A 144,179-nucleotide genomic window follows, 5' to 3' on the forward strand; every position below is an offset into this window, starting at 1 on the left:
TCGGTAGGTCACATTCATGAAAGGGAAGGGGATTGTAGTTACGACGCAAGGAAGATATCCGATATCATTTGTGAAACGGTTATTCCATACGGTCAACCAACTCGTGATGGCGTCCGTAAAATGTACGAAGGGATGATTTCAACTTCACCATTTGGAACTCTTCCTTGTGAGCAGCAACCCTTTATAAAGAACATCATCTCTTTTGTCGTAAAGTTTTGTTACCAACCGACCCTCATTGTCAATTTCTAAGTCGGCTTCATATCTTGACTTACATCTAGAAATTGACAATGAGGGTCGGTTGAAAACAAAACTTTACGACAAAAGAGATGATTTCAGCTTTCCAATTGTAGCAACATTCCTGCAGCACCTGCATACGGGGTATATATCTCCCAATTGATACGATATTCCCGTGCTTGCATTTCCTATCATGATTTTCTTGATAGAGGGTTACTGCTCACAAGGTAGCTATTAAACCAAGAGTTCCAAATGGTGCAGTTGAAATCATCCCTTCGTAAATTTTACGGACGCCATCACGAGTTGGTTGACCGTTATGGAATAACCGTTTCACAAATGATATCGGATATGTTCCTTACGTCGTAACTACAATCCCCTTCCCTTTCATGAATGTGACCTACCGAATTAGACTATTAACCAGATTTGTAACCACATAATCAACACGACGGGTACCACATGTGGAGCAGGATCTGCTTACCCTTCCGGAGCACCTGAGATCACCCCTAGTTTTTGGTGGGGTTCGTGTTGTTTATTTTTTAGTTTTCTATGTTGTGTCATGTGTACTATTGTTTTTCTGTTTGTCTTTTTCATTTTTAGCCATGGCGTTGTCAGTTTGTTTTAGATTTAAGAGTTTGACTGTCCCTTTGGTATCTTTCGTCGCTCTTTTCTAGATGCAAGCCAAGATATGAGGCCGACTTACCTGTATCTTTAGTATTCTTTATCTCTAGTTATCTCTAGTTTATTTTTGAAACGAGGAACCAAATGACCTGTATTGCAGGGACTCATACTTAACATGTTGATACTTTACAAAATTAATACAGACCAGACTTAAAATCTAGTTGATAGAATCGAAATATGACAGATTTAGGCAGTGGTGTTAAATAATGATCAGGCAATTAATATCTTTGTACTTACAGTTCCACCAACCATAAAATGTGTCGATAAAGAGTACACAGGGGAAATCAATTTCGAAATTATACTAGAATGCAACATCAAGGCCTGTCCTGAACCAATTATCAAATGGCAAAAATTTGTAAAAAATGAATGGAAGGACATTAATCTGTCAGATTCTAGATACACAGTTAATTTGACGTGTGATAACGGAAGTCTACATATTGACGATCTGTTATATACAGACGCTGGAAAATACATTTGCGTTGCAATAAATGAACTAGGAAGAGCTACATCTGAAGAAATAAGCATCACTGTCCAGTGTAAGTATAACAAACACTATTTTATTTTTAAATCATTAAGATTATGTCTTAGACACTTTTAATATAACACCATTACTCTAGTGAATATCACTAGAGGTTGAATATCACTAGAGGTTGAATATCACTAGAGGTTCAAAAGAGCCTGTGTGGCCTCCTTGTTCTATTTGCAGAATCAATAAAAAAAAAACACTTACCAAAATTGTAGACGAGGATAGATTTTATTTAAAGAAATCTGTTTTGTTGATCTTGTATTGCTGATAATTTATTCTGTTTCGTATCTCTCCATCTTCTTCGTCTTTCTCCAAATAAGGACACTTCATGAAACTAGCAAAATATATTTAATATTTATTATGGGGACGAAGTCCCCTATTACAGTAGAAAATTCAATAAAAAAAAAAATTGGGAAAATTTCCCGAATTTTTCATTGTACTAATGCACTCAAAATCGTTCAAAATTTTTTTTGTCGCGTTTTTGAATTTTCGGATCTGCGCAGAAATCTTCTCCCGTTTCCGGTCTTGTTTGAATGAGACTTTGAATAAAATTCATATTTATCAGTCTAAGAAAGGCACTCAATACTAATTCATTTTTAAAAGTTGATTGTTATAAAAAAAACCGTTACCTGATGGGAGAGTTTCTTTGTTAACATTGAATAAGACGTCATAACATAAATAACGTCACAACTAAATCCCTTACAACAGAACCAAAATTTTCTATATTATAATTGTATTCACAAAAGTTGAATTTTTTATCAAGAAAGTAGTATATTTATAGAGACACGATACAAATCATTTGAATATGATATTTATGCAATTATATTGAATATCCGCTTCACATATGATATTGGATATATTCCCTATGTCGTCACTGCATTCCCGTTACCTAGTCAGACTATTTGCCGGGTTTGTAACAACATGATCAACACGACGAGTGCCAAATGTGGAGCAGGCTATGCTTAACATTCTGGTGCACATAACGTCACCTCCAGTTTTTGATGGCATTTGTGTTGTTTAGTATTTAGTTTTCAAAGTTGTGTCTTGTGTTTTATTATTTGTCTGTTTGTCTTTTTCAGTTTAAGCCATGGTGTTGTCAGCTTGTTTCCGATCTATGATTTTGAATGTTCCCTCTGATATTTTGTGTCCCTCTTGTATAATGAATCCATGCTTGTCGTATAGTGAACATATTATTTGAATACTACAATATTTTGTTAAGGGGTAAGCTGAAGTGTGCCTCCTTGTGCGAGATTTTTCTGCTATGTTGAAGATCCATTGGTGCCTTTGGTGTTTTCTGCAATTTGGACGGGATGATTTCTGTTTTAAACACTTTCCATTTGTATTCTCAAATGTTTCACAAAATTGTGTTTCCTTCCTTATTCGAGTCATTTGTAAATAAAGAAAAAAATCTGTAATTAAGTGGATAATCTGGTTTTGCTGTTCGGGGATGGTGAGGATAAAATGCATTTAATAAACATTAGAAAGATTAAGTATGATAAATAGAAACCTTAGTAACTCCCATGTCAACTTGGTGAACACCAGAGAGTCATTCTATCGTGCTATTTCTGATAAAACATATGTAGATCATAACAGTAGTTCTCTAGTTGATGATTGGTTCTTGGAACTTTTTAAAACCAGCATACCAGAAAGATTTGTACAGGTTTATTTTTTAACAAACATTCTTAACAATAGATATAAGAAGATGTGGTATGATTACCAATGAGACAACTCTCCATCCAAGTCAAAAACAGTAAACCATTATATGTTAAAGAACGAGACTAGTAACAAACAGGAAAACCAACGTTCTAATCTACTAGTATATAAAAAAAGGAGAACAACAGCCTTGTCATGGTGTAGAAAATATACAGAAAACTTAAACAAAGCATCAACAAAGCTTTTAAATTTAACCAGCGGATGAATATAAAATTAACGGTACCACATTTCCTGCACCAGATGCGCATTTCGACAATACATGTCTATTCAGTGATGCTCGTGGCCAAAATATTTGAAATCAAAAACTTATATAAAAGATAAAGAGCTATAATCTAAAAGGCCCAAAAGAGTAGCCAAAATCCGTGAAAGTAATCAGAGCTTTACATTTCTTGATTTATAATAATTTCTAATTATGTGCCCTGGAAAAGCAAGCATTTCCTGATCAAGAAGTGATCTGTTTAGAAAAAATTACGAAGTAAAATGATAGTAATTCCAGTGTTTCAGTTTTCATATTCAAGTTACATGTTATAATTAAAAGCGTTATCTATCGTCTCTCTTCAGACTCACCAATAGTTATAGCAGCCAGGACAGAATATTCAGGCAGAAGCGGCAGCGTCCTTCAAATAGAATCTTCTATAAATGCATGTCCTGACATAACTAAAGCTTACTGGGTAACAATTACAAATGGAGAAACTGAGGAAATCATCATGTAAGACATCATACATGAATCTACAATTGATTCTTCGACGTGTTCGGTTTGTCAAATAAACGGCCTTACACCTCACCACACAGGCATTTATCAATGTATTGCAGAAAATGATATTGGAATCGGTAAAAGTAACCCCATATCAGTTAAAGTTATGTGTAAGTATTAATACATTAAATAGCATAATTAACTAAACTCTCAGTAATAAACTCATTTCAACATATATACAATAATGAAAATTAAGATAATCACAGCTGTAAGCTGTAAATTTTAAAAACAAATACATGAAATAGGTGACATATAACCTACGTAAACGATGACAACAAGCTAAACTGAGCTCTTATATGAAAGGTTAATCATCGACATTATAAGGATTGCAATTATCCACATTCATCCATTTTATATATTTTAAGACTGCTGTATTTTCTTCTTCAGTTTCTATAATGCAGTATTGTTTGTTAATTTTGTTGTTGTTTCATTTAGTTAGATATTTTAATATTTATATTCTACATATTATATTATACTTTGAAACAAATTCAGTTTTTCTATTAAAATGTTGGCAATTACAAATTAAATCATACCATTGGTTTTACACTGAATTTTAAATACAAATTCGCCAATTGTGACATGTGAAGTTACCAACTATATTAATTTGCAAGGATATTAAATCCAAACCTTCTGATTTCCTTTTTAGTCCACCCCATTATAATGTGTCCAGATATGTTATAACTGCATACCTTTGTATGGTCATTGTTTATAATGGACATCATACTTCAACTTCCAATTCGAATAGATAAAAACGTCAGACTACTAATATATACAGTTAAGGACGATGTAAATAATTGGGTGCAAGCCTGATGAACTATAACTGGAAATTGGCCTGAAATAAATCGATCAGACATTTACATTTTCTAAACTTGCATTGTAAATTTTGTTCAAGAAGCCCAGAGTTGTAAATGTTTATCCCCTCTTCAGAATTATTTTGTTGTTTTATCTTTTATTTTGTGCAAACCGGATGTATATCGTTATAATTCTTATAGGATACGCATATTCAGGAATACGCCTATACGATTGGTCGAGAGGGCTTCCTCCGGAAGTGTTCCCTGACGTTACTTATCAATGTAAACAAGATGGCTGTTACGTTAAAAATGTAAAACATTATTAAATGATAATAAGATGATATCTCTGAATGCTATTTTTGTCCGATTTCAAATTTCATGGAGTTCGATAACCAAAAAGGATATTCACGCCGCAGGATAATTCAATTACACAAATATATAATTTACTTGTATTAAAGGTTATGTTACTGGAAATTAAATTCAATATCTGAAATTAAATGAAAAAAAATATAAGGATTTAAACGCCTTATAGGAATGTTATTTGTTTATGATTGAATCGGTCGAGTTTAAAAACCAAAACTTATTTTTTATAAATTCTTCAATCCTATATCTTATATGAATTTTGGTGAATATTGGTAACCAGTTTCAAGACAGCATATTTTTAAATATCGTTTTTAATATTGATGCTTCTCATTTTAAAGTAAGATCGATGTTGCCAGAAAATGAGTAAAAACAACTTTTTAGAAGAAATTCATTTATAATTGTTGAAAATAATTTCTGCTATCCCGCAGTGAACATTACATGAAACCAGTAGAACACACTCCTTTCGTGAAGTTGATATACTAAATGACTAGCCAAAGGAACTTTTGTATGCCACAACTTGTAAAATGTTATGTTATCTGCAATTGTAATTACATTTTTTATGTAACTGGTCAGTTACGTAACTCATCGCATAATTGAGCCGTTGAACGTGGCTATACTAAACATGTAGAATACTTGTGTCTCAAATTTTATAAAACGACACAGAAATACATGTTGAAACAATTATTGACTTACACTTAAACGTAAATTCTGAAGCTTTGGATATATAAACAAAAATTACACGATTTACAGAGCTCGAGATAGCAATGGCTGTATTGCATAAAATATTGATAATGTATCGTATAAATGCGAATTTGTCCTATATTACAAACTATGCATTTTTCGACATCCATTTCAAAGTATAACAGAAAACTGAGATGAAAATGCAAAGGCATCGAAACCATTGTAAGAAAAAAATGATTGTTTAGTATTCAATAAAAAATCCAACCAACCTGGTTTCATTTAATAGTTATCAAAGGTACCAGGATTATAATTTAGTACGCCAGACGCGCGTTTCGTCTACATAAGACTCATCAGTGACGCTCATATCAAAATATTTATAAAGCCAAACAAGTACAAAGTTGAAGAGCATTGAGGATCCAAAATTCTAAAAAGTTGTGCCAAATACGGCTAAGGTAATCTATGCCTGGGATAAGAAAATCCTTATTTTTACGTAAAATTCAAAGTTTTGTAAACAGGCAATTTATAAAAATGACCATATTATTGATATTCACCTAAATGTTGACTACTGGGCTGGTGATATCCTCGGGGAAGAAACGTCCACCATCAGTGGCATCGACCAAGTGGTGTAAATAGTTATCAAAGGTTAAATTATGATACGAATGAAAAGTAATTGCTTGGTATTTCGAACGATCGTAAACTGTTGTCTTAAAATTTAGCTAATGGTGTGAAAAAGTAACATTACCCTGAAATATGTTAAGCAAATGTGAACGCGATATCATCACATCAGTAAAATGTTTTAAATTAATATGTTTAACACTTTGGAGGATGACGGAAAATATACTAGGCAAAAAAAGAAACATTACATGCTTATAAGATCATTTATATATTTTTTATAACAAAAAATTGATAACAAAAATTTAATGGAATAGTTAGCTAACATAATTTTGAAGAGAACAATAACCAGTTTTTTTTTTATTGATAACAATATTGCACATTTTCGGACAATTTTAAAAGGACGAGTACAGATTTCGGGTTAACATGTCAATACCTTGTATGACCACCTCTTGCATTTATGACCGCCTGACACCTCCGTCGCATGAAATCAATAAGACGTCGAATAAAATCTTGAGGGATGTTGTTCCATTCCCTGAAAAGTGCTGTTCGGAGCTGGGCTAGCGTTTCCGGTGGATTTTGGCTATTTCTGATACGTCGTCAAAGTTCGTCTCAAAAATATTCAATTAGTGATAAATCTGGAGATATTGCTGGCAAAGGCAACACACGAATATTGCTTTTCTCCAAAAAGGTCACCGAAATGTGTGCCTCGTAACAACGGGCGTTGTCCTGCCAAAAACGTCTGTGAAACGATGTTTTCGAAGAAACAGGAGAACAACTGGAGCCAGAATTTCATCCCTATACCTTGTTGCATTTTGGTTACCAACGATGATTTTGAGCCCGGTGCGTTCCTGGTAATTCCGCCACATACCATGATTCCGCTACTACCAAACCGATCTGTTTCATGCACGCACGCATCAGAAAATCGTTCATTGCGTCTCCGGTAGACCCTGACTCTGCCGTCGCCTAATTTCAAGTTGAATTAAGATGCATCGGTAAAAAGAACCTGTCTCCATGTTTGCCTATTCCATCGAGTATCACTAAGACGAGTCTTAATCCTTGCAATAGTCATTCTAGACACATTAAAATGATTTGCAACATGCACTTGAGTCATTCCTGCTGTCAACATCCCAATAGTCCGTTCTCTCTCATTTTTGGCTTCTCTCTCATTTTTGGCGTAGACGGGGCATTCATTGTTTTACGTGTAACTTTTTCAATTTTTCATTGCGACCTTTTGTTCGACACAATAAATGATAAAAAGGACAACTCGATTTTAACTCTATACAGGTAAATGTTTGAAAAAAATATGGTTATTTGTTTGAAATCAGAAAATGATGTCTCGTCATTTCCGATATTTTTCATAAATGAGTAAATCTGATAGATAAATCATTCAGGTTACTAGTTTTAATCATGAAAATATTTGAATTAATATATGTGATATTTTCAAATTAAAAACCAATGTAACGTTTCTTTTTTGCCTAGTATACCATAGTGTCGCATTTTTATATATTATACATGTTTTTCCCATTTTTTTTTCGGAGAAGATGATAGATAGGAGCAAAACATGACAATACGATGAGTCAGCAAGCTTCATATGTTTGACTAGTAGGTTTTTTTCAAAGGAAAGACACTATAGCAGGGCTACAGGGCTATGATATTTAATTCTGAGCTTATTGTTATGTGTTTAGGTTGAATTCGACAACTGTGTTCGACCGATGTTCACATCGCATTCATATATTAAAAAGTTATAAATTAAATACGGATCTTTTACGAAGCACTTTTGTATGTATATATGTGTATATGTATTTCTCATTGCACTTTTATTTATTGTTGTTTCTAGTACTGTTATCTTTTTTACTGTAGCATCAGAAACAGAACAAAGGCATCAGCAACATGAACAGGAAGGATTTCATGTTCAAATCAGTCAAGAAGACAGAACGCTATGTATTGTGTGTTTTGATAATCCAAAAGAAGTTATTTTCCTAGGATGCCAACATAGAGCTTGTTGTGAAGGTTGCGCTAATAAAATAATGAATGTTGGAAATCGGCAGTGTCCAATTTGTAGAGCCCCGATCGTTAAAATGATTAAACCATTTGATGTATAAACCTCTAAATTGGTCCATCACAAATCAATTTATCCATTCATGTGCTTCACATTTTTCATTCAAACGACTTATTCGGTGAAAGTACCATTTCAAGTTAGGCCACACCAATTTAATTTCTTGTTCTACGGATTTGTGGACTCCAAAATTTGGGGCGAGCGAGCGATTTGAAAATTTTAATAAAAAAATATTTAATTTGCAAATTTTTGAGGCGAAGCTTGAAAAGTAAAGGCGAGCGATTATAATTTTATTTTGTAAACATAAAATAGTAGGTTTTGACAATATTAATGCTTGATTTCTCACTTGTACTTTGACATTTCTTTAATTTCTGAAGTATTTTTTCCATGTTCACCAAAAAATAATTAAATCTGGTCTATGTATGTGTGACTGACAATGAGACAATTCTCCATCCAAATCATAATCAGTTTGGGGACAACCCCTTAATGTTATAAATATCCCTTTTACATGTTTTTTGAGGGATCAATATAAGTTATAATATATTTGTTTGTACAAAAGGGCTCATATTTTCTCAAAGAAGTATATATCTATCTGGTATTAAATGGTCAAAACATGTCCAAGAATTTTGTAATTTTCCTGGACTTGAACCATGTTAACACATTTACTTTAACAGTTTAATATTATTCAAAATAATTGGACCCCTCTTTTAGAAAAAGTTGTTTAAAATATGATGTAACTCTCCTCTTTTTTAGTACAAAATTTTAAGTTTTCAAAGGTTTTGTATGATGAACTATACAAATCCTTGGTATTTCTATTTTCTTTTCTACATCAGTAAAATGACCCCTAGTCTGAGCATGCTGAGGGAGGGTTGTTCCCAACTTGATAATAACAAGCACAGGTCAAAGTAAGGCTTTGTACACAGGGCTTTGATACAGACCAAACAGCAGGCTATAAAGGACCCAACAATTATTAGCGTACACAATTTGAACAGGAAAACCAACGATCTAATTTATATATCATGTATATCCAAACGGGGAAAATACCAATGAACAACATCAACCCAGTAAACAATCCAACGTTGACATTACGTTGTGACAACGTAATACAATCGTTGTGACAACGTAGTAAAATTACGTTGGTACAACGTAATTTTGTGAACTCCAAGGCACGTGCTAACAACCATCCACACAACGTTGGCACAACGTAATTTGTGACGTAATTTATTACCATCATAAAACGTTGTAACAACGTCACAGCACAACTATAAATGTCCCTTGTCCTCATTTAATTGATAGAATCAATGCAATTCCATTGAAGAAGTATGTAAACAGGGTCTTTATTTTTTCTCTTGACCCATTTTAAGTTGTAAATTTTTCTATGTGTGAAAGATGGACAGATATGTACTCTATTTCCAAACTGCCAGCTGTATATGAAATTGTCAAAAAGTTTTTTTTTTTAATCTTTTTGGCAGGTTTCAGTGTGAAATGTATAAATATCTAGTTTTCCCAAAAATAGTTGTTTAAGGTTTATAAAGTCTTAAGTTTTTAACTTTTGCAATACTGAAGTACAAGAATTACACATTTCCATTTAACAAATGCAACTTTTCTGTCTTTTAACACATAATACTTTTCAAAAAAAGGAGATTGTGTATGATGGGCAATAAGACAACCCTCTATCCTAAAATCAAATATTGATGATGTTAGCAATTATAGGTACATGTACAGCCTTCAACATGACATCTTGGTACGTGCTTCAAATTCTGAATGTTTAGTGTTTCAGTGGCCTAGAATATAGATTTCACTATGATGGCAGAAATTCTAGAATGTAGGTTTCACTTTGACGACGGAAAACCATTTTTAATGAATTATTCAGAACTACAACAAACTACCACATTTACCTTTATATTTACTGAAAATTCATTCAGCTGGATTCACTACACGATTACAAGCTAGGAAAATTGGCCCAAAATCTGACTGTCTAATTTATAAATATATATATTCTACACAATTCATACACACTTCTAAAAATATCCCAAATGAAGAAAATACCTGAAATTCAACTCAAATAACTATTGCTTTTTTTCCATTGACCAACTAGAGATAATATAAAAAAGAAGATGTGGTATGATTGCCAATGAGACAACTGTCCACAAGAGACCAAAATGATAGACCCATCAAAAAGTTAAGTCTTCTTTTTTCTTACAATGTACATGTAGCTACATGAACCAATAAAAAAAATAATAGTTTGTTTCTGAATTTTTAATTTTTATTCCAAATTAAATTTTAGTCTTGTGTTGGTTGTATACATTGTACATGTCATTCCAAATGTTTGTTTTCTGCCCTCTAATCAGCTGGGCAATTTGCGCAATTGTTTCTGCATACATGTAGTTGGTATTGGTAATGTTTTCTTCTCTAGCTCAGTCAATATAGTACACTGGATATGTAGGATGGCTTGTTTCGAAGCTAAGACATTTTCACATATATGTGGTTAAATTTTCGGAATACGAAGTGCGATTTTTTTTCACACAACAATTTCTTTGAAAATTTAATACTTTGAATACATTAAAAAACTCCATAGTTTTACATATTTATACTATATGATCCTCTACTGTCCAGATCAACACAAATGGTAAAGCTCAGTCACTTTTTAAAAATGAAACATGTTCAATATCACTACAGAGACAATTTTTGTTTACACACAACTTTTGTGTTCCTCATTTGATGGCGCATTAGTTCCTCATTTGGAGGCGCATTAGGAATATTGACCCAGCTGGTCTTGTGTTGGTTTCAGATCTCTGAAAAAAAATCATAAATTATAAAATACAAAAAAATCAATTGATCCCAACTTATATAGAATTACAGCAGTTCTTAAAAATTATCCTGTGTTTAAACATAATCAATATTTTTTCTATTGCTGGTCCTATAATAAACTGCAGATTCATAATTAGTTTGTGTTGTTACTGAGATGTTTGTATCTTTGCCAATTATACACATTTTGATGATGTATGTTAGAAATGTAACACAATTTCAACAGTATATAATTATTCATAACTTATGATTAACCTTTGTTCTTATTTAAAAAATAAATTTGTTGTTAAATTGAACATGTGTTAATAAAATTATGTCTGTTCCAGAAAATACTATGTCCGCCCCTAAGGGACAGCCCTAAGCCCTTTTAAAAAAAAAAGTCCCAGCACCGACAGAATTAAAATTAATAAGAACAACACTCCCTTTGCATTTTGGTATTTCATACACAACCACCCCCAAATAAAATTTAAGAAAAGAGCTTTTACTGGGGGAGAGTGGACATAATATTTTCTGGAGCGACCAGTGGTTATTTTACAAATAATAATGAGTCGAAATAATTAATAAAGGACGTTTGGTTTCACAATATTGTCAATTTTCAATTAATTTAAGATATGCAAAGGATTCTACCTTAATAAATTTAGAATGTACATCGATACTACAAGACCTCATAGCATATGCCAATGAACGCAATCTATAAAATCAACAAATTATAATTTGATAAATAAAATAATATAAGAAGAATGTGTCCATGAGTCACAAATGGTCTTATCAAACTTATTTAAAGGACATACATGTATCTAGAGAACAGTAAAGCAGATGCTCTCCAAATTCAAACTCTGCGTTTTATGATAATAAGCATTGTGTATTGGTTGCATAACATGTGGTTTAGGCAAACTTTAGATAACAGAATCCAATTTTGAGTTCAATGTACATGTATGTACTACAGTACAAGAGTTAAACTATATCACTCAGTTAAGGAGGACATAAAAAGAGCTGATCAACTGATGTTTACCTTTTTAAAATCTTGGTCCAAATTTTTGAGCTGGTGCATGCTTAACTGTTACATGGTTACTGCAATGATTTCCTCAACCTCAGACACATTGGATCTGTGGATTTATGTACAAGACTCTGGAAAAAAAATTAAAAATACATTCAATTATCTTTTATATTCTTCTGTCTGTTTCATATAAAAAAGAAGATGTGGTATAATTGCCAATGAGACATCTCTTTACAAGAGACCAAAATGACACAGAAACTAACATTTATAGGTAACCGTACGGCCTTCAACAATGAGCAAAGCCCATACCGCATAGCCAGCTATGAAAGGCCCCGAAATGACAATGTGAAACAATTCAAATGAGAAAATTCACCGCCTTATTTATATAAAAAAAAATGTATGCATGTTAGTCCAACAAATCTTTAGGAGAACAAAGTGACAAATTTAAATGCATTCCAAAATGCATATGTTTTATGATTGATTACAACATTGTTTCTGATCACATATTAAGTGATTGTACATGTAGCTCGTCATTGATAAATATGTAGATTTCATACTATAAATTGTACAGCAAAAAAGATGTCCCTATGTACTCTTTTGTTACACCTGTAAACTGGTTTTACCCTGAAAACAAGAAAATTTTACCCAACTTTCAAGGCTACATTGTAGATCCTAGTCTAAATCATTATGACACTTTCAAGGCTGTTTTTTATTTTTTTCTGGGACGCCTTCCTACAACGACCTAGTCCCATTACGACAACTTTGATGGCTATCTTAATTTTTTTCTGTGACGCCTATATTTTACATCTTTATTGGCACAATTGTCTATTTCCATGTCAGACCCAGTGATACAATGATTGATCGTTTGTTGCTCAACATCCAGTGGCAAATATTTCAGGCATGTTAGCGACAACCCCCAGTGATATATGCAGTATTATCATTAATAGGCCGAGTTGGTAATATGCCAAGTTTGAAATGTGTGGAGTTTATAATGGACCCAGATATCTTACATATGTGAAGAAACTACAAAAGAGGAAACGTACACAAGTGTTTACAGTGTCATTTGGGACACTTACTAAAGTGCTGAGATGTTTAGCTTCACATTTTCTGATATTGATAACATGGATAAGACTTTTATGCTTCAATGATTATCAAAAAATAACAGAGCAAAAGACACTTAATATATAGGGATAGTAGCTCTTGTCACAGATAGAAAACAAATACTTGAGGCTGTGCACCCCTCCCCCTTTTTTTTACTTTCTACAGTTATTACTTATTATCGGTAATTTGGGCATTTTTCCTTTGATGTGTACTCGCTTATAATGTCAGTATCAGTGTACTGTCCTTGATATGAAAATTATTGGGTCAGTTCGTAATTGACATGCGCTAAAGTAGTGCGGAAGAATATGTTTTTTTTTGGTAACCAATGAAAACGCGTTACGTCACGCATATCATTAACCGCTTTGCCGGAACTATAAAGTTATGTCGTTCTCGCAACTAATGTAAACAAATCGAAACATCGTGTTACTTCCAACGAAGAAAAAAAGTATTTAAATAAAATGCTTCATGATACGAAAACGATATTTTCTGTAAAATTAAACACCAAAAATACTGATAATTAAAAAAAACTAAATAGTATTGTACAAATGTAAGTCACGTTCTAAAAAAATCGTCTGCTTTCATAAACATGGATCCCTACTCTGCCGTCTTTAACGAATATCTTGACCCATTATACTTGGAAGATGACTATGAAGTTCCACAATTTGATGTCCAATATACACAACCACAAATTAATTATTACACCTTTAAACCAGCTAAAACCCCCTCGCCAATAAAACCAAATGAAAATAAAGAAAATGAAGTCAATATTACTGAAACTGAAACCCAGCCACAAACATTACAACTCCAACAAATACCTGATCTAGATTTCCTTGATGATAGTTTTACAGCACAAATTTCAGAGCTACCAAATTGTGATTTTGAAAAGTTTTTAAGCAATATATCTGAAGAAAATCTCAACAGTATGGCTGAACAAAACGCAAAATTTCACAGTAGATTTGTTACAAATGATGAAAATGAAAGGGCAACTTTTATTGAACAAAGAGAAAATTCAAATACCATTAGGAAAATGAACTCAGCTGTTAAAACTTTCCAACAATATCTTATAAATGTCAAGGCAGAATTTAGAGAAATACATACGATGCAACCGCACGAGTTAGACCAGTACCTGCAAGAATTTTTTGTAGGTATTCGGAAAGAAGTAAAAGTAAAAAACAATAATGACATTCAAGAAATTGAAAGAGAATATCAACCTGGAAGTCTTGATGGCTTTCAGTCAATGATCAACAAACACCTAAAAATGAAAGAATATCCATTGGATATCATGAGGGATGACCAATTCAAGAAATCGCGCGATTGCTTAACCGCTAAAAAAAAGCATTTGAAACAGCTAGGCCTTGGAAACCATCCCAATGCTGCAGAAGCTTTGGAGTCTGAAGACGAGGAGGAATTGTACAGATCAGGGGGTTTTGGTACTGATGATCCGGACAGTTTGTTAAGTACAATTTGGTATATGAATACCATTCATTTCGGACTACGTGGTTCTCACGAACATAGACAATTGAAGTGGGGAGATTTGAAACTGGAAACTGACAGAAATGAAAACCAGTGCTTAAGCTACAATGAAAGACTAACTAAAACAAGAGATGGCTCAAATACAAAAAATACAAGAGCATATGCTCCTAAATCCTGGAGCAATCCCGAAGATGAGAGGAAATGTCATATATCAACATATCTAAAGGTCATTATTATCAATATATTTCAGTAAAAAAATTATTTGCCAAGGTATGCATACAAAAAAAAACATTCATAAATATAAATAACACAAAAAATATATATGTTATGTGAATACAAATAAGACAACTAGTCATCACGTAAACCACAAAAATCCAATGAATATCCATATCCATTAAACATCAAATTTAAATCAAGTAGAAATTACATGTACATGAAATGACCTGTTGCTACGTCCTATTACTCAAACCAATACATTTGAAACTCCATTTATTATCAACATATAACTCCTTTGATGAAAAATTGCAATCTATCCAGTAACTGAGAAGTACTACAATCAAATATAAATGCAGCACATAAACAGTAACCAGGAAGAATTGACAATTGTAGAAGTTTGACACAAACTTGTGAAAACCATTTATATTCAATGTTATATAATTATGCAACCAAAAGAAAATTTAGAAAACTGACAATGATTAGATTTCAAACTTTTCATTCATTATAAAAAAATATATGTGGTATGATTGCAAATGAGACAACTGTCCACAAAAGACCAAATGACACAGGCATAAGCAACTATACCTAACCTTCGCCTTCAACAATGAGCAAAGCCCATACCGCATAGTCAGCTATAAAACACCGCCGTATGACATTGTAAAACAATTCAAACAAGAAAACTTTCATTGTTGTTTTTCTATTACTAGCAGATCTGTGATACATGTAGTGCAGACCAAAAATGTAAAGGTGTTTACTGTAACCTTATTTTTATCCCCTTCCATATTATTTTTTACTGTTTTTGATTCAAATTACTTTTATAACACCTTTGATCACATAGTCGAATGGAAAAAAATCACTACCAACCCTCTTTTTCTCAGGTTGTAACAGTAAACACTTATACTTTTTTGTTTGGCCTAAAAACTTTATCCTTATTTGGAAAGCTGTGACACTCACAGTTGAAAACCAGCACTAATAAAGAAACAATTTTGCTCCCAGTATAAAAAAAAATTCCTTCTTGTCACATCATTGTTGTACAAACATTATTATGTGTTATCGTAACAATTCTGACAAGTACAGAAAATCTAAAAATACCATTAAAATTATTCTTTATGAATGCCCACTTATAAATATTTCTTCTTTTTTAGTATCGTAGCAATAGACCAACAGAAACCTGCCAACCTGATTCACCTTTCTATTTAGGTGTCAACAGATCTGATAATGCAAAACATTGGTATAAAAATCAACCTTTGGGTGAAAAATCCCTGAAAAATTTAATGAAACAAGCTGTGGCTAAATCAAATGTTGAAAAAAACAAAAAATTGACCAATCATTCTGGCCGAAAAACTGCCATTACAAGACTATTGGATGAAGGTGTGCCGATAACTTCGGTACAGCAACACACTGGCCATAAGTCAGTTCAAAGCTTGAATAATTATGCCAAAAACAGTCTTAAGACCCAAAAGAAAATGTCGTCCATCTTGTGTCGAAATATATCATCTACATGTACTTCAACCAACACCAATGAATGTACTGTATCAACTCTCACTGCACAACCAGCTTGTCCAAATGAACAACAAACTGCACCTGTCTCAAGTTGTAATAAACCATGCCGGCCATATACTGCAACTAATGAAAATGAAACGGCTGTTCTTCCAATTCAAGATAAAACAGTTTTTAATGTACAAAACAATGGACAAAATGTTGCCGATAATATGGACAGCTCAAATACAAATACATGTAACAATAACAATAATTTTCAACAGAAAATGAAAAATTCTAGCCAAATGAACTATAATCAACTTTTTCCAGCTGGTACTATAATTCAAGGTGGCACTTTCAATATGTATTTTGGACAAAACCCACAAATGGCACAACCTGACAAAGAAAATGATCCTTCTTATTCCAAACCTTTGAAACGCAAGAGAAAATTTGTTATCGAATCTGACAGTGATGATGAATAAAAAAATTGTGTTATAATTAGGGACCAATATTAGTTCTGACTTCTGTTGATTTGCAAAAAATTTATATAATTACTGAATATTGAAAATGAAATACCAGTTAAGAAAGTTTATTTTTATTTATATTTACACTGAAATAACTTGTATTGTGTTGTTTTTTTGTGAGGGAGAGGGGGACTATCTAAATAATAATATTATCCTGTCGTTTAAAAATAACATTGGGGTCATTGCTTTTTTGAATAGTGACCTTATTAGACTTTTTAAAAATGTGATGAAATCTATATGGCCTATAGTGGCTAGCCATTTTGTAAATACAAACAATAACAAGGGAAGTATGTTTGCCTCTCGTCTGATTTTTAATGCAAATGTTCAAATTCTTAATTAAATTATCTTTATATTATCGCCGTACATGTCACATGTGTACATTTTGGAGGCAAAAATGCCGATGGGGAAGTAGGTCAACTCAAAGTTAAAATTTGGCATTGTTGGATTTGAACGTGATATTTACTGAATAAAGGTTGCTATGTTCACTTACATTGATGCTCTTCTTCTTTTTAATTCATATTGTGCTGCATGACATTACCGTTCAATGGATAAAATCTTGTTTTTCTCTGAAAAAAATCTCCGACAGCTTCTTCCATCTTGTCAGCAAGGCAGTTTAAACTTGATTGACGTCACGCGCCAAATGAATGGGCGACGCACTACTTATAAAAATGCGCAATAAAATAGTGCCAAAAGTTATTTGCTTATTAAAACAGATTTTTGTTATTTTTTTTTACAATTTTGATAAATTACCGATAAACAGAATAAAGGCCTTTTTGTTTTTGATACTGACTTTATCACGGCGAATATCAGGCTCGCCCTTCGGGCTCACCTGATATTCGCCGTGATAAAGTCAGTATCAAAAACAAAAAGGCCTTTATTCTATATTTATTAATTGCATATATCTTCAGGAACAACACAAGTTAGTCAAGCAATTTGATAAATAGACTCAAATAACACACATTATGGCTAAAATACCTTGTATCAGTGCAATATATTGACAGTAGAAGAAAAAGTATCATATTTCAACACGGTCACGTATAACAGACTTGAAAGAAGCGCCCAACACGGTAACAGCTGTTTTATTTTCATCAATCAAACTTGTTTTTATCATGGAGAACCTATTTGGTGTAATGTGCAATCATTATTTTACCTTTTTCTTTGTTCTGGAATCTGGATCAAGCTAAATTTCCACTGCAAATTTCTCACTGTTTTCAAAAATCAAGCGGCAAAAGTGCGCATGCTCAGACTTTTCATAGTATGCAGCGGTAAAACCCCGAGTACTGCTGAACGTTACACTAATCAAATCGTAAAAAACGATTATGAAATCCAAGTGATAAATGATGACAACATTTTAATGATATATATATATTAGACAATAAATATTCATATAAAATACATATATTAGAACATTAAAATTGGATTTGTAATATTTTCTTTGACATCTTGGTGCAAATTATGTCTGCGGGAAAAAGGGGGATTTTTTTTTAAATCGAAAAAATCGTAAATATATTCTAGTGAAGGTGAATGATCGATATATCCAGGAATACTCATTATGACATACCCCAAAAATTCGTCCAATAAAACCAGATTTTTACAATGTATTCACTACGTTCTTATAATGTCGATACGACGTAACAAAATGTTACGTACAAAATGTTACGTCGGATTATGACAGTTATAAGCACGTTGTCACAACGTAATAAAATGTTACGTCCTGACAAGGTACTAAATTTACGTGAATCCGACGTAATTTTATAACGTCGTCTGTACGTCTGCATCCAACGTTGGATTTTTACGTTCCCACAACGTTGGAACGACGTAAACTCACGACATGACGTTCAGACGACCATTAACCGACGTCGGGAGTACGTCGTGTGTTTACTGGGAACAAACGATAACTGCTGAACGACAGGCCCCTCAATCAATCAGGACAGGTGCATAAACATGCAGCGGCTATGGATAGTTTTGTTTCGCCAGCATACAATATAATTGCAGTTGAAGGCAAATCCTTCAGAAGTTTTTTGTACTTTATTCTAGTCGCCGTCAGCTGAAATTCGTAGCGGTTATCGGTAAAAAATAATCTAAACTATCAATCGCGTTTACTCGAGATATAGTTTTTCACATTCCATTCATAAATCGCAAAAAGAAAAACCACTACTGACCTACCTTTAAAGTGATCACACTGTAATAATCCTGACCTTCACATTTTCCAGAATATTTTCCATTGTAATTCCGCCATCTTCGTTTCTATGAGGATCATTTGTTTACATATGACATTCGTCACTGTACGCAGTTTCCTGAAATGTTCCTTTCATTGATGTGATAAGGTTTCCCGCGCTTTATGCAAATTTTATGAAATTGAACTCTACGGAAACACTTCCGGTCAAAACAATGGCTGATTCCACCATTCAAAATCGTCTATGAAAAAGTGAAGGTCAGGATTATTACAGTGCGATCACTTAAAAGGTAGGTCAGTAGTGGTTTTTCTTTTTGCGATTTATGAATGGAATGTGAAAAACCATATCTCGAGTGAACGCGATTGATAGTTTAGATTATTTTTACTGATAACCGCTACGAATTTTAGCTGACGGCGACTATAACAACGAATATTTTTTTAAAGGGAATATAAGTAAGGGGGAAAGTAACCAATTTTTTGTTCTTGACAGGTATTCCCGCTGATATAAATTTATTTTGGAGCACTCCCGCTTTAGATAAATATGTTTCATGCTGAAACAAATATTCTCACAGATATTTACAAAGTGTGGTGGGGTGCTTTTATGTTTAAAATCGTTATATACAGGTTATATAGTCTGTGATTTTAAAAACAAATGTTGATATCTTTTCAATCTAATTAAAATTAAATCCTTTAATTGCTCCTGTTCTGATGCGCGACATATCAGAACAGGAGCAATTAACGGATTTAATTTTAATTAGATTGATATCTTTTTATAATATTTACAAAACAACGGTGCGGGAAATGGACATGATTACATTTCCGGATGCGGGAAGCGGGAATATAAAAAAAATAAAAATATTCTGTTTTGAAAAAAATATGTGCGGGCGGGTCCGTCGAACAAGGAATCAAATTGGTGTGGCCTTACTATTTATTTTCTAGTAGATTCCAAGAATTTTCTAAAATGCATGTCGAGTATTTCAGTCTAACAGGACCTATTCTCTGTCTGTTTTCAATTTTACGGTTCTTATAAGTAAAACTGTGGTTATTACGACCACGCACTAATATATCCAAAATGATTGCTATGAGAAGAACATGTTTAATAGTGAAACAATTCAGTTTGAAGAAAAAAACAAGTTGTTTGATGGAAACTTTGATGAACTCAAATGTTTCTATATAATGTTTCTGCTTCAAGTTTTAGTAGCCAAAGCATTCGTTGTGTAAATATGAACACAAATAAATAATAAAAAAGAAATATGCTACAAAACGTTTTCCTTAGAATGGTGTAGCTCCGAGTTTAATGTCATGTTTTTAAAAGTGTCTGATGGAACTCTGACTCATATGTAAAAGAAATGGTCGACCAGAAGATTTGCACATTTTATTCCCATAGGAATCGGACAACCTAATGGAAAATTCAACCTTCCAATCTAACAAATATAAAGTAAATAACAAACTATAGCATACTGACCACTCTTTCATATTGTTTCCTGGTGTAATAGTAAAGAAAATATGTGCGCAATCCATCCATCACATATCGATAATGAAAAGCTCAAAGAGCGCTTTTACTTCTGTTCTTCAAAATCGAATAGTAATGCCTTCAATAAGGCGCAAACAACATTCCCTTCTGTACAAGTTTACGACGGGCCATAGCAATTTTTTTTTTATTATTTGCAAATTAACGATCACGAGAAAATTATGAATTAAAGAACACAACCATAAGTAAGATAAAGAAAATAAATCTAGCAATGAAATACAACGTGAACTATATTTATTAAACTCGACAATCACAAAAAAGCGTTAGAATATGAAAGAAAGAAACAAAACATTTTAAGATTTTTCGGAAAGTTCTGAAGAATGGAGATGGAAAAAATTTATCAACAAATAAACCTGTCATATATACCCGGATTGAAATTTGATATGTGCGCCAGACGTGCGTTTCGTCTCCAAATGACTCATCAGTGACGCTCGAATAAAAAAATGTTAAAGGCCAAATTAAGTACGAAGTTAAAGGAAGTACACCACTAATTAATGGCCCCATTGCTTTCTATGTTAAATTCCTCAATTTCGAGTGGTCACAGCTCTTTTATCTTAAGTTCAAATAAAGTGACAATCATTGCATGCCAAAGCAACACCTTCTGGTGTCCTGTACTGAAAAAATCAACATACCTTACTTGGCATATAAGAAAGAACTGGTTCCCAGAACTTCAGATGTACCAAAACAGGTACTTCCGATCTGACAAAAAGGCAAAATGTACCCTCCTTTTTAAATTTCATGCCATTTTTTTATTATTCAAATTTATCAGTCAAAATTTGTTCTGCAATGATCACCAGTCATGCAGCTTTCATTTGATACCAAAATTAATATAATATTCTAAATATTTTGAAAGTTATGTCCATGCGTAGGAACTATTTTGTGTTAAATATGTACTACTTTCTGGTATGTGCTTTCTGGCCGGGCCTGAATTATTGGTGTTACACCTAAAGAGCTTTGAGGACCAAAAATTCCTAACAGTTTTTCCAAATTCAGCTTTATTGATCATGAGGAATTAGTATTGCAGTATTTTTATTCTTTCACTGCGGACGAAATTTTGAATTTTCTAAAGGGACAATTATTTTGTAAATCAGGTACATAAAGCGTCAATGTATCGTTGTTTTTAAGCGATTTATGAAGTTAAGTGTCCATTACAGATAAGGTAAGTACTCAGATTTTTTGTTCATTGAAATATTCATGATAGACCTTAGGTTTTCCAAGATCTCATCTATATCTTAAGTAACCTTTTTCGATACGAAACTCGTTGTTAGAGAATTAAACGACACAGCATATTGTCTGACTATTTGCTTGCATTTACAACAACATATTTACCGTATAGAGTAAACAGCCATTTCATATCTTCATTGTGTCTGAAATCAAACATTTACACAGTTTTAAACTTATAACTTATGGTTTCAACGTTTTATCACAAAAATAATTTCTTTAATATACCCTGACAGAGTATTTAGTTCAATCTATTTCCGTTTCGCCTATGTAAGGCAGAAGAAAATACTTTTTCACTTCCGAACAAAAGTGTGAACTAAATGATTATTTTTGAAATTATTTCAGCAAAAGCTTTGAAGCTGTTGAACTTGCGTTAGGGATTTTGATTTCCCTTTTGTACAACTTTATTTCCATTTTGATAATATATTTATATATTTCATCGCTTATGGTATCCAATTTGTAAATGTACACATACAAAGACAATTTTAATTGACAAACATGGAAATGGAAGTGACTTAAGCATGTCGTCGTTTCTATGTTTCTGTTGTTTAATGTTCTATTATCTTCTTACTTATCTATTTCAAAATATATCTCCATTTTCCCTTTAAAAACAACATGTGAAGGTGAACATGCCTTTCCAACCTTTCGGAGCACCACTGGGGACTATCCTTTTGGCAAGATTTGTTTAGCTCCTTCTATTTTTTCTATAAAGTGTATGATAAATTTAAATTGCAGAGACGGGGAAACATGGGAAAAGCGAGTTTTTTTTTGGTTTGTTTATTATTACATATTTTAGTTTACTTTTGAATTATTTATGAATATTCAAATTAAATAGTTTATTTGATATAACAAACATAATGTTAAGAGACATTTTAAAAGATCCGTGCGATTTCTATTTCTGGTCCTGAATAATGTTAAGAATTGCATATTTTTTTGGAGAAAAACTACATTATGCTAACAATTCTGTCACAAAAAGAACATTTTTTTTAAAAAAGGAATAGCATAATATAGTAATCTTTACGTTGATGTGAAATACTAACCCCAGGTAAACAATCCTTGAAATAAATTTACTCTAAAAGCCACCAAATTTAACACAGTGACTGTAATTAGAGCTATGAATTTTGATTTTGTTTATTAATAAATTAAAACAATCTTAAACATTATTGTTATACACATATTCACATTCACGGTACAACGAATTGTTGATACATACATTTTGTCATTGCACAAAGTCATGTTTTGCTCTGACTGTATACGACGTCTAAGCACTAAATTCATTGTTGGATGAGTGATAATTTAGTCTTAGATGCATGCTATGTTAGTATTTGTTAGTGGCGTTCAACTTGCTGTCAGTAACTGCGTGTACTCTAAGATCTGTACTTAGTATTTTGTTATATTGGATATACAAGTACCAGGCCACGTTCACTATGTGTTTAGGTTAGATGTATTCCTATTTATATCCATCTGATGATTTCAGCTTTATCTAACTGATTTTTATAGTTCGTTCTTTTGTTGTACTGTTACATTACAGTGCCAAGTTAGAGAGATATTTGGGATCCCGGTTACATGTTTAACCCCGCCACATTCCGTTTGTATGTGCCTGTCCCAAGTCAGGAGCCTGTATTTCAGTGGTTGTTGTGTTCCATATTTGTTTTTCGTTCATTTATTTGGTTCATAAATTAGGCCGTTAGTCTTCTCGTTTGAATTGTTTTACATTTGTGATTTCGTGGCTTTTATAGCTTACTATGCGGTAAGGGCTTTACTTATTGTTGAAGGCTATTGAGTGACCTATACATGTAGTTGTCAATTTCTGTGTCATTTTGGTCTCTTGTGGAGAGTTTTCTCATTGTCAATCAGATCACACCCTCATCTTTACATTTGAAAGTACGGAAACCATGCTAACAATTATTTACGGTAGATGCGCGTCTCGTCTTCATGATACTCATCTGTGATGCTCATGATCAAGTCTAAACAGTTGATAGTCGCATAGAAGACTAATGGGTGACACGATTGTGTAAAACTGAATATAAGTCTTCTTTGTCTGAGGTAGACATACCTGTCTCAGTGTTTCTTTTTTTTCTGGTCACATGGTATGAACAGTTATTTTACAGAAATCAATGGTAACAAAGATAAAAAATCTCAGAAGTGCTAACTCCTTCGTTGCTGATACTTAAAAAGGCGATATACAACGAATGAATCGTCCGACAATAGTGGCGTGTACCCTGTGTCGTTTAAAACCAATCAAATTTCTGGGCTTATGATTGAGTACACCAGACCTGTTTCCTCTACATAAGACTCTTTCGGGAGCTACCCATTTGATTTTTAGGGGGCGGTAAGGACGGAAACAAAAGGCAGGACAGGAGTTTTGAGTACTAAAACGATAGGATGAGACACTTTTAGACAGGACCGAATAGAATGAAAAATAAAAAAGAAATGAAGGACAAAATTATTCATCCTATTAACCCCTACCCTATGAAAATCAAATGGAGGCTCCCTTAGAGGCACTCAATAGATCAGGTTTCAAATAAGATGGAAAAACGAATTATGAGAACAAGTTCAGTGTTTGCAATACTAATAGTATGCGATGTATTCACGATTCTAACAACTAATTGATATATAAATTTTTGAGAATGGATCAATATGCAGGAAAATATATATAAATTAATTAACAATCATATCAGTCATCCAAGACCAACCTTGAAAGTTGGTGGAGGAGCTTTACAGTAGGTTCTGTCTACTTTGTTTGATCTCTAAGTTTGTGGTGTATCAACATTTCGTCTATGCAATTGGAGCAATTAATATGCTAAAAGTCGAGAAATTGCTTTTCTAGCACATTGTATCGTGGCAAAATAGAATGGGATAGGACGTGACGCTAGAATAGGTCACCTTTTCAAGCTTAAAAATATGAGAAAAGGTCGGGAAAACTATCCGAAATATATAAGATCAATGAAGTTTCCATTATTTCTTCGTCTGTCGTCTTTGTTAGTGTTTTCGGCTCTGTTTTTTATCAACCTTTTCTCTCTGTTTTGACACTTTTGTTTTCAACATCTACAAAACACAACACGTAACATGTTTTACCTACGCAATATATTAACAGGTATACATTTTCAAAATCTGAATTATATGAAAAGGGTGAGATAACAGAACCCCAGCGGTGACCGTATCAATCAAGTATTGAAGTGCGTCCCCGCCCCGAAATTTAACGTTAAGGTTTTTCAACTACGGACCTTTTAAAATTGTTTTGAATCGAACGTCACTGACGAATCTTGTGTATATGAAACTCAGGTTTGGCGTACAAATGTGTATACGTGATGAACTAAGATGAGTTTATTTTACATCACTATTATACGTTCAAAATAACAGAAAACTATATCAATATTCGGGACAACTAAATAGTCATTGAAAGTATTACTAGGGAGGTAAAACAAAAGATTATGTAAACATGCAAAATCTATTTGTAGCGTAAACTCTACAGAAAAGGAGAATATAGCGATAAAGAAATAATAATAGATGAAGAAATTCAGACGACACAGTACAATGCAGTAGCTAAACAAGTAATGGAAAGACAAATAATATTCTATAAACACGATATAGAAAGTAAGCCAAAAATAAAATGAGAAATAAAGGTTGGTAAACAAATACAATAAAGGAAAGAATAGGCTTCAGAGACTTAAACAAACTCATAATAGATTCCAGGATTGAACTTTTATATTACGCCAGACGCTTATTTCGTCTTCAAAAGATTCATCAGCTGTGACGTTTCAATAAAAAAAATGTTAAAAGGCCAAATAAATTTGACGATCATTGAAGACCAAAAATTCCAATTTTTTTTCCAGATACAGCTAAGGTAATCTATTCCTGAGGTCGAAAGCCTTAGTATTTCAAAAATTCAAAGTTGTGTTAACAGTTTATTTATAATTATAAACATATCAATGATAACTGAGGATTTCCTTTTTCATATCACTTGTTAACATGGTTCTCAAAGGCAATTATTAAAAGAGAGTCGGATATACCACAAGGGATATGTATTCAAAATTCCTAGTCTAAGACAAACTGACAACGTCATAGCAAAATTGAAAAAAACGACACAAAATTAAACGACAATTAAATGTACAAAACACAATATAAAAAACTTAAGACTGTACGTGCAATACTAACCTCCAAAACATAGATTGATATTAACCTTGGGTTAAACTACTTATTCTTCTTTTCAGCCAAGCAAATGCATATAATTAAAGAACAATGTTAATTTAGGGTTGCTCCCTTTGACAATCCTTTCAACACATAGCCGATTCGACAGTTTTCTAAAATATGTTATTATACAAAAGGAAGGTTTCGTTAGCTATAAAACCAGGTTTAATCCATGAATCGGAAAATGTTCTTACCAAGCCAAAAATATGATAGTTTTTTTACACTGGATCCGTTGGTTGAAATGGAGTCAGAATTTTACAATTGAGTTCGATATTTTTGTTATTCCTTTTTATACTCAATTTCAATTATCCCTTTCAGCTGATATTGTATATGTGTATGCTAATTTAATATGTATACAAGGTCAAAATACCGGAAGTGGATGGAAATACAACGACGGAAGTGAAATGGTTTATTTTAATTGGGTTTTAGAGAACCAAGTGGATATGCAAGCTTTCTATTTATGATTCGACAATTCAACTATCAGTGGCAGATTTTGCATTCCAGATGCAGTTACATTTGTGAGCACCGGTAGTCTTATGATAAAACGAGACAACTGTGTATGCCTAGTTATGTTGTCTATAAACTCATCATGGATACCAGGATTAAATTTTATATTTACGCTCGACGCGCCTTTCGTCTCCAACTGTGCATCACATTGAATTTATTACACAATTTGCTGTAAAAATGTAAATGCAAACTTTCTCTTTATAGTTTTACAATTCAACTATCAGTGACAAGTTTCTCATTCCACAGGAAATTTCATTTGTGAGCACAAAAAGTCTAAGAAAGTGCAACTTAAATGCCTATCACTTTGGTTAACTTTGCATTACTTAGAATTTATAACACAACTTACTGTATTCTGATCGACCACGTTTGTCAAATTGATACTGTAATAGAAAAGTAAGATTTGGAATATAATAAATAAGCCATTAATAAGGTTACAGCTATCGCTTGGCGACAAAGATGGAAGTTCTTTGTATTGTATAGAATGAGGTACCGGTGGTGGAAAAATATCGAATTACCATAGGTTAACATCAGACATGATAAAGAATTGTATAAACGGTTATTTTTTTTAACAAAGCTTACATGTACAAATAATGATTCAAAAACAGACTTGTTATTATTTTTCCTCTTTCAACGTTTCCATGCGACAGTTATTCAAAAATATAAAGGAATATTTTATTGTTTTAGTTAGAAACATACCTAAAAAACCCAGAGGAGTTAGTGTGGCAAGAGTCATATTTGGTCCCAAATATTAGGTGCTTTATGTTACGGTAAAAATGTTCCACAGACTTGAACATGATATATTATTATATGTTATTGGAATAGGCGTTGAACAATGTTGAACTAGCTTTCAATAACTTCGCGTGCTCTTAGATTTGTACTTAGTGTTTTTGTCTAAACTTTCTCCAATGCCAAGTTTCGATATAATAAGTCAAACATTTTTCAACTATTTTTTATAGTTTGTTCATATTTTGTGGTGAAACATTACTGTTCGTTTTTTCGGAGATGGTTGATTATTCACCTCGATTGTTTAACTCAACCACATTTTTGTTATGTCTGACCAAAGTCACTGGCCTGCTATATACTGATTGTCCTTGGTTGATTTCTGCCTTATTCATTTTCATCATCATGTGTATTGTTTTAGCAAAGAAGATGTAGGTTTTCTCTTTTCGTATTTTGGTATTACTTTTAAAGCTTACTTTGCAAAGTCGGGAGTAGATAAATATCGGACAAAAAAAAAAAAAAAACTCTTTGATGGCATCTGTTTCTCTATAATTGATTTTTCGCCAATCTTTGGACAATTTTTGTTCACTGATCTGCAAAATGATGTTTTCTTCATATGTGACGTAATCAAAAACGGCCCTTTTTTATTGGCGAAGTCATGCAATAGTAATGTGCGAGACAATCAAGACATGAACAGTTGACGTCATAATTGAATTTTGACCAATGAAAAACTTCAGACTTACTAATCAAACTTTAAACTTTAAAAGTAAGTTAAACACAAAACAATGTTTTTAATGTGCGAGCTGAACGTTTTTTGAAACCCGAGTTGCAATATCAAATCGTTACAACAATTAATTAATCTGGACTTTTTTCTTACCAATTATAGAGTAATATTTTTAAAAGATACTAAATGTGCAGCTTCACAAGTACTTAATAGATTATTCTGAAATCACAAATTTGGTAAACAAAAATTTGATGTTTAGGAAATATAGAGTAACACAGAGTTAAGACAAACTGGACATGCTGGATGGCATGAAACACGTTAAAGACTAGAAGAATGCAAATATCGTGATGATTTACCCCAAATGTGATAAGGAGTATTTATTTTTTTTAGATACCAAAAATCTTGTAGAATTTTTCAGATTAAGAACGACTAGAGACGATTACAAATAACCTACTGAAGCTGGAAGATGGTTTAACACCACCAGACAAAATAGAAATTGTACTCTGTGTAAATACAATGAAATCGGGGATAAATTTCATTTTATATTGGAATGTCAAATTTTTTAATTGGAGAAGGAAAATAACATACGTTATCCAGGCTTAATCTAGTGTGAAGCCAGCCCTGTTATTTTTGTAACATGTCCTGTACTAATTGTATATATTATTTATCGTAAATATTGTACATTAATGTTATCGTCTATACCTTGTCAAAATGAAGGTTTATAGAGAATAAAGATACATATATATATATACAAGCACAGATTTCAAGATAATCATATTGTTTGAGATTTTGTCATATGTTTCTATCTATTTATAATATTGATTGCATTTGTCAATAGTCAAGATGTAAACAAAAATGATTAAATATACAAATTTTAATTAGCCTTTACATGATTAGTTGTTTGTTAATTGCAGGTACCAACATTTTCCGTACAATACAGCAATTATTATGAAATTAAGGATTCGATTAACAATTAAGATGATTCATCAAATTCAAAGCAAATAGAACAAATCTAAAGTGTGTTTTATCCTTTTTCTTTGGCATTTTACTTGAATGAAGGTTATTGATCTGTACATATTGAATTTGATAAATTTAAGTATAGAATTAGGAATTGGGTCTAAAAGACAACAACCCGATCAAAGAACAGAAAACAGCAGAAGGCCACCAATGGGACTTTAACTTTAGCGAGGGAAATCCTGCACTCACAGGCGGACTTCAGCAGGCTCAGGACCAGCAAATGCAGCATTACCGGTTGAGGAAATATACCATGAAGCCAAAGATAACAATCAAGAATATGAACTTGTACTGCTGGACGCAAAATAAGCCTTTGATGTAGTTATTCATTCCCATCTTATGAAGCGGCTCTATCATGTTGGAATTGATGATAAACATTGGACAATCATTCAGAGTATGCACAAAAATGCAACAAGTGCAGTTAAATGGAATGGCAAAACTTCCGAGCTATTTAATGTACTACAAGGAGTACGCCAGGGAGGGATCCTAAGTACGGATATATTCAAGCTTTACATCAATCCTCTACTTAACATGCAGGAAACATCAAATTTAGGATGTAGAATTGGAAATATACTCTGCAATACTAGCGCATGTGCAGATGATGTCGCACTCATGAGCAAAAAGACAACCGATATGAATGTACAAATCAATATGGCAAACACCTTTACCGACATGGAAGGATATAAACTACAGCCAAAAAAAAGCGTCGCTATTAACATAAAACCTAAGCCAACAAAGAAAGAAACGCTGCTGGAAGAATATACATTGAATGAAGCTATTATGCCAAGAGTTGACTCAGCTATATATGCATTTAGGAATAATCCGAACGAACTCTTTGAAGCAAAATATCCTAGTAAATATTGAGGAGAATATAAAAAAATCAAGAAGAAGTGCTAATGCTCTACTTGACAGTGGCTTCCATGGTGAGAATGGACTGGATATTGAAACTTTAATATACCTGTTTAAAATCTACATCTTGCCGGCTTTATCATATGGAATGGATATATTAACATTACGATCCCTGGATCTAGAGAAAACGGAAAAGTTTCAAAAGAAAATGCTCAAGCAACTGTTGTCACTACCAACTAATACACCAGATCCCGCAATTAACATTTTGACGGGAATACTACCAGTAGAAGCACAAATACACTTAAAGGTTATGACCCTCTTCATAAATGTATGTACCAAACCCAACGAAAGTTTAGAAAAAACAACTAGCAAGGAGGTAACTGTGCATCAAGTCAATTAATAGTAACAGTTGGTTTATTGAAGTAAAAACAATCATGTTAAAATACGATCTAGGAAATGCAAGTGAGTGGCTAGCTATTCAGATGAAAAAGGATGAACTATTAAATAAAGCTAAAAAAGGTATCAATGCCTACTGGATTGAGCGAATAACATCTCTAGCTAAGCTCTATACCGGCCTTCGATACCTTAACAGTGATATATTAATGCCAGGAAAAATACATCCAATATTGCGAATCAAGCACCAATCTCCAAGAGACAGCAAGAGAGAACCTACCAAAATCAAACTATTAACTGGAACTTAAATACTACAACCTTTAAGATATAAGATATACAAAGAAGGAACTGAGGATCATTGTATAGCCTGTGACTGTAAAGAAGAGACATTAGAACATTTGCTTATAGAATATGAAACGTGTAATTACCTGCGAGATCCAATACTACAAACAATTAGGAAACTACTTACCACAGAAGGGAATGTTCGCGAAGAAGATCTCACATGTGAAATGACAATTAAAATTTTTATATTTAATCATTTTTGTTTACATCTTGACTATTGACAAGTATTAATGGACATTTCAAAAATACAAAAGTTATATAGAATTTCAATCAAGAGAGTGGGTGCAAGGATGGAAGGAGCAGTAATGTAAAATTTAAACAAACATTTTAAAAAATTAGTCTACTTAATACTTTTCTTAACAGTATAATCCTTCTTATTTAATTCTTAGGAGTTTCAGTTCATAAATATTCTGTGAAATAACTGTATATAGTTGTAAAAACATCATCTTTCTATCTGCTCTCATAATACACAGTGAATAAATTAGTGTCAAATTAACTTTAAAGATATAAAGGCGAATTCCTTAAGGTCAAAGACCAAAAACATTGTCTTTTTACATTTTATGAATTATCTAAAAAGTGAATATGTGACCTAATCTGTAAATGTTATCACATTAAACCAAGTAGACCAAACAATATATATAAAAAATAAATGTTCAAAGTAAAAATCATAAAAAATTCTTACTTTACAAGTAAAAAGTCTTTAAAACTGAATACTTCCCATGTAAAAGTTAAAATAAAACCTGTAAACCATCCTTGTAATAACACGTAAAGACTTTAAAAAAAGGTAAATAGTGTATATAATGTTGTTGTGTTACAATAGTTAATTTATTCTTTAGTTTGTTTTTTTTGGTGGTGGAACTGTTCGACATACAAAAGTATGGTTACCCTATAAAGGGTGTAAAGATCCAGAGAAGGAGAAGAAGAAGAAGAAGATAGCATGCATATATAACCCTTAAACACAACGAATATCGGGTTTGTTTTCCGATGGTTGTATTCGTATGCAACAAGATCGATGAAACAATCAACAAATATGGCAAACAATCCCATTTTTACAAACAACAAAATTAATGTGATGTCCCTAATCAAATGGCAAAATCATATGATAAAAAACATCAAACAAATTGACAACAGCTGACTTGGTACAGGCATTCTCAAATATACAAAATGGTGGATTGAACCTGGTGTTATAGCGCTAAACATCTTACGTGTTGCACGGAAAGTCAATGACCTTGTTCTTTTCCTGAAATAAAGTAGGGTTCTTATCCATATCTTAAATATGACTATAAGCAGTTCTGCAGAATTTATCGGCTTTATTCCACTCTGTGTTATTGATTCTAGAACATTACATAGAGTATGAATCTCCAAAATGTCACTACATGAAAAAAACTTGTTTTGGTGGGGTTCGTGTTACTATATGTCTTTAGTTTTCTATGCTCGTGTATTGTTGTTTGTATTTTTCTTTTGTACCCATGGCGTTTTCAGCATTTTTTCGACTTTGGAGTTTAAGTATCCCTTGGGTATAGGATCCCTATCTTTTCTCAGCCGGACTCATTTAAAATTGTCATAACGACAGACATTTTGATGTTAGGGTTACCTTGTTCATATCTTTCCTTAAGTACATCGGTTACATTTTTATTTTAAAAAAAGTCTTGTTGAAAGTTATTTTAAAATCTAAGTATACCGATGGACTTTATTTTGTTAATTTCTTTCTTTTCATCAAACCTTATATTCATTTCATCGCTTACAATACTTCCCGTACTCCTTTTTGAATTGACAAAGCAATACCTAAATTTCCTCAGACAATCAAACATCGGGGAATTTTGACTTTGCACGAAATTAAAACCGATATTTTTGGCATTTTAGTTCGTTCAACATTTCTATGAATCCATTGCCAATGTTTTTATCATTTACAATTTGTTGATTTTTTATTTTTTGTTTTATCTCGACTAAGAAATGAAAATTGAAACTTGTAGAAATAATTTAGTGCACTTTCTTTTGTGAACGATTTCACGCTTTACAATGACTTTAAATTCCCTGAAACTTCCAAGAAGGTAGTCATAACTCGTAAGTGAACACCTTTTGACCAAGTCAGCCTGTAGTTTAACATTACATCATTTTAATCAAATAAGGCAACGTCATTTGCAGCAGAGTAAAACGGCTACAACGTCAGTTTTATTCCTTTTCGTTGGATGTCAAGATTGGCAGATTTACATAAGCAAAATTTTTCGTATGCTTAAATGCCACATAATATTCCACATTAATATTATTTATAAAGTTTAAGTGTACACCGTATTACTGCAAAACAGACTAAAATTGGTGGAAAAGGGCATAATCAGAAAGGAAAAAACTTGACTAAAACCATTCCCATCAGAATTAGTTAATCTTTTTGATAATCATAAAGAGAATTTTATAAACAGCTGTATTTTCCTTTGACGATTGACACGACCAATAACTAAGAGAAACACAGGAGTGTAGTGCATATGATTTAAATGTTAGGCGTGACGTTATCAATTCAACTTTCAAATTTCAAAATTACTTTAGCATGCTTAAATGATGAAGAAATAAATAAACTTTACATTCAATGTAGTATTTCATGCGGTATTTGTATTTTCAAATGAAAACTAAAAAACTTATAGAGTGTTACGTCTTGAATGTCCGTCAGTATATATGTTGCTAATTTGTTGATAAGTAGCAAAGGTCAAAACCGTTTTATTATGGAGCAATGATGCACATGTTTTCAATTGTTACATTCCATTCCTTACTTCACATATTTGGTTTTTGACGATGCTTTTGTCATCTGTATCTTGTAATGGGCAAACTGGGTTAATATTCTCTCAGAGGATAAACAGAATAAACTTTTCGGTTCAATTTGATTAATAATATAAGCGTACCAATTTTAATCAATATATGGAAAAGCTCATTATAGATACCAGGATTTGAAATGATTTAAGACAGGTGCCCGTTTCGTATAAAAAAGACTCAGCAGTGATTCTTGAATCAAAAAGGCTAAAAAAGATAAATGAACTATATAATTAATTTTCGATCACGAATGTGTTACTTCTACTCAAAATCATGTGTAAAACTTTTCAGTGGTCGAGATGATCATATACATCATATACATGCATTTGTACTGAATATATGAAGATGTTGACTCCTGTCCAATGAAGATATTATTTCCGCAGTGTTTTGATCAGAACAAAAGTCATCCACAATTGGTTACAAATTTGCAATCATCACTGACAGTAAAAAGTATGCATAATGTTAAGGTTGGCTCATGTTAATCTTTTTAATCTGCTGCATTTGTTTGTATCTTTCCAAAGTCAGGAGACTGTTGTTTCGTGGTAGTCGTTTGTTGATGTGGTTCATAGTGTTTCTCGTTAACGGTTTTTATATTAATTTGACCGTTGATTTTCCTGTTTGAATTGCTTTCCAATAGTCATAAAAGGGCCATTTATAGCTTGCTGTTCGGTGGGAGACAAGACTTCGTGTTGAATTCATACTTTGACTTATAATTGTTAAAAGAGGGACGAAAGATACCAAAGGGACAGTCAAACTCATAAATCTAAAACAAACTGACAACGCCATGGCTAAAAGTGAAAAAGACAAACAGAAAAACTATAGTACACATGACACAACATAGAAAACTAAAGAATAAATAACACGAACCCCACCAAAAACTAGGGGTGATATCAGGTGCTCCGGAAGGGTAAGCAGATCCTGTTCCACATGTGGCACCCGTCGTGTTGCTTATGTGATTACAAATCCGGTAAATAGTCTAATTCGGTAGGTCACATTCATGAAAGGGAAGGGGATTGTAGTTACGACATAAGGAACATATCCGATATCATTTGAGAAACGGTTATTCCATAACGGTCAACCAATTCGTGATGGCGTCCGTAAAATTTACGAAGGGATGATTTCAACTTCACCATTTGGAACTCTTGGTTTAATAGCTTCCTTGTGAGTAGTAACCCTCTATCTAGAAAATCTTGATATGAAATGCAAGCACGGGAATATCGTATCAATTGGGAGATATATACCCCGTAAGCAGGTGCTGCTGGAATGTTGCTACTTAGAAATGGAAAGTTCACAATTGGAAAGCTGAAATCATCTCTTTTGTCGTAAAGTTTTGTTTTCAACCGACCCTCATTGTCAATTTCTAGATGTAAGTCAAGATATGAAGCCGACTTAACTGTATCTGTAGTATCCTTTATCTCCAATTCGATGGGATAGATGCGTTCCACATAGTCACCAAATTTTGAATTGTTTAGTGAAAGAACGTCTTCTATATAGCGGAAAGTAGAGTTAAAGGATATTGCTAACTTCTTATATTTCTTCCTAAGAAGTTCCTGCATGAAGTCAGCCTCATAATAATAAACAAGTCGGCAAGTAGAGGGGCACAGTTTGTTCCCATTGTGATGCCGACAGTCTGTTGAAAAACATGTCCTCCAAACGTTACAAATATGTTGTCAATCAAGAAATCAAGCATCTTGATAATATCGGTTTCAGAGAATTATTTGTTTGAATCAGAATGATTCTTTACAAAGTATGATTTATCCCTCCCTAAGACAAGATACTTGTATCTACGTTGGCCATTTTTTTTTTATGAAGCAAAGTAATACCAACTCTTTCAATTTGTCTTTTAGTTTGGAATGTGGAATACTTGTGTAAAGAGTAGAAAAGTCAAATGTTTTAATACTGTTACAAGATGTAAGAGAGTTAGATTGTATGAACTCTAAAAGATCTTTGGAATTTTTAAGTATCCACATCTGATTCACGCCACCTCTAGAATAGGCAGTTTCACAATAACTTTGAAGCCCGTCTTTGATTGCTGATATAATAGATGTTAATAATTTAGAAAGAGGTTTCGTGGAGCACTTGGAAGACCCAGCAATATACCATTGTTTGTAAGGACACTTATGTAGTTTAGGTATCCAATACAGTGATGGAAGATCCAGTTCTTCATCTTTGGTTGAAATACCAAAGGAACAAAGAACAGACCTATGATTATCCAGGATTTCCTCTTTGGTAAGTATCGTGAGGATATATGTTGAGTTTCCAAGTGAATTGTCTATACCTAATTCGTTTATCAAGCAAATAATAGTGTAGTGACTTTTACAGACAAAAACGATGTTATTTGGGGCTTTGTCTGCGGGGACAACAACATATTTATCATGGAGGTCGGATAAGTGTTTAGCAACATTTGGGTCTTTGAAGATTGACGTAGCATGGGCATTGATGGATCCATTCAGTTTCTGGATTCTGATTTGTATTAACGACCTCACTGTCTTAATCCATTCGGATAGAGTGTCTACATCTTCCTTTTCACGTTTAGCCCATATTGCCTGGCATAATCCTCGACTGAGTCCATCAAAATTTTAAAGTTGTATTTCCAATTGATGGATTTAGGCTCACGATATTTCGGACCTTTCGATAACACTTTTTGTAGTGTTTACTTTCACACATTGTGACTTGGATGGAGAATTGTCTCATTGGCACTCATACCGCATCTTCTTATTTCTATATATGATAACGAATACGATCATATACGTATTAACTTATAAAGGTTCACATGACAAGCAGCATTTTGACTAAAAGTCATTAATGACGAAAAACAAAACCAAACCAACTTTGGACGTATTTAAGAGTCGTACGATGAAATCTGTCATTACTGAGAAGAATTTGTTCACCCTTTTGGAGCACATGCGACCATTTTTTTTTTTGGGGGGGGTCAATGTTGCTCTGTTTTTAGTTTTCTATGAAGTGTATGGTAGATTTGAAATATAGAGGAATTGGAAATTGAGCTTTTATCGTTGTATTTTATTTCCCTGTATTGACCTTGTAATATTTTGCTACATTTAAAACTTCCCGTGTAAACTGAGTCATCAGTCAACTGGTTTGTTGTCAGCTTATTTTCGAACTATGAATCTAAATTTCCGTCTGTCGCCCCTTCTCAACATGTTCAGTTTAAAAACCAATATCTGAAAAACAAAGAAACCACTTTTTTCCATAGTTTTTGCAAAAAAAAAGGTACCAATGTTAAGGGTAAGAGATATCTAGAGAGTATCATTTCCCACCAAATTTTCGATGGCTTATATCTTAAAAACAAGCATACGGATCCGTTATTTAAACTTACTTGTACTATCAATTTTAATAAGTACATGTATATTAAAATCGTTGAAATTTTAAAACACATATTCTTATATTTTTAATTTTGACCGACTAGTTGGATTTAAAAGATAAACAGATAAAATGTCTAAATCACAACGCAATACCTGGTTAACGATTCATATGCGTGAATGTTTCAATATATTGCAATAGATGTTTTGCTGCAAATGTAGTCAAAATGGCCAAAATGTTATTTGTGTTTGGAATAATACAAACTGTTGACTTATTTTCCATAGGAAGTTGTTAATGTAACACAATAATATAAAAAGGTCAATAGGCGGAAATAAAACAATACACAATTCAATTATAAACAAACGACAAAAACTAAATTTTCCAATTCACTATTTTGTCTTTGTATTATTTAAAACCTGTCAATCAATACAGTCAACGTGGACATTATACACATTTAAGTAAATGGTACAGTGCATTAAATATCATTATTATAGAAATATAAGTTATCAGAAAATTTTAATTTATTCGCATGTCCATTCATTTGAGGTTGATGTTTATAGTCTCAGGGGGTTAACTTGTTTTTGTTATTATGTTGCTGTAAATTTTGTAATCTAGCAAAGGTTTGAAAAAGATATTCATTTTGAAATACTATGAAAAAACTGATCTTGTATTAAACATCTTTACATCATAGAGTAAAATTTAAAAAGCAACCCACACCCACTGCGATACCTTGTTTGAAATCATTGAAACTATTTGACTCTCCTTACTGTGCTTTTGACCTGGCCCTTCAACTGCTTTGATAGATTAGCTCGGATAAGTTTGATGAAGATTATTTCGCGTCTGATGTTGAATTATTGTTTATTTATAATCTTTGATGACTTTAAAAGGCTTTTAAATTTTGATAAAACGGTGTGAGCAAAGGTTCCGTGTTGCAGACCGCTCTTTGACCTATAACTGATTATATTTTACACGTTGTTACTTCGAGAGTTTTCACATCTTCTTATTTTTATCGAAACTCTTACTGTATAATATTGTTATAAAGATACACAATTGCAACCGGTTGTACAATTTCTTTTTAATAGCTTAATCATCACTCTGTTGAACATGTTGAATGAAAATATATTTTCGGTTACATTTTAAGTCATTTACGATAAAAAGACCTAAAACGCGAATAATACAATATAATTCTTTTCTTTTTTGGAATATAAAAAAAAATCTAAATAAATTGACACTTACAAGCTATCTACAGTTATTCTTGGTTTTACATATTGCAGATTTAGTGAAAGAAATTTGTTACAAAATGCCACCAATCTTAACTTTGATCATGTTGATGGTGATAACAGTTTATATCGAAATGGTGCCAGGTATATTTAAACATAGAATAATATGAATAAGAAGCCAACTAACGACAAATATAAAGCCAATCAATATACGAAACGACGCAAACTAATCGATGATATTTGACTTTGTTATCGTGTCTTATGACTTTGCATATCCCTGCTTGCATCTCGTCAAAAAGAATTACTGAATATAGATAAATGTTTACTACTCCGACTCTCAGATTAAAACATTCAATCTCTTTCTGTCCTGATTCGGCAAATATCATCTTACATCAATATTGTCTCAGTATACTGTTTTTTTTTAAGATTTTCTGTGAATGTACGCCTGTTCTAATGTTAGGACAGATTATATTATCATTTCAGATTACTTATGGTGATTTTCTACGAAAATAGTTTTAATTTGATAAAATAGGATTATCGGAACACCTGTATAGTGGTGTTTATAATTCTATGATGCATGCAACAATCGTTTTTACGGTTTGCATAAGAAAGAATGTTCCGAACGTGAACAAATCTCTAAGATTGTGGACCAAAAACGTGTAATGAATTAGGCACAATCTTATTCGATTATCTAAGCACTAAAATGCAGCCAACAATATTTAAGTAAACATATATTAATTTATGCATATGTCTTCATGTCTTTATTTAGTTTATGCCGATGTTCAAAACGATGCAATTTGACTGTTTTTGAATTTTGTGAGTAAATTAAAGTTAAGAAGTTTGATTCTTAAAAGTAATATTATATATAAATAGAATTTGCTCTTATATATACATTCCGATGTCTGACAAACAAAAAAGGCTTTTATTAACTTTTAAAAGTACATATGTTACTCTAATATGTTTGATCTAAAAAAAATAAATAGATTAAGAATCAACACGCTAATTAGTGCTGTAATCATTCCCTTTCGAATCGAGTAAAAGCCTGTTATATCTTATGGTCACATGTCAGCTGTTAAAGACTGTGTCATTAGATTTGAGTGAAATTGCTTCCGTAAAGAAATCTCTTTAAAGCAAAACTTTATAGATAGAGACTTATAAAAATATTCTTTATTACAGGCATTATGAATGATATAGTCCCAAAGAGTGTTCAAAAGGGAGAACAAGTTGTCTTGAAATGTTGTGGCTCTGGGGATGACAGGACTTGGTTAGGACCAGATACCAACAATGTATCGCAAAACCATGTACTCTATTTTTCAAAAAATATCATTAACCCGAAACTGAACAAGTCAAAGTACTTCCTTGAGAAAAATGACAGAAACTATGATTTGATCATCCTCAATTTTCAAAACAAGAATGCTGGCTTTTATGTATGTAGATTTTCAAATAATGGAGCATTTCATGAGACCAAGTTCAACGTCTCTTTGAAAGGTTTGTATACAATAGAATATCCTGAATATGCTCATACAGTAAGTCATAAGTTAACCTTAACTTCCTTTATAGATGTTGCTTAATTCTTGAGTTTAATATACATTTGAGATTTGACATGAGTGGTAATCAGACAACTCTTTACGAGAGTGCAAATGAAGTAGATGTTAGCAATTATGACAATTGCACGACCCTCAACAATGTGAAAAATACATACAGCAAAGAAAACCATAGGCATTATAAAAAATCTACGACACTTTTTAAACGTGCATTTTCATCAGACTTCTTCGCAGAATTGATTTGTTTTATCTAGTATTTTCAATATGGTTCAAAACACTTATTTTTCAATTGATCGTTAATATGTCAAAAAGGCTTGTTTCCGCAAACAGAGTTACTTATTCATGTGTATGTTTGAATGAACCAGACCAAGCCTAAAAATAACTTTATGCTTTAAAACAAGAAGTGAAAAAATGTTGCCCTTTTGATCACAAGTAAACATTAGTTAATCTTAAAAGTCAGAACAATACATTTTTATACGGTTTCCAGTCTTTCAGTCAATATGCAGACTCATCCAAAGCGTTATACTATGTACTGTTCATGCAATTCACTCTTAATCAATAAAGAGCAGTCAAATAGTGTTCAGACTGTGCAGCAGTGCTTTTTAACCGGTACAAACCAGCAATAATATACAGTAATTGACTTTTGAAATTGTTGACACAATGATTTATCAACCCAAGAGATAAGATATTCACCGAGGCAAACTACATATGAATTAAATATACAGATATGCTTATATATCTCTTTGGTTGATAAATCGTTGTATCAACTACAGTCAAAAGTTAACATTTGATTTATTATATGAATGTGTATCCTTCTTTAATTTTCTAGTATTGGCTTACTTTACTGTCAAACAATAAAAGTTTTTAACGATATTGACGGGCTATACAGCCCTTTTACTGGCTTGTGCCTTTTTGGGCATTTAATAATTTAATTTTCACCATATAGTAATTGATATAATTTAGAATGACAAAAAAACAGCTAATTTAATTAAAATAACATTAAGTAAAAATTTGAATGATTAAATGAATAAATGAATTGATTTAATTCACTGTTATTACTGTCCTTATTTTTATACTAAATCAGTCATATGCTTTTGCAGTTTCTAATTTTCGTAAGTTCAAATTTACAATTAAGATAACTAAACACATAAACATCGAAAACAAGAAGAATACCGAAAACAGGAGAAATAACCGTTATAAACCTACGTCATAAACGTTATCTTCGAAAATCTAGATAAAGGTACACGGACGCTGTTTCAAATGGTATATTAACCTCTAGTGACTTTTGCCACGGTGAATTAACGTTTTATCAAAAAGGATTACTATGATTTCAACCGATAAGAAAACAGGAAATATATACATGTAGTCATATTCTTGATATTCTTAAACGGAAGATTATATAGTCAGAAGAAGTATACTTAACAACAAAATTGTTCCATTTACCTTTGTATAATATGACGTATTTTTTCAATCATATGTTGATTATATTTCTGAAATTGTTTATTATATTCATTTCACAGTGGTTTCATACTTTAAATTTTATTGTCCATCCATTATTTTTATTAACTATGTATTGACATTGTATAACAGTTCACATCCATATGTGCATTGTGTGTTCATTTGTGTTATTACGTTTTTTGATTGAGTTAAGCCATTCCAATTAATATTTTATAGTGTCTTTCTATTTTGTGATGTTATGCTATTGTTTCAGAAAAGGGAGAAAGTTTGGTACCATTAAAACGGGTAATCCCGCTGCAATTGGTTGCACCTATCCTTAGTCAAATATTTGATGTTCAGTGGTTGTCTTCTGTTTATGCGGTTCATAAGTATTTCTCGTTTCGATTTTTTTTTATATAGATAAGATCGTTGTTTTACCCGTTTGAATGGTTTTACACTCTAGTAATTTGTTGGACCTTTATATCTTGATGTTCGGGATGAAGACCGTACCGTGACCTATAATGGTTTACTTTAAAAAAAATTGCGACTTGGATGGAGAGTTGTCCCATTGGCACTCATACCACATCTTCCTATATCTATATAATAAAATGAATTGCCTTAAAAGATAGTGAACAGTACTAAGTAGATGACAAGGGTCATGTCTGGACGGAACTAACCACATTGGATAAGTGTGAACATGGCATTCTGATATTTTTGAACGAGAATTTGTTAAATAAAATATCACTTGTAATCCAAAAGACAAAACAAGATGTAAATTAAAGTTACAATAAATGTAATATCTAATATTTTAATTTTTTTAATATTGTTTTTCCTCAGATACGTCACCAAGTAGTACACGTATGTACTACGAAGGAAGTAATACTGTGGAAAATGCTACTATTGATTGGGAAACAAACGCAACGCAAATTACAGAAGGTGATACAATTATTGTTTCTGATAAAATAAATCAGCATGAAACTGTTCCTTAATATTACATTTTTATTGAAATAAAATTAGTACGATAAGATCATGTGCAATTTAATTATACTGTACATTATATGAAGGCGATATCAACGCATTTATGAATCGAATTTGCTGTCGTAAAAACATTTTTAAAAAAAAATCTTTTCATGTGTACATTAAATTAAATATACAGATTGACAGAATTGTAATGTTTTCCTGGGCACCCAAATGTTAAACAAGTACAATCGGAAGAGGTTTGTGAAAAGAATTGATGAACACGGTATAACAGCCTTCATAACATTAACGGTACCAATTTTTCTGCACCAGATGCGCATTTCGACAAAACATGTCTCTTCAGTGATGCTCGTAGCCGAAATATTTGAAATCCAAAGCTTAATGTGTAGGTTTCCCAGAATATTTTGATGAGGTCACTAGTTACGCTAGTTTTAACATCCAAAATGCTTTTGTTGAAACATTGCTTATTGTTGTGTGTATGTTGAGTAGGTTTACAATGTCCCTGAAGCAATTTTTGATATAAGAAAATATGTAATGGCATCAAATCAAGGGTTTGAATTCCTTGTTATATATAATATGTTAACACAAAATTTTCAAATGTCAGCCGTTCATGAAATAAAACAATTAGCGTGATGTAAATATTTAGTTAAATGCATTTAAAAAAAACTTAATTCAAATGATTTTATAACAAATATCAAATTCAAAGAAACTGTTTTTGCATTGTAATTTTTTAATCGCTGTCCTTTATATTCTTGTCCTGAATCTGTTTGGATGCAGCTACGTTCAAATGGCATCGCAGCTGCATGATGCATGTTAAGAACGTAAATTTAGATGTTTTAATTGATAAAAAAAGATGATTCTTCTTATCGACTGAGAGTATTGTGTTTGGTGAGATTTTGATTTTGCCATGTGTTTAGGGATTTTCCGTTTTGAATATGCATTGGAGCTCAGTATTTTTGTGGTTTTACTTTATATATTTAAAATCTTCTCATCATTTTCTTTCAGATAATCCTTGTTCATGTTACTCAACATTGAATAATGAATTTTGGAAGGTATCGGGCAGTTTTGTAGGAGGAATTCTTGTATGCTTAATATGTTCAAATCTATATTGCTACATGAAACGTAAGAAAGCATCGAAGGATATATTGAATGTTCCTCGAGATGTTCAGTATGATGAAATAGGCATCATTAACTATAACGGTGTTAATAGTGAAACCTTGCGTGACGACATAAGAGATCGAATGTCGGTTTTGCATAGGTCTGGGACCAACATTGATACTCGGTCTAGTAAATCACCAACTCTCAGTTACAGTTCTACCAATGACTCATTATCGAGGAAAACAGAAGGATCTGAAAATACATACGAATCAATAAACCTAGATCAAAATCATACTCGGGAACATAGAAAGAATGCTGGAAATACCATGCCATCATCTAGTGTCTATGACATTGATACACATTCAATCAAATCAGCAACTTCAAGCATCAGTTCTACCAATGACTCATTATCCAGGAAAACAGATGGATCTGAAAAAACATACGAACCAATCAACCTAGCTCAAAATCATATTCATGAATTAAAAACATGTAACGTTAGCACCACAACTTTAACTAGCGTATATGAAAATACTTTGGTTTTTCCTATTACAAGTCAAAAAATGAAAGGTGATCAGGGTGATAAAACCCCATGGCTATTTATCTACAATCGCATAGAAAATTAAATATGTGATTAAAAACCAATAACATGAACAAAAAGAGAAAAAGGAAGGCAGCTTACTATGTAAATATTTTTTTTTATATAACAAAAGGAGCATCAGAATGATATTTCGAGAAGTTGAAAACCGGTAAAAGGGGAAACAGTCAATTTATTGTATATTGTGTTCATGTTACTCTCATGCATACGGTATTGATTTTTTTAATTATTTGAGATTTCAAACACGTGCACTTTTATTAAAAAGAAACAGATTGCAATACAGAAGAGATGGTCGAGTTAACATTGCCGCACAATATACACTTTATTTATCAAAGTTGGTCTGCTTTGTAAGATTCCGTTTGTTCGAAATGGTTCGCCAGTCACGTTGAATTTCTGTGATGTATGCTTACATAGTTTTAGCTTCAGGATCCCAATAATGGTAGTAGATATAAAAAGATATGGTATGAATGCCGATAAGACAACTCTCCATCCAAGTCACAATTTATAAAAGTAAACCATTATAGGTCAAGGTAAAGTCTTCTATACGAAGCGTATGCTCACCACGAACAGCAAGCTATAAAGGGCCCTGAACATAACTAGTGTTAAACCATTCAAACGGGAAAACCAACGGTCTAATCTACATAAAAAAACACGAGAAATTGTGTCTGTTTGTAGTACTTGTATTTATTATTGAACAATAAACAAATGTCATACAAGTGAGAGGTTTAGCTGGCTATAAAAAAAGTTACTTCAGAAAATGCTTGTACGTGAAATATGTCAGTTGATTTTTTACTTTGTCCGTTGATATATATCATTTGATTTTGTTCGTTTATGGACTTCGACATTTTAAAATTTGCATTTGAATTCTGTATTTTGTTATACTCTTTATAAATAACATAAAAATAAAGAAATATCGGCAGTGTATCGATGTTCACATACTATAAACCTGTTTAAAACAAAGATATCAAGATTAATTGAGCCACTCACAGGACAACTGGTAACCTCTATTTATGCCAGGTTTGATCAATTTAAATCTAGAGGTTTCTATATTTGTAGTTCTTTAAGCTATATTAAGAATAGTTCTCAAGATAACCACCGAAAGGCACACAGCAGGGAAGGAAAAGTAATAAAACGTCTAAAACTGTAACGTTCTTTGAAAGCTTTCCAGAGTGTGGCAGAGTAACAGCATATGCTGTATGAAATGTCAGATGCAAAGGGGAATACTATATGGTGTAGAACGAATATTGTCTGTTGTTTTATTGATTGATTGATTGTTGTTTGGTTTACGCCGCATTAGCACAAAAAGACTGTATCGCGGCGAGTCTGTTGATTTATAATCTCCATCCATTTGTTTTCTAAAAGTTATATGGAAAATTCACAAACTCTACATGCATGTACATGTTTAATGTTATAAAGGTTTCTTATTATTTTACAATTGTTTTTTACAACATCAATTCTGCTACTACTGTATAATATGTATAATATATAGTTGTCATGTGATCAAATATGTAAAACGAATTTGAAAATTGCAAATTCGTCAGCTTTTGTATAAAAGAGAAGATGTGGTATGATTGCCAATGAGACAACTATCCACAAAAGACCAAAATGACACAGACATTAACAACTATAGGTCACCGTGCGGCCTTCAACAATGAGCAAAGCTCATACCGCATAGTCAGCTATAAAAGGCCCCGATAAGACAATGTAAAACAATTCAAACGAGAAAACTAACGGCCTTATTTATGTAAAAGTAAATGAACGAAAACAAATATGTAACACATTAACAAACGAAAACCACTGAATCACAGGCTCTTGACTTGGGACAGGCACATACATGAATAATGCGGCGGGGTTAAACATGTTAGCGGGATCCCAACCCTCCCCTAACCTGGGACAGTGATATAACAGTACAACATAAGAACGAACTATAAAAATCAGTTGAAAAGGGCTGAACTCATCAGAAGGACAAAAATAAATTAGCCTTTGTAGTATGTAACTTATTTATTTTTTTCTCCGATTTATTGAACGACAGTACGTAGATGTAAAACAAATTAATCATATATTGTCAAATAACTCAAATATCTTTATTGTAATTAAAACAATTGTAAATGTGTACCTATGTCACTTGTTTGCTTACTAGAAATTACAAGTTTGTAACAAAATTAATACAATGCAACCAGTCAATGCAATTTTTATAATCTGCCATCAAAGGGATGATACTTTTAATCAGTTGTTCATGTTTCGATTATTCACCATAAGGCCTTGAACAACAAAAAATAACGGTCTAATTAATGTAGACAACAATAAACAAAAAAACCTATACGATATACATGATAACAATTGTATGGATTAAATTTTACGTCTATTGAATTAAAAAAATTCCCATTGATAATAAAAAAAACTCGGAAGTTGTAAGGGTCAATGATGTCAACAAATTACCAATACACGGAAATTATATATAATAACCATGTATAAAATCGAGAACAAAACTACATTCACCTAAAAACTGTCATTACATTTATTAAACAAACATAAATATTATGATGTATTGTGCGTGCAGACAACCATAGGTAAATAGCGTTAACATAATACAGAATAACTTCATGGGTACGATTTTAGTTTATATGCATGCTTTTCATGCTTTTGTATCTCTTATCTGCAGTAACTTTATTGTAGATACGTAATTTGATTATTTTTGTATACATCAATATATATACGTATAAAAAAGCATCAACTTTATTGTTTATCAATTTGCGTGAAATATTGCAATCGTTATTTATTATATTTGAATAAAAAATCAGGTTATTTTTGGTTCTTTCAATATATATTCACAATTTAAACATTGAAATGAAAATATAAAAAGCAAAACCACCTACTTCATGATACAAACTGTTGATTAGTTGTGAATAAAGGCACATAGTGTATGCATTGAAGTCATAATCACAATTGACAGGTAAGTGGTCTCGTGGTAGCGTAGTCCGAGATTAATTTGATTGAAACGGCTGTTTTCCAGAAAATCTGGGGCTGTTGGACGTCAGAGCTCGTCCCATATCAAAAAGTGGATATTTGCCCGTCCAAAATAGATGCGCTGCTTCGTCGCGTCTGGTGCCCAGTGACGGCATTAGAATTTTATAAATCAGGTATCAATTTGTTCATTTTTCCATTTATCTGTTCATTTATATAAGCTTCATCTACCTGCCATCCTTTATTTTTTAATATTTAAACAGCGTGTACAGTGACCTGTTGTATTCTGCATTTTAACTATCATTTTCACAGAATAGCACGTAGCCACAAGAAAAAGGAATGATTTATGCAAATGACCATAATCTAACACCTCCTTCATTTTCGATGCAAGTAATTTAAATGTCCGAGAGCTTCCGACTGTTAAATGTTGCTACTAAATGATTAATACCGATCTCCTTTGAAGGAGGTGAAAAATTGTGGTTGGCTACTAACTGTGAAATACCTATCTTCTATACTAGAGGTGAAAAAAGCATAAATATTTGCATACTTGTGTCTCGAGGTCGCAAGTTTCTCGTAACTTGACGTCAATTTGAAAAAAAAGTAAAAATGTCTGAAACGATGGGTCAATGTGAAAACTGTCTAAATATAAGAAAATTAACAATTAAACAAACAATAGTACATAAAACAAAGTCTTAGCAATACGAACTCCACCAAAAAAATCCTGCGTTAAACACAATGGATCCGGAAGGATAAGCCTGTCCACATTTCACACCCGTAATGATGCTTACAAATTTTTATTACAGTTCCTTTTAAAAAAAAAAGCATTTTTGTGTATTCCTTCATCTATACAACTTCATGTATATTTGAAAACCAGTCAAAACATTGTATATCAAATTTCATGTTTGTGGTTTGATATCCAACTCGCTGCGAAATGTCGATACTGTTAATTATATGTTTTTATTCGTTTTTATCTCCTCTAATGTAGTTTACTTCTATTGGTTTAAGCAATGTCTTTACTTTGTTTTTTCCTGCTTTGAATTTGCAAAATGTGTTCTCATATATGTTTGTTTGCATACTATGGTTTATAGTCTTTTTTCTTTAATTTTAATTAACACCACAAAAGGAATAAAAGGGGAATATTCATGTACTCACATGGTGTTATCGGTGTATAAGGTAATTGTTTTTATACAAATGATTTGCAACTGCAATATCTCTAAAGAAATATCCTCATCTCTTCTGATAACTCCTAAAATAGGAAAAAAATATATCCAGTTAAAAATTGTCGAAAAAAGTACAGGAAATCATGAAACGCAAAAAGCTCAACATGCAACACTGAAATATCAAAGTGAGAGCATCTATTGAAATATCCTGAAATATATAGGAAAGGTTAAAATTTTAAATGGAATGTTCTTATTAAATAAAAAAACGTGTTAGTAACAGTAAGTAGGCAATACATTATATAACTTGTTTTTATATAATATTCAAATTAGGATGGACGGATTGGTCATAACTAGCAAAATATATTCATTTTATATATTTTTTTCAGGCATAGTGGATGGTGTTGAAAATGACACCAGTATTAATTTTGATGGCAATCACATTTCACTTACAAATCATTTCAGGTATATAAATAAAATCAGATTAAAATTACAGGGAATTACTAATGTTACAACAATTCCACATTATACAATAGGTAAGCCACACGATAAAGGAGTTAAATGTTTTTTCATAAAGTTAACGTTATTATGATTTCGATTATCCCTCTTTGCACTTTCAAACTGGAAGAATATTTAATTTGTGTCTTTTCCGACTTCTTTTTTTTTAAATTAATGTATGTAGCAATCTGTTCTGTCTGTAGCATTCTTTTTAATTGTATTCCATACAATCGCAGCAATGGTGTTGAAATTGGGATATAACACAATGAACGATAGAGTCCTCTTGAGATAATACTTTAACATGTTTAATATTCTGTTTTATGACAAAGACAGAAAACACATTTATTTTCCAACACTATATACAGTTACTCAAACTTTTTATGTCTCGTTTGCATTGTTTTCTCATTGAGGTTTTGCCCAGCTTGTAGTTTGATCATAGCGTTTTATAATGCCAGAATGGAAGTAAGTCTGAAAGCAGAAGTAATGATTAATAAGAAAAAAAAACAAGACAATTACACATAAAAAGACACCGATGCACCGTTACTGAATGATGAAGAAAATAAAAAAAACATATCCTTTTCTGCGTATTCTTCGTGTTCGCGTGTAACTTTTGTTAATGCCATCTTATATTTTCCCATCTTATAAACCATTGAAAGTGATATTTGCTTTTGTACCTTCTTTGATCACAGGAATTGGCAATGATAATGGTATAGTCACAGTCAGGGTTCAAAGAGGAGAACGAGTGATATTGAAATGTGTGAGCTCTGGAGTTATGAGAAGTTGGTTAGGACCAGATTTCAGCAATTTGACAAACGAACAAACATTGCTTTATTTTTCAAATCATCTTAAAAATCCGAAACTGAGCATGTCTAAATATTCTGTGCAGGCAAGACATAGGAACTATGACTTGATTATTTCAAATTTCCAAGAGGACGATACCGGGCTTTATATTTGCAGATGTTTCAATGATCATGATAATGGAACATTTAATGAAACTAAGTATACCGTTACATTATTAGGTATGTATACCAGTTCAAATCGTTATTAAATTTGACGATGTTTCATTATACAAATAATACTTATTGTACAAAACTTTTAAACTAATTGCCACATCAATGGCAATTTTTCTATAGACTGTTTTATTTTAACATATGAACTCAAGGAATTTTTTATAGAGATGTTCGAATCATTTCGTATTATAGAAACCTTCTACCAAATCAAATCAACTAATAGATTTATAAAAAGAATTAAACATCAACATCTTTTGTAAGCCTTGGAACGATGAAATAGTTTATAAACAGCTAGGGTTGTCGATTCTAAAAAAGTTTTAATTGCTTTGACTTCATTTTTGAGAATGCTAAAGCGGACAGCGTAATATTTGTTTAGGGAGTCAGTCTGAAAAATTTCCAATGTTTCGATTGTGCTGTTTTATATTTGTCTTAGATAGATAAAATGTGATGCAAATAAAAAGATATCGTATTAGTGCCGAAAAAAAACATTAGATAAAAAAAAAAAAACATTAACCAGGATATTCGTTCCCAATCTGAAAAAAATACTATGTGTACTGCTTCCTTTCTATCTCCTCAGTGAACATTGGACGTATAATGATTTTTTTTATAGTGTATTTTTAAGAGATAAGAAAGAGAAAGTGTAAGGATTTTCTATCAAAGGAAAGCTAAGCGGATTTTACAAGACTTTCTGGATTTTTTTGTTCTAAATGCTCTTCCAATTTGTTCCCAACTCCTAACTCGATGTTTTTATTTACCTGGTCGATAAAAGTCCACGAGTACAATGCTTGACTATTGTGATAACACATTTATTTCATTTCTTTCAAGATGAAGGTGTTGCATCTACTACAATCGGATATGAAAAGAGAAGGGATGTAGGAAATGCACCAGAAATTCATGTTAATGTCAAAGAAACTAGTTCTCAATGTAAGTACATTTGAACCAATTATCAGGTTAGCACGATATTAATATAAGGATTTATTTTGTTCTATATACTATAATGGATAATCAAGTGTGAATTCACCAATATTTTAACAAAAAGCTAAGGCATTTCAAGTTGAAATTAGCAAACGATCACTGATGAGTCTTTTGTAGTCAAAACTTGCGTCTGGGTCAAATACAAAATTGCAATCCAGGTATCTAGGATAAGTGTATATTACGCTTTTTCTTTTTCAAAATATATTACAAGAAGCAGTAAATTATTATGCTTACATTTCTATGCTACAGCCATGAAATAAAGAGGTGAATTGAAAATTTCTGTTTGTTTTGCTATAAATTGAGAATAGAAATAAGGAATATGTCCAAGAGACATTATTTAAGACCAAAAAAACTAGCAACCAAATTGTTCGAAAGTACTGAAATACATTATTGGGACAAAAGAAGGGAAAAAAACCGTCTATTATCCGTTGTTCAGGAAAAATAACAGACACTAAACTAATATCTTCTATCTTTGTTTCAAATAAAAAAAAAGCCATCATGTTAAAAAGTTATTTGAAAAAGAAGCTGGAAGTGGGTAAATAGTATTTTTTCTCTTTCCTGGCCGTAAAGTAGAGCTAGGCAATAGAGTAGAGCTATATACTTAAGAATACACAATTTCGACAGGTGATTCTGTGGCTCAGTGGTAAGGTTCGCGACTGACAGCTAAAAGATCCCATGTTCTCGCCTCACTGCCGGAGGTTAAAATAGATAAATAAATATGTACTATATTCAATGTAACTTAACTTCACTTTAATTTAATTTAAATTTCGAAAACGTAACCACAAGTAACTCATTGCATATACAAAAATATATTTATATATATATATATTTCTGTGCATAACCGCACTCTTGTTTTTTTTTCACTTTGCCGTTAAACGTGCATATTGAATTTCTTTGGATATTTTTGATGATGGGTTGCGGTAAATTGACGTAAAACTTATTTTCCATCTTACTGTCCAATTTGTACATACAAGTCTTTTAGATATTTTGCTCGGTCCATAGTTGTCTGCTTGACGTTTACCGTATACACTTTTTTTTTACTGTCAAACATGATAATAAGGCCCTTTTTTTAACCTATGACTTCAACTTATGTTTGTATGCAGTTCAGCATCAGTCACGAGTAAATGTTAAGATATACAGTTGAGTGCAGACCAAGCATTACATGTAGACGGGCCGAAAAAGTTAACGCGGCGTTTACTCGCGTGCACTTCATGTAAACGCCGCGTTAACTGTGCGTTAACTCCGAAATTGCAGTAGACATTAAAAGTAAACGGGCGTTTACTTTCGCGTTTACCTCCGCGTTAACGCAAAAACGGCGAGTCTTCTAATTTTGTAAAGAGTAAACGGGCGTTTACTTTTCCGTTTACCTCCGCGTTAACGTGGAAAAAGGCGCGTCTTCTATTTTTGTAATAAGTAAACGCGCGTTTACTGTTTGTAGTAAACGCCCGTTAACGCAGATTGTCATCGTAACTTGGATACACTGACCTAAAATATGAAATGATAAGGAACATCAAAATTAATTGACCAAGTGGTCATTTCTGCTTGACATATTGACGATTACAGTTATTTAAAAATGTCACACATTTGTATTTAATTGAACAATAATTATAGTAAATTTCTTGTTCTTCGCAAATAATAGTTTAAGTATGTTTATTCAAATACAGGTAATTTAATCCTCACCAAAATCAAACAGTTTTCTCATCTTAGACAGACTGACTCGTAAAACAAAACTTTTTGATATCATTCACCACAACTGACAATAGTTACCTCTTAACAAGTTATCTTATTCTATATAGAATTTAGTAATTCAGTTATATTTTTATGCCATAATTGACCATATAAAACAATTGACAGCAATTTTTGTACCAGCCTGACGGCGATGACCTCTTTTTATTTAAAATATTGAATAGTAAACAAAATTCAGTAGTTTTCATACATCAGACTAACTCGTAATATATAATTATTATTAGGTAGCAATATTTGAATATTATGACTAAAAAATTTTGTTCGCATCAATTTAGATTGCCAGAATGTACTTTTTTATTCAAAATATTGAATCGTAAAAAAAAATCAGAAGTTTTCATACCTCAGACTTACTCATGTAATAAAATAATTTGTCCGCAACAACAAAAACTGACCATATAAGCATTTTAATATGTAAATCTATATAGCTGCATAGTAAATTAGTTATATTTTCATGTAAGGATTGATTGAATAAGAAAATATGTAGCAATATTTGAATATTATGACTAAAAAAGTTTGTTCGCATCAATTTAGAGTGCCAGCATGTCCTTTTTTATTCAAAATATTGAATCGTAAACCAAATTCAGTAGTTTTCATACCTCAGACTGACTCATATAATAAAATTGTTTGTCTCCAACAACCAAAACTGACCATATAAGCATTCTAGTATGTAAATCTATATAGCTGCATAGTAAATGAGTTATATTTTCATGTAAGGATTGATTGTATAATAAAATAGGTAGCAATATTTGAAAATTATGACTAAAAAATTTTGTTAGCATCAATTTAGAGTGCCAGCATGTCCTTTTTTTATTTAAAATATTGAATCGTAAACAAAATTCAGTAGTTTTCATACCTCAGACTGACTCGTATAATAAAATTATTTGTCCGCAACAACCAAAACTGACCATATAAGCATTTTATTATGTAAATCTATATAGCCACATAGTAAATGAGTTATATTTTCATGTAAGGATTGATTGTATAATAAAATAGGTAGCAATATTTGAAAATTATGACTAAAAAATTTTGTTTGCATCAATTTAGAGTGCCAGCATGTCCTTTTTTATTCAAAATATTGAAGCGTAAACAAAATTCAGTAGTTTTCATACCTCAGACTGACTCATATAATAAAATTATTTGTCCGCAACAACCAAAACTGACCATATAAGCATTTTATTATGTAAATCTATATAGCCACATAGTAAATGAGTTATATTTTCATGTAAGGATTGATTGTATAAGAAAATAGGTAGCAATATTTGAATATTATGACTAAAAAATTTTGTTCGCATCAATTTAGAGTGCCAGCATGTCCTTTTTTTATTTAAAATATTGAATTGTAAACAAAATTCAGTAGTTTTCATACCTCAGACTTACTCATATAATAAAATTATTTGTCCGCAACAACCAAAACTGACCATATAAGCATTTAATTATCTAAATCTATATAGCCGCATAGTAAATGAGTTATATTTTCATGTAAGGATTTATTGTATAAGAAAATAGGTAGCAATATTTGAATATTATGACTAAAAAATTTTGTTCGCATCAATTTAAAGTGCCAGCATGTCCTTTTTTATTCAAAATATTGAAGCGTAAACAAAATTCAGTAGTTTTTATACCTTAGACTGACTCATATAATAAAAATATTTGTCCGCAACAACCAAAACTGACCATATAAGCATTTAATTATGTAAATCTATATAGCCGCATAGTAAATGAGTTATATTTTCAAGTAAGGATTGATTGTATCAACAAAAAGGTAGTAATATTTGAATATTATGATTAAAAAAAATTTGTTCGCATCAATTTAGAGTGCCAGCATGTCCTTTTTTTATTTAAAATATTGAATCGTAAACAAAATTCAGTAGTTTTCATACCTCAGACTGACTCATATAATAAAATTATTTGTCCGCAACAACCAAAACTGACCATATAAGCATTTTATTATGTAAATCTATATAGCCGCATAGTAAATGAGTTATATTTTCATGTAAGGATTGATTGTATAAGAAAATAGGTAGCAATATTTGAATATTATGATTACAAAATTTTGTTCGCATCAATTTAGAGTGCCAGCATGTCCTTTTTTATTCAAAATATTGAAGCGTAAACAAAATTCAGTAGTTTTCATACCTCAGACTGACTCATATAATAAAAATATTTGTCCGCAACAACCAAAACTGACCATATAAGCATTTTATTATGTAAATCTATATAGCCACATAGTAAATGAGTTATATTTTCATGTAAGGATTGATTGTATAAGAAAATAGGTAGCAATATTTGAATATTATGACTAAAAAATTTTGTTCGCATCAGTTTAGAGTGCAAGCATGTCCTTTTTTTATTTAAAATATTGAATTGTAAACAAAATTCAGTAGTTTTCATACCTCAGACTTACTCATATAATAAAATTATTTGTCCGCAACAACCAAAACTGACCATATAAGCATTTAATTATCTAAATCTATATAGCCGCATAGTAAATGAGTTATATTTTCATGTAAGGATTTATTGTATAAGAAAATAGGTAGCAATATTTGAATATTATGACTAAAAAATTTTGTTCGCATCAATTTAAAGTGCCAGCATGTCCTTTTTTATTCAAAATATTGAAGCGTAAACAAAATTCAGTAGTTTTCATACCTCAGACTGACTCATATAATAAAATTATTTGTCTGCAACAACCAAAACTGACCATATAAGCATTTTATTATGTAAATCTATATAGCCACATAGTAAATGAGTTATATTTTCATGTAAGGATTGATTGTATAAGAAAATAGGTAGCAATATTTGAATATTATGACTAAAAAATTTTGTTCGCATCAATTTAGAGTGCCAGCATGTCCTTTTTTTATTTAAAATATTGAATTGTAAACAAAATTTAGTAGTTTTCATACCTCAGACTTACTCATATAATAAAATTATTTGTCCGCAACAACCAAAACTGACCATATAAGCATTTAATTATCTAAATCTATATAGCTGCATAGTAAATGAGTTATATTTTCATGTAAGGATTTATTGTATAAGAAAATAGGTAGCAATATTTGAATATTATGACTAAAAAATTATGTTCGCATCAATTTAAAGTGCCAGCATGTCCTTTTTTATTCAAAATATTGAAGCGTAAACAAAATTCAGTAGTTTTTATACCTTAGACTGACTCATATAATAAAAATATTTGTCCGCAACAACCAAAACTGACCATATAAGCATTTAATTATGTAAATCTATATAGCCGCATAGTAAATGAGTTATATTTTCAAGTAAGGATTGATTGTATCAACAAAAAGGTAGTAATATTTGAATATTATGATTAAAAAAAATTTGTTCGCATCAATTTAGAGTGCCAGCATGTCCTTTTTTTATTTAAAATATTGAATTGTAAACAAAATTCAGTAGTTTTCATACCTCAGACTGACTCATATAATAAAATTATTTGTCCGCAACAACCAAAACTGACCATATAAGCATTTTATTATGTAAATCTATATAGCCGCATAGTAAATGAGTTATATTTTCATGTAAGGATTGATTGTATAAGAAAATAGGTAGCAATATTTGAATATTATGATTACAAAATTTTGTTCGCATCAATTTAGAGTGCCAGCATGTCCTTTTTTATTCAAAATATTGAAGCGTAAACAAAATTCAGTAGTTTTCATACCTCAGACTGACTCATATAATAAAAATATTTGTCCGCAACAACCAAAACTTACCATATAAGCATTCTAGTATGTAAATCTATATAGCCGCATAGTAAATGAGTTATATTTTCAAGTAAGGATTGATTGTATAATAGAAAAGGTAGTAATATTTGAATATTATGATTAAAAAAAATTTGTTCGCATCAATTTAGAGTGCCAGCATGTCCTTTTTTTATTTAAAATATTGAATCGTAAACAAAATTCAGTAGTTTTCATACCTCAGACTGACTCATATCATAAAATTATTTGTCCGCAACAACCAAACCTGACCATATAAGCATTTTATTATGTAAATCTATATAGCCGCATAGTAAATGAGTTATATTTTCATGTAAGGATTGATTGTATAAGAAAATAGGTAGCAATATTTGAATATTATGACTAAAAAATTTTGTTCGCATCAATTTAGAGTGCCAGCATGTACTTTTTTTATTCAAAATATTGAATTGTAAACAAAATTCAGTAGTTTTCATACCTCAGACTGACTCATATAATAAAATTATTTGTCCGCAACAACCAAAACTTACCATATAAGCATTTTATTATGTAAATCTATATAGCTGCATAGTAAATGAGTTATATTTTCATGTAAGGATTTATTGTATAAGAAAATAGGTAGCAATATTTGAATATTATGACTAAGAAATTTTGTTCGCATCAATTTAGAGTGCCAGCATGTCCTTTTTTATTCAAAATATTGAAGCGTAAACAAAATTCAGTAGTTTTCATACCTCAGACTGACTCATATAATAAAATTATTTGTCCGCAACAACCAAAACTGACCATATAAGCATTTGCTTATGTAAATCTTTATAGCCACAGAGTAAATGAGTTATATTTTCATGTAAGGATTGATTGTATAATAAAATAGGTAGCAATATTTGAACATTATGATTACAAAATTTTATTCGCATCAATTTAGAGTGCCAGCATGTCCTTTTTTATTCAAAATATTGAATCGTAAACAAAATTCAGTAGTTTTCATACCTCAGACTGACTCATATAATAAAAATATTTGTCCGCAACAACCAAAACTGACCATATAAGCATTCTAGTATGTAAATCTATATAGCTGCATAGTAAATGAGTTATATTTTCAAGTAAGGATTGATTGTATAATAAAAAAGGTAGTAATATTTGAATATTATGATTAAAAAATTTTTGTTTCCATCAATTTAGAGTGCCAGCATGTCCTTTTTTATTTAAAATATTGAATCGTAAACAAAATTCAGTAGTTTTCATACCTCAAACTGACTCATATAATAAAATTATTTGTCCGCAACAACCAAAACTGACCATATAAGCATTTTATTATGTAAATCTATATAGCGGCATAGTAAATGAGTTATATTTTCATGTTAGGATTGATTGTATAAGAAAATAGGTACCAATATTTGAATATTATGACTAAAAAATTTTGTTCGCATCAATTTAGAGTGCCAGCATGTCCTTTTTTTATTCAAAATATTGAATCGTAAACAAAATTCAGTAGTTTTCATACCTCAGACTGACTCATATAATAAAATTATTTGTCCGCAACAACCAAAACTGACCATATAAGCATTTTATTATGTAAATCTATATAGCTGCATAGTAAATGAGTTATATTTTCATGTAAGGATTGATTGTATAAGAAAATAGGTAGCAATATTTGAATATTATGACTAAAAAATTTTGTTCGCATCAATTTAGAGTGCCACAAGTCCTTTTTTTATTCAAAATATTGAATCGTAAACAAAATTCAGTAGTTTTCATACCTCAGACTGACTCATATAATAAAATTATTTGTCCACAACAACCAAAACTGACCATATAAGCATTCTATTATGTAAATTTATATAGCCGCATAGTAAATGAGTTATATATCAATGTAAAGATAGCAATATTTGAACATTTTAATTGACGAGATGGTACAAATGAACATACTTATATTACACTTTATTGATATCCCTTTCAATATACTGTTCAATTTACGTTTTTTTTTATCATTTGTCAAAACTGAATCTTATCATGTTAATCCAAGGCAAACAAGGTGAATTTCGATTAAAAATTAATGTATTAAATACACCGAGTTATAGTTAGGAATTCGAAGAGACAATTATAAACGGGGAACGAAACAACTGTGGCAGATGTGGTTATTGCACACATTTTGATTTTTAATTTCATACATTTTGGTGCTTAATTTTACCTGTGTTCGCTAGTAATTCTTTAGATCTTTTTGATATAAAATTCCCATGCTTCTTTGTTGACATTTTCCTTTCACTTTAGCAGTTAAATATACGAAGTTTTTCATTGGTTATTTGTTAGGGGTAGATTTTCAATTATTATGAATGACACCAAGTATTACTTCCCCTTATTTTGACGGATTTACAAGGTGATGAATTATTTTGTGTGTTGTGTATAAATTTCTAAATAAAGTATGTTATTTAGTTAAATAAGTTGTTAATGTAAGAAATTTAAGTAGTATTTGTATCTTTAGAATAGATGTTGATGATATTTTGGAGACTGAAATACGGTTTTAGACCGCATATGAAAAATATTATGTTTTCCTTCTTATAGTAAATGTGTCTCATTGGTAATTTGTCGAATACCTTACTGGTTAAAGGTTATATGACCACTTGGATTCATCAATAATCCGCTATTCGTTTATTACACTTGGATTTATCATTAATCCGACCAATAAATGAAGTCTCTACAATAATAAGTCTCTAAAATGTAGACACTCATTAGAACAAGTTTCTAACAATTTTAGGTTTATTAACTTCACTTTAAAACTTTAGGAAACATTTAAAATGTAGCTTAATATTTAACTTTCGCTAACTACCACAGTGTGTTCTCGCGGTTGATTATCCGTTAGGGTCGTGAGTGTTGTAGTCCTTGCCAGTACTACCTATGTTTACTACTACATTTTGAGATTACTGTTGAATATTTATTCAGATCTATTTTTATACTGTAAACTGTTACACTTGTTTTTACACTTGTTATGTTTCACATTTGTGATAATAAAGTATGTAAAACTGATTGAAATTAGAGTCTCATTGCCAATATCATACGTCTCAGTACAACAAGGAAGAACCAGTCTGAATGCACATAACACAAAAGTACATCACTTGTCGCATCCGTCGTCAGTCTGTCAGTCTGTAGTTGTGGCAATATCAGACACTTTAGTAGTCAGCAGGGTTTGGTGACGCATAGCCGCCCGACCCTCCTGTTACATTTTTGGTGGCCAATGTGGGGAAAGTTTCTAAAGTAAACACAGAAGCAAGGGACGCCGCTAGGAAGGCTAGACAGGATTTTATTAGAGAACAAAATTTACCGGTTCGTGATCAACCGTCCGGAGATTTACAAGTGTGTAGAGGCCACTATGTGGATTTTAATAATAACTTAACAGAAGCTAAGGTTGTTAAACGTTGGTGAATTTAGTTTGATCATTAATAAACTTTTCAGGACAGTGAAAAGGGGTGGTGCATTTATGCAAATTTATACTATTTTGTTATATATATTTATTTTGTTTTACATACATTGCAATATTTTGATACTGTTTAATTTACATATATTACATCGTTATACTTTGATACTATTTGTCTACATGCATTACTATATTTTTGACACGTGTTACTAGTGCTTTTATTTCTAAATTAATGCATTTAGAACAAATTATAATCAAAAATCTAATTTGTTCTGAGGGGGAAGGAATGTGGCAGATGTGGTTATTGCACACATTTTGATTTTTAATTTCATACATTTTGGTGCTTAATTTTACCTGTGTTCGCTAGTAATTCTTTAGATCTTTTTGATATAAAATTCCCATGCTTCTTTGTTGACATTTTCCTTTCACTTTAGCAGTTAAATATACGAAGTTTTTCATTGGTTATTTGTTAGGGGTAGATTTTCAATTATTATGAATGACACCAAGTATTACTTCCCCTTATTTTGACGGATTTACAAGGTGATGAATTATTTTGTGTGTTGTGTATAAATTTCTAAATAAAGTATGTTATTTAGTTAAATAAGTTGTTAATGTAAGAAATTTAAGTAGTATTTGTATCTTTAGAATAGATGTTGATGATATTTTGGAGACTGAAATACGGTTTTAGACCGCATATGAAAAATATTATGTTTTCCTTCTTATAGTAAATGTGTCTCATTGGTAATTTGTCGAATACCTTACTGGTTAAAGGTTATATGACCACTTGGATTCATCAATAATCCGCTATTCGTTTATTACACTTGGATTTATCATTAATCCGACCAATAAATGAAGTCTCTACAATAATAAGTCTCTAAAATGTAGACACTCATTAGAACAAGTTTCTAACAATTTTAGGTTTATTAACTTCACTTTAAAACTTTAGGAAACATTTAAAATGTAGCTTAATATTTAACTTTCGCTAACTACCACAGTGTGTTCTCGCGGTTGATTATCCGTTAGGGTCGTGAGTGTTGTAGTCCTTGCCAGTACTACCTATGTTTACTACTACATTTTGAGATTACTGTTGAATATTTATTCAGATCTATTTTTATACTGTAAACTGTTACACTTGTTTTTACACTTGTTATGTTTCACATTTGTGATAATAAAGTATGTAAAACTGATTGAAATTAGAGTCTCATTGCCAATATCATACGTCTCAGTACAACAAGGAAGAACCAGTCTGAATGCACATAACACAAAAGTACATCACTTGTCGCATCCGTCGTCAGTCTGTCAGTCTGTAGTTGTGGCAATATCAGACACTTTAGTAGTCAGCAGGGTTTGGTGACGCATAGCCGCCCGACCCTCCTGTTACACAACGTAAACCATGATGTTTATATCCCATCATATAAAAATATTCTCCCGATGTCTCGGATAACCTTTCTTTCCGTATCGATATTTGCACATGTAACTTTTGAAAGGAAAATATAGAAAATCTGCCAATCAGTAAAGTTAATGGACTTTATGAAAGTGATTTTGTGTAATTTAATATTTCGAATTAAAAGAGTTTTTGAATTGTTCTGGTTTGAAACACATATACGTGAAATATAAAGACTAAAGGTCGCTTTTATAAAATAAATGTGCAAATGAACTTGAAGTTTATTTCTAAATTTACCCAATCAGTTAACGCGAAGAGTAAACGTGCGTTTACTTTCAAGTGCACGTAAAAATACACTTGTAAAATCTGTACTAAACGCCCGTTTACTTTTAAGTGCACGTAAAAATAAATTTGAAGAATTCTGAAGTAAACGCCCGTTTAGTACTGACTAAACGGACACATAGTAAACGCCCGTTTACTAGGGTAGACATTAGAAATTTCCATTTCAACCACGTTAACGTAATAATAGTAAACGTGCGTTTACTAGTAAACGGGAGATTTGAAGTTAACTAACGAAATATGTGCACGCGGCGTTAACTTGCGTTTACTTTATGTAATGCTTGGTCTGCACCCAACTCACTACACGAAATCCCGGATTTGAAGAGGTATGCAAATGTTATGTAAATGTATTCAGAGACCGACATTTACATATATTTATAAACCGCTGCATTTAGTTTATCTTGTCTTTACATGTAGTAAATATCAACATTTCTTGTGCTATACCCTCCTATGGGCGGTTATGAGAGACCGCGGTTTATAAAATATATTAACACCTAATCAAACCATTTTAAAGTTTAGAATTTGCATATATTTATAACCATCTCAAAACTTTCGCAAACTTATGTATTTGTATACCTCTGCAAATTGAAATCTTTGTCATGTATTTTTCTATGATTTAAATTCATCCGCAAATGTGTTTCTTTGTCTAGGTAGCAAAGCATCATCATTTAAATAATTTTATAGGGGTTATAAAGTGTAAGGTGCATCTACATTTGCCTGGTATGTAAACCAATTGAAAACGAGAACTTTATAGAGGGGTTTAAAGCATCATTTCCTTTATTCTGCAGAGACCTGTCAAATGTATTGTAAAGGAATATTTTTGTTAGTCTTTATAGTCGGCTGAAATGTATGTCAAATCAGAACATATCAAAAGCCTTTGAGCATATTCCTAAATGTATGGTAAATACATAGATTTGCAGACAATTTGTTTAATTAAGAAATGTGGCCAAATGATAATATCAATGACATGTGTAAATATATTGGGCAAATGTAGCTTTGAATACATATGCAAAGAAATGATAAAGAAAGATATTTCAGACAGCTAGAAATGTATGTGTAAATATATTGGGCATATGAAACTTTGAATATGTATGCAAAGATATTATAAAGAAAGATATTTAAGACAGCTAGAAATGTATGGTAAATAGTTATATTTGCTTTTAGTTTGCTGATATATTTGAAGGTGCATATTATATGGACAAATATTGCCATAGCTTTACTGGTAAAGCTATGATATGACAAATATAGCTGCTTTGGGATTAGTTTGGCATATTGGTAATATCATTTATTATACATGTATTTTAATAATTTCGTTTTAATAAAAAAAAAAAAAAATCGGGTCTACACAATCGGTTCTTGATCTCTTGATGTACTGCCTGAATTTCTTTGTCCATCAAAATCTTCTACTCTCGGGAAGTTATGATGGTTCATTCGCGTAGCATAACACGATCGTTTCCTTTGAGTATCTCTTTGAAACTTCTGGAATTGCACGAGTCATAATTCACTCTGTTTATAAAACATAGAATTTACTTTTTTTAAAAGAGACATATACTACACTATGTATTATATGTTACTGCAGAGACATATATATACTATATATATATATGTCTCTTGTTACTGGTAGAAATAATACACATATACAAATTAAGCCAAAACATACTAGATAGTAACAAATTTAAAATCGGTAGCATTCGGAAGGTTATTGAGCGATTTATCAAGTTTTTATAAAAATTCCAAGTTTCTGAAATAGTGTAGAAATATTCCTTCATCTGTAGTAAAGTTGCCACATAATATTTGACACAAAACACATCTTGAGAGAATGTTTTTTTTAAAAGAATCGGCTAGTTTGCACACATAATTATATAAACGTTAATCTATTGACGAATATTTTCCTTATCCGTTAGTCCTGTCACGAGATGTTGAACTCCGTGTGCTTCATGAAGTGTCCTCAGCAAAAACTTTCTTGTTAAAGTTAAAAATTACAAACAAAGAACCAGTGAGTCACGTGTCATAATTGACACACAATTTACCAATGAAATCAAACAAAATCGATAGATATCATTCCATCGACGAGATGTCGCCCTTCCTCCGATCAACGGGGTTTATCAGCAGTTAAGTGTGACAATTATCACCTTTTACAGAAAGATCTGGTCCGAAAAGATCAATAGAAGACAACCGCTAGTATCAATATCCATCAATATAATAAGGCACAAATAATTATCATTTCTTTATGATTTATAAATTGTCTTAAAACAATGCTCCCGTTGTCATTTGATTGTGTTATTTAAATACGCAAAACTTAAAACAAGTTATCGAACTATCAGTCATTCGAAATCTCATTTACCGCCTATCTTATCCTAAAATTTTACAGCGTTCATATGTACTTTGACAGGAATCGTTTTTTTATGCGCCCGTTTGTGGGACGTATTATGGTATACCGTTGTCCGTCTGTCCGTCCGTCTGTCCGTCCGTCCGTCGTCAACATGTCGGACAATAACTCAAAAAGGCTTGACCCAATTCGCACAAAACTTTGGTGAATTGTTAATATCTATTGACGTGAGCTCCCTTTCGATTTTTATCAATTTTAGATTTTAAGTTTCTGAATTTTGGGGTTTTATTTATGAAAAAAGGGGGGATTTTTCAGTGTTCGGACAATAACTCAAGAACACTTTCACCAATTTGCACGAAACTTTGGTGAATTTATTTTTTCTATTGACATGAGCTCCCTTTCGATTTTTATAAATTTTACATTTTATGTTCCAATTCGCATGAAACTTTGGTGAATCGTCAATATCTATTGACGTGAGCTCCCATTCGTTTTCTATGAATTTTAGATTTTAAGTTTCCGAGTTATGGGGTTTTATTTATGTAAAAAGGGGTGATTTTCCAGTTTTCGGACAATAACTCAAAAATGCTTTCAGCAGTTTTTATTAAACTTTGGTGAATTGTTTATATCTATTGACGTAAGCTCCCTTTTTAATTTTATAAATTTTAGATGTTAAGTTTCAGAGTTACGTCATTTTATTCATAAAAAAGGGAGGACTTTCCAGTTTTCGGACAATGCTTTGAGCAGTTATCAAAAATCTTTGGTGACTGGTTTATATTTATTAAGATAACCTCCCTTTAGTTTTTCATGATTTTCTGATATGACATTGAGAAGTTATTGAACTTTATTCTTTGAAAAAGTGACGGGCGTATCATGCGCTCATGGCGCAGCTGTTTATATTTTCTATCATGATCAAATAAGTTTTTTTTGTGTTTTTTGTTGTTGCAATAATTGCATTTAACATAGTCTTTGCACACATTTCAATTGAAATAACATTGAAACAAGATTGAAGGTTATATAAGTCTCAAAAAGTTTTAACATAATTCAAGAAGATTTGTAAACGACAAATACATATTACACTAATGTTGATAGGGGCTCGTATCATGGAAAACCTATCTTTAAAAAATAATGCAATTGTACCCTGTACAACAAGACGAAGTCTAGACTTATAGTTTTAGCGGAAATGTATATGATTCGTGTTTGAATAATGGAATATCTTGCACTTCTTTCTTATACATATTTACGCAAAGTCTTAAAATAACTACATGTATCATTGTACTTGCTTTCCACACAGGCGGAAAATAAGGTAAGAGGGCCAACAAAAATAAACTACCATTATTGTTAAATCGCATTGATAAGTGTTTAAAACTCTAAATAAGTTGAAATATTTTCCAATAAAAGAATAAAACAAAAACTTTTATTTTACATACTCCTCCGTTCACGATGTTGTAATACCTATGCAGGTTGAACTTCAATTTAAAGGTTTATCTATTGAAGTTTTAGTTCTTTGGGTACCAAACGTGACCTTTTTAAATAAATTAATTTGTAATTAGTTAATTATGCAAAGTGCAAATCTGGCAGAATCTATCAATGCAAATGCCCATATATTCAAATTACTATTCAAAATGTGAGGTTAGTTTATAAATTAATAGTCATTGTAAAAAATGCTTCAAAAATAAAAAAATAAATCACAGGTGGCTCAAATGTAAAAAGAAATGTTAAAATGAATTGCTTTTGGCAAGAGACGCACACTCATTTCATGATTGTACATTGTATCTACTAATCAATGCACATAAGTTATGGAGTAGTACTGCACCCGTATAGACTAGCATTGGGGGTCGCAGGTCATAGTCCAGGAACTAGCAACAGTGATTTTTTTTTATTGTTTTTTTGGGGTGGGGTGGGGGTATGTGAAATACTGCTTTCCTGTGTTATGTCTCGTAAACTAAGGTTCTGAGTTTGTTAGGACAACAGTTATGCGCTTGGGAAAAAACTGCAGTTGCTATTTTCATTAACTAAGATAAAGATATGGGTGCCCCTGACCACTCTTACAATTTTCTGTAAAGTTTTCAGTAAAAAAAGAATGTTGACAAATATCATATGCTATGAGAATTCAAAGACGATTTAAGTAGAGCAAATAAAAATTAAAAACCAATTGTTCAGAGAACAATTGAAAGTCTTTCCACACCAAAGAAATTTGGATAAGAAGGTAGTTTCTTCATACTGATGCGATAAATGATGGTTGAATTCTCTTTTAGAGTGATATAAGGGAGATAATATGCTACTTCCGGTGAAATAAAAGTCACAACCGGTCTCATATGATAGCTTCTTTCACACTGATTCCAAAAATATATAGTTTCTATATACTTTTGTATTTAGAAAGGGAGATAAATGGTCACTTCCGGTTTGTTTGAAGTCATATTTAGTCTTCAGTAATCATTTTATGTATCTATATGACAAAATATATGGATTATGAGTACTTTTATACGAAAAAATTGCAAAAAAGGCTACTTCCGGTTTTCTGAAGGTCACTTCCGGTAGCCATTTTTCAAGGTCATTTGTCACTTAATCTTTTGTATAAGGTCAAATGTCTTTATGATGAACTTAATTGAAGTTATAATCAAATAACCTCATATCAAGACATTTCAGGGGCACCAACTCCTATAAGATGCCATTTAATTGTATAAGACTAAATGTAGCATATCTTCATTACAATAAAGCTGACATTTTGCACTTGTTCTTTTATATGTATCTCTCAAAGTGTCAGAGAAAAGGCAAAAACAAGCAAAAGTCACAATTGAGAACTTGACCTTGACCTTTGACCTTGACCTCATTTTCTAAGTTAGGACCTAGGGGACTCAAATAAAAACATTCCAGGGTTATACGGTTAACTGTTTATGAGTTATATAAACATACCGACAAATTTATTTTGTAAAGGTAGATAACTCCTATAAAATTTCATCGAATCGCTTTGATCCAAATACGCCAAAAAATCCTGAGGATGTAACGAACAATTTGTAAAAAGAATTTTGTCGATATCTTTTTTTGTTACGAAGGAGATGCACACAGATGATAAACAGTGAATAGGGAGATAACTCTTACAAAGAAAATGGTTCGTCTTAGCAGGGTGAAATTTAAAAGCGCATAAACTATACGATACAATATGAGAAATATCTAAGCGACATATTGCGAAACAAACATTTATCGCAAGAACAAAATTTGGCGGAAAAAAAAAATAATAATCAGAAGAAAAACAATAAGTCTTTCCACAGAAAAGTGGAAAGACTTAATTAACCAATCGTTCCGAGAAGGGTAAAGAGTACTCTTAGGGTTGCAAGCGCAACATGAGTTTAAAGGCTGCCAATCCTTCTAAGATTGCAACTAGATACACTCTTAGCAGATGAGATTAATCTTTAGCACTAAGATTGTGCCAAAACTAATTTATGACAGACTGAGTGCTTCGTTTTTATCAACCAAGTTTCATTAAGCATTTACACAAAAAATTAAGTGTGAACGTTTGCAACACAAAGACAAAAGTACAGAAATGAAAAATGCTACCCAGGACGTCAGAGTAGAGAGGAGACATGCAACAACACCAGCGGATGAATACAATGAACGAAATGGTCTACAAAAGTAAAAAATAACCTAAGACTAGAACTATGTTATATGAAAGTCATAAAATGAACTACCTAAATATAAATCTTGTTCATTGTAAATAATCAAACTTAATACGTACGTAACTTTTTTTGTAAATCGTGACTTTTTTGTCATGTGATTTCCTGTCCTTTTAATTTTTGTCCCTTATTCGTAAAATGCACTAGTAAATTGAACTCTGTGATTCGTAAAATAACGAATAGATATCAATTTCATTTGTAATAATAAGTATACCTAGTTGACAATGTTTCCAACTATACAAAAGACTTTATGAGAAAAAATAATATTTTTCAAATCTATTTGTTCCCATGAATTACGGCGCTTCTTTCTCTTAACAGTCATAGGATAAAAGAGGGTCTGGAAAAGGAGGAAGGTGGGTGTTCTTCAATTCTTAATATTATTTACGCCATTTTTTCTCTATTCTATATAAATTTTGCCCATTATTCTCTATTTTTTATATTGTAGAAGCCCACTATTCTCTATTCTTAAATTTTTGGCCTATCCTTTTCGTTTCTATTCTTTATTTTTTTAGCACATTATTCTCTATTCTGTAAACTCCATCCACACCCTCATATATAGAAGATACCATTCTAGTTATCTACGTCTTTTTTTATTTCACTAAATTATTATGATTGTATCTCTTAATGTTAATTTTTTTTTATTTCTTTTTTAAAAGTAGTGTCTTTTTCTAACCTAGATTTGTATACATGTTTAATTTTGCTCCAGATTTTTTTTCATTTTCAATGCAGTTTCGTGTTCCCCTCTAAGTGGGCAATTTTTCTTCATAATCTAAAACTGTGTACATATATTTCAAGATAACACGACACCGAATGGCATATCTCCCGATTTCTAAAATTTTTGGCACACTTGTACTTTGAATCGAGTTACATCGGAATATGTAATAAAAAAAATGGGGGTCACCACTTCTGTTTTTTCGTAAATTTGATTAGAAAACGTCAATTTTGACGACAAATTTACACAGGGAAAATGCTTTGTTTTGACTTTTCTTTTTTTTTAAATTTTTTTCAATAGATGGCTTTGTTCTTATATACGGAGAAAACTAAAAACTAACATAATATCCCGGATTATGCCTCTAAGGTGCATGCTTTTTGTATTAGTTGTTATTAGCTTTCAACTAGCTGTCAGTAACTGCGAGTACTCTGTACTTAAAGTCTTTTGGTTGTTGGGATGTATAAGTACCCTTCCACGTCCACTCTCTTTTTGTAAGATGTATTCTATTTGCATCCATCTGATGAGTTAAGCCTTTTTTAACTGATTTCTACAGTTTATTCTCATGTTGTACTGTTACACCACTGTCCCAAGTTAAACTGGTCCGTCTATCATCTTAAGCTTCGCACCGAGTGTAACGATAAGGAAACACAACAGGGGTCCAGTTTATGTCCCAGGTTAGGGGAAAGGAGGGTTGGCGCCTTTAAACGAGTTTAACCTGACCACATTATGTATGTTCCTGTCCCGAGTCAAGTAGTCTGTAATTTAGTTTATTGCTATGTAACATATTTGTTTTTCGTTCATTATTTTGTACATAAATTAGGTTTTCTCGTTTGAATTGTTTTACATATGTCATTTCGGGGCCTTTTATAGCTGACTATGCGGTATGACTTTGCTCATTGTTGAAGGCAGTACAGTGACCTATATAAAATTATGTAAATTTCAGTGTCATTTTGTCTCTTGTGGAGAGTTGTATCATTGGCAATCATACCACATCCTTTTATTTTTTTTTATATATATAGAAACACATATGTCGTCATCCTTGTTTTTTATATACATTGCTTCAAAGTTGACCGATACGCTTAGAATTTGACAGAAAACGTGTGACGTTACAGAATAAAGTAATTTGGTAAACAGTGATATTGAGGTACAATTTGAATTGATTGATTGATGGTTGCTCAACGTCCGGTGGCAACTATTTCATGCATTTACAGGACGATACAGTGCAATTTGAATTGTTGTGTCTGAAAAACACATTTCGTGCAGCAGTCAAGAAAGGTTAAACATTCTGTTATTTGTGGAAATTAAAAAGAAAATCAACATCCTGATACAATACACAATCTTAATATAGCATGCTGTGTACATGTATGATGTAAACGTGTGGGTTGTGTGCGTAGTTAGTCGGACCATGGAAGTGGAAGTATTATATACTTCCATGGTCGGACAAACCTTGCAAACTGTATGCAAAATTTCACTCAAATACACCCAAGTTCAACATTCTGTCGTTCGTGAAAAATTATTAAATAAAAAAAATGATCCCGAGAATATATATGCACCCTCAATATAGGTAAAAAAATATATCGGCGCAATATATTTAAAAATGCCAAATTTAGCAACATGTCATAAAAAAAACAAAAAAAAACCATTGACAAGATGAGAATCGTTAGTGTATGTACTAACACCAGGTACATCATTTAAAAGTTTAAGCTTAAAAACTGTACATAATCCTACGAAATCAGCCGTATAATCCTATACTAGTATACCAAGTGCGGGACTGTCGAAAGGACACTGGTAAAACAATATGATCCCAGTATTTAGCCAAGGGCACACAATTTATATTATACAAATATAGCCGTTGTATGAGGTCGATACAAGGATATATTGACCTGAAAGGAGTATATTGACTGAGGACGAAGTCCGAGGTCGATATACTTCTTTGGGTCGATATATCCTGTATTGACCTCATACCAAGGCTATATTTGTTATATTATTAATTTCTGACCATATTTGTATCAAAATCGTCATTTAGGTTTGTTGGAATTTTATAGATATTACATTGTCTCCTTGACAATAACAACATATTAGTTGTTATTTCATTTACTTTTTTTTTGACATCTTATGTATTTGAAGATTTTTTTCGTAAAAAATCGATCAGAGGTATCATGTGTTTCAAAACGTTAAACAATATCCTGAAATTCATTACATGACGTCACAAAGTATATTGGTTTTTAGATATTCTAAAAATAACCGTGCAATATGCTTTTTGCAGGTCAATATGCGTTTTGCTATCCGCCGTTTTCTCTCTACCTTCGAAAATATAGTTAAACATGTGACTATCCCTAAACGAATGAAATTTGTTTAAATATACGAATTAATAATATTAGCATATATAATGATGTTCTATTTTATAAATTATTATAAATCATTTGGTGACAAAATATCTTTTTGTATAAGCAGTTCATAGTGGATGGTAATTGGGAGATATCAAATATAGCAAACTAACATATACGTCATTTTGACTTTGATGGAAAGTTGTTTAATTGACAATCATATCACATCTCCTTATGTCATAATGGTTTGAGTTTTTTCAAGACTAACAAATACGTACTAGGAGAATAAACTATGTTGCTGTTATAGCTCAAATCTTACTATTGTTGTGAACATGTGATGTTATAATTTGATAGATTAAATACTTGCTATACTAAATATACTTATTTCGGGGCCTTTTATAGCTGACTATGCGGTATGGGCTTTGCTCATTGTTGAAGGCCGTACGGTGACCTATAGTTGTTAATTTCTGTGTCATTTTGGTCTATTGTGGAGAGTTGTCTCATTGGCAATCATACCACATCTTCTTTTTTTTTATAATTATAAACTTTCATATTCAAGAGAACCCAACAAATCTTTTCTAAAACTACCATAACAGATTAGCAGTAGAAAAATACTTGTCCATTCTGCATTAGTCACGTGTTATCTATATGTCTTTGGTTTTGATTGTCGTTATAATAATTGGCCGGTTGCTGTGTATATCCCACATTTCCATTTTTGAAAATAAAGAAATAGCAACCCCTTTAATTTACATAAACACTCGTATACTTGTTAGAAAAACTCCTTATAAGACTGAATACTCTCGTGCTTTTCCCGACGCCCATGTGACCAATATGCCCCCCACAAAAAGGCACCTTTGCTAATCGCATGCGAGTCGTTTTGTCTCCCCACTTTGTGAAAAGGTGCGTTTTTTACCAGCTGTACCAGGCCTGTATATCATATCTAACTCAAAACACCAAAAACACACCCATCTCCGAAGACCAAAGTGCAAATTAATATGAATCTAAATTCAAAATGATTTTAAGATTTGTCCCTCGCGCGACGCGTTAATGTGGACATTGAAATATCGGGCGTCCGTCCTTTCGTCCGGTCTTGTTAGCTCTCTAACGTGTACAATTCTTGCCAGATTTATATATCAGGTATATATCAGCCTTGTTCCTGACAAGTTTCAAAAAATCAGTGCCGACTAACTGCTTATTGCATTGAGTAAAAACAAAAAGCGACTCAAAGACAAACACCAGTTTACAAGTATACGACATAAATATGAGGATGTCAGAATGTGACAGTAAACCGAATTTATTTTACATTTATTAATGACTTGCTATTTTTATTACCGGATTTCCAGTCCCGTTATTGATTTATTGTTGTACTGCGGACGAGCAGGCGGACTGCTCCAGTTATTTCCGTGCGATGACTTATGAACCTTTCATCCAAAGGTTTTCAAATTTTGATATGTTGTAACTGGTGAGAAAATGGAGGTTAAGAGTTCGATATTGACGATTAACTTTACATCATTCAGCAACAACATTATTTTGATTTGAAATGAAATGCTATTGCTAAGAAATATTTAAAAAATTTTGAGCCTTCGATTAGAACAAATACATGTACTGGGATTTTTTTTATATCATTATACCTATAAATAGGATAAAGTCAAGATTGGGAAACCAAAGGGCACCAAGATATTTTATTAAAATTTTGAATTGATTGAATACTACCATATATATCTTCAGAATAAAACTGATACAGGAGCAGGAAGGTTATTGAAATTAGTTTTTTTCCATTAATGTCGGTCATTTTTATTCTTGTTAAAACACGAAATACAGAGATTACCTGATTCAAAAATTAAATTACTTGCTTTGCATCGAATTTATTGTATCTGCTACATGTATGAGAAGCGGGGAAACGAGAATGTTTTTTTATATACAAAAGATAATTGTTTAAAAACAGTTTTACTGTATAAAATATTAAAAACATATTTTTAGATACAATGTTACAGTTACTGTCCTTATTTCTCTTTTAATTTTCAAGCATATAAACTTTTAAATTATCTGCGTTTTTCAATAATACAATATTTTATTACAAAGTATTAACACGTTTTCACGAATACAATCTGCATGTTTAATGATGTCTTTATCTGGCAACTCTTGGCTTGCGTAATTGGTATAATCTGTTTACAACGTCTGGATTTAATTATACACAATTAGCGTTACATTGTATTTGAAAAAGTACCCTGTAGTGTTAAAAGATGAACCATTTCACAGTCAGGAAAATCCCTTCATTTACATACAAGTGACACATTTACCACCTATTAAGGGATAGTTACATAATGTAATTCATGCTCTTTCTTCGCAGTATAGCCCGTCGAGGTCGTTAAAAAATCCCATCATCATCATCTCTTTCTTCATTGTATTATTAGACATTTTCAATTGTAAACATAAACATTCTGACAACATTCTGATAAAATACATGTATGTGCATACTCGTGTATTTTCAATTTATAGGATCATGCAAAACACACGCCTTGGCTCAAGTTATATTGAAATAATTATTTTGTATTCTCTTGTTTAAAATGAAAAAAAGATCACAAATAAGCAGAAGCTAAACTAACTTTTTTCCAAGTCCACATCAAGATTGGTAGACTTAAGCTTGGGTTGAGATAACGTACCGTGTTTATCGATTTGATCTTATTTATTCTAGTTTAGAGTTCATTCTTAATGACATCGTTGTTTTCATATTTTGAAGTACAAAAGGAAAACCTGCTTACAATTTAGTACAGTGTTATTATAATAGTGCATTTCTCCCTACACCTGAGATTCATGTAGTATTTTCAACTGGACGTTTACACAAATCAATCCATCTACCCATTTATTATGTGGCTATAAGATTTTAAAAAAATATTTATTTTTTCCGTAAATGCGAAATAATCGACACATCTTACAGCATTTACTAGGGTCTGGATGGGGTCTTTCATATCTGTATTCTATGATAATTTAGATCATATTTCTCTATTTTTTTTATATTTTATGCCCATTGTCATGATTATTTTCTATTCTGTATATATATTAGACCCTTTTTATCTATTTTTTTGGGAGTAAATTATTTTCTTTTTTTCTTCTTTTAGCTCTAACCACGACCCTCATTTACGTTTGTTGTGCATGCGAGATATAAACTGCAGTCTCGCAAAGCTATACCTGTGTGAAGACAACTTAACAGTATCAATGTTTCATATACTAACTATGAAGTAAATAAAATGCATTTCTTTACGTACATAAATACATCCGACAAATGTTTTCAAAAATAAGCAAATATTTGTCAGCATTTACTTTGGTTGTAAATGTTTTATAAACCGCGGTCTCTCAAAACATTGCATACGTCTATAAAGATATGTTGCAAATATTAATATTCATCAAAATAACTATGATAGTGGAAAGTATTAGTAAATAAAATACATGTCTTTACATACATAAACTATATCGACAAATGTTTACAAATATAACACAAACATTTGACAGCATTTACTTTGGCTGTAAATATTTTATAAACCGCGGTCTCTCAAAACTTTGCATACGTCTGTAAAGATATGTTGCAAATATCGATATTTATCAAAATATTTATGATAATGGAAAGTATAAGTAAATAAAATGCACTCCTTTACATACATAAACGATATCGACAAACGTTTTCAAATATAACACAAACAGTTGATAGCATTTACATTGGTTGTAAATGTTTTATAAACCGCGGTCTCTCAAAACTTTGCATACGTCTGTAAAGATATGTTGCAAATATCGATATTTATCAAAATAACTATAATACTGGAAAGTATTAGTAAATAAAATACATTTCTTTATATGCATGAACGATATCAAAAAACGTTTGCAAATATAACATAAACATTTGACAGCATTTACATTGGTTGTAAATGTTTTATAAACCGCGGTCTCTCAAAACTGCCCACACCTCTGTAAAACATTTATGTAAATTTTAAACTTTGCATACATCTCCTATTCTGGAAAGTGCATGCAAATATAAGGCCTATCTTTACATATCTTTAGAATATGAATAAAGATATGGAAATAAAATAATTATCTTTAGCATATCTTTGAGAACGTCCTAAATAATGCCAAAGGAATAATGCATATACATATACATTAGTAGGTCCGCAAATATATCTGGCAGAAAAGTAGTTACATTTGTCAAACATTTACATGATTGCCCAAATTGTTGTAAATCTGCCTTTTCGTGTAGTGACTGTACTCCATAGTGCATTCTTTGTTTCATTTTGCGAACTTTGTTCGTAAACTGTGTACGTGTGTGCGTGAAGAATTAAAAAAATATGTCTTCACTGGGACCTCTAGAATATTGAATTGTAAACAAAATTCAGTAGTTTTCATACCTCAGACTTACTCATATAATAAAATTATTTGTCCGCAAGAACAAGAACCCAACATAAGAGCTGATATTCATGCATTTATTAATAAGTAATATGAATAGCACTTTCAGTGATACCTGATATATTGTATATCGTAAAAAAAATTATGATATTGAATTGGAGTGCCGTACGATTGCTGGCATCAAATCTTAAAAACGATTTTTAATTCAATATTCACGTCATGAAATGATTCAGTATTTGAAGCTTGGTTACACTTTTATTTTAACATCTGTCTAGTATTTTTAAAGACTTGTATGCAATCTGTTGACGGATTATAATTAATATACATTTCATGTACTTATTGAGTATTTGAAGATCTATTTAATTTTATTTTAAATTTGTCTTATATATTTGAAAACGTGTATGTATCCATTGAAGTACCAGCAAACCAAAGACATCTAAAACCTAACTCTGAATTAACGATAACAATGGTTGTTGTTTTTCTGCTGGTGATATCAATAGCTATTCTTGGATTAATTGCTCGAAGAAAGTGGGGAACTTTAGGTAAGATAAATAACAAAAATGCTATAAAAACGCCATATATCAAAAATTGAAAAGAAGAAAAAATACTACAAATTAAATTATTATAATTCTGAATGTAAGACGATCGTTGTTATAAATCAGCTTGCAAGTTTGTTTAAAAAATAAACTTTTTATCCTATCGTTATGCATTGAGTAAAAATTGCGAGCGACGATATACTATATTTCGTTATGACGTCATATTATCCTAGCTTATGTTTTGAAAACGCTGACTGATACATTCAATCAAACTTAACATTTCAATCAAAATGGTAAACATTCGGTAAATTGTGTACCTTTTGAAAAGAAAATACAGTTGTCATGACATGACAGATTGACATTACTGCAATAAAATGCTTAAAATATTATTTTACTCTTTCATCAATAATTGTGTCAATGCAATGAAAAGTTAACAAAATGATCCCATCTCTTCGATCCAAGGGAATAATCAAATATCAATATTTGCATAGTATTGCAAAGTTAAACTCTTCTAATATTGTTCAAAATGTTTGTAGGTAGAGGAATGGAATTCTTCGTTGTGTCATTCAGAGGAGATGCAGAAAGGTAAGATTTCATATAAAAAAATATATTGATTATGCAAGCAAACAGACTAGTTGGCACTTACATATACTTTTATTTGTGAATATGCAGTTTTACTCTTAGTTTAACATAATAGCCTTGTTGAAGCATATAACATTAAACTGTGATGCAGACGGCAACTAGGGATAAATAGCGAACAGCAGGGCTCATACTGCATAATTGAATATGTCTCAATGTACTTTATAATGAGAGTACCCGTGAAAAGCGAATAATAGTAATTGTTTAGTGTAGAATATAAAGTAGAAAAATACGAAAAGGACAATCCAACTCAGAGGTCTAAAACCCTCTGACAATGTCATGATTAAAAAATGAACAACTTTAAAAAGACATTTATTTTATACAAAACACAAAATGAAAACCAAAGACATGAATCCTGGTGTAAATTAGGGGTAGTCCTTGGCGTTTAGAAGCAGATCCTGATCCTGCTGTCATCAGTTGACACTCGTCATGTTTTAGCGCTCATGTAAGTACTAAGTCATAATATCATTTGTGCATTTGCGCATTTTTCGAATTGAGAATTCCAATTTCATCATTTAAAACCCTTGGATTAATAGCATCGATGCGCATGATAATTTTTTTTGTATAAGGTATATTGAATATTTTATGGGGTACCCTTAACCACGTTTCCGTTGCACATGTTCTATTTATGAATGCCCATGACTCAACCAAAGGGTAGTTGAACCATATTCTAAATGTTTAAAGTTTCCTTGAAATGATACGGTAATATGTGTATCCTCAATGGCGAAAAATACTTAATGAGTCGAAAAAAGTCGGAAATAAAGTTACATTTATATAATACTCAAACATTTTCTAATAAAAATAAACACAAATTTGTTTCAGGACTATTTTAGCTGAAAATACTAGAGGTAAATATAAAACATAGTTGTTTACATTTTTGTGTAATCTATAGTTACATGTACGTCATTTTGCAAAGTTAGTTAATACTTTATACATAAGCTTTATATCATGTCACTTTTACTTGCAGTTCTATTACATCCATATGTTGTTTGATGTGTTTGATAAGTAACGCATAATACAAAATGGCAAAATTTAATCAAATCGACTCCCGTCTTCATTAGATTAAATGTCTAACATGTACTTGAAAACAGTTTTTGGACGAATGCTAACAATCAATTTGTGTATAAGATCTGACGACATAGTACAAATTGAATTAAACAGGATTATTAAGGCAACGGAATACACAAAATCGCTAACTTTTGAAAATACATTTGTCTAATAGTCATTAAAAAAAACAAAGATAAATTGTATCTACCTTGATAAAAAAAACATCTCCATTCTTCAAACTAACTATTAAATAAGGATAGTTCCTAATGAATAAAAAAAACACAGAAATATGAACTAACGCCGTTTCGCAAATGAAATTTAATAATCTCCCCTTTAACGATTACATTGAAAGGTACAGTTTGACAGTTTTGACTGTTTCTTTCATATACATTTAAAAGAGAACACGACGTTGGAAAGACATATTGACGAATTGTATATTATTTTTGCTATTTTAGAACAGCCTGATAGCATTGATGAACCAGCTGAGCAATCCGTAAGCAAATAATAATTGAAATCCATTGGTTTGTTTCAAATTACTTTAAAAACCGAAATCCCAGTATATGCATTTGAAACAACGTTGTAAGATCAAAACATTGCATACAAAAAAAAATCAATCTATCATGTGTACAGACTGTTACCGACTGTAGTTAAATTTGATTTATTATAACATTAGGATTTTATCTCCATTTGGGAAAGTAAACCTTTTATTGAATTGGTTATTTTAAAAGGTTTCTTTAGCTCATATAGCTTTTCCAGTGTTTTGGTTCTAAGGCATTCTTAGCTTTCAAATGTATACGGATTTCAGCGTTCCTGATGAAGGTTTAAAAAAAAAGCGGCTAGGACACAGGAAATTATTTAACGAATATTTTCATCTATTTTTTTAATTGTAAAAAAATAGACCTCTTTCAGGTATATATCATGTACACAAATCTTGAGAGTGTCCTAAATTTATTTTTGCCATGAAAGAAAATAAGTAATGCATTATGAATAATTGTTCCGTAACGTTTGTTAGCAATTTTTAAACCTCGGTATAAAAGAAAATTATATTGCTTTTGTATAGTACACAAATCTGAATCTTAGTTTATCACAGTCCATCTTTAATATTTTGTAATGATTTCACGACCCTTATAAAAGGGGCGACAACTGAAAAATGTAAATAATTTATTTTCTCAAATGATTAATTGATTACAATTTTCTCTTGGTAGTTTTTTTTTAATTCATATATTAAGGTATTGAAAAAGTATCACTTTTGAATTATAGGATGGATTGAATTATGTTGAAGTGTTGACAGAGCCACATACACAAAGACAAACCAGAATTAGAGGAATAGAGAACAGAATAATGTATACAGAAATTGATTATTCATTAAAGGCATAAGCGCGACAACAAGACAATAACGAAAAACATAGCGGATTGTTTTATATATATATGTTAGAAAAGTAATGATGTACATTCTTTATATTTGAACACTCTCGCAAAAATTGTATTATTTGGTGTTTAATTAAGAATAATTTATGATCTGCTTACTATTCCGGAGCACATGCGATCGCCGCCGATATTTGGTATGGTTTGTGTTGGTCAGTCTATAGTTTTCCACGTTGCGTTTTGTATACATTTGTTTATTATTTATCTGTTGCTGATTTTTTGCCATTGCATGCCAGTTTTTGTTCAACTGATGATTTTGAATGTTCATTCTACAAATTTAGAAAGAACTAAAATAATTTGATCAAATTGGTTACATCTCATTAATTAAGGAATAGAAAATCCATTTATTGACAAAAACCATAGCTGTTTTAGATAAGGGTACAAATTAATAAATGAAATTTACTCATTGTGTAATATTAGACGTTAAAATAAATATCGGAAAAGTCCGGTGACAATGGAAACAAACAAAAAACTTTAATTTCATATGGAATATTGGTGATTATAGTTTCAAAGAGGCAAACACATTAAATATACCAAAACACTAGAACAAACGAGTAAGTAGAAGACAAGAGTTGCAAATTCAAGATTCAATAACTGACGTTATGTTATGAAACTAAATATAAGGACACTAAGAATACATAATACATAAGAATAAATGTATTAAAAACATGGGATTATATTCTTCAAAATGAAACAAGTGTCATAAACATTTAAACTTTTAGATAATTTAAGCGTCAAATACTTGTTATTGTACAACCTTTACTGACAAAGATAATTATCAATATTATTTAAAACTTTTAAGTAATAAAATACAAATATCAGCTATAGCTTGAGTAGTTCCATATTTTTTGTATGGAATAACTGTTAATTGTTAAAGGGGTTCAAGCTGTCAAATACATGGTCACCGATTATACTCAAATTCTCATATTTGATTTATAACAATTTAAAACATTTATCCAAACTATCAAAAGTCTAAAATAAACAGTTTACAGAGCATGGGGTAGATAATATATAGGTTCGTTTCATGTGTATTTTAGTCCAGACGCCATCTAATTAAGTACCGATTTAACCTCAGATGACCATATAAGCGATGTAAACACAAATAAAGATATGAATAGATTAAACCAACACGTGCAATTGGATTTTTATAGGTCTGTTTGATTTTATTTTATAAATTAAAAATAGATGTTTCTCATTGTTTTTAACCGTATACATGGTATAAGAATGATTTTATGTGCACCGAATTAGTAATCAAATGATTTACCGTAGTTTCACTTCATTGTTGACATTCTTTTTCTTTAAATAACCAGTACATGTACAATGCATTCGTTGTCAATTTCTAGCTAGGAGTTAAATTGAAGTTCACATGAATATGGATTTAAAGAGGTCGACTCATCACTTGCAAGTGAATAACTAATTATCAATGTTTCTTAACGTAATTTGACAAAATTGAACCTTTTTGGCTGCAAAAAGCGAATTGTTATTTCTCTTTCATTATTGATTGAACAGAAAAAAAATCAAACTTTAGATTTTTATATATCTCGTAGCTAGTGCCCCTTTAATGTAATATGAAGCTCTGAAAACATTTAAGAATATTAGAATTGGAATGGAAAAAAAATGAAATTGAAATTAATTTGAATGATAATGTTTTCTTCATATGTTCTAAATTGAAAATGTATGCAAATACACAACTTAATGAATTTCTCGATACAGCTGTCATTTTTTTAAAATTATTTAAGTAACTATGAAATCATTACTATTGTGTTTATTTTTAACATGACATGTATTCTCTTATTTTTCTTTTGATCGTTTATTTTCTTAAAGTGTGTATTTGTTTTTGTGTTGATCTGTTGTACAACTGTTCAATGTTAAACTGAGTTTTTTCTCCCCTCACAGGTTAAAATCCTCCATTTTGTATGAAGTCGTCTCAGTGGCTTTCGTTTGTACCTGTATAAAATATTTAGTTTGAATTTATTTTTGTGTACATAAGTTAGACTATAAGTGTTCTCTTTTGAAGTGTTAAGAAGTTGTCATCTTTGGGTCTGGGTCGATTAAGCACGATGGTGTGTTGCTCTTCCTTTGGAAAAGACAAAAATATTTTGAGCTGAAATTAGCCAACTTCAATATATGCCAAATTGGTTGACGTGTTAAATTTGATCAAGGTAGATGCTATATATTAAAAGGTATATCGAAAGATCTGCCATTTTCATTTTCCAATCATATCCGTGTATATGTTATAGATAATGCGTTTGTTAAGGGTTTTCGTTTCATAGAACACCGCGAGGGTTGTCAGGATTGATCAAATAAAAAGCTTACCGTAGGGAGGTCTCCCATTGTGTAATTCTGACACCCCGAGGTATTTAACACGGCAAGAAAACATTAAAATATGCATTATCTGATTTATATACCGTCAAAAAATATTATTTTTTAGAAAGGTTTTCAAAATTTAGCATCCTATTTTACCGACCACACTAAAGTGGGATATTGCTTTCTAATGTGTTCAGTTTTTAATACGACCTACGGCTCATTTAGAATGAGAAATAAAACTCACTATTTTTTCTAGATATAAACCTCATAAATTATTAACCATACACAATAAAAATATGACTGTAATTGTATGATGCAAAACACAAATGAATTGTTACCATCCTATAGCGGTGTCGGAAAAATTCCCGACACTTTTTAAGTTATTTTTTGTACCGAATTAGTTTATGGAAAAGAGGGGGGTAAGGTGGGGGGGGGGGGTGCTTTGTTTTTAAAAAAAAAAAGTTATCGCGGAAAAGTGAATATTTTTTCCACAATTTTAATTGAATCAAATGATATTTTCACAATGATTTTCTTTTAGATAGCATTACATTTTTAACAGATAATCATGATATAATTATACCCCCCCCCCCCGCCCCACATTCCCGCACCCGACACCATTGTGAGGTACATAATTCTTATTCAACAGATAAATTTACAAAGCGTCACATTATGTGTTTCTTAAATTAAATTGCGGGCAACGACGATGTTTTTACACCTTTAAAAACTTTAAAATTAAATTTCCCAATCGGCAACAAAAATCTGTCAGACGAATATAACTTTGAGGTAAACTATAGTTTGCATTTTTATCAAAGAAAAAAATGACCTCACATTATTCATTATTCTATGTATTGGAGCATATTTCATTGAAACATGGTGTCTTCCGCTTTGATTCTTCGAACGAATGACCTATCGTTCTGACAGAGAATAGCTCGATATAAGTATTTAATTTGTGTACCACTTCATACAGTATTAGATTCAAAATACTGCGACTACTGGCTTTCTGGAATTAATGACTTCTTAAATGCTATGCTCTGGTTGATCATTTATAATTGCATAGTATAGTAAAGTAAAAGCAAAAACCACTGAAACTTTCTTCGTCGCAAATTAATGTTTATCCGGAATCTCGATCTTTTATAGATCAGTTTCTGAATAAAACGATCGAAATGAATTTTGATAATTGAAAATTACATATACCCTGGTTACAATATGATTTAAAAAAAACAGTCAAATCGTATTTCAGTTATTAGTTGTATATATATTTAGTAGATGTGGTATGAATGACAATAAAACAATTCTCCATCCAAGTCAAAACTTGTAAAAAGAAAAACCATTATAGGTCAAAGTACGGTCTTCAACACAGAGCCTTGGCCCACACCTAACAGCAAGCTATTAAGGGACACAACAATGACTAGTGTAAAACCATTCAAACCATTTAAATCTTAAAACCAACTGTCTAATCTATATTTAGAAGACAAGTAACGAGAAACACTTAAAAACTGAATGCAACTATGATCCGTAATTTAATTAGTGAATTGTTATTTCACCTGAACAGTTTCCTTTGTCGCTAATTAAATCCGAAATGGATTTGACATGTTACTTTCTCGGAGTGTTAATTGCAACACACCACTTCATCATCAACATACAGTGTAGTTTTCAAAAGATTTAACATTAAATTTGCATTTCTTGACGAAACCTATTCTTAATTTAGAAATTTAATAACAATTTATACCAGTCGATGACAGATGGGATAAACCAGATGTTTAATGTATCAACATATATCACGGTTAATTTTGATTATTTAAAAAATGAAAACTAAAAAAAATGCCCAGGTGATGTGGACATTTGCCATCAGAAGTCGCATATGTGTACGTTTTTAAGACTTGGGTTAAAATATTTCATAATAACAGACAGAAATCCTTGGATAGCATTATGCTAAGGGATTGCTATAAAATTCATCATTGCATACTAAAAGTAAAAAGCGGTATAACACATGTATGATGACATTAACATGGTGAAGCTCTTTAATAATTGTAAAACTTAAAGAAAATTGGAGCAGTCACAATAGTATTGTTGAGTAAAAATTAGCTTAATGTATACGAAAAAGGGGGTTGTTAGTACATTTTACGAAAATAAGTCACTTAGTAGAAGATCCTTCCCCATTACAAAAGAGTGTTCCTTTTTATCAAAATTTGTTCTTACGATAATAACGATTGCATATAAAGCAAAATGTAAACTCAAAAAGAAAAATGATGATATATAGATTTTACAACTGCAACAAGTGTATTACGATTTTTCTCAACTCGAGACAGTTATATTTTACTATTTAAAGCACGAGGCTTGCCGAGCTTTTTAAATAATTGAAATTTAACTGTTGAGAGTGGAGAAATGTCGTAAACCACAAGTTACTGTGGTAGAATCTGTTTCTCTTATAATTTATATCCTTCCTTTTCAAAGATTTGAGGAAAGTTGTGTACTTTTGATGTGACGTCTTCAGGCATGGTCACCTTTTCATGACGTCACAATAAGAACATTCAGAGAAAACAAGAAAATTTAAAGTCACAATTAAATTTCAACCAATCATTTGCCAAGGAAAGATTTTTCACTAGTGAGGAGAAATATTTTTCTCACACAGGTCAGGAAATGTGAAACTAGGACAAAAAATAGAAAACACGAATAAAATGAATGTATCACATGAAATTCGATAGTATGTCGTTCAAATATATAGCTAGCTTGGTATAGGTCGAGTACCACTATATATACTGTTTTACCCCCTTTTAGAAAGGAAACGATATCATGACAGAAATATTAACAACCGACACATGTAGTCGTACATTGTCGTTCATCAGGCTATCGGTCTTTCATACATTAGTTTCTAATGAAAATGAATAAACGACAAGTTTTGATCATGAAATAAACTGATGTAATTACGCTGTTAGTTGTGTAGGATCCGAAAAACACAATGGAATCGTATTTCAATGATTGAACTGATGTCATCTAATAGTTGGTACATAGCATACGTGAGTAAACCGAATGCTGTTTCCAAATTACAAAAAAATGTTATTTTTCAAATCACAACTATTTAGAAGGATTTCCCCACCTATATTGAATTTCTAAAACGTGAAACACATATACAATCATTTATGCTCTTAATCACATTTGTCAATAATTTAATCGTTTAACCTCCACGTGTTCCCTTTCATGTCACACCTATTCCTACAATCAAAATCTAAAATTACAGTTTGAGTACTTTGGTACAGTGACTGATAAGGTTAAATCAATTATTCAATGATTCAAATTACCTCGCAACAAATTTGTATATAATTTTGACGTTTTTTTTAAAAAGTTAGATATTGCGACTTTAGATATTCAAACTTTTTTCTCAATTATGGAAAGTGGTCCAAAATCTTTCATAAAAAAAACATATGAATCATGCTATGGCTAGTTGTCTAACTGAATCAATGAATTATAAAAGGGAAAATGTAACAGTAGTGTTAGATAGAAACAACTATGAAGCTCATAAGTGATTTTTTACTTTAAAGACATGTTTGACCAGTCTTAATAAACTGCATATATACTGTAGCTGCATTGACCATCTTCATTTTTTTAATGTACAGTTACGGGACTTTATCGCCTTTTATGGCGTTGAAAAAGCATTTCAATAGAGTTCTGACGTTATGTATGACGCCATTAAAAATGTGTTTTGCAAAGTTTTAATGATGACCGATCCAAAGTAAAGAAATGATTATTTGTTCACTTAAGATTTTATTTTAAACATTTGTACAGGATGAAGTATATTAAAACTTAACATACATTATCTCCAAATATAAATTTTACTAGAACACATCTGTGACGACTGACTAAAAGTATATAACTATGTGTTAGCCTTGATTTTTGGTATTGGAATTTTCATCTGATAAAGTCATACTAACTATAAGAAGCACATTTTTCTCTGCTTTCAAAATCTTTTCATTTGAACGCGTCGACCGAGAACTTTTATTGGTAATATTACTTATTTTGAAAACAAAAGGGCCTTGAAAGGAGTAATTTTAAATCAACAGCATCGTCCTATATTAATTATAAATAAAGTTGAATTCTTTGATTCCCCGTGGTTTTTACATCATACCGGCTAACAAATTGAAATATGTACCTTGACGCCTTATTTTTAGTACAGATATTTAGTATTCGTATTGTCATCTTATAAAGTCGTGCTGATTAAAATACTACAATAGAAAACAATTTGACATTGATTGAATTTAGTAGTGTCAACTCTGTGATTATGGCCTGTGTATTTAGCAAATCCTAAATACACCGTCTGGTGGTGCGCCTGTAAGATGCGGCACGTACAGATAATATAATAGGTAACAGGTGAATATACTATTGGTATCAGTATCGGATTCGACCCGATAATAATTGGCAATACTAATTATGTGGAGAACAAAATGGTTTGGAATTGTGTCATTTTTTATCAACACTATTGTCCAATATTATCTAAACAAAATGTTGAATTCTTTGATTTGTCGTTGTTACCGCATGACGGCTAACAAATTGGATCTCGTTCTGTCAGAGTACACAGCAAAAAGTGCAACGCATGTTTTACGTACGTTTTAAAAAACGTCTGTAAAACGTACGTTTTACATATGGAAAACGCATGTTTTAGCCAACATGCGTGAAACACGCCTGTACCAAAACGGGTGTTTTACGCCCGTTTTGAAACGGACGTAATACATCACGTACGTAAAACGTATGTTTTAAAAACGTACGTAAAACATATGTTTTACGTGTGTTTTACGTGCGTTTTCATTATATATTTTTGTGTTACGCAGCCTTTTTTTCTCATATTAAAAAACTCACTTTATAACTTCAAGAGAATTTTCCATCAAATTGAACATGTTTTTCACAATTTATTTTCCATCGCTTTTTATTTTCTAGAGAGTATATTTATAAATAGTGTATAAGCTGACAAAAAAATTAGAACAGGATAATGCAAACATGAATATTTGCATAATGGTTAAAATTATCTGTTTATGCTAAGCCTCTTTAAGCTGATAAAATGATAAAGCACATTTCACTCCTTTAATAAGCTATATTGTATGTATATGTCTCTGGTATTATTAAACTTAAGATTTACACATTAAATGTAGTCATGCATGTGAATCTAGAATTTTAAAAATGCATGTGCAAATTTTCTGTTGAACTCAGAAGTAATCTTATTGGCAATCGTACCACATCTCCTTATTTTTAAATGAATAAAAAAAAATCAATGTGAAAAGGTGAAACATTCATGTATTTAAAATAATAGTTTCTATAACTGATTACAAAGTATACTCATATTTAGATAAATTTGATTTATTTCCCTTGACCCCCCCTCCATTTTAAAGTATTGAGCAATTAGAATATGGCAATGAAGAAAGAATGGCCAAAACACTAAAAATATATGTACTATCATGCTTTCAACAGACTGTAACACACAACACATAACTGCATGTATATTACAATATATGTATCTTTTAAAAGATATATGTCTCTGATAGAGCTGATAATTAAGTCAGGTACTACAACAGTTTTCACCCTCTTACAGTGTCTTAGCCTTACCCAATCCTGACCTTATGATTAAGCAACTGGCTTAATTACCATTTTAACAATATATTTATACACTCACTAATCAGAACAAACTAATTTTCACTGTTTTATGTAGGAAGCATGACAGAGAGCATCCCAACTTAAATTTTGTTTTCTTTCAAAGGGATAAATTGGTACAGGGGAGCGAAACATAGCCTCTACCTATACATTTTTACATGCAGAGAAAAGTATTAGACGAACATAATATTCTCTTTAACAGTAAAAAATAATTCGAAAAGGAATAAGTAACCAAAAATTAAAGGACATTCACAAATTATCGCCAAATTAATTACCATTGAAACCATATTTGAAAAAGATATCTATTTGTAATAAATCACAGATGCTGTTAAAACCTGACTGACTGTGTGACCGGGCTGTGTGAATAAATGAATCAGATATTTATAAGTTATTATGAAATTTTGAAGTCTACGCTAAAGGTCTTATTCAATAAAATACGTTTCAGAATATATCTTTGTTGTTCAGTAAGCACTTCCCCCTAATCCGCCTTTGGTTTTTCAAATCTATTCTCATTTTACAGTAAAATGAGAATAGAAATACCAGCAGGGATCAGAAGGACACTTTGATGTGATATTTCCATGGTCATATGTTGATTTATTCTGTTTATAATCACAGTTAGTAAATATATTTACCGGGGATGGGGGAATGATTCATTGTTTGCGTTGGCTGGTCTTCTGAAAGGTCTAAAATTTCTGGGACTATAGTCCCAGAATATTTGCAGAAATTTCTTTTATTATTGGAGGGGGGGGGGGGGGGCTTCTGTCTCATTTACGTATTAACCACACATGATACATTGTATTTCCTTTTATTCATATTTCTAATGAAACTTTTAGTATGGCAATTGTCTCACTTTCAGAAAAAGAGTGAAGACAGTTGGCAAATGCATTGTGATATATATTTTCCTTCAATTTTATATGTTAAGCGCTTATAGAGTATTATGTTTATTAGATAGGCGCTATATAAAAGCTATGTAATAAATAAATAAATAAATGTACAGAAATTATCAAAGTATTTGCAATTAAATAGTGCCCGGGCGGATCCAGGGGGAAGGGGGTTGGAATCACCTTTTTTGATGATCAAAGAATTTGAATGGGACATATGGTTAGAACCCACTCCCTTTTATCCATGACTGGGCCTGAAAAAAATGGTTACATGGATCCGCCCCTGCTTAATCAGTCAAAAATAAGAGGACTCGAGGTCACATGAAGCATTGTTTTGCCTTTCAGTCCAGTTCACTTTCATGACCATCCAGTAATTTAAACATATACGTATATAGACACTGATTGCTATTCTTTATTTTTATCTTTATTCATTTTGTCTCAATTAAAAACGAATGAGTGTGTGATTTTTTTAAATAGTTCTTAATACGGTGGCATAGAGGTCATATATATGCCCCCTTTGATTTGAAAATAAAAACCATTTTTAACATAATATCTGTTAATATTTTGTTCTTCTACCATGTCACCGCTTCTGTTCCTGTCATACAAAATATCCTGTTAATATTGATAGTAGACTTAGATGTCTCCATGTAGCCAGAAATTTTGGTCTTAATATTAGGCTATGGCTTTGACAGTCAAATAGCAATCTAAATCTCAACTTTATAATCATTTTGGTTTTAGGGGGTCGTTTTTACAAGTATCATGGTAATTGAACATTAAGAGCATATGGATTGTTAAAATCATAACATCGGATGGAAAAACTATAACGAACGCCAATCATACTGTTTTGCTAAGCATGAGTCTTCATTTCAGAATCTGGGATCGTGAGGGCTTGTTGAAAGTTATGTATCTTCGTGCATGTATATATGTGAATTCAAAACTATATAAAGTCAATAAGAATGCATCTTGAGCAGTGCCAAAAAAAACCACAGAAGGGTGTGACATTTTTGCCTAAGAATATACCCATTTTAATATAACATGCACTGACTTTCAGTACCTATAGCTATACAAATATTTAAGAAAGAATGACATGTATGCCAGAGACATATTTTTAATTAATCTGCACAACCTAATCAACTGACTTTGAACATGGAAATTTCGTGCAAACCAGTCGATTTTTCAGTTAAACCCCTGTGATTTATCCTTTCGGGATCCGGGAACCTTATTTTTATTTTCGGGATGTCGGGGTTTTGAATTTCTTTAAATTCGGGACCTCATCAGTATTTCATGTTTTTAAACCTGGGATTTCAGGATGAGGACCCCTCCAAAACCCACCTCCTCATCAATAAAAATTCATAAATATGCAGCTAATTTCTGGAGTTTATTTGGGATCTATTTGTAAGGTTAACATGGTTAACTTACGAATGAATACATCATGAACCATAATTTTCGCACTTTACATATTAATTTAAAGTGGACCCCCCCCCCCCCTTTATCAGTTTTTCAGATAAACGAAGTCGAAGGTGTCAAGACAGGTGCAATTTTATAAATAAATTGAGAATGGAAATGGGGAATGAGTCAAAGAGACAACAACCCGACAAGAGAAAAAACAACAGCAGAAGGTCACCAACAGGTCTTCAATGTAGCGAGAAATTCCCGCACCCGGAGGCAGCCTTCAGCTGGCCCCTAAACAAATATATAATAGTTCAGTGACAATGACCGCCATACTAAACTCCAAATGTACACGAAGAAACTAAAATTAAAATAATACAAGACTAACAAAGGCCAGAGGTTCCTGACTTAAATTGGGACAGGCGCAAAAATGCGGCGGGGTTAAACATGTTTATGAGATATCAACCCTCCCCCTATACCTCTATATATATATAGCCAATGTAGAAAAGTAAACGCATAACAATACCAAGAAATTGTATATTTACAACGCACATTAAAATTCAGTTCAATCTTAAGAGAAGTCCGAGTCTGATGTCAGAAGAGAGGGGGGATAGGAGGGGTATCACTCTGGTCCATTTGATGTGCTCAATTTTTCTTACCAACAATTTAATTGCCGTTATAAAAGCATCACTTCTTTTGTAAGACCCTAATGTTTATATCTCTTGTAAACAAAAATTACATTGATTTGATAAAACTGTTAATTGGCAAATTTTAATGACTTCGTTTCGTAGTGGACATTTTGTGAGGGACACACCTTCTGAAATTAAAAAACCTATATTGAAAGCTGTTTATTAAAATATGTTGGCTCTGAACATTTTTTTGAATTATTAAATAACTTATGTAAAGTAAAAAAAACATTTATTTCTTCTTTTTTTTTTACAATATTTTAGAGTATGACATGCCATTTTGGTTGTTTTGGACAATTCAGGAGTCAAATCTTATCAATCCCTCTAAAAATAAACTGTTTCTTTGCTTTAAAATGTTAAATCTAATTCAGTGTCCTGACTGCACAAAAAATTACTTGCAAAGATCAAACACATTTTTTTTTAAAGTGGCTGGGACAAGAAAATACGTTTTTATTGAAAAACGCCCATATATATATATGAGAAGAACATTACCCGTGTCATGCTGTTATTCACAACGATATATTTTTTATCAGTTTGCAAATTTCCGTGGCCAGTCATTCTTATTTTGAAAAGGCAGTATTAATAACGACAGAACTAATAATGAATAATATACTCAAGAACATTGAAAATGCGTCAGCAGAAACCAGTAACGTAAACGGGATATTTAGTCCGGATTCGGTTTTCCTTTTTTATATGTTATGACGCAGACGACAAGGACGCTGGGTGCGATTGTTTATGAGAAATGTTGTACCTGGAGAGACGGACATTTGAATTAAAACAAATGGAATAAAATATGTAAACCAAGCAGAGGCGGGTTATTTTCCGAGAAGAAGGTCGCTTTACAGCTTCAAAAATGGGGACGACTTGTCAAACAGTCAACGAAACCAGAGGCAGATTCAGATAACTTATTTTGGTAAATAAATGGGTAGATCACTCAGATCGCTTAAACAAACACACTGCATATATTAAGTATGTTGAAACGTTGTTAATCAGCGTTGCCATATATTTATTAACAAACAAACATTCATAGCAAGACCGTTGACAACGATGTCAAGTCCGTTCGTCCTTGGCTTATTGCATGACAATTTTGCCATGTGTTCGTTCGCCCTACTGTTTTCACAAATTTAAAAACGAAACAAATATATTTAAATGGCATAAAGGTTTTATAAGGGAGCTACCATTTGATTTTTAGGGGGGGGGGGGGGGGGCTAAGATGAAATTTGACAAAAATAGGCAGGACAGGAGTTTTGGGTTAAAAAAAAGGCAGGATGAGACACTTTCCAAAATAAAAAGGCAGGATGACAATTTAGGTAAAAAAAGTCAGGATAAACTAATAAAAAAAAAAGGCAGGACAACATTTTTCATCCTAGCCCCCCCTCCCATAAAAATCAAATGGTAGTTCCCTAAACTGAATCAGATATTATATGAAAAATAGTAGTGATCGAGCAATCATTTTACTTCAAAGGAAGGTAATGACTATAAAAAAAGTTTTTATTTATTTAAATTAATATATGAAAATTAAAGGGTTGGGTAACAGAACCCCATCAGCATTAAGTAGTTTCCCATACTAATTAAATTAGCCCTTCCCCAGTCTTCAAGATGAACTATTAAATCTACAGGCCAGGAGCTCAATTTTTGATTTTGTTTAGTTAGATTCTGTTGGCCCGTAGTGTAGATATGATTTTCAGTGGCGGATCCAGAACTTTTCCTAAAAGGGGGGGGGGGGGGGGCGCTGACTGACCTAAGTGGGGGCCCGCTCCAGTCATGCTTCAATGATTCCCTATATAATCAACCAAATTTTTCCCACGGGATCCGCCTATGATTTTAAAAGGCCAGAGTGAGAGCAATTTTACAAGCCTGGACTGCCACTCAGCGTGAAGACTGCTTCCCCACTCCCCACCCCAAAGATTAATTGTCTTTGACTTTATTCAAGATAAAATGTATGAATAAGTTACAATAATACATGTACGGTACCGTATATGAATAGAATCTGATATGTCAGCGCAGTGGTGGATCCAAGGGGAGGGTTCCGGGGGTTGGAACCCCCCTTTTTCTGGACGATCAATGCAATTGAAATGAGACATATATTTGGAACCCCCCCTTTTTAAAATGGCTGGATCTGCCCCTGCAGTGGTTGTCCTCTGTTTATGTACATGTAGTTATACCCCACCCAACAAAGTTGCGTATATAATGTTTTTGACCCGTCAGTCCTGTTTCTTGTCATAGCAACTCCTCTTAAACCTAAACAACATAATTTCACGAAACCTTTTTAGATAATAAGGACATAATATGTAGATGTGCATTCATTTTTTTTCAAGGAGTTGCGCCCCTTTGAACTTTTTTGCTTTAACAATGTTTAATGTACTACTGCAACAGTTTGTCATCGCAGCTCCTCTGAAACCACACAACTGAATTTCATGAAACTTTGTAGATAATAAGGACATACAACGTAGATGGGCATACCGACATGAAATTACGATTTGATTTTTTTTTCCAGGAGTTACGCCCCTTTGAACTAATTTGCTTTAATATACTACTTCAACAGTTCATCATCGCAACTTCTCTGAATCCATACAACAGAATTTCATGAAACTTTGTAGATACATGTAATAAGGACATACTATGTAGATGTGCATATATATCGACAGGAAATTACAATTAAATTTTTTATCTAGGAGTTACGCTCCTTTGAACTAATTTGCTTTAATGTACTTTTGCAACAGTTTGTCATCGCAACTCCTCTGAAACCACACAACACAATTTCATGAAACTTTGTAGATAATAAGGAAATACTATGTAGATGTGCATATTGACAGGAAATTATGATTCAATTTTTTTTTCTCATACTATTTTCTTTTCTTATTTAATTTCTCCAATGACAATGTATGTGGGGACGTACATGTAGGGTATGTGGGCCCGCTCACTAAGGTTCTTAATTCATACATGTTTCTCAATTGTCATTTTTATATAGATTAAACCATTGGTTTCCCTGTTTGCATTGTTTAACACATAATTTTTGGGGCCCTTTATAGCTTGCTGTTTGGTGTGAGCCGAGGCTACATGTTGAAGGATGTACCTTTACCTATAATGGTTTACTTTATTTTTCATAAATTGTAAATTGGATGGAGAGTTTTCTCATTGGCACTCATACCACATCTTCCTATATCTAAAGATTACATACCACATCTTATTTATATATATTTATATGCTATGTAACTACTTGGACTATTGATATTGGATACCTGATTGATCATAGGCAGTCTCGTTATATTGTTTCGTAATCCAACATAAGTTTGTCTCGACTAAATATTATGAAAGTGCTACTACATATATACACAATGCTTATTACCACAAACACAGATTGAGGTTGAAATTTCGTAGAGTCAAAGAGATATGCCCCATTGTTAGAAAAAATGGCTGAATCTAGTTTCTGTTCTCTATCTTAAGTATGTCTCATACAATTGTTAAAAACTTATGCTTATAATCACAAAATGAATCCTGCATCTGTATACATGTATGTCTACAAAACTGCAATGCCAAAATCAATAACATTTTGAAGTTAAAACCTTTTTCAGAACTGTCAGATTGATATAAATCTAAAAAAAAGATACCATGCTAATTTCAAAATAAGCAGATGCAGCATGCAATATGAATGCCAATGTCACACACACATGACATTGGCAACTATCCACCTGATGGTCAAGTAAATTTTGTAAAAATATTTGCAGATTATGCAAATTATTTGTACATGTATAATATTCATGTATACATGTATGCATGAAAATTAAGTATATTTTTTTTTAATTTTTCAGTGCCAATCACTATTCCAACAACTGAATATAAATTGGTAAGTATTAGATACTGTTTTTATGGTTTTGTAGCAAACAATTACATGTATAAGCTGTAGCTATCAATTTGTCATGTATGATGTACATGTAGTGATGATGTACATTGTAAATTCTCATAATGACATTTCCACTTGGTGATTGAAAAATGTATGTCATTTTGCCTGCATCAGAAGAAGGGGTAAAAAAACAAGATAAATAATTGGTCAGCCTATACTTGCCATAGCCTTGTGTTGGCAGGTCAACAATATAAAAAAGAAGATGTGGTATGATTGCCAATGAGACAACTGTCCACAAGAGACCAAAATGACACAGACATTAACAACTATAGGTCACCGTACGGCCTTCAACAATGAGCAAAGCCCATACCGCATAGTCAGCTATAAAAGGCCCCAATGTTTATGTTCAAAAAGACAAGATCAACAAATAGGTCATAAGGTCAAATAGCTGGAATGAAAATTACCTGAAAAACATGCATGATATCAGCAATTTGGGGAAAACTAGCAATAGTTGGTCGTTATACTGAAAAACTTGTTTAACTTTAAATTTGATTTTGCTGCAAAGTCAACCAATACAATAGCTTAACAGCACAAAAATTGTCTTGTCAACTCCTTCCATGAGTTGTTAATCTTAGAAAGAATGGTCATGATGATACAGAAAAAATTAAAAGAGACATTCAAAACTAACAAGTGGAAGTGAAACTTATGTCTTACAAAACAAAAAAAACAACCATAAGTCCACACACCACTATTTAGAAAACTAATTATAAAAGACTGAACAACAGTAAACCACCAAAAACAAGATTTATATTTGTACTCGGCTCAAAACAGGATATTAATTCTCGACATAGTCTCAATGCCTATCTATCACTAAGCCTTGTACAAATAAACATTATTTTTCGAAACAATGATTAAACATGTTGAGAGTGATTTTAACGTAAGTTCAATACTGTGGCCTCTAGGAAGCTTACGACATTACGTATAATGTAGGCACAAATTGTCCTTTCTTAGATTTCGATATTTCAGTTTTACACGAGAAACTGTGCACAAAAATTTACGACAAAAGACATGGTTTTTATGTTTCCTAATGTTAATTTTCCTTTCTTTGTTAATGATAGTCCTGATGCAATGGCTTGCAGTGTTTACATATCCTTAGTCCGTGTCTGGCGTACCCTTTTGTATTTTAATAAACGTAATATATGTATAACGGGTACGCTCTGAAAATGTGGACTTCGCTACCACAAATTACTGAAAATTTGAAATCAATTCTGTCAAAAATTCAACGAAAACGCATGTCAAATGCGATTCCACATCATTACTTTTTCAGTACCCGGACAATTAGACGGTAATTATTAAAATTATCTTTGTTTTGAAAAAAACTTATTGATATATTAAAAATTCAACACTGTAATTAGATTTTCGAATATTGTTTTCATTGATATGAATATTGATTCTATTATTCGTAAATTAAAACCATACTTAATACTATATTTTTAGACTTATGCAAATTCACGTTCGCGGGCCAAGGCCACTGATGGTGGACTTTTTATTCCCCGAGGGTATCACAAGCCCAGTAGTCAGCCCTTCTGTGTTGAATTGAATTATCATGGATATGGTCGTACATTTTGTACTTATAAATTAACCGTTTACAAAACTTTGATTTTTTTTTTAATTCTGAAGTTTTTTCTACCTCAGGAATAGATTACCTTAGCGTCACTGGTGGGTCTTTTGTAGATGAAATCTATGATGAGTTAACTTTTTACAATTGGTCATCTATTTTAGTTTTTCACGGGGTATTTTTCCCCCTTACAACCCTCTTAACACTAAATGCATTGGATGTCAGATGTGTACTGATTGATATTCTAAGATACATGATTTCTTTCATAAGTTGCGATTGATTTGAACTAGCGATCAGTACATTTGTTTAACTTCGAATATTCCCTGATCTTCGCTTGATGTCAGTTTTGCTGTGGCGATGTACAAATACCCTGCCACGTTCGGACTGTTTTGTTAGTTGTTTTCTTTTTTCAGGGGTTGGTTTTTTGGTTCATCGAACTGATGAATATAGAATTGTTCAAATCAATTTATTTGCTTGGTAAACATCGAATTTATTGTTGCTTACAAAAGCGTATATTGATACCCTATCATTTGCATATGAACTTTGTTTTAATGCTCCTAGATTTGATTGCTTGTTTATTTTACAGGCTCACTTATTTGATTTCTCTCTTTTATAGATGGTAATATCTTGCGGCAGCTACCAAAGTTATAATGAAAATGAAAAAGTTGTGAAATACATTCTTACAGAAAATAAAATTGTTAAAAATGCATCAGTTTTGAAGATAGCAATAGGCGTATTCATAATCATAAATCTAGCATACCAATTTAAGAACCATTCTCATTTACCTACTGTCTTCGGAAAATGATAAAAATGAAAAATAGCATAGTTGTATGTATTTCCAAATGTATTTCAGATGAATAAAGACAGCAGTAGTATACTGCTGTTTACAAGTCATAAATCAATTGAGAGAAAACAAATCAGGGTTACAAACTAAACAGTGAAACGAACTATTTTAAAATAAGAACTGCCATATTCATGACTTGGTATAAGATATTGTAAGAATAAATAGTTGGTTAAGCCTATATTATGGCTAGCCAAAGCTTTATTGCATTGTTTAGTATACCGCATCACATGACAGGAACACAGTACAAATAAATGCAAGAACTCTCAGGAAAGAGAAATACATAAATAAATACTAAAAATTTGTAATATAATAGTACATCTTGACACGAAAACCACAGAATAAACACGGATAAAAGCAAGTATAGACAATGTGTGATTATTGAGTATCTAACATTAGTGATAATTGGTGTGTATCCAGATGTTTTCTTTTCACAAGACATGTATAAGTTAAAGAAATTCAAATAACAAAAATACCAAATTCCGAGGAAAATTCACAACGGAAAGGCCGTAATCCTAGATAAGATCTAAAGCTGAAACACATCAAACGAATGGATAATAATTGACTTATTTGTGAATTGGTACAAGCATTTTTTAATGTAGCAAATGGCGGATTGAACCTGGTTGTCTGGCTTCATGGAGTAAAATGGATAGACATATGTATGCTGTTCCTGGCGTCGGCGTCGGCGATGACAGCGTCGTAAACAATGTATTAGTTTATAATTAGGTATATTTTATGGTGAATCACTATGGTAAGTCAAAGATATTTCGTATTCAGTTGTATTAGTAATGACACATCTCATTACCATGGACATTTTGTGAACTCGTCCCCTCAGTTATGGTCTATTAACTTTGAAACTTGTGCTTGGTTCTGATGTATTAGTTTGTGATTAGGTCAGTTTTTTCGGACTCAATAGTGGTAAATTAATGATAATTGGAAAGCAGTTGTATAAGCATTGACATATCTTATTTCCATTGAGATTGTTTGGCCCCGCCCCCTGATCAGTCATAGTCTCTTGAATTTGAATTGTTTGCTTAATTTTCATGTATTAAATTTTGATTAGGTCAGTTAATGGGGAACCACTAGTGGTAGGTAAATGATAGTTGATATGCATTGCCATATCACTTCCATGGAGATATTTTGGCCCCGTCCCCTCAGCGGTCATGGTCTATTAACTTAGAAACTAATAATTAGATGGGTTTTTTTTGTAATTTTACTTAATTAACTTAAGTAAACTTCCTGTTTTAAAAGAAAAATAAATTTACAAATAAGGAAATAAGGAAAAAACAAAACTTAATTTAAAAAGTCCTGTTTTAAACGTGAGTCGAATTGAACACAAGAAAATGATATGCACTTTGTGATATACGACGCCCTGAAATGTAAACATAGAAACGTCATGTTTCTATGTTGGCACAAAGGAACATTTTCAAATGTCATATAAGGAGTTTCAAAGGAGGAAGACTTTAAATATGTAAAGATTAAACGAATGGTTAGAAACAACAGATCATAATCATAGATGAGATTTAAAAGATTTGATATTTTCCAGTTATTTAGTTAGTTAGAATTCTTGAATAACTTTACCTATTAATTATTTTTAGAATGTCTTTTCTTATTCAAAGTTCAATGAGCTTTTTCTAGACGACGCATACTTAAAGGGGCACTAGCTACGAGATATATAAAAAATCTAAAGTTTGATTTTTATTCTGTTCAATCAATAATGAAAATTGTGATTAGATTACGCATAGAAAGTCCAATTTTGTGTGTTTAAAAAGAAAACTATTTAATAGATTTTTAAGATAGAATGTCATAACATTCCTTCGGGAGAGAAAAAAAAAAAAAAAGTGGTCATCGGACTTTTGTTCTTGCTACATATTAAAATCAAAACACTTTCTATTGTAAAATAACTTTATCTGATTCATCTTCCTTACTTTCTGGGTTATCTCCCCTTATTTGGCAAAGTTGATAAAACAAATATACAAAAAATGTGCTCTTTAGAAATTACAGCCGTAAATATGATAAAACACATAGTTTCAATGTTGACATAAGGAAGTATTACACATGAATTACATACTACTCTCATAATTTGCACATGTCATTAAAGATCTGGACCAATAGTTATCTGTGACCTCAACATCCTAGTTGGAGGAAGACGTAAGAAACACCTTTACTTGTTTAGCAATAGTAAGTCTCTAATTGGTACTTGGCAACGTAGTTTTAAAACAAATTTTCGAACGTTTCCCGCCAAAAGTATGATTTTTTTCACAAATGAATATCATTCTAATAAGAACATTCAATTATACTTTAAAAAACACAAGAGATTAATTCATTATTTTTTTCGATATCCGGTTCTAGTTCAACGTACTAAATTTGTATTCAAAATTGTACCTAAATTGATGACATAGCCCATTTATCTTGACCATCATGTTGACACCAGTGAAAGATATATTGACCTGAACAATGCTGGTAGATTTTTATTTCAAACACAAATGATTTTTCTATCCTTTAACGAGAAGGATTATACATCCTGGTACATTATTTTTAAATAGTTAAACAAAATTAAACAAAAGAAAGAAAATTAATTCTTAGCAGATTTTGTTCTATTTGCATAGTATGATAAAAGATGAGTACGAGACAGTAATGTTAATGTAAGGTAGGAAGTTTTGAATCCGTTTTTTAAAGATACGTGTAACAAATTTCCTTTCAAAATAAAGAGACGTACATCACATGTTTACAATGTACGCGAACGAAAATTAAAAGACGTTAAAAAATATAATTTTACATTTCTTTTAATACCATAGTAACTACTTGTAAAATAAGGAGGAGTAGTATGATTGCAACGAGACAATTATCATCCTCATATCAATTGACATAACTAGTAGTAATTTATATCAACCAACAACCACTCAGTCATTCCGAATAAAATGATGATTTCTAAGGCAACTGCATGAGCTGTGATATTTGACATTATGTTTGTACCTTAGTATGGATCTGTAAAAGTTCATAAGTGAAACAAAAAGAAAATACTGGTAGTTTATTATATATTTATATAAAAAAAGGCATAATTTGTCTTTCAATCAGTATTTTCCATTTCTCTAGTACTTGACAAAACTGTATTTTTAACTTCGAAAATACAATTTTCCTAAAAAGAAATAACTTTGTTTCACTAAACAATAGTTTAACATCGCATGTCATAAGCCCATTCGTATCAATTGTATTCATTTAAATGTCATCTTATTTAAAATCAGTGTTTGTTTAACCTCAGAGGCTTTGTTTTGTATAATAGTATGGATCAAATGTTGTATACATAATTATTTGGAAAAACCATTAAATAAATAATGTATCATGTTGTCTGTTACAATATATTTTAAATCTATAGTTACGCCCAAAACAAAGAATTAATGTATTCTAGTGTATATATATATAAACAATGCACTATAAAGTACATCTAATTACAAATAAAAATCCTGGTCACACTGGCAATCAAGTTAATGTGATACTAAAACGACAAATAATAAAAAGATGGAGTGGAGAAGAGTTGAGTGGAGTATTGGAGTGGAGTGCTGGAGTGCTGGAGTGCTGGAGTGGAGTCACGGTGTTAAAACATGGGAGTTTGGAAATGAAGTCAAGTGGAGTTAAGGATTTCGGTTTAATCCAGATTTCAATCGCAATTCATATAAAATGCAATTGTTAACGAATTCAAATAAAAATGATTTATAATTGGTTTTTTTCCGTTTTTAAATAGCAGCACACAATGATTTTATATTATTTGTTCGTCATATTTGACTATACATCAAAGTTAGGCAATGTTTTGGGTAGGATTTTATGACAGCTCAATTGTCTATTTATTTTTTTTACTGTATTGTGGTCTATTATTAATAAGCAGGGAATAAGAAAAGCAAAGGTCCAGTATCATATGCTACTAATAATAATTTTGAACAAGCTCACAACACTTTTATTTATGCACATAGTGTTTATGTTGATTTTCACGTTGTGTTAAGTTTGGCTTCTAGTTTGAAATTGTATGTCTAATTCCTAGCAAAATATGTCAAAATCAAATAGAGGTCATCAATATTCGATAACAAGTGGCTGAAAAATCATCTTGTCATAAAGATATAAAAATCGTTAATATTTTTGTCACCAATAGACATTAAATGTAATCATCAATCAGCATGTTCATCTTTATTTTGTCATGTTAATTTAATGACTGTATTTTTTGAATTAGTTTCTTCCAATTGTAGATAGATAAGGAAAATGTATCTTACCACCATCATCTGTCAATAGAACCAATATAACTGTCCTTTATTACTCTAACCTAAGAATAAAATATATATTTTGTATAAACATGTTCTTTATTACTTTAAATTTTATTTGCATGTAAAACTATTTGCACCAGAATGTTGTTCCAACACTCCACTCCTTCTGTAGCTATGTGAATTACATAATCCTTAATGAAGGTAAAATTTGCTGAAAGACTTAAATTAAAAATTCTATATATACTTCCTAAATTATAGAAATAAATATTTTGTGGTGTAAATTATATACACCTACTCGGGCTAACGCTCTTTTCAACTTACAATTTCGGGACATCTTTAAATATGTATGACAGCATGTTTGGAGGTATAACATTAAATCATACCCATGACACATCCAAGGTGAATTATATTGGCATAATTTACATGAGTGCAGTGAGACCAAACATTCATTCCATGCTTTTTATAGCTACACATGTACTAAAATATCTTTCAAATTGGTTTTATATTGACCACATATAAACTACACTCAATTTCCTAACCCCATGTTTTCACTCCATGACTCTACTCCAGCACTCTATCCGACAAGCACTCCGCTCCAACACTACACTCCACTCGAATCACCGTTTTAGTACATGCTTAGTAAACTTGAAGGATAAACAACATTTTTACGCCAGACATTTACATAATACTTTATGACATATTTTCGTTGTATTTCTTTAACTAAAAGTAAAGGTTAAATGAAAAGTTAATATCTGTCGTCTCACTTTAAATATTGACTTTTTAAATTTCAATATCAACTTTGACATTAAGACTTACAAACCGTGGTTGGAAATTATGAAAACGTGCAGAAAAGCTGTTTTTATAAGGATAATTCCCATAAAATGGTCGAGTTTTTGTCACAATCTAATATAAATTTTATGTTAAGTAAATGTTATTGTACGTTTGTAAGCTTCAAATAAACATCGTGTAAATGTTTTATAAAACAAAAGGGTACATTTATATTTGTGATTTCCAACCTTTCAAAATGAAAAAAAAATGTCTCATCACATATGAGTTCATTGAAAATTCTATCTATACTTTAAACAACACTGATATTTTCCCAGTTCTCAATGAATTTTTTTCCCAAGAATAGATTACATTAGATGTATCAATCAAAACTTTCAGATATTTGAACGAGAATATATATTTTATTCCTTAATTAGTTCTGCTACTTGTTTGGTTTTGTTATTCTTTTTTGTATATCTTATTTTATGTGGAGAAGAGACAATAACCCCTTCATATAGCGAGACACATTGATTATCAACCAGTTTCAGTAACTAAATCTGGGCGTTTAAAACAAAATAGAATGTTTCAAGAACTTTTTTTTAATAAAGAAGGGGACTATTATTGTACCTTGAACAGATAACAATTTAAAAGCAACCTCTAAACACGTCAATTGTCGTTCAGTCCTATCTTCAAAATTACCACGAAAACATAATAAGAAGGCGTCACAAATGTATGTGATGCAAATCGGCAGTAAATTAAATAAACCTTTAAAGTTACTTGATATTTTATTTAATTTTTTGTTTTGTTTTATCGTAATTTATTATCAAAGCTTGTGAATAGCGCGACGATATAAACCATTCTTGAAAAGAATTTGATATGCTATTAAGCGTTATGTAAGGAATACAGGTCATCATCAATAATTTTATTCATCAAACACCTTAAGCCCCGTTCACATTTGACAGGATAGCATGGACAGACGCCGACCGGAAAACTTTTTTCAATCTGTGCATGTTTGTTAAACGTCCGTACTTATCCGTTAGTCGTCCGTCTGTACAAAATGTATCCGTTTAATGTCAGTTTAGTGTCTGTTTTATCTGTCGACGTCTGTTCTGTCCTATTGAAAATTTTGAGAAAAACACGGACGACCAACGGATGAACTGTCCGTTGAACGTCCTGTAGTCCCGTCTTGTATCTGTAACTAGTCCGTCATACATTCGTTGGATGTTGGAATGTCCGGTAGACAATGTCCCCATCGAACTTCTTCTGGACGTATAACGGATAAATCGGATGCGAAACGGATGTGAAACAATCATGAACGGGAATATAACGGATAAAACGGATACATACTGAATTTAAAACGGATAAATGTCAATTTAAACTTTTGCGTCTGAAATACCAATAATTTATCTTCACGGTCAAACACCTCTTATGCAGAACATGTACAGACTATATTTTCATGTTATGACTAGCTGTCGAAAGGGGAAGAAGGAGAATATAAGTGCTTGTGTATGTGATATACATGTATTATTATTGCCGCCTTAAATTTCCGCTCATCTTGTTTATCCATTAATCTGGTAATATTTCGTTAGGTGTCCGTTTTATGCCTCACTGGTCTGTTGGGAGTACGTTTGACATTCGTTCTTTCCGTTGTGTGTCCATTATGCTTTCGTTCCGCGTTCGCATTTTTGGGGAAGTACACCAACGGACTCTAACAGGAAACATTTTCTTATTCATTTACAGTTGCAGAGTAATGTATTTGAAAATCACTTTGGTATCTTTCACTTCCTTTTTTAACAGATGTAATGACCGATGATTGAAGTTAATTACACAAATTGACAACACACGTCATATAATAGTCAACACAACATGTGTCAGGGTCGAAATTGAATTTATTCACATGGGAAATTAGAGTCAATTTGACAATCATTATGTATAAGTACAAGCCATTTACACAACTGTTATGTCATCTGATGTTTTTGTAATTTTTGATATAAAATATTCAATCGTTAAGGTAAGCAAAGTCAAATGTAGAATTATCTATTTATACATTGAAATACAAGCTGAAATTATAACCTTAAGACTATCATTCTGAATTCATGATTTTACAAATGTAAATCTACTTTTTGTAACACATCTTTTACGATTTATTAACTATTTTTAAAGATTTATTATAATAACAAAGTTGTAAATCGATTTTCATTAAATTCATCATTCTTAATGATTTTTGGGATTTTAATTGATTTTGTTCGGTTTCATTGTAAAATTCTTCTTGTACATGATAGACAATGACTTGAGGGTTGTATTCATGCTAGTAAAGATTGATAAAAGTAGCATCTCGTTTAGTCTACATTAATCAAAATACAATAACCATTAGTCACTTTTTACTATTTACAATGATCTAGGCGTCCAATTCACAAAAGTGGTGATCTTTTATTACATCTAAGACGAATCATTTTGTTCTGGAAAATACTTCTAGTTCGTTTCCAAACAACCCATCCCGAATGAAAGCAACATATGCCATACAGGTTGCTATTTAAGGCATTTTTCAGCCTACTTCATTAATCAACACTATTGTTTTCGCACTGTTCGATTACATGAAGAATTGATGATGCTTTTACTATATTGTTAATCATTTAAAGCCGTATGAAACGAGTGACTGGTGACAAATATTATGTATCCTGTTCTTGAACCAATGCATGTTTATATCATAAACTTAGTCTTCTGTGCACGATTTTTGTCAATATCATATAATCGTTAAAACAAAATTATAACGGTATGTTATAGCAGCTAACTAATAGTCCTGTTTTCTAGCTGTTGTATATCGATTGTCCCCTAAGTACACAAATGTAAACAATCAACGAACACACATGAATATTGAGCACGTGTTTACATGTACAGTACGATTCTAGTTTATTTCAATGACAGATCCATGCGTATGACAATCAACAGATTTTTATGCCAAAGATGAGTTCACTGCATACGGAAAACATATCAATAAATTGTTTACTGGAAGGAAGCAATTAAAATAGTGAAAAGTAAAATCACAAAAATACGGGAAAATCAATTTGAAAATTTAAAAATTTCTTTTAAAGGTGGACAAATTATAGAATACTATTGAGAAAAAAAGTACATGTATATAGGTTTTATAATTAATACTAGCAATTAAGGTAAAAAAAAAACCAACAAAAAACATATGCATAATTTGTATTTTAATTTGAACATGTGTTGAAGTTTTTATATGAATTTTTTTTAAAAGAACTTGGCTTTAAAAGGTGCGAAATGTAAGTCTTTTGATTAGATCTGAAAACGAACTACATTTTACTAAAACAATACTTGTTTTCGGAGGACATGTATAGATTTTGTGTATAGAATTCAAATGTTTCAACTATATTAAGCCTGGCCTAACAAATGGATATTGAATTTATATGTACGAAAAATAAATTTCCAAAGTATCAATATTAAAAGTTGTAAGCATGCCGATAGAAACTTACTTGCTAACGAAACGGTGTATATTTTTGTCAATTTTAGACTGAGTCATTGATGTTCACAGATGACTTTAAGACAATACTTCACATTGATCTTATGTTTAATTGGATTCAACGCCAGAGGGGAACAAGGTTATTATGAACAATACAGATAAGTACACAAAAAATGGACTACACACAATATTGGTTACAGACCACATTAATCACCACCATAGTCATCTTTAGAAAAGTAATAGTACTATTTAACCAATGTACAAATTTCATTCTAAGGAAATTGATTACGAAGATGATTATCAATATAAACGGGAAAAGTAATTGAAATCTATGAACCATGAAAAAAGCGTGATCGGTTGCGTAGACAGGATACGTCTAATATTGTTATGTTAAATTATTGAATTTCCATAAAGTTCATTTAATTGAAAAGAGAAATTTGATATTTGATTATTGTGAATTATTATATTAAGTGTTTTCTCCAAAGATTGTGCATCTGTTTTCTAGTTTGTAATCAACTAATATTTTAGAAAAAAAAGTAATAATAATTTTTGAAGCCAAAAGTAAACATTTTTATAAAATTCTACGATATATCCTATTTCCTCTTTACGATACAATATGAAGTATTAAAAGAAGCATGGTAGGCAATATATTTATTAATGCTACTCACGTCTTATTTCAGTGTCATTAAGTTTGAAAACAAATACGGTTTCGCTTGGTGCGAATATAATATTGACTTGCACAGTCGATGGAGTAAAGAAAATCGACAAACAAACAACGAGACAGTGGTCAATGGGAGAGAATGACGAACTGTTGTGCTATAACGGCCGAATAAATAATATAAAAAAGTACGAAGAAAAAGTTCTTCAAACGAATAAATTTAGTCTTACAATATTCAATGTAACAAAATCGGATCTCAACATAGTCTATCAATGTCGTTATGGATTTGATGCAGCAAGGAAATTAATTGAGGCAGATGAATCACAAACATTTTGTAAGTATGGAGATATTTTAAAAAAAATAATGAAATAAATAAGCTTCATTAAATATTTCTTGAAAATAATATAACACAAAATAAGTTTCTTGAGGGAGTATAACGTCTAAGCCACATGAGGAGCAAGATCTGCTTACCTTTCCGGAGTACCTGAGATCACCCCTAGTTTTTGGTGGGGTTCGTGTTGCTTATTCTTTAGTTTTCTATGTTGTGTCATGTGTTCTATTGTTTGTCTTTTTCATTTTCAGCCAGGCGTTGTCAGTTTATTTTCAATTTATGAGTTTGACTGTCCCTCTAGTATCTTTCGTCCCTCTTTTCTAACTTTATATGGCCTTTTGTTATTCAAGTGTCGCAGATACATCTTTTGTGCACTAAGAAATTGCAGGAGACACTTAACCTGTCGCTACACTCAATCATGCTTCTTTTCAATTTCGAATGATTCTTTAAACTATCGTCTGTTAATAGGATTTGGTCTGTTGGGTAGTGAGATTTGACTGTTTGTAACTACTACTGTACTGTATGAATTTGCCAAAACGTCAAGTAAATCTTTAGCAGGATAATGTTGTGAATGTACTTCCACTGTATGTCGATTTTTTAGATTTCGGCTTAAATGACTATCATACAAAACTGCCCTGGATATCCGTTATAAAATGCACATATCGACACCTTTGTTCATTGAATAATAATCGATTTCAGTATTTCCAATATTTGGTAAAATATTCCTAAAACGTTTGGTAAAATTTGCAACATCATGACAAATGATACCTTGTTGTGACTTTTTTTCTTCATATTTGTCAATGTTTGATGTCAATTGACCTACAGAATGAAATCATATATCTTTTTGATATATATATTTAGGCTTTTATAATATACATGTCTTGCATCCGCAGTGTTATTGATTATATACCATCTCTAGAAATAGTGAGACGAAAAAAAGCAAAGAAATTTTCAATTAATTATTCAAAAATAACACTGACAATGACAAGAAATAAGATAGACGTGAGTACAACGATAAGCTAGTCGATTTATTATACAAACTGTGTAGTGTAGCTTTATCAGCAAACTTATGATAGATATATAGATTCCTACACTGCAACAAGTGTATTACGATATTTCTCCACTCGAGACAGTTAAATTTTATTATTTAAAGCGCGAGGCTTGCCGAGCTCGGCTTTAAATAATAAAATTTAACTGTCGAGAGTGGAGAAATATCGTAATACACGAGTTATAGTATAGGAATCTGTTTCTCTAATGATTTTTATCCTTCTTTTTCAAAGATTTTCAAAAACTTGTGTTCTTTATATGCGACGTCATCAGGCATGGTCGCCTTTTTTCATGACGTCACAATAGGAAAATTCAGAAGAAAACAAAACATTTAGACGTCATAATCAAATTTCGACTAATCATTTGCCGAGAACAGATTTTTCACTAGTGAGGAGAAATATTTTTCTCACACCGGTCAGGAAATGTGAAAATAGCACAAAAATTAGAGAAACCAGTATTATAAACATGCTGTGTCGTTTCCAAAAGACTCAAAAGTGACGTTTGAACAAACACAAAAGTCTGTTCGGGATAGCGGTTGAGGGGTGTGCAGCATTTACTTTATCTCTTTGTTTTATTTTTTGCAAATTACACCATATAACTGAAGTATAATATATTTGTTTTTATGTCCGCTTTAATCATAATGTAGTTCAATTTTGACAAAGTTCAATGAACTGAAAACAACACTTATATATTGCATTCGTCCGACCGTCCGAAGCGCCCTTTTGCATTTGCGTTTATCATGAACAGTCGGTGTCGAATGTTTGAAAGGCCAGAATGCTTTTAAAAAAACTGTTACAGATGAGGAGCTGTTTTTACTAGAATGTACCTAACAATATTCACCCAATCGACAATAGTTCATTATAGAATCGATTGCTTAGTTAAAACAATTTTACAAGATTTGTGTATTACCGATGGACTGTAGTACTGACTTCTTAGCTATTGGTAACGTTGGGAGGGGGAGGTTGACAACCATCAGTATTGGTCCAAGTGTTGTTATACATGTTGTTTTTTAAGTATTGATTCTATTAACATAAACATACTATTTATAGGATTGATTTGTTATTGATAGATTTTGTTTTCAATTTTTCAGTGTCATTAATATTGGTAACCGATGTTATTATATTCGGAGGATATATCATACTGACTTGTGCAATACATGGTATAAGCAAAGTAGACAAAGACGTAACGCGGCAATGGTCAATGGGAAACGAAGACCAACTTTTAAGCTACAATGGCAGAATAAACAATCATGGAAAGTTTAAAGAAACCCTTTTTCCAGGGAATGAGTTCAGTCTTAAAATTTTCAATGTAACAGCAGAAGATGTAAATATAACTTACCGATGTCGATACGGCTTCGATACAGCCAGTTTATTCATTGAACTAAATGAATATAACTATGTTAGTAGGTACCAAATATGATACAAAATCCAGATCTTATGATTTTTTTTTTAATTCGGATTTGCATTGATCTTATATGGCTCAGAAAAGGAATAAAAATAAATGAGCACATTTTAAAAGCAAATCATAAATGATAACACCTGATACAAATATTTTCTAAATTATAAAACTTTGAATAATTTTAGATCCACCAACGCCAGCGTCTACAACTGTAAAGTATTTCTTGGACAAACAGATGGATACAATTAATATCTCAGTTAATTTTAAGAGAGTGTTTCCTATTCCGATTTGCTCAGTAAATATCAACGTAAGTACACATGCGTTGTTGACCTTGCACTTTTCTGTCTTTTGATATTTATATCAATGGAGCTCCTTAGGGTATAATTCATAAACATGTACTTAAATTTTATCAATCATGAATTAATTTTTGAGTAAGTGATTATTGTTTTTTGTTTCACAATCGGATTGAAACTATATGGTTGTATTTATGTTTCTCAATCAAGATGAAGTTACTAATAATTGGTTATGAATGAACCGGCATTGTTGTAGCTATTCCTCATTAAAAAAGAGGAACAAAATATACCAGAGGAACAGTCAAACTCATAAATCGAAAATAACTGACAACGCCATGCTAAAAATGAAAAAAGACAAACAGGCAAACAATAGCACACATGAAACAACATAGAAAACTAAAGAATAAGCAACAAGAAACCTACTGATCATAAATAGATTGCAGTCAAACATGTTCATCTGTGTTTAACTACAATGGTATAACTTGTAAATCCTTTTAGCTGTGCACATATTTCATCAAGGTACTAGTCAGTATTTCGTTGTCAGCATAGAACACATGATACTTTATATAAATATATCTCTTTATTATCTGTATATGACGAGGGCCGTATAATTTGGAACCACCTCTGCAAAACAAGTTTCGACTCGATAGTTTCTTATATTCACTACGGTGAGGGACAACCTGCAAAAAGACAAATCGTACGATTCCGGTGTATAATTGTAACTATTTGTTATTTTTAAAGTTTTGTAGAATATATAACCACATTTTACCTTTTTCGATTATTCTTCGAATAAGATAACACCCATTCATTTGTTTTTTTCTATACATAGAATTACAAATACCAGTATTGCAGAAACATATCTCGTTTTGTAATCTTCATGTATATATCTTTCGTCCCATACTCAATTTCAGGATAATATGTACAATTAACTGAGTAAATAAGCAAATTTGTGGCCACTTTATTCATCTTTTCGGCATTTATTGTTATGTATTTCTTCATTAAATTATAACAGTTCAGTTGTTGAACATTATACATCTCAAATTCACAACAAGTAATATGTGTATGTGTACTCTATAATTACATACAACATCAACATTGCCCAGTATTTCAAACTTTTAATGATTTGAAAGTAATTCGTTACTGTCCTACATGTTAGGTACTATCGAGTCGACACATTGTTTAGCCGAGGTAGTTAAGTCAAGGTGTAAGAATGAAACCAGTATCAGAAGTAGCACAGGCTATTTTCATTGTGTGTAAAGTATGAAGTTTCATTATCAATTATGTGTCCATGTTTTTATATTATTTGAATAATCTTTATATATACAATAAATCTTTGACAATCAGTTACTTTAAGCAAAACAGAACTAAAAAACTGTTTTGAGACTTTTAATTGTGTAGTGTGGTTACATTCTGAGTTTAATTTAATAATTTTGACTGTGACACAAATTATATGCGTGTCATTACATAAATCAATAATTTCATTTTTGTCTCTTTATATCTATTTACCTTTTAAGAGAAGGAGAATATATCATTCAAATAATTTTATGTGCGTTTAGATTGTTGATTTGATAAATGAGCATTTGTTTTATTTGTCTTTTTGAAAACAAGGCCACCAAATTTGATATAACAGACCTACGCAAGCATGAGGTAGACATGGATGTCAACTTAAGTCTAAGTTTGCAGAGAAGAGTCGCATGTAGCCGTTCCTTTAACATATCTTGTCATTTTGCAAGAAAACAATATGATGTAGGATATCTAAAACCTAAAGATGAATGTTCTACAAAAGGTAATATTTGAAAGCATATGCCGGTTAATAGCATGGTATGTTTAAACACATTTTTCACAAACAGACTTGGGAGAGGCGAGATATACCAGTATACTGAAGGGACATTCAAAATCATAATTCGAATATAAACTGATAACTGAACACTATGAATAAAAAGACAAAGACAGCAATATCAGAACATCTCCTCTTCCCTCGAAAATTTAACAAACGTGGAATAGAAAAAAACAAGATACTTTTTCTTGGAATAAAATATAATGCTTTTCATTATGTTAGATTTCATGTTTCATATTTTATCTTCGGCCAGGCAGAGAAACACAACAGTGATTATATTCTCTATGATTTGTCATAGGTCGTTGGTCCTTCTCTAACTATTGATTTTAATTGTTTTACTGAAGTTTTGTTACATTTGTACAGCTTATAATTTCAGCTGTTTATACAGTTAGTTTGATAAATAGTTAACACATTATACACTGTACATTAGTTTTTAGTAGTAGTATCTAATTAATAAAGCCTCATAATTTTTCTTACGAAAAACTTTCTCAAGATTTTCCTGACTTTGTGATGTTCATCTAGCGTCTGGTACATATACTTTAACGTACTTACATAATGCTATCATTTTCCCTTTTTCAGGTCAGTTCGATGCAACGATCATCCTATTAATAATACTGATTTCTATAGGAGTATTGATTTTGATATTAGTGTTAGTTAGAATCAAACGCTTGGTATTAGATGTTAGAGAAAACAAAAAGGAAGGTAAATTACACAAGGCCTAAGGAGATATCAAATATTTGTTTTAAAAAAACTGTCGTTATAATTTTGTCTTTTTATAGCAATGCACTTCTGTCAGTCTCATACAGCAATGTACAACATTCGTCATGGTACATGTATAACATCCGTAATTCATAACCTCGTTGCTTTCTATGTTAAATTCTTCAATTTCAAGCATTAAAAGCTACTTTGTCTTAAGTTAAAATTAAGTGCACTTATTTTATGTAAAAACTGTACCTTATAATAACTTGTGCTGCAAAAATCAACATACCTTTAATTGCCTATTAGAGCGTACTGGTTCCCGGAAGTTTGATAGTACAAAGACAGGAACGTCTTATCTGAACAACAGGCCAAATGAGCCCTTTTTAAAAAATTGCATTTACTTCTCTATTATTCAACTAAGAATTTCAACAAGGGTTCACTAAAACTATCAACATATTCCCGTTATTGACAAAGATACATTTATGCGTAGGAACTATGTGTTTAAAATATGAACTACTTTCTTGTATGTTCTTTCCGACCGGGCCTAAATTAGAGGTTCTATACCTTATAAGTTAACATAGGAATTATACCACTGTTCCGATTGAGTACGATTTTTCTTTATTAGAGGCAGTACATTTTTAAATTGTTAAACTTTTGCATTTAAAAGATTTGTCGACGGTGTAAAGATATCGCATTTCATAAGATTCTTTTAAAATATATGTTTTTCTAGTGATTGTTTTGGTCGAAAAATTTATGGAAGATCTGGAAAGAGATTTGTTTTTGAATTGAGATCATCATACATCGTCGCCGTTTTCCTTTACGTCAAAAGAGCGAAATAAAAAGAAAGATACAAGCACAAACAGCATTGTAAATAATGCATTTTTTTGTGGGGATAAAATCCCAAAAATGAGAGACACAACTTTAAGGCAAAACTCATGATTGCTTGCTTCCAAATTGTCATCTTTTTCCCGAACGTGACAAATCACAGAATATGATCGTACATGAGCAACACATTTGGGGCCACTGTAGAGTAGTATATGCGTTTGATTGGTAATATCCTAAGACCACCCCGCATTTCTGTTAGTTTGGTGTTGCTTCACCTTTTGTGTTAAATGCTGTGTTATAAACTGTACGTGTTTGTTTTATTATTTTCTTTTTCTTTTTGTTTTAGCGTTGTTGTCAGTTTGTCTTCGGTCTCATTTTAACATTTCGATGTTTCTTCTTATAATCTTAAGTCTTCTTGCGCCAGCTTTCAGAGTGAATAATTATTCAGAAGAACATATTAAGTTTCATCAACAAAATGGAGTTCAAATTTGATTTTCATCGATTTTAACGTGACAACAAAAGCAGCTGTTATGACATCACGAACTTCAAGTTTTTTTTTCCATTGTGTTATATAAAGATAGTGAAATGATATGATATATTTGTAAAGACAATCATTAACCAGGTGTCATTGAGATGAGAATACTAACGACCGAAGTTATTACAAAACAATTTAAGAAAAACGAATATATATTTTTTCAGATACAACATGTGCAAAGGATAAGAACCAAACAGACAGGAAGACAGTATTGTCTGAAGGTAACAAAAATAGCTATGAATATAATATAAAACGGATCAAGGGATTTCAATAAAAGTATTATGATGAAACAGCTAATTTATGACGAAAATAAGTAGAAATATTTGCAATGAGTACTTTATTCTATCAATCTCAATTGGAAGCGTATGCACATGATGCTTTTGTGACAATTTTTTGACAATATACGGAAAGTGAATACTACTGTTTAATACTCATAATCGATTAAGCGAAAACAAATCCGACAATCAACCAATTATGTAAAGAAAAACTGTCAAACATATTTCTCTGCTTATAAACGGTTTTCAATTAAGTTTCTTTAAGACAACAAGCAATTAAACATTTATGCTCCTAATTACGAGGCAAGCTTTTACTTTCATCGAAATGGGCTTGTCATTATGAGGAGAGAAGTATTTAGTTTCATATAAGAACACACTTTCTTGGCATTATTACTCAAAAAATGTTACGTTCTGATTGGTTTCCTGATAATGCGGTTAAGATTATATTGACTTTTAATTTTTTTTTAAAGAAACTACATATGTTACGGAGAACAACTTATGTATTGCAGTACAATCGCGTATTGAACGAAATGACAGTATCCGACGATATGTAGGTTAAACCAAAGTTATATGATCGACACTGGTACATATTGTAAAAAAGAGCTAGGATGAAAGGGGGTAATTTATACTTTAACATTTTCTTTGCTTTATTTAAGTCTAATTCTTTATTCTGTTCTATGTAAGATAATAGCACTAGGCACTCAAAAATAATAAACAAAAAGAAAATAGAAAAGCTCTGTTAACTTGTGCGTTCACTTAAAGCTGACTAATGAAGATAATTGTGAAACATTTTTTGGTTAAGACCTGGTCATGAGTATGAATAGCAGCCATTAAAAAAATAAAGGGAAATTAAAATATATTTGCAGGTTTATGATTTTAGATCATTTTACTGTTTATGAAAATATTAAATAAAACAGAGTAGTTTTTATAAAACTGGCACAAAATGTGAATTTTGAATTTTTTGAGATTTATTCATTTGAAACTAAGTCTACTACAATTGACAAAATAATCCTACCTGTTAGCTGTTTACAAGCAAGATACAATTCTCATATAGATATCAGAATATAAACAACTAAATTAAGATCTTCATGAAAATATTAAATATCCCCAGTATATCTAAAGTATAAAGAAATTATTCAACAAAGATCACAATAATTCAATGACGCAGTTTGGCATCAAGTTTCGACTATGATAACCATAGCGCCTACTTCAAGGATAATGACGAAAGCTGCACATTCTTTTTAGATACATAAGATCCTGCCATACATTTCTTTTGAAATTTGGATCGTTCATGGTTACTTTTGTCTGTTATATTCATGTGTTGCTGTATGTCCAGTTTGCATAAACAGTACTTCAAAACTAGCATTTAGCTAAATTCAGCTGTCTCAATTGCATGCTGCAGTTGTCTCTTTTTCTTTTTTTTTATTAATTCCAATGTCTTTATAATCCTTGCTATGTTGAAAAAATATACTATAAATTATTTCTTGATGTTCTTCGTCAACTTCAAAAGCACAGATGTTTTCTTGAGTTGAACTGTCTTGGGAGGGGTGAGGTAACATTATTATTTTTCAGATTAAAGGTACTAACTAATTGTTGTGACTGAAATAATAAGAACGTTTCAAGATATAGTTTTCTATACATCATGAAATGTTGTTTAAAAAAGTACTGGAAATTAGGAACATATTGCTACTAAGATTTAAAGAACCTACAGGAAATTTTCAATTTTATAAACTTTATTGGAGATGATGTGTTCTAGTCAGAACAACATATGTTGATCAATCTTTACATGTACTAGATGTAATACCGAGTACCTACATTAAAGTAGATAAAATAATGTTACAAAGAAGTGACTGAATGTCATACAATGTATCAGAGTGCATCATGATTTGATTTGTAATGGAATGTTGGCATCGTATTATAAGTTTGAAGATGAAGGTGGAATATGAAAAATAATGAGAGAAAACGAAACATATTCCTCAACTCATATAAAAACCACATCTAATCAACATATCACAAGGCTATAACAGAAGCTTTGGTTGGAAAATTACTTTCCTAGTGAGATAAAAAAAATTGGAGAAATATATATTGAAACTGACGCAATGCACAACTGACGTAAAATTGCTATAGATTCAAGTATTATTGCGATTTGTGATATAAGATAAAACACAGTTGTGTTTGTCAATGTGTAATAAAAGCTGATGATGTGGTGTCTCAAAAACATCAACGTATCAGTACCAAAAGGGTATGAAATTATTCGGTTGAAAAGGAGGTTTGCCGTTAATGTCAATTTCCGTGAGAGGAATTCATCTTTTGAAAAATACATTCCTTGACAAACAGATGCAACATATCAAAACGATGCATGACATTGTGCATGTTGTATTAAAAAGTAAAAACAGCACTACAAAAGTTGCACAAGCTAAATCTGAAAGAAAATTGTTGTCCTATAAAATTAGCTATATGGTGCAACCTGTCTCAATTCATATTCTTTGGACAATACAAATTGTAACAATGATCTAGCTTAATTCAAGTAACCAACTCGGAATGCCAATATCATCTGATCATTCCACTAGATATGGATATGATAAAATTATGAAGTATCAAGAATAGTTTCGACTTATTCAATGGCTGAAAAATAATCTTTGAATTTTTTTTTAAATTTCAATATTTTTAAGCATCCTGATTATTGTGTTACAGGAAAAAGATTAATAACATAAATACATATTCTAAACGAAAATTTCTTTAGCAAACGGCAAAATAAAAATCTCAAAGACATCAAACGAATGGATAGCAGCTTAATTGATAAAGGCATTTTCTCATATAGAAATTTATTGATTACACATAATTGCTAAAAATCCACTTCATTTGAACTTTTGTAGACAGTACTAAATTTAGTTCTGGTATCTATGATGAGTTTATTTGCAACCACTGGGTCGATGCCACTGCAGATGGAGATTTATTTTTCCGAGGATATCACAAGCCCAGTAGTCAGCACTTTTTGTGGTGACATGAATTGTCATTGATATGGTTATATTTATAAATTTACTGTTTACAAATTTTTGAATTTGTTGAAAAACTAAGGCTTTTCTACCTCAGGCATATATTACCTTAGCTGGATTTGGCAAAACTTTTAAGAATTTTGGTCCTCAATGCTCTTCAACTTCGTACTGTATTTGGCCTTTTAACTTTTTGGGATTCGAGCGTCACTGATGAGTCTTTTGTAGACGAAACGCGCGTCTAGTGTATACTAAAGGAGTAGGTCCGGTAAGGACCCATTTTGGCCTCAAATTTCAGGTTCATCTGACGAAAGATTTTGACCACTTTTTAAACACTTAAGTGTCTATTTCATTTGATTCAATTAGTTAATGTGAAAGATTTTAACTGGAATATTAATTAAAAACGGTCCGATTCAAGCTTAAATATGAAAAATCTACCAAATATGCAGAAAAATGTCACTTTTCAGATGGTTTTTGTCAAAAATGAAAGTGGCCGCATCCGTGTTCATCCTCAACCTTTATATATGTTATGTATTATCATAAAATACAACTTGCATTTCAATATTAAGGATGAACACGAATGCGGCCACTTCCGTTTTACACGAAAACTGTATAAAATTTAACTAAAATGCTAGAATTGTGAAGATATCAGTAATTTAGCATGCTTTAAAGGTGCTAGTACCCGATATATGTGCATTTTATAGTCAAAAAGAGCCCATATTAATGTAGAAGAAGCATTCTACTGTCCAATAAATAACCAAAAGTTTACATTTTAACAATTTTGTAAAACTGCTATATTTTGGGGCCAAAAAGGGGTCTTACTGGACCTACTCCTTTAGTCCTGGTATCTATGATGAGTTTATTTATCTCATTGGCAATATTAATACTAACTTTTACACTGACTTTATCATCATTGTCGCCTGGTTTCAAATAGTTGACTATTCAATCAGTATTATTTGTATAGCTGGTCAGCACAACGTCCATCATGTTCATGCTACATGTGCTATATTTTCAATTAGTGATACACATGAATTTGTTAGCAAAACCCAACATCATCTAAACGCAGTAACAGTGCAAGATATGGAAGCAGATTTTTCTGCTTAGGTTTTCAAATATAAAAAAGAAACAAAAAAGATGAAAGTAAAATGATAGTATTTCTTTTTTAGTTGTGCTACCTTCAATAAATTATATTCTACAAGATATATAGTGGAAATGTCATTTGCAAAGTTTCCTGTATGATAAAAATAACTATTTCGTTATTTGTCAACCTTATAACATGCACATGTCTTATTGCATGTATTGAAATGATAACATGATGTTGAATTTAAATCATGTTTGATTTTTTTAAATTACCAATCAATTCAAATTATATAAATAGTTAGCAAAGTTACCAGGATTATAATTTAGAACGCCAGACGCGCGTTTCGTATAATAAGACTCATCAGTTACGCTCATATGAACTTTCAGTGAAGCTAGCATAAAAAAAACTGCAGAATGTACTATAACGGTTATGTACTTTCTTTCAATAATGGAAAGTGTTGTGACAACGTTAAACGCATTAATTACAGCGAACTTAAATTAAAGATTAATACATATACACATGATACAGTTAAGTTTGCTCCAAATCTTGACATTTACACCACTTTACGACCAAAGAAATTGTTTTAGACTATTCATTGTTAAAATTCTATTTCTTGGTTGCAACATTCAAGCTGCACCTGCATATGGAGAATATATTTTCCAGTTAGTATAATATAACAGAGTTTTCGTTTCTTATCAAGATTTCATGAATAGAGTGTTTCTTCTCAGAAGAAAGCTATAAAACAAATAATTACATTGGGTATAGATTTACTTAAGATTTTACGAACGCCATCGTAAGTAGGTTGAACGTTATTTAAAATCTGTTTCACAGATTACAACGGATATTTTCGTGGCGAAATATATATTAAAACTTACGCAAGTCACGACTGACGTAACAAAAAACTATAGATTCAAGTATTGTTGCAATTTGTGATTAAAAACAACCATAAAATTAATTTGTCAACGTGTAACAACAGCTGGTGATGTTGTGTCTCAAATACAATAACGTATCAGCAACAAAAGGGTATGAAGATATTTGGCTGAAAAGGAGGTTTGCCGTTAACATGGTTAATGTCAATTTATAACTTCTGATAAGAAAACTAACATATACCTACGACCTTGAACAATGTTATAAAACCATAACTCATAGCCAACTATAAATGACTCCGACTTGAAATTGAAATCAATTTACACGAGAAATCTTACACCATAATTTACAACAAAATAGTTTACATTACATCATTATATGACTTATAATCATTATTTAACTATATGACTTTTTTAGATGAAGAGGAAAACAAACAAATCGATGACAATATGGAAAGTGAAAAATTTATTATTGTGTCTAAAGGTAATTATATAGTTATAAACAATATAATATTAATTAAGTGATTTACATAAATTAATACAAGTTTTACTGCAAAGCTAGTTTATATGTAGCTAAAAGTGCAATATGAGAATCGAATTTACTAATAAACTAAATTACTAGTTGTGCCGTATTCAAATGAAACTCTTGTGACTATTTAATGACAAATAATCATCATATAAAACAAGATTCAATATTCTTGGAGTTCTTTTACGTGTTTACTTTGCAGCACATTTAATATTACACGATAGTTACTTTACATGTTCATCACGATGGGAAACATTTACTCTCATGTTAGAACATGCAATCTGAAGAAAAGTTACATATACACGTATATGGATCAACAATCTGTCGATACCCGTATTATGGCATTGCACAAGGTCATGTTTTTATCTGACTGTTTATGTCGTCTCTACACTAAAAACGTTGGATGTTGGATGTGTACGGATTGATAATTAAGTTTTAGATGCATGAGTTTTTATCAGTTGTTAGTAGCTTTGAACTAGCTGTCAGTTAACTGCGAGTACTCTAAGATCCGTACCTATTGTCTTTTTGTTGTTGGGAGGTACAAGTACCCGGCCACGTCCACTTATATTTTTGTCCATCTTATGAATTAAGCCATTTTTTATAGTTCGTTCTTATGTTGTACTGTTATACCACTGTCCAAAGTTAGGGGATGGTTGGAATCCCGCTAACATATTTAACCCTGCCACATTCTGTATGTGTATGTCTGTCTCAAGTCAGGAGCCTGTAGTTTAGTGATTGTCGTTTGTTTATGTGTTATATATTTGATTTTCGGTCATTTTTGTACAGAAATAAGACCGTTAGTTTTCTCGTTTGAATGGTTTTACCTTGTCATTTTGCGGCCTTTTATAGCTGACTATGCGGTAAAGACTTTGCTCATTGTTGAAGCCCTATGGTGACCTATAGTTGTTATCGCTGTGTCATTTTGGTCTCTTGTAAAGAGTTGTCTCATTGGCAATCATACCACATCTTTTTATTATCATGATTGGTTTACAGATTATGTGACTTAGATTTTTTTTTGAAATGTGTACTATTTAAGTGCGGTCTTATCAGTTGTATATACATTAAAGTTAGTAAAACAGGTGCCCAAAATATAATGTTGAAAATGAAAGTTGGATAGAAATTAAACTTCGTCATGTATTAAAGATTCAAATCCTACCATTGGCATGTTAAAATGGCTCTCAAACGAAAAAGCACTGATGGATTGTCCTGGGACAAACATATTTTATTCAATTAATAATGGACTATAAGCAGTAATATTTATTTCATGTTTGATGCAGTGCAATTTTTTCTAATTAAATTTGACTTTTACCGAAAAATACATTGCAACCAATGAGAAAAATAATGGTGGTCTGGGGCTATTTAATGATATATGATCGAACATGATGCACATTGTTACATAAGCGTTTATAGTCAAAAGAGATTGTTTATTATCATGCATTCCTTGATTTTCAACGATACAACTATTCAACATGACGGGGATGTGAATTTTTTTATAATTTCGAAGATAATAGTTTATGTTTTGGTATTTGTGTCTTTTTTGTGTAGTTAGATATTTGCCTCACGAATTTTTCCTTCATGAAAACAAATTACTCATAATATTTGTAAATTAAAACAAAAACAAACACACGATATTCATTTTAGAGAAATTAACTTGAGAAATTATAAGGCAAATCAAGAGACTCTAACTTCATTTCAACGAACCGTACACCAAAATTTGATCACAATGTTTTGAATGTATTTCACTGTTCACTTCTACGCAGTTTTAGCATATAAGATTCTATCAGAAATTTTTAAGGAGAAGAAAAACGGCAAAAAAATTACATTCGCTACTGGCATCCCAACAAAATCAAAAAGATAATGCAAATAACTGTTTTTGTATTTCAGCAAATGATTCTAACCTAGAGGAGACTGAAGTGTAAATAAGATATTTTATTTTAAAAGACAAACCTGTATATGTGAGATTGAAATATAATTATTGTGATGTATTTTAACCATTTCAAAGTTTTAAATCAATTATAACGTTGTTTAAAACGACGAATCTGTTGGAAAAACAGTTTTTTTATTGCTTTAAACTGTCAATATAGGTTCCAAGTTATGGTATCTGATCATGTCACACGTCAGGAAATTTCAGTAGACAAAAATATGATTTCAAGTGGGTTGTATGGAATATATGAGCGATACATTTTGAATTAACTTCTGCAACTTGAATTATTGAATATTATTATACCTGTATATGCATATGCATATTAGCTGTCGCTGAATTGTATTTTTTTTCAAATTTGTTTTTATAATAAACAGACAAATTGATCGAACTGGTAATCAACACTGTATACAAAAACACCAAAATGTAGTTAAAACTTTAGTTATTAAGTTAACTAAACATATGATTGTAGATAGACAATAATAGTGCATTGACATATCAACGACATAAGGATGAGGCTTAGAAACGGGTAAATGCGAGGCTCTGCCGAACTATTTCCCCGTTTTGGCCGAATCCTTATATCGTTGATATGTCAAGTCAATGCAATATTATTCTCTTTATACTGCAATCTAAAAAAAAATCAAATGTTGTTTTATGTGTTAATGTTATTCATTTGATTTAAATATTGGAGAAAATCACTCATATCATGCAGCCGAGGAAATATACAACACAATGAAATGTGCATTACCTTTTGAAATCCGCAATCGATAGTGCATGAATTCGTTTGAGTATGGACTAAAATATCAACCATAATGATTTATAAGTTGCAAACAAAAAATGTTAACAAGTGAAATATGATTTTCCCAAAATTGTAAAAGTTACAAGTTTGAGTCGTTCCACGCATCGTTGTTTACATTGGAAACAAGAACAGGTTGAAGAGGTCGTTTGAATAATTGAATATAATTTCGGCAACTTTTATTTAAATATTTATGAGGAAAAGTGATAAAGGGTCAGTGACTGTTTCTGACATAGAAATAAACAGTCAACACATTTTGACTGCTCAAATAGAACGAGTGCAGTATAAATTACAGGTACCCATTATGACGGACAACAAGCATCCTGGTCCAATTCAAATTATTAACCCTTCTTTATCAAAATGAAACGACTCTACAAAGTTACCACAAAACAACAACACAGAAACGTTACCTAAAAAAATCGGATCAACAAAGATAAGTATCATCACAAACTCACAAAAGAAACCCAAGAAAGCTGAAGTTGCGGATATCTCCGCAAGTTAAGCTGCATTAAGTTTTGACAACAATAAATTGGAAAACATTGATAGGGAGGGATCAATATCCAACATCATGTATTACGCCTTTACGTGTATGAATAGTGTGTGAATAGTGAAAGTAATCATGCATATGTAACCCCCAATAAAGCTGCCGGGCATTCGCCTCAGCTAGCTGCTAGTTCACGTAAAACATTCAGCAGATTTCCAACAGTATCTGCAAACCAAATTTCAAAACGTGCATTATCATGTATATTCCAAGCCCAATGCAAAACCAATAGTATCTGCCGTTGTTACATCATCAACAACCTAATGATAATAGTAGCCCTCCAAAACAAGACCTGAGCCGACTGAACAGGCTTGATCAGAAACTAAGGCGTCTTGGCGAAATTGATAAAGACAGCCAAGTACAAAATTCAGCAGGAAATGTAGTGAAGGTTAATAAACGGTTAGTAGTTGAAAATAGTTTGTAATCGGTACAGTTGACGATATCAAGTATCATATATTAATGCTTTATCTGTTTCCAACACAAAAAAGTCAACACAATCAAATGTTTTCTCTTTCTGTTGATTTTTTCTGGTGGAATATATGCTTATGCTTCAAAATTGACTTGGATTTGAACACAATCGACTGTTTTACGAAAATTTGCCTATCATTTAAAAGTTTACAAATATCTCACAGCTCCATAATATCAATCAAATAATAACATGTAAATCAGATGCATAAAATCCTACACTATGCACCTGTATTTGTCTTTTAAAGCCCATATAGACAGATGTAAACTATTCAAATATACATGTACCAATATAAAAGATTTTTGCTCTCGTTGTATGCAGATTTTTTTTCGAAATACAAAGATGGTTGCATGAGACAACAAATACATTGGATATGTATACAAAGAAATGGAATAAACTGTACCAGTTGGACAAAACTTTAAATGAAAGGACTTAAATAGTATAGTTAACTTCAAATGTTTATATTTACATATTATTATCGTTGTGTGTCTTTACTTCATCTTTATTACTAAAGATACCATAAGAATTTCACAAATATTAGGCTTAAAAAAATTCACGATAACTAATAATGGTCTCTTTCTTGATGGAACTACATCAGCATGACATACATGTACTTTTATACATATGTTTCCATAACGACTAAGTTATTTTTCAGTTCAGTCACACAATTTCAGATAAAATGTAATTCATTTGTCTCTTGCGCATGTCTTATTGTAGTAACTGATTGTCAAAACACTTACTTCAGAGATATATTTATTTCTTTAAACATCCTGTATGTACAACAAAAGAAGACTTTTCTGTAAAATATCGATGGATCGTTTGCGAAAGATACCGTCGACCCCAAATTGATTGGCAAAATACGATCAGCTGTATTTAACCTTGACTTTTGACATTGCGCATGTTGCCTACGTATATTGTCTTTTATAAAAAAAAAAGTTGTGTTACTGGTCAATCTGAACAAAGTCCTCTGACAAAATGGGCCCAGTTGCTGTAAAATGAATTTTGGCTATGACGTTGCAAAGTTATCGGTGACAAGCCCATTCAAAATGTTTGTTAGCTGCCCAAATATTTTTTTATTTTACTAATAGTATCACATGAACAACATGTACAGCTTACCATATGTGCGTATTTCGTTCATGTCTTTGTGTATCCTTAGCATGAATTTTAACACGAATCCGTATTTGAGCTTGTTCATATTATCATAAGTTACTCCCCTTACCGAAAATAAAAGTTGAAAAAGTGTCAAAAGTCTGAAGCTTGTTTTGTGTCATTTATAAATATGATGAGAGTTTATTGAGGAGCTACGGATTATATTGGTGATTTTTTTTAACGATGATGTTGGGGATGTTTTTAAATATGCGAATCCGATTCAATGCAGGATAATCTTTTTAAACAAATATGAAAAACATCGAAAAACATATGCCGCAGAAGTGATATATAAAAGTTTAGGTTTACGCTCTTTCTGAATATTTTCAAGCATTGGTAGTGTCATCAAGACAAGCAAGAATGACCATAATATTGCCCGGAAAGACAAGGATACATATGGAGAAACCTGTCCTATATTGAAATTGGATGCAATACATTCAGCAATAACAAAGAAAAGTTGTTTTGTTTCCATGGAAACCACATATCTAACATATAAATATTCCACAAAAAAATAGATTTTTGTCATATTTAAGAATTTAAAAGCACACCAACTAGCAATCAATCTCAGTCACGGTCACAATTATTCATCACAAAGTTGAAGGCTGCTTTTTCTAAAAGAGGGACGAAAGATAGCAGACATTCAAACTTATATATCAAAAATAAACTTACAAGGCCATGGCTAAAACAAAACCATGACAAATAATAATACTCAAGACACAACATAGAAACTGAAAACTAAGCAACACGAACCCAATCAAAAACGTATGATGAGCTGCTACTGATCTGTTACGGAGGTTCTATTGCTATTACTAAGTTTGAAAGGCACATGAATTACAAGTAAGATAAATATGTTTCTTTTAGGAAAGAACTTATGTGTTGTTCTCAGTGTTGAAGGCAATACGATTATCTGTTAATGCCTACACCTTATTCGTTTGAACTTTTGTTAACAGTTTTCTATCATATGACATCTCTTTATAAGTATGTTAATATGATATAAAATCACATATCAATTATTATAACAATTATGTTTATAATTCTTAAATCATCGTTATCATCGTACCTAAAAAAAATATCTCTTGTGTGACGTCTTTAAATTAAACAACATCCTTTGCCTATAACATTCCACATTTCTAGAGTATTTGCATTCACTGTATAACATCGTTTTATTTTCATTTTTAATGAGTTAAAACTTGAACACAACCCATTGTCGAAGTACTATATATATTTATTTATATATAACTACGGAAATTGTGTTGGTAACAAAATGTTACAATTTAAATTAGCACACAATACGGAAACAATTAAACGATATTATGATATATGAAAACAATGAAGATTTAATTCAAATTTGAATCTACAATCATTTTATATAAAAATTAAAATGATTGATGTTGTAAAGTGTGTACCACCGCAAATTTGAGGATAAGAAGAGAAACTAAAGGGTAAAGTGTTTACCGTAATTAAGACATTGTTTTTGATATGGATACGCATGGACATATTTTTCTATATTTAGCAAGAGCTTGACTTGAATTTCACAACTGCCAGACTCATAATAATACAAGTGTTGTGTTATATAGTGTTTCGTGTGTGTTTGTTTTCTTGAATTTAAGCGGTATTGTGTTTCAAACTATTTTTGTTCGGTTATTAAAGCATTTGATTTTTTTTTCCTTTTTGGGTGGAAATAAAATTTAAAAAAACTTTGAGATCAGTTGAAACTACCTTGCATATACAAGGAGTCTACCTACAACATGTACGAATACCACAACACTACATGAATCTCGAGTATAATGTCAAAATGAGGAGATTTCAGGTCCGTCATTCAGGAATGTAATTATCATCCGTTGTTTTATTTGCTTCGATAATATATTAAAACATCTTATCACTACTTTCCACAGTCTAAATGTTTCCTTTTTTACACACCACATTAATAGTATGGTGCACATCCAACCAAAAAAATGGTATGCCACATTTTAAGTGTGAGACGAACAAGATTTTTTTCCAGTTATTTGTGATTTCTTTTATTCAGACAAAGCTGCTTGACATGGTTGAAAATGTTAGCAGTACTAGCTGTGATTGTGATAACAGTTCAGATAAAAATAGTTTCAGGTATATTAATAAAAGACCAAACTAAGACACAAATGACATAATTCAAAATGTATTATAACTAAAAACTATATCCTAAGATGAAAAATATTACATAAAATGACAGAAGAGACAAAGGGACATCCACAACTCATAACTCATAACTCAAAGAAACATTTAAAATGCCAATGTGTCTACTCGTTGAACATCGAAATGACAAACAATTTGAAGATCATGATCAAAGATCAAATTCCAAACTGCATTGCAGGTTTACCATTTCTCGACATAACTAACGTAAAACAATTAAACTACAAACCCATTAGTACAACAACAAAACACCGCAATCAAAATTGCAAACTGAGCTACAAGAACCCTATCAAACTATGGCATGTGTGCTCCGAAAGGGTAAGCAGATTGTTAGATTCCGGGTCGTGGTATTCATTTCGACTACGTTGAAACATTTAAGTGATATAACGTGAGTAAGCATTACGCAATAACGATAAGTCATTAACTCTGAACTAACCCAAAGATAACATCAAGTCAGTCCGCATAGTTCAAAATAGTTCTGTACCCTTAAAATGTACATGATGTAAAAATGTTCAATTGTAACACGATTTGCAGGACAAAAGTATAAACAACAATGCTACTGGTAGAGACGACACAGACAATCTTTCAAGTAACTAGTAATCGCATGACATCAATGATGTTATTCAGAAGAAAGTTTGGTATAACGTGTATAAATGAAAAAGAAAAATGTACAACACTAATAACTAAAACAATATCAACATGATCAAGTTAAAGTAACATTAATGAATCTCAGGTGTCCCCGAGTGGTACGCAGTTCTTGTAGCACTTTACACATGTTAGATTACTTCATTATTTTATTTTTCGTGATCCTTCTTTCGGCCGTTGATACATTGTATTGCTCTGTCAAAGAAACAAAATAAACAGGCAGCCTAAATACTTAATTATCCTTCATAAGAGAATACCAAAACACGAACTGAACAAGAACAACATCCATCTTCATTTCTCTTAGAACATGTAGAACCAACAAAAATAACGATATATTTTCCCGGGAAATTCATTTGTTTCAAAAACATTTTGTAGGATTTTAGCTGCTTGTGAAGAAGTCATCTTAGAATTGTATATTACGCTGATATGAAATATGTTACTGATACACAAGATTTTTACTTTGATAATTCTTTCTTGAAACATACGACACACTAAGATTTATAACTTTAATGTATTTCGAACTCCTTGTATACGTTTGACCGTACTTTTACCTATAATAGTTTAATTTTACTAGTGACTTGGATGGAGAGTTGTCCCATTGGCAATCATACCACATCTTCTAATACATATTAAGAGAATGTTGAGAATAGGATGTTTTCTTTAATACTTTCGATGTTTGTTTAATGGAGTTAAACAGTGTTATCAGAAAACATTTGTGTCAATTCCGAACTATATGTGTATTCAAACCATTTCAATATTCTATCAGAATACAATGTTTTGCATTGTACTAGTGCTTACCATAAGTTATGATTAGTAAAAGTATGTCACATAAGCATGTTCACTGTTGCCCATTTGATGTCTTTTGGGGTTTTTTTAGCAGTAAAGGTGCCCTCTTATACACGTAGTACCAAACTTTTTCGTTATGATAATATTATTGATGTCATACGCTTATTGGTTACTAGAAAGATTGAAAGATCAACAGCAACAGAATTAGATTTCAACAGAATGATACGAATTTCAATCAAAATGACGAGTTATTCTTAATAACCTTTCAGCTAAATGTTAATAACTATAGAGATAAAAGGGTAGCGGTTGACTGTTAAAAATATAATTCTGCTTAGCATTTTTTTGTGAGTATTATCTTCAATCGCAGGTATAGGAAATAAAACAATCAAGATGAGCGTGCAAAAGGGTGATTCTGTTGTTTTGAAATGTTCCAATTATGAAGGGGTAATGTCATGGTTAGGTCCAGATGTCAACAATGTAGGACAAAGAGGTAAACTTTTTTTTTCAAATAACCACAAGAACCCAAAGCTGAACCTAACCGAATATTCACTGCAGGAAAACGAAGGAAGCTATGATCTGATTATAGCAAATTTTCTGGAGAAAAACGCTGGTAGTTATATCTGCAGCTTTACGAAGGATGGATCTTTTCGGGAGACGAAATATCACGTCTCGTTACTAGGTAAGTAAACCTTAATTGCATTTCTGTTTTCAATATTTACAAGTAATGGGTTTCAAATGATTCCATGAATATATATTTATTTTATTGACTGATTAACTGGTGTTTAACATATGTTACCTACATTTTGTGCCCTAATTTGATGAATGCATCGGTATCCTGTATAGATTTATGAATCTTCATACACGAGGCTTGCATTGCAATGGTCCCTCATAGAACTGACACGGGTAAATGTATAAAAATTTTGAATAGTCAGATGGATACCCATCATCAAGTGTTCTAAAGCCGGTGGAATGAATCGCTGAAATAATTTGATTTGATATTACGAGGAATGTAAAACCAGCACCAGTATATTGCTGGGTCTTTCAAGTGCTCAACGAAACCTCTTTCTTTTGTCTTTTTGGTGTACACGTGTAAATCAGATAGGGATACTGAAGAAATCCAAAAAAGTTCTTAAAGAGTACATGCAATCTAAAACTTTTTCATCTTGCAGTAGTATTAACACATCTTATTTTCCTACACTTTACACAAGTATTCCACATTCCAATTTAGAAGACAAACTGAAGGAGTAGGTATTGCTTTGCTTCATTCTAAAAAATGGCTAACGTAGATACAACTATCTTGTCCTAGGAAGGGAACAATCCTTCTTTGTGAAAAATCATTCTGATTCAAACCAAATGACCTTTGTAACTTACATTATTAAGATGCTTACTTTCTTGATTGATAACATAGTTGTCGCTGGAGGACCTGTAATCGGCATTTCAAGTCTTTCTTCCCTTTTCTTAATTCTTATGAGACTGACTTTATACAGGAACATTTCAAAGTTTGGCGACTATATTTATCGAACCTGATATAATGAATACAACTGATACAGCTAAGTGTGCTTAACATCTTGATTTACATCTAGAAAATTAGGGTTGATTGGAAACAAAACCTTACGACAAAAGACAAAAGCTTGAACGTTTTAAATCTATGTAGCAACATTCCAGTAGCACCTACATACGTAGTATATACCTCCCTATTGATACAACAGTCCAAGGATATTATTTCCTATCATCATTTTATTGATAAAAGGTTGTTTTTCACAAGGAAGCTGCCAACCAAGAGTTCCTTATAGTGAAGTGAAATCATTCCTTCGTAAATTTTGCGGACGCCATCACGAGTTGGCTTGCTGTTATGGAACATCCGTATCACAAATGCTAATGGATGTGTTACTTTTTTTAAATTATTAAGAATAAGAAATGTATCACTCTCAGGTAAAGCTATTATTCCTGTCCAAACTTAAGTTTAATGTTTTGTACGTTTTGGTTTATAGCTCTTAATCCTTTAAATAAGATTTAGATTTTCAAATATTTTCCATCACTGAAGAGACATTGATTTTCGAAATGCGCATTGGGTGCATAAAATTGGTACCGATTATGTTCTATCAATGTCGTAACTTCAATGGCATCCCTTTTTCATAAATGTAACGAATTAGACTTGTATGCGGGTTACTAACGACAACAGCACAACGGTTGCCACAAGTGAGCAGGATCTGCTTATTCTGTCGGAGCACCTTATTATAACACGCCAAGTTTTTGATGGGATTCGTATTGATTAGTCTTTAGTTTGTTATTTTGTGTTGTGTGTGCCATTTTTGGTCTTTTTTTTTTATTTAGCCACCATGACGTTCTCATCTTATTTTCAACTTATGAGTTTGAAGGTCTCTTTAATATCTTTCGTATATCTTTATCAAGCGCGTTTTATTGACACATCTTTCAGGCAAAATGTGACGTTGGTTATTTAATCTAAGCAACATTTTATTGAGTAACGTTTTTAATTGTATGTACTTCTTGCAGACAAAGAGAAAGGAAATGAAACCACGACAATAAGTTATACAGATCAAACTGATTGGAACATATCAAGTATTACAATGCCTTTACAGACTACCAATTGTCAATGTAAGTACAGTAAAACCACTTGAATTTTAAAAACCAATAAAATGAAATTTTGAGATAGATCAATATTTGCCGACCATCTTTGATAAGCATTTCTTGTATGTATTTATCTGCATACTTTTATTTATGTTGTAGTTCCAAAAAGTAAACAAGGAAACAGGGCACAAAATTCTGTAATGTTGCTTGTACTGATACCTCTTGTGCTGATCGCAGGTTCTTTCACAATAATTGGAATTTTAGCAAAAGTAAAAAGGATAACTATTGGTAAGAAAACACGGTAAAAACAAAATTTGGGATAAAGTGGGATGTATCTGTCGGATTTATCTGATGCAAACGCATAAAACATAAAAATACTACAATAACTATTACTCAACTACAGATGATGTTCACCATTTCGGACATTCACATTCACACTTAATAATGTTAAAAAGAGAATGTTATAAAAAAAATTCTGAGTAATCAACCCTACATGTTTTTAATGTCTATAAATGGAATAAAAAAAGATGCATGCTAGACTGACTAGCAAAGCGATACCAAATGTGCATTAAAATCTCAAGTAGAGAGAAGCTGAAAACGCAAGGACAAATTTAGGTTAACCAAAATACAAACGTTTTACAAGCCACTTCATTGACATCTTTATAATTACTATGGAACAAAACCCTTCAAAATCAGAAGGGCAATCGATTGCCTCGTTAAACATATATATATTATGTATATAAATACATTGTTATGATCAACACTAATTAAAAGATCGTTTTGTATCTCAATAAACTTAAGAAACAATAACAGACATTTTGGTTTCAAACTATGAAAAAACTATTGAGATAAATCTTCTTAAAATCGAAGGAGAAATTGGTAGTGGTAAAAACAAATGTGGAAGGGTAAAACATACTGCCTTTTTTCTCCATCAGGAAAAATCATTTAGAATTATATATGTGTCGCTTACATTAACATTATATCTACTCGGTATTTTAGGTGAAATGTTGAGTTTCTTTCTTTTGTCATGCCGAAGAGATACAGAAAGGTACAGTATGTTTGTATAGTATAATTGATCAATATTTTATCGAAAATGTGTTGATAAGGTCTTTTGATTGTTTGAAAAGACTGCTGTTTGTGATAACTGTTATGTGCGATGAACATTTTTCACTCGTCTTTATGGCATATCGGGCATTGTCAGAATTTATTCAGGAGTTTAATGAAGTAACTCAAATTCGTTTTATTGGTTGTTGTTTGATTGTAAACAACACATTTACTTAAATGACACTGTAATCGTTAAATCAATAAAACCAACCAGTACTAATAGGTTTGGAAGGTGACAAATTTTATGGTTAACATTGAACTGCGGAAAAGTGTTTGGACAATTATTTTGGAACACAAGTAAAAGTATTGAGCTCTTAACACTTGATTCGTTTTGTTATTACTGTCGTCACATGTGATGTCAAGGTCATAAAACTTTTGCCTTAAAAAAATTTTGCACAAACTAAAATTGCTTCAAGGTTTAAAGAGAAGAATTAAAGACGTATTTATATTAATTGGAATCTAAATACAAAATATTATGACATTGTTGTTTACAATATGCATGTATTTATATGTAGTTTCATGAAACTCATATTTCAGGAATACAGCAACTGACGACATTACTGGTAAATAGAATGCATGTGATCTTTTGTATATCTTATCATAACTACAAAAAAATATTTGGCAATCTGTAAATTCAAAAATCCGGAACACACAAGGATTACATTTGATTTTAACTAATGACGAAAACCAGGCCTATCTGAACACTATCTTCATTGCAAACAAAACAAACCCAAAAAACAAACAAAGTGGCATAAATAGAACTGTCAAATTGCTAACATCTTGTTTCATTTACCAGTCTGCATGATTTCTTTGAGAATATTTGCTCTATGAACGTTGATCGATTCCTTCATTTCCATTTGTTTCTGTATAGGAATTGAACTGAATTATTATAATCTTGTTTGTTTTTAATTGAAGACTGAATAAAACAGGGTAGGGGCAATAAGGCCCTTATTTGGCCCAAAAATTACTGCAAATTTAAAAGTTATCATAAATATTTTTAAATTACTGTACAGTATCTAAAATACAAGGTATTCAGAAAAACAAAACAATTTTGGACATTGAACAAGTTACCATGGCAACAAATCATGACTTAATTTGCATATTTTGTAAAATTTCGTGATTTTCTTTGTTTTTCATCAAATTTTTAAGTATATATTAGATTGAAAAAGTATATGCGCACCCAAGAAACAACTTTATATTTGGTGAGATTTTGTCAATAGTTATAATAAAGCTTCTGTTAAATTATTTTGTTGTTTCTTGGCTGCGCACGATGTTTCCACAACAGAAATAAAGATAGAAAACTGCGTAAATTCTGTATTTTTCATCGTTTTTGTGAAAACAGTACATATTATGACGTAACTGTGACGTCATCACATAAAAATCTTAATGTTTTTCATTGATATTTTTTGACCCTATGCATTTCTAAACATTATGTGCCAATTTGAAAAAGTTGTCAAACATTTTATTTTCTTGGGCCAAAACCAGGCCTTAATGCCCCCACTCCTTTGACTTCCCTTCGTGTATAACAATGACCTAGATGAATGTGGACTATGAATACAAAGATACAATATGTACAATTAGCCTGTACTTAAAGATACATCATAAAAATGCCTAGTAAATCATAATAATAAGTTATAAAAATATTCGATACGAGTACCATTGAGACAGCACTCAATCAAAGTCACAATTTGTTAAAGTAGACCATCGTATGTCGAAGTACGGTCTTTAACATTGATAATTGGCTCATACCAAAGAACACATAATAACATTTGATTAATTTTGTGCGTCAAATGAGCACTTCTCATTTTGCCTCCATTTAAGACGGTCATAATCAAACATCTGGAAATCAATTGTGTAACATAATCTAAATATTTCAGAACAAGATAATACTGTAGAAAATCAGTTGTACCAGAATTCAAATGTTTCGCCAAATGAAAATTTATCCGAACCGGATGCAGGTTATATAAAATACTTATGTTAACATGTAATGCGTTTTTGATAGAATTTAATCTGGAAAATAGTGTAACTTAAAGACGTGACATATAAATGTAAAATGTTCTGAAATGAATTTACTGCATTCCATTTAAACCAGTACTAAAAGTATATTCAGATCGAGTTTGTGAACGTATTTACAAACACATTGTATTTATCTTCAACAAAATTTGTTCATTAGGCAATCAGTTTTAGTCTTTTAATATCTTTTTTTTTCAGAAACTCATTACTTATTTGAATATATATATTCATGTTTAGGTTTCCTATAAGTAACTATAAAACATATAAAACAACGTCCGATGCGCTTTTCTTCATCAGGAACACCCAAAGCCGAATATTTACAAGCCAATGATATAAAAGAGCATACACAGTTAAAGAGCTATATATCCATTTGTTGCTGTTTGCATACCGACCGTGCAAGGGCTGTATTGCAAGCCGAGGATGTTAAAAACTTCCATTTTAGAGCTATATAACCAAAAGGACATAACAAGAGTCAAATTCATTTCAGGTCAAATTTGCCTGAGAGAAATGAAACCTTATCTTCTTAATATTTCGAAATTTATAAACGCGCAATTTTTTAAAAGGTTTTTAACAAATCACTGATTTATGGCATTAGAAAGTGGAAAGCATTTTTATAATAAATGCTACACAATGCAAACCAGATAACAAATTGTTCGGATTTGCTTTTTCAATTTAACATATACATTCGTAGAAAGATTTGTTCTGTTTTGATGAAATTGTCATTATGTGCTAAGTTCAATAGTGGTTCGCGATATAAACGGTATCATTGGCTAAATGATGAAACATAAGTTCACCGGACTGTTAAATGTGCTAGGTATGTTTTGAATTAAGATTGGTGTTAAATTCTCATTTTCTTTTATGAATGATTTTGAAACATAAAGCACATTTAATCATGTAAAATCATACCTTTCAGATCTTGGTGTGTCTGAGGACACTGGTGCTGCCAGCAATTACATAAACACTTGCGAGTCAACTGCAGTTAGATTACATGTAATTATAATGGCTTATCTTCTCCAGTTACAAAAGTGATTGATTTTAAATAAGACACCTCATGATAGATACTAATGTACTCTTTGGTATTTCATATTGCTTTTAATTTGTTAACCTTCTATATTTTTTCCGTCTTATTGTTTGTCCTTATCATAAACTGGTTATATTGCCCCCGCCGTAGATCGATAACATCCTCGTTAATTTAAATCAGCATACAAACACCTATCAATGAATTGCTGATCGGGACTGAATGTTAAGGATTGGATTTTTTTCTAAACATTTTATTATCTTTTTTCTATGGAAAAAGATTACTGCCTCATATATTTAAAGTAACATCATCTTTAGACATATGATCATTATCAAACTGCAGAAATGTTATGATTAAATAGAAAATAAGCATCTTGGGATATTTCCTGAGAAACATCCTTGTGACATTTACATTAAGTAATAGTAAAAGTTCAATGATAAGTTAATATTGATATTAAAAGGCCTCCGAACAAAAAGGGGTGTTCAGATCCCCGAGCCCGAAGGGCGAGGGGATTTGAACAGCCCTTTTTGTGAGGAGGTCTTTTAATGTCAATATTAACTTAATCATCGAACTTTTACTGACTTACAAACCGTCAAAAATATATGAAAAGTACATAAAAAGCACTTGCAGTAACCTAATTCCCCTGAACTGGACGAGTCTAAATATGTTTAACTTAAATGATAGTTAAACAATACTCAGACTGGTATATACAATTAACAGTTACCAAATTGAAATGAAAACGGACCAATTTAATGGCATTACATCATATAATTATTTATTTATGATAAAAAAAAAATTAGCATCTAAATAACACCAAATGATAGTTTTACAAAACTAGGGGGTAATTTAAATTTTTTAGCCAACTTTTCAAAATAACGATTTCTTATTTAATAAATCAGCAATCAAACCCCCGTACAGACCTCATTTATAACTGACCAATGAATTTTATGCCCAACAACTTCATGCTATATATACTTGATGTTTTTGATCTGTCAGTAATCATGAAATCGAATCGTAAAGATCAGACCTTAGAAAACAGTAAGTAAACTCTTCCAACAATTAGCTTTTTAAACAGCTTGTTTAAGAACTTTTAATCGGACAGTCCTAGATGCATAAGGTCCTTCACAATATTCATCCGGCAAATGTTCCTTTTGTTTCTGATTTGGTGATTTTCCTACATTAAGATACATGCGAATGCAAAATAATTAGTGTTGTCTATTCAGTCCAATCAATTAATATATCTTGCTTTATTTGTGTGGCTTTTTTTTAAATAAGAACTATGCATGCAAACTTCAATGAATAAAACCGTATTGAACTAGGTTTCACTGTCCCGATCAAAACGTGTTGGGTGAGATATATTCGCAAGTTTAATATATTATATGAAAAAAACCACTTAAAATTAGTCGTCCGTTATTCCCTTTTCGTGTCTAAATGAAGCAAAAGTACCTGGAAAAAACTTTATCTTTCTTAGTTTTATCCTTGCCTGGCAAAATAAACCATATGTTATAAATCGTATTTAAACATTAGATAAGAACAATAGTAAAAAAATATCTAAAACTTTTGAATAAGCAGTCATTTATATGATAAACTGAAGAGACCCCCCCCCCCCAAAAAAAAAAGAAGAAAAGAAATGAAAAGAAAAGAAAACAACATAAAAATTTAAATGAAAATTGTAAATTATAGCATTTTACAAGATCTTGTCTTTGTGTGCCAAGTACTAGTACTGTAACAGAGAAATTAATTAAATTGATTGATTGTTGTTTGCTTTAAGTCCAGTAGCAAATATTTCATGCCTGTTAATGACTATAACACATAAATTTTAAATACAATAGGTAGGTCGTACAATAGGTGCAAGAGTTTTTAATTTGATTCATAAAATCTACCCTGAAGTCGATCATCCATGTTTACGTGTAGTTTACAATATCATTTCACGCATCCAATTTAGGTTAGATACTTTTAGCTCGCTTTAGTAACTGTGAGAATTCTGTGAAACTGTATTGTGTATTGTACTTTAGTTTTTGGTATGATATTCTGTACTACCGATCACTACTGCTCTCCTGGTTGGTCTCGTGTGGGGGCGTTCGCCTCGAGAGAGGGAGGTAATTAAATTTGTTCGAATCCTGAACGGGTCAAACAAAGACGTTAATTAAATTGGTATTCTATTTCAACGCTTAACACGTGGCATCATAAAGTAAGAGCACAGACTGGCCGGCTCAGCGTCGGAAATGTGTCCTGGTCGGGTGACTTTTCTTTCTGCGAACTAATGTCTTGTGAACTTACACGATAAAAAAAAGACTCAGCTTGTCAGTCTAGTAAAAAACGGGGTTAATGCTCTTATTATATTTCACGTAATCGTCCTGAATATAAATTGTATTCGCCGCTGGTCGTCATCCATTATCATTATTTATTTTACCGTTTTATTATACAGTGAAGTGTTGGGATTATTATCTTTCATGGTAAATAATTATAGTAAATCAAATGTGCCTTTTCGGATATATAATATTTGACGGAAAATATTGAATTAACTCCGTATAACTATTATTTAGTCATGGGTCGGTTTTGAGCTTATTATTCTGTTCACGGAATGTTCTATAAAAAAAAGACCGAATGTTGACTCTAAATATTTTTATTTATCTGTGTCTTTGGGTTGCTGTCGCATTAATGTATACCTTTACCTCCTTTTATTCAAAACCAATATTTGCTTGGGTATAGAAATATTTACATCTCTAGACCTCTCCCGTTCCACAGTATACCCTTGTTAATGGGTGCGTTCGTTTGGCTTATTGGTTATATAAATACGCAGCTTTGTCCGATAAGAATATAATAGGAATGTATATCAGATGCCTGGTGCAGTGAGAATTCCAAGCTATCTTAACCTTAAAAAAAACATTTGAGGAAAAGATGATCTACACACGAGCTGAATGATTGAAATGTGTAAATGTAACATCCACTATGTTCCGACAGTTACTTTGTTCAGGCGGAACTTTTCAACTAGTTATTTTGTTCCGAGTGCAGTCGAAAAGTTTCGGAAAAAAGTAGCTAGTTGAATAGTTCTGGCGGAACAGAACAACTAGTTAAATCGGTCAGAATGTTGCCTTCATAACGGAATAAGTTGTAATTCATTGTTATACATTAATCTGAAATTGATATTTTAAAAGTACCCACATGAGGAGGAACTTTTGGGCTAGTTTGTTAGTTTCGGTTTTGACTAATTTGCCAAAAGGGGAACTTTGTGACTGGTTGATAAGTTCCTTTTGACTTTTTTAATCAGTATCTTGGTTCCCCTTTGAAAGGTTCAAATATAATATGTTACGCTTTTACTTTGCATCAATTCTCCAAATGGAACTTTGTGACTGGTTGGTAAGTTCCGTTGAAACTTTTGGGCTACTTTGTTAGTTCCGGTTTTGACTAATTTGGCAAAAAGGAACTTTCTAACTAGTTGGTATATGTTCCGTTGGAACTTTTCAACTAGTCACTTTGTTACGGTGGAACTTTAAATCAGAGGAAGAACAAAGTAACTAGTTATTAAGTTCCTCCGGAACTTTTCGGCTAGTTAGTTCTTTCCGCCCGGAACTTTCCATCGTCGGAACAAAAGAGCATTTACATAAACAACAAGAAAAGTCAGCTTAATCTTTTTAAATAATTATAAGTCGCATGGCTGATTTTAACAACATTTTTGTGACTTTTGCTAGAACAATAGTAGATGAAAAAATAATATAACAAAACCGATTAGCAAGACAATATTAAAAAAAATGAAACGCTCAAAATAAGTTAAATCTTTTTTATAAATTGTTGTCAACCTTTTTTATCATTTTTTCCCCTTTTATGACAACTATTATACTAGTCTGAGATATAAATAAACTTCAAACAGCAAATGTTGTCACCTAGACGAGGGAGCCGTCATTGTATGCTTCAATATGTATATGAGTTATTGCCACTCAATGAAGATTGTTTTTCTGATGTAGTCCTTCCCCTGTTAGTTTTGCTGGAAATTATACAATGTAACCCCTGATGTGTATGTACTACGACAACGTTTTTTTAATATTAAAAAAAAAAAGATTACATGCAAAGAGAAAAATGAAGGATGAAATGCTAAGATTTACGCATAAAAATTCAAATGTTAATAAAAATGAAATATATAAAAATTGGAAAACTGTTTGAGACTATAATCAACTGAGGACACATTATTATAAATCACTAAATGAAGCTGATTAATTTATTGCTCCTTTGTGTCCAGTGGCAAATATGTCATGCATATTCACAACTAAATTCAAAGTGGGTCAATTTGAAGCAAATGTTCACAAATTTAGAGTGGCACTTTTTACAATAAAACAGAGCGTTCGCTAGAGGTAAAACGTATGCCGTAATAGAAAAGATTTGAACAATAATGATCGAACTCGTAAGTTATCAAGCCCCCCTTCCTTTTTTTTCCCTCCACGATAGACGAATGTCATATACAAAACGTCATGAATTTACAAACAATAATGGCCACTATAAGTAAATGAGATATGGACTTTTTTATAAATTGATTCCTATAGCAGCCAACATCTCCCGGTTCGGGACAGGTTATTTATTTCCACAAAATACCGCCTGATTATTGATCGAAGATATTTAAGCGACCAAAAGCACTTTGAATCAAACAAATTCTTGAAATGGTAAATTAAGGTATTTTGCTGGGTGTTTTTCCCAATCCTATTTCGGGCCCCCTGATTTTAAGAGGGCGTATCTAATTAGTCATGCCCGATTAACTTTTATTGAATTGAACCTCAACTTAAAGACCTACATCGGGTAAATAAGTTCGAGGTACAATAAGTAGACAATAGAAATCCTTTGTGAAATAAGATCGTCCCAGGTATCTTAAAAAATAAATTTGCGTTGAATAACAATGAAAAATGCACGAGCAGGTTTGTAAGAAATGTTACAAGTCGACTAAGGTTTACAATACTTGTTTTGTAAGCCTAATGCAACATATCTGTCTTGCAAATGTCATACAATGATATTTCGAAGTAATCTTATCCATGCCTTTGGTACTCAAGATTGAACTAGGTAATTTAGTCGGTCGTTTGAATTCAAAAATAGATAGCATGATACGTTTATACAGGTTAAAGAACTAAATTTGTGTACGTACTTAAAGTTTTATAGTACATAATGAATGATTCAAACAATGAGCGTTATTATTTCCTGGTAATGCCAAACATTATTATACTTTTATAAAAATGATTGCAATTAATTTGATTATTACATGGTATTTTCCGGAAGTTTTTAAAACATTCCAAATACTAAGTTTTTTCATTGTTCAAGGCCATATGGTTGCTTATAATTTATTACATCCACTTTTATTGGGGATAGTTGACTTATAAAAAATACAATCTCCTAATTTTTAAATGTGTGTTAATATTTCTTCATTAATATTCTTTCCTTTTTGCTATAAATATGTGAAGTTATGAGTGCTGTACATTAATACATTTCAGTAAGATATATCTAAAAATATCTATTTTACAGTTTAGATTTCGAAGAAAGCTGCATATATTATACAATTATGGCCCGTTGAAAAGGTGAATATCAAAAATTGTCAACACGAGAAGGTAATGAGGGCGCAGCCCGAAGTGAAATAACTTTTAAGGGTTGACAATTTTGAATATTCATCGGTTCTAAGGGACCACAATTGTTTTATTATACCGAACTAACAGTGGAAAGGCCTTTTTATCTAATTCTATATTTTTTAAACTTTACATAACAAAATCAAAGACAAGCTGACGTTTGAAAATACAGTTGTGAAATCATTAAATTGTGTGTTCTAGAATTTCTAGAATATACAACAAAGGTAAAATCTTTTTGTAAAATATTGATGGCCCTGAAAAGGATCGTTACTCTATACGAGCTATCATCAGCTGCTGGCACTCTATTCATGTCGAATGCATTATTTCCTCGACTCTTGGTGGGCTTCCTGTGTAACGTGAATGCTGCCATTTTGTTTATTGACATCTGTGACGTCATTTTCATGGGAGATAACTCAAGTACAAATCAACAATCTCAAAAGGTTATTCGCCGGTGAATAATAGGGTTATTCACCGCTGGTGGAAATTTTTAGGGTTATTCGTCCTTCCTTGCAATTGAATGAAAAACAACTGCATTATTTCATGTCACGTGATAACGTTTCACACAATAGAATTATTTAAAATATATGTAAGGTATACTAAACTACGTTGTAACAATTGTTTGTAAGCGACATAAGCCTTTGAACTATAAGTCTGAGAATAATAAATGTTCTCTATTTTAGGTTCTGGAATACAAGTAAAATTGCAAATCTCTTAATTCGAGAGGCATATGGCATGTGTTTCATTGCACGTGATTACTTTTATACAAAAGTTAATATAGGAAACATATTTTTTTCTTAAGAAGTTCCTTAGTTTCATTGTTGTTTCATCACCATGATCCTTGAAAAAAAATACTCGCAAGTCATGATCATCAAGTAAAGCTTTGGACAAAATTAAATTCCATTTATACGCTATAACTAAGTTTTCCTAGTAGAAATGGGGTAAAAACGTGAAAAAATGTCATGTTACTTTTATTTGTGTACTTATTTATTATAGCAATGCACTGCGGGTTTACACTATGCAGAGGTTTTAATCAAGCCAGTGACGTCACAGCAAATTATAATTCATGGGATAGAAAACAGGACAATTTACACCGGAATAGATCACTCACTGAATAGAGGGGTGGTACATTCAGACCACAGCGATAATGATAGTGCAGATGATTTTATCTACATTCAAAACCTTGATGTCAACAGTCGTAATTACGAAAATACTTGTCTGTAATCAGAAAAATATCAGAAAAAAACTTTTGATTTGACTTCAAAATACTGCCTATAAAAAGTGTGATACTCTATAATTTATTTAAGTGCCAATCTGCATAAAAATAAGGCAGTTGTGAAAATATGACAAACAAAAACCCACTTAAGTTTGCATTAATGTATGTTCAAATGAGATAATGCTGCACGAATAAAACATACGTTTCTTTTTTCAGTTCTTTGCAATTCAAGATATAATTTAGTTGAAATGCACTCGAAATCAAAATTTAAAGAAGCTTACTCCATAATTTGCCATCATTATAACCAAAAGTTATGTAGACATTTTTCAATTTACTAGACACAAAAAAAGCAAAAAAACCTACGAGTAATAACTCAAGAGGATGGTAACTTCAACCTAGGATGGTTATGTAGTAACGGATTTTTTTTCGAACAGGTTTTGATTTTTTTCTAAATGGCCCGATTCTTACGATTGACACTTACATCTGTACCAATTACTAACCCGTTTTATATTTGATTAATCTGAAAGCAAAAGATTTAGGGTACAAATGTAGTACGGGAGCATAAATATAAAATTATAAAATGTTTTTATACTTTGCCAAAAACGTAGTATATATTGTAATATTGTCAAAAATGAAATAAAAATGAAATGTCACCAAGCATTTCCCAAAGCCATAATTTGTGACAAAATGCCCCATTTTGTATGGATTATACAGGAAAGAACATCATTTTGAAATTAGAAGATAAGCTCAATGATAAAGTTGCAAAAAAAATACGAGAAATTAGCTTTAAGAAAATACGTTGAGAATATCAAAAGATAGGGTCACCATACGTTTTTTCGGCTAAAATATATAATAGTAAAATTTCATATGGATTCTTTAAAAAAATGCACTATTTCAGAGTTACCTCTACATGCTCTACTTAAAATGCTAATTTAAAAATTAAAAAACAATCAAAAATAATATACGTTTGTAAAAGACAATAACATCAAAACCAAGGAGTGCACGAAAACTCACAAAACCAAAGGACATTTAGATCAACAGTTATAAATAATAATTAAGAAACAACACGAACTCCACTAAAAACCGGGAGTGAAACAGGTGCTCCGAAAGGGTAAGTATGTCCTGCACCGTATACAGCACCCGTCGTGTTATTTCTTAGTTCAGTTCGGTAATGATGGAAGGTTATTATGACTGAGGAAGAATATCAGATATGATTTCTGACACACTTTTGTCATAATGGCCATTCCGCTCATGATGGCGACCGTAAAATTTCTTGAGTCATGACCTTAATTTGATTGATTCATAGCCCTGTCTTATCAACTTTTGAGAAAGCAGTATTCCTCGTTAAACAAAATCAATGTACTTTGAGCTAGCTCTAGAGTAACGTATCAATTGAGACACAAATACTCCATATGCTGCTGCTGCTGGGATGTTGCTACACAGAAATTGAAAGTTGACTATAGGAAAATTAAAATCATCGCGTTTGTCATACATTTTGGTATTCAACCTACCACCAGTAGTCATTTCGAGAAAAAAGGTCTAAATATGAAGCAGATTTATCTGTGTCGGTAGTATCTTTAATTTCAAGTTCACTTGGATATATTAAATGTAAGTGATCACTAAATCTATTATAATTAAGAGACAGTACATCATCAATATACCGAAAGGTGAAGTTAAAAGACTGGGCTAATTTCTTTTCTCCTTTCTGTACAAGCCATTGGATAAATTCTGCTTCATAGGAATATATAAACAAATCTGCAAGTAGAGGAGCGCAATTGGTACCCATTGGGATTCCAAAAGTCTGTTGAAAGACCAAACCTCCAAATTCAACAAATATGTTGTCATTTAAAAAGTCCAGCATGGCTGTGATATCCTCGTCGGTATATTTTTTCCTTGACTCTGTATGATTTTTTACAAATTAAGCTGAATTCCAGCCCAAAACTAGATATTTAAAACGTCTAGTGCCCTTTTTGTTAAAGAAACATAAGCTGGCGAGTTCTTTCAGTCGAGCCTTAAGTTTAGTATATGGAATAGTGGTATAAAGAGTTGCAAAATCAAAGGTTTTAATGTTGGTACAATGTTTTTTATGAATACCTGGGGTTTTAACCAATCCACTAAATGAGTAACCATGCATGATGGGCTACTACGTGTTTAGCATCAAACAAGAACACGTGTTATTTACTGAAATACAACACATTTTTTCGTGCAATGCGGGATTAACAATTTCACATAGTTTTTCATTTTTTGTATCCACATTTATAGTTCGTGATATAAAGTATTCGTTCCATGCTAAGATTAAAGAAGAAGCTATAAGTGTCTGAAATACCCGATACATAGCCATTAATATGTTTGATGAAGACACGGAGATTTCAATATTGGTCCACCAGACAGAAGCAGCCGGTGCTGATATTCATGAGGGAGCACCCTTTGCAAAGATAGTAATAGAAAAATATATGATCCTTGAACTTTGTGTTCGTAAAAAGACTTAGAGTTTGTCAAATATCTGATGAGGTCACTAAACTTTCTAAGTTTTCACAAAATTTATTTTTTGATATTGTCAAATTGAGATTGGAAATGGGGAATGTGTCAAAGAGACAACAACCCGATCATAGAACAGACAACGTAAAAGGTCACCAAGAGGTCTTCAATGTACCTTTTTTTTATGATTATCAAGTAATTTAACATGTTTAAATCGAGGAAAAGAATGTGTTTATTCATTTGTTTTCGAGAAATAACAACGTATATTCATCAGTATGGGCCATTTATAGCCGCTTTTACGGTATGGGTGTTTCTCATTGTTGAAGGCATTACAGATGCCTATCACTACTTACATCCACTTCATTTGAGCTTAAATGGATAGTTGTGACATCAGCAATCATACCACATCTTTTGATTTTTGTATACAAACATCTTTTAGAATGCTTGGTTTTCCATTATGAAATATTTACTGACGTCTGTAGAACACTAAATAATATTTTCATATTGAGAATTTGACAGGTAGATAACATGCACAAAGCCTATTTTATCAATCATATTTCATCAAAACTGCACAAGACCTTTTTAACTTCTTGTGTGACAGTGTTGACAAAATCTAAAGGTATATTTATTTTTGACATATTTCAGTATTTAGGACTTTCAAACTGTTCTTTTTGTTCTGAAGGTACTATAGCAACAACTGTAGTTTCATTTTGTTTTTCCTCGTTGCAAAGTTCTATTTTTTCTAATGGAGATATTACATGTTTATGTGCGACAAGGTGGGAACTTTAAGATGTTTTGTTAAAAAATGCAGCGTTGGATCTAAACCTATTATATTTCTTTTATTTATTGGGTAAATTTCTTCTCCTTTTCTATATGCAATTAATATGGCACCAACTATGATCCAGAGGATTTAAATAATTGGAGATATTGCACTTACATGTACGTCAACAGGACAGAAGCCGAACGATAAGAATACCTCTGAGGTATATTTTGGGATAAAATTAGTAACAGACAGACTTTATCGATTGATGAAACTGTACAAAGGATGTTAAGCTATTTACCGTCCCTACTTTTACAACACTTATTTTTAGCATACTGACTATTATGATGCTATAACTTTGCGTTCGGGTACTGATAAAAAAAAAGGTTTACACAACCAGTACAGATAGAAGTGGTTTAGTGCAAGTGTTTGTGTTTTTCGAGACAGAAATGTTTTTGGAATGACATTATAAAATAAAATTGAGAATGGAAATGGGGAATGTGTCAAAGAGACAACAACCCGACCAAAGAGCAGACAACAGCCGAAGGTCACCAATGGTTCTTCTTCGTATACAGGTTTAAAAGAGCTCAACAATTTTTCATACTATACAGTGGTCAATCATCTAAAATTTAACTCCGTGAAAATACTGCACACGTCAGGTAAAATGCATAACAATGGAAAAAAAACTGTTCAACTACTTTTACAAGGCGAAAAAGAAGGTCAAATCGTGAAGCCCGTTAACAATACTTTTTTAATCTGAGCATGCACATTGAAGATTATGCTATATATTGTACAATTCATATTAGCTGATCAAAAACATTTATTTTGAGAGTCCCAGACACTATATTAGTAGCCAGTTTTTCGAATAATTCCACTTATTTTCAAGTGGTAGTAAACTCGTAGTAGCCCACACTGCATTGTAGTTCATTGATTTGATTGGTCAGTTTTCAAGACCGTATTGGCCTTGTGTTTGGGAAATAACTATGCAAATATATTCTGACGTTAAGAAATCTAGAGTGCTCGACCTGTTTAAACAAAGGACACACATGGCTTCATGACAAAATTGTGTTTTGGTGATGGTAATGTGTTTGTAGATCTAACTTAACTGAACATTTTGCAGCTTACAATTATCGCTATCTATAATGAACTTGTCCTAGTAGTTGCAGAGGGAAGGCTGTCTACAAAATTTACAAAAATGGTTAAAAATTTACTATATAGAGCAATAACTCCTTAAGGGGTCAATTGACCATTGTAATTATGTTGACTTATTCATGTTATTTGTAGATATCACATTATTGCTGTATGCACTTTACCTCTTTCTATAATAATGTTGAAGAAAATAACTAAAATCTGCATTTCTTTTAGAATTATCAATTCAGGGAAAGCAACCCAACAACGGTTTGTCTGAATGATCTAAAATTTATAAGGCAGATAGATCTTGACCTAATATTTTTTTTTACCCCGGTCATGTTTGCTCTAAATGCTTTGGTTTCTGATATATGAGCCAAAAACTGCTTTTTTACCCTTTTTGTTCTTTTTTAAGCGTGTCGGCCATCTTGATTATCCGGCAGGGTCATCAGACATATTTTTTAAACTAAATAACCTAGTGATGATTGCGGCCAAATTTGGTCAAATTTGTCTCAGTACTTTCAGAGGAGAAGATTTTCGTAAAAGAAAGTTAAAAAAAATGTAAAAAAATTACTATAAAGACCAATAACTCCTTTTAAGGGGTTAACTGACAATTTTGGCCATTAGAATTATGTGTAGATCTTATTTTTCGGAACATTATTGCTGTTTACAGTTTATGTCTATATAATAATATGAAAGATAACAACCAAATACTACAAAATTTCCTTAAATAACCAATTCAGGGGCAGCAACCTGACAACAGGTAGTCTGCTTTACTCCTTGGTTTTGATTGTTATT

The 144,179-nt window shown here is 31.6% G+C and overlaps 5 protein-coding genes and 1 long non-coding RNA gene across 6 annotated transcripts; 5 read left to right on the plus strand and 1 right to left on the minus strand.

The window, feature by feature from the left end:
* Positions 1-10,654: 10,654 nt before the first annotated feature.
* LOC139503854 (uncharacterized) lies at positions 10,655-18,311 on the minus strand. Its single transcript, XR_011659203.1, has 3 exons — positions 18,160-18,311; positions 12,232-12,347; positions 10,655-11,206 (listed from the first exon to the last, which is right to left on the minus strand). It is a non-coding gene; the product is annotated as an uncharacterized lncRNA (long non-coding RNA).
* LOC139503191 (uncharacterized) lies at positions 13,897-17,500 on the plus strand. The gene is made up of 2 exons (XM_071292932.1): positions 13,897-15,016; positions 16,152-17,500. Exons 1-2 carry the CDS (start codon positions 13,904-13,906, stop codon positions 16,965-16,967), a joined length of 1,929 nt encoding a protein of 642 aa, XP_071149033.1. The 5' UTR covers positions 13,897-13,903; the 3' UTR covers positions 16,968-17,500.
* A 19,756-nt stretch (positions 18,312-38,067) lies between the features above and the next one.
* Positions 38,068-44,533, plus strand: LOC139503583 (uncharacterized). Its single transcript, XM_071293383.1, has 4 exons — positions 38,068-38,161; positions 39,194-39,505; positions 41,836-41,934; positions 42,982-44,533. The coding sequence occupies exons 1-4, from the start codon at positions 38,098-38,100 to the stop codon at positions 43,695-43,697; spliced, it is 1,191 nt and encodes a 396-aa protein (XP_071149484.1). The 5' UTR covers positions 38,068-38,097; the 3' UTR covers positions 43,698-44,533.
* On the plus strand, positions 44,106-78,025 carry LOC139504145 (uncharacterized). Its single transcript, XM_071294205.1, has 9 exons — positions 44,106-44,130; positions 48,180-48,326; positions 48,978-49,307; positions 50,124-50,222; positions 74,715-74,840; positions 75,371-75,419; positions 76,296-76,321; positions 76,976-77,013; positions 77,781-78,025. The coding sequence occupies exons 1-9, from the start codon at positions 44,106-44,108 to the stop codon at positions 77,895-77,897; spliced, it is 957 nt and encodes a 318-aa protein (XP_071150306.1). The 3' UTR covers positions 77,898-78,025.
* A 24,051-nt stretch (positions 78,026-102,076) lies between these two features.
* Positions 102,077-119,059, plus strand: LOC139503855 (uncharacterized). The gene is made up of 10 exons (XM_071293811.1): positions 102,077-102,177; positions 103,695-103,783; positions 104,325-104,636; positions 106,771-107,082; positions 107,264-107,385; positions 108,980-109,157; positions 109,788-109,910; positions 111,432-111,488; positions 116,901-116,966; positions 118,893-119,059. The coding sequence occupies exons 2-10, from the start codon at positions 103,717-103,719 to the stop codon at positions 118,925-118,927; spliced, it is 1,272 nt and encodes a 423-aa protein (XP_071149912.1). The 5' UTR covers positions 102,077-102,177; positions 103,695-103,716; the 3' UTR covers positions 118,928-119,059.
* A 4,152-nt stretch (positions 119,060-123,211) lies between these two features.
* On the plus strand, positions 123,212-139,663 carry LOC139503856 (uncharacterized). The gene is made up of 10 exons (XM_071293812.1): positions 123,212-123,320; positions 123,905-123,984; positions 125,846-126,157; positions 127,993-128,094; positions 128,227-128,355; positions 129,067-129,115; positions 129,709-129,734; positions 131,049-131,129; positions 132,098-132,174; positions 138,796-139,663. The coding sequence occupies exons 2-10, from the start codon at positions 123,930-123,932 to the stop codon at positions 139,021-139,023; spliced, it is 1,059 nt and encodes a 352-aa protein (XP_071149913.1). The 5' UTR covers positions 123,212-123,320; positions 123,905-123,929; the 3' UTR covers positions 139,024-139,663.
* The last annotated feature ends 4,516 nt before the right edge of the window (positions 139,664-144,179 follow it).

This window comes from Mytilus edulis, chromosome 14 (assembly GCF_963676685.1).
Source record: "Mytilus edulis chromosome 14, xbMytEdul2.2, whole genome shotgun sequence".
Taxonomy (NCBI): Eukaryota; Metazoa; Mollusca; class Bivalvia; order Mytilida; family Mytilidae; genus Mytilus; species Mytilus edulis.

Coding starts and splice junctions, on each gene's coding strand:
- LOC139503191 (XM_071292932.1), top strand. CDS start 13,904: ATGGATCCCTACTCTGCCGTCTTTAACGAATATCTTGACCCATTATAC. Junction 15,017..16,151: donor ATATATCAACATATCTAAAG/GTCATTATTATC, acceptor CTTCTTTTTTAG/TATCGTAGCAATAGACCAAC.
- LOC139503855 (XM_071293811.1), top strand. CDS start 103,717: ATGACTTTAAGACAATACTTCACATTGATCTTATGTTTAATTGGATTC. Junction 104,637..106,770: donor AGATGAATCACAAACATTTT/GTAAGTATGGAG, acceptor TCAATTTTTCAG/TGTCATTAATATTGGTAACC. Junction 107,386..108,979: donor TTTGCTCAGTAAATATCAAC/GTAAGTACACAT, acceptor TTTGAAAACAAG/GCCACCAAATTTGATATAAC.
- LOC139504145 (XM_071294205.1), top strand. CDS start 44,106: ATGGTAGTAGATATAAAAAGATATG. Junction 48,327..48,977: donor AATTCCACATTATACAATAG/GTAAGCCACACG, acceptor CTTTGATCACAG/GAATTGGCAATGATAATGGT. Junction 75,420..76,295: donor TTCAGAGGAGATGCAGAAAG/GTAAGATTTCAT, acceptor AATTTGTTTCAG/GACTATTTTAGCTGAAAATA.
- LOC139503856 (XM_071293812.1), top strand. CDS start 123,930: ATGTTAGCAGTACTAGCTGTGATTGTGATAACAGTTCAGATAAAAATA. Junction 128,095..128,226: donor ACAGACTACCAATTGTCAAT/GTAAGTACAGTA, acceptor TTTATGTTGTAG/TTCCAAAAAGTAAACAAGGA. Junction 131,130..132,097: donor TTTATCCGAACCGGATGCAG/GTTATATAAAAT, acceptor CATACCTTTCAG/ATCTTGGTGTGTCTGAGGAC.
- LOC139503583 (XM_071293383.1), top strand. CDS start 38,098: ATGCCACCAATCTTAACTTTGATCATGTTGATGGTGATAACAGTTTAT. Junction 38,162..39,193: donor TTATATCGAAATGGTGCCAG/GTATATTTAAAC, acceptor TCTTTATTACAG/GCATTATGAATGATATAGTC. Junction 39,506..41,835: donor GTTCAACGTCTCTTTGAAAG/GTTTGTATACAA, acceptor GTTTTTCCTCAG/ATACGTCACCAAGTAGTACA.